General features: G+C 39.4%; 1 protein-coding gene across 3 annotated transcripts; it reads left to right on the top strand.

Annotated features, from left to right (window-relative positions):
* Positions 1–27,398: 27,398 nt before the first annotated feature.
* On the top strand, positions 27,399–106,749 carry LOC306855183 (uncharacterized protein). Of its 3 annotated transcripts, XM_079393667.1 has the most exons (10): positions 32,049–32,161; positions 56,216–56,343; positions 61,817–61,916; positions 66,322–66,490; positions 69,418–69,635; positions 83,068–83,139; positions 96,103–96,269; positions 96,376–96,627; positions 99,673–99,828; positions 106,574–106,749. In XM_079393667.1, exons 3-8 carry the CDS (start codon positions 61,898–61,900, stop codon positions 96,415–96,417), a joined length of 687 nt encoding a protein of 228 aa, XP_079249793.1. In that variant the 5' UTR covers positions 32,049–32,161; positions 56,216–56,343; positions 61,817–61,897; the 3' UTR covers positions 96,418–96,627; positions 99,673–99,828; positions 106,574–106,749. The 3 variants fall into 3 exon arrangements, 2 of the variants coding, with proteins under 2 accessions (XP_079249793.1, XP_079249794.1); XM_079393668.1 differs by lacking the exon at positions 106,574–106,749 and having other exon boundaries at positions 32,052–32,161; positions 99,673–100,959; XR_013782907.1 differs by lacking the exons at positions 32,049–32,161; positions 83,068–83,139; positions 96,103–96,269; ... (1 more) ...; positions 99,673–99,828; positions 106,574–106,749 and adding exons at positions 27,399–27,614; positions 65,972–66,230.
* Positions 106,750–144,179: the final 37,430 nt, after the last annotated feature.

Here is a 144,179-nt window from a genome sequence, read left to right as displayed (position 1 = left end):
ATGATTGCGCTCTTCTTAAGCAATTGGTGCGTCGCCAACCCACTGCAACCTTGTTTGACATTCGCAGTGAAGCTCTTCGTTGGGAAAGAGAAGGCATGCCGCTTATGGCATTCAATATGGGGTGCAGGGACATCAGCACAGTAATAGCAGTGGTTCAGCAATGTCAGAAATGAGTGAACTACGGGAAATGCTCAGAAAGCAGCAACAACAGTTGAATCAGTTAACCCAAGTTATGGCTCAGCTGCAAAATCCCCAGTCACGTTCGCGACCATTTAAGGCTAATTTGATTTGCAGAAGGTGTCAGCAACCTGGCCATTTTGCCAGGGATTGCGATGGGGAGCGGATATCCGTTCCACCATCAGCCCGTTCGAATTCTGCTTTAATGAGAGGTGGACAGCCATTGTCCGTGCAGCCGTCGGAAAACTAGTTCCCACCGAGTTGCAGGGCCACGACTTGGTTGGGAAAAGGATAGGCTCCAAAAATGCATCTGGTTCTGATTTTATGTCACGCTTTATGTCTTCTTGCCCACAGCTCGTTGTATTGATGGGTGGGGTTCAGGTACCTTGCCTGGTGGACACCGGTTCCATGGTGTCCACCATTACTGAAAGCTGGTTTGTGGCTAATTTTGGGTTGTGGGGTCAGGAACAGCTTAGAGCGTGTCATTGGTTACAGCTTCGAGCGGCCAACGGCCTTTCAATTCCGTATGTTGGTTATTTGGAATTAGATGTGGAGCTCTGTGGTCGAGTAGTTGTAGGTTGTGGTGTGCTGGTGGTCCGAGACCCCCCTGGTGGTGTGTGTGCAGATGTCCCTGGGGTGTTGGGCATGAACATCCTGGGCCGCTGCTACCAGGAGCTCTTTGGCCAGCATGGCACAGCTCTCTTCGACCTACCAGTGGTGTCACAGGCCCCTCATTCTGTTTTTCAGGCTTTACAACATTGCCATCAGGTTGATGGTCAGTCGGTTTCGGATTGTGGGGGGCGAGTCAAAGTGCGGGGACGTCGGGCGTGTCGCATCTCGGGTGGCACCATGAAATTTGTTGCTGCGACCTGTTTGGTGACGTATTCGAGTGTTACAGTACTGTTTGAACCACCAGTTTCTGGTCTTCCGGCAGGTTTGCTGGTATCTCCTTCTCTTTTAAGGGTGGACGGTGGTACAGTCTATGTGCCCGTAGTTAATGTTGGTACTGTAGATGTAGTGCTGTACGCTAGTACTGTCATTGGTACAGCGAATAAGGTTGATGTGATTAGTTTGCCCCCAGAGGTCACAGAAGTGAAGACTGTTGCAGCCAAGGTGAGTACACAGGCTGTGCAGGTTTCCCCCACTGTACAGGAACAGATAGCTATGTTCGATTTATCGGTGTTGTCAGCTGAAGAACAGGGTAAGGTCAGGGCATTACTGGAGAAGTATGTGCCGGTATTCTCTATGAACGATGGGGATTTGGGATGTACTAATTTGATATCCCATGAGATCCCCTTGTTGGATGACATCCCTGTTAGGCAGCGATTTCGGCGTATCCCTCCTTCCGAGTACGAGGTGGTAAAGGCACATATCAATCAATTGTTGGAAACTCAGGTAATTAGAGAGAGCTGTAGTCCTTATGCTTCGCCTATCGTCTTGGTCAAAAAGAAGGATGGTAGTCTGCGCATGTGTGTGGACTACCGTCGCTTAAATTCAAAGACTAGGAAGGATGCGTTCCCGCTACCACGTATTGAGGAGACTTTGGACTCGCTGGCCGGGGCTCGTTGGTTTTCTACCATGGACCTGGCCAGCGGGTACAATCAGGTACTTGTAGCTGAGGGGGACCAATTTAAAACTGCTTTTTGCACCCCGTTTGGCCTATTTGAGTGGAATAGGATGCCATTTGGGTTGTGCAATGCCCCGAGCACCTTCCAACGATTGATGGAGCGGTTGTTTGGTGATCAGCAGTGCCAGTCCCTTCTCTTAGATCTTGATGATATTGTCGTCTTTTCCTCCTCGGTGGATCAACATCTTGCTTGGATGGAGGTTGTCCTGAGCCGCTTGCAGACTGAAGGGTTAAAGGCCAAACTATCCAAGTGTGCCTTTTTCAAAAAGGAAGTACATTATTTGGGGCATGTCATCTCTTCAGAAGGAGTTTCTACTGATCCAGGGAAGGTAGAGGCAGTTGCACAATGGCCTTGTCCCACCAGTGTTGCAGAGTTGCGCTCATTTTTGGGATTCGCTAGCTATTATCGACGGTTTGTTGAGGGGTTTGCCAAGTTGGCTGCCCCTCTTCACAGGTTGGTGGCTCAGCTGGCAAACCCAAAGCGCCCGAAGCGGGATGGTCAGGAGTTTGCTGAAGCTTGGTCCTCAGAATGTCAGTGTGGCTTTGAGGGGTTGAAAAGTAAGTTAACCACAGCCCCAGTGCTCGCCTACGCTGACTTTTCTCTACCTTTTATTTTAGAGGTAGATGCCAGTCATGGAGGCTTAGGGGCAGTCCTTTCACAGGAGCAACAAGGCAAGGTGCGCCCTATAGCTTATGGCAGTCGCAGTCTTAGGCCCACTGAGCGCAATACATCTAACTACAGCTCAATGAAACAGGAGTTTTTGGCGCTCAAGTGGGCCATGACTGAAAATTTTAGAGAGTACTTGTTGGGCCAGAAATGCGTGGTGTTTACTGATAATATTGTATATTTTTGTTTACTCACTATAACATTATCTTATTCAAAATAATAGACATGTTTAAAATGTAATACATGTACTAGTCTTGTGCAAAGTGTGATATCCTACTATTATACTGGATGTCTGGATGCTGATTAATGGTCTTGGAGTGCCATCTACTGGTCATACTGAGTATAAAATGTTTTGAGGGATATGCGACGGTCAAGGGTGCAGGTGTTGCCTGTGAACTTAGAATAACCCGAGGAACTTTGGGTGACTTCCAGAATATGACAAATACGTGTAAACAACTGTGATGAATGTCTTCTGGGAGCACTGCCAACCAATGGGAGTAGAAGAAGAACTTTTACTTTTTAAAAAATGGCGAATATGAAAAATGACCAGGTGGACTAGTAATTAAAAGTGGTAAATCAAATAGACAAGGCCAAATAAGAAAAACAGGAACTACCAAATATGGGCAGTAAAAAGCATATATATACTGTACTGACACTCACAGAACTCAGACGCAGTTTGATGTGGCGGCTGTGTTCTCGGCTTTGTTATCTTGTCATAATAAAGTCTTTTCTTTCACATTTGAAACTCTGCTGTTTTTGAGCCTTTCTGATTGCACCAACTGAGATCCAGACAAGACAACCCCGGCGTGCCACGACAGAGCTTGGCGTCACGAACAGGATTGGATTGGGGCCCCGGCGTCCTGAAGGACCGTTGCAGGGGACCTGAGTTAACACGCAAACAATCCGAAAATTAACGAGGCCTCAGGTAAGCTAATTTTGCTTATATATATTGGTTATAAAATTGTTTGCGTGGTTGACTAGGGTGGCGCCTGTGATGGTGGTCTAGGATAGGGCCTCACCAATCAACGAATTTAAGAATATTAAAGTAAAAAGGTGCATATAAGATTGATGAGTTTCAAGTGTTAAAGAATACGCCCATTAGTTAAAAGAGCACAGATGGTGCCAATATAAAGTAGTAGTGAAAAGCCTAGTGAAGAAGGGCAAGTGTGAGCGTCTAGTTAAGAGGGGCGCTGGATGCCGGCAAACGCCTAGTTGAGAGGCGTTGAACCTGTGGTTACCGGCCCTGAGAGAGAGGGCGCTGCTCGGACAGGTTGTTTGCAAACGGGACCGTTGGTCTGTGTTCGTTATATGTTATATGTTATATGTGAGTGTTGGTACACTTGAGCAATATATGTTTGTCTGAAATTGCAATTGCACGGTTATTTGATAGAACTGCAGAGAAAAATCACTTTAACTATTGAAAGAGAGTATATTGAATGGAGTATGTTAATGGAATTATAATAGTTGAAAGAACAAAAAACACTCCAAGAAATTGGCTTTGTCGATTGTTTGGGCATTCTCCAAAGTGTCAGCGCTGTGATCCAAATTGTAAAACTCAATTGTTATTAAAAAAGAAGGAAGAATTGGTTGATTTTTGAGAAGAGACCGTTTGAGCGCATGACTTCTCACTGTTGAGAGGGAGAGAAGGAGAGCAGTAAAGGTGGGGGCCGGCTGTGTGTGTTTGAGCGCTTGACTTCTCACTGTTGAGTGGGAGAGAAGGAGAGCAGCAAAGGTGGGGGCCGGCTGTGTGTGTGTGTGTGTGTGTGAGTGTGTGTGTGTGAGAGTATATGAGCTCATTGTGTGTGTGAAAGGATACATAAACTGACTGTGTGTGTGCGTATGTGCCCGGGCAGAGTGCAAGTGTGTGTGAGAAGCAAGGAAGAGCTAAGGAGGAAGGAATAAAAGGGAGATTTGCCATTATTTTGTGCCCGTCTCATCCAAAATAGAATGAAACGAACAGAGAAAAAGAAACACATTGGAAAAATCAAATCACTGGGACAGTGAGAGAGAAAAACAATTACAGGAGGCTTTGATTAAAACAAAAGGGATCCACAACAATTTTTGGTTGGAATCAAGTTTTGTTGATTTGGATGGACAGGTACAAAAGCTGACAGAATACAAGAAAAATAATTTTCTTAGGAAATTGATTGAAATTACAAATTTGAGAGAAAAATCAATTGAATGGCCAGGAATACCCTGGGAAGATGTGGTGTACAATCATATAACAATTTGACAATTGGCAACTAATTTAGTTAGGCTCTGTGCTCCAGCATCTTCCCAATTGGAAAATAAATTAAATGTAAATGACATTAACGATTAATTAGATTAATTAATTTAGAAAAAGATAAAAAAGGGGGGTAAAATGACAGAGATAGAAGAAAAGAGGGAAAAAGAAGGGGAAAAAGGGGTAGAAAACTTCTAATAATGCAGGAAAAAAGGTTATTGATTGATTATATGGAACCCTTAAACCCAATGTGGTGTACAAGAGACGAATTGAACATTAGTATATTCAAGATAAAAGGGTTTTGCATAAAATTAATGCCATCTCTCACTTACATGAGAGGAGACTGTGGAGTTTTGAAGCTTTCAGCTTGGGGGAACACATCATTTGGACAAAAAATAATCTTCAGATAAAAGAACCAAAAGGCCTTGGGTTACCCTTTAAGTTATTAACCAGAAAACATATTGGGATTATTTTGAAATATTTGAGGTAAACCAATCAGATTCTATAAATAAGGTGATAAATCCTCAGCCCAGTAAAAGTCCAGGTGTAATCAGGGGTCGGATACTTTTAGTGGTCCTCGTCTGATGAGCTTGGTGAAGATTAGCTATTAAATTTAAATAACTGGGATTAGAGAGGTAAATCACCTAATAAAGAGAGAAATAATTAAATTAAAACAATTTACCAAGCAAATTGATAAATAAAGTTTCACAGTGTCTGCTCCAGTAGAGGTATTGGCCTCTGAGAATCCAGCATGTAAAGAAATAATAAGGGAGCTCTCAAAGACATGGGCAAAGAGAACAAAGAAATTGGCCACCAAGTGGCCGGTGGAGGGAACATTTAATGTGGCTATGTGTAAAGAAATGGAAGTGTTGATTAAAAATCACAAGACCAATGACAAATCTAGAAAACGAAATGACAAGAGGGAACAAGAATTAGAGGTGTTGAATTTATTCAAACAATATGGGATCAAATTACTAAAATTGGAAAGGGAAAATAAAAAGAATGAATTAAAAGAAGAAATACCACCTCTATATGTCCCTTGCTGTGACCAGGCCGTCAATCAGATGCCAATCATACAGGGAAAAATAGATATAAAAGGCCACATAGACTTTGAGGGGTATTTACATGAGACAAGCTCAGAAGAAGAAATAGAAGAGCAGAGCTGCCCAGAATCATTGTCATTAGAGAGTAGGGAGAAAGAATATGCTTGCAGGGTCATGAAGGAGGGGCTGGAGCCACAGAAGGAGGGGCTGGAGCCACAGGAGGAGGGGCAGTGGACATCTACACCAGCACCACAGCCAAGACAAGAGAGAAAGAGAGCAACCTACAAAGAAAAGTCAAGGATTGAAGGAAGGGGGGCCAGAGACTACAAGGAGAAAAAGAAATCAGGTGAGCCTCTCACACACCGTGAACTTACAGCAATGTTAAAAGAAATGGAGGAGCGTTGTAAGCACGAAACAGCAGCAGGTGGAGACAGCGAGAGAAGTGAGGAGAGTGAGTCTGAAAGATCATCTGAGGAAGGAGCGCCCTCTGCTGACTCCATACAGGAAGAACTGGCTGAGATGGAGGAAAGATGCAACAAGACAAGAGAGAAAATCAAGCAAGCTATCAGCATGACAAGAGAAGAATATGATCAAGTAGAGAGATCACTACAACAAGAAGCAGATGGAACCTCCTTTGACAAACATCGACGTGATATTTGGAGGGTACTGAGAGCTGAGTACCCAATGCAAACTGACCCAAGCTGCCTGAAGGGGGAGCCAATGGGAGAAACAAAGAATCCCACCACTTACATTCAGAAACAACTGAGACGATGGAAAGAAGAACTGGAAAGAGATCCTGAACAAGACAGAGTACTGACAGCACTCTTCAGGACTGCAATTGTGGAAGCCATGCCTGCATCAGTAAAGCTGAAGCTGGAAGATGTGGTAGGTCTGAATTCAAAGTCACACAAAGAATTCAGAGACCATGTGGTTCATGCTGTGGAACAATGCAGAAAGCAAGAACTGAAGATGAGAAACCAAGAAAAAGAACTACAAAGAAAGCTGACCCAAATGCAACTTGAAGAGCTCCTGAACAAAAAGAAAAGGATCCAAGCAGTACAAAAGGAAGACTCCTCAGCTGTTATGGCACCTGTCAACACTTCAGTGCCAGTCAATCCACCAGCACCAATGAATGTGACTGCACCTGCAAATCAGATTGTGACAGCACAGGCGCCACCTGCTGGACCAAGCAATGTACCACAAGGACAACCAGTGGTCATATATCTCAAGCCAGAGCAAGTAAACAATAGGAATTGGACAGTAGGATTCTCGGGAGTGACTCAGCTACTTCCTATGACGGCCCCTGTAAGCATAAGCTTAGAAGACACAGAAATAAGATTACCAATTTTAGTTTCAGAACATACACCTGTCAATTTGTTGGGTAGGGATGCTATATGTAAATTGAAAATGCAAATATGGTGTACTCCAGATGGAATTTATATAAACGATAGGGAAGTGAGACAGATGAATCTTACAGAGTTACGACAAACACAAGAGCCATGTGCTAACATATATTGGTTAGGTGAGTTGAATGAAGATGTAGAAAAACACTTAGAAAATGGGGAAGATACATAAGGGAACAACTTTGTGAACCAAGTCTACCAAAAACTGAATTTCATTGTACTATGAAGTATGATGAAAGCAAAGACCCAGATTTTGAAAAAAGATGGTTAAAAGACACAAAAGGACTGACAATCACTATGATGTCACAATATATAGTGATAGGACCAAAAGGCGCAGCTCTGCAGATAGATAGAGAAAAATTAATTGATGAATGGTTTGAGGTGTCCAATTCAGTTCCCCATGTTACTTTGTATGTAAATAAAAATTGTGTTTCTAAAAACTTAGGCCCCATGATGCATGAAGCAGAAAAAAGCGAATGGTAAGCTACAGAGAATCTTCTAATATTTCAATCAGCAGATAATATGATGTAGGGTTAGTAAAATCTGATCCAATTAGAATAACACTTAGACTTGGAGCTAAAATACCCAGAAAAATACAGTACCCTTTGAAACCAGAAGCTGTAGAAGGAATAAAAAAGACAATTGAGGGATTAATGGCAGCAAGAGTACTCATTGAAACTAATAGCCATAGTAACACTCCAATATTCCCAGTAGCTAAAGCAGATCAATTAAAATGGCGTCTGGTACATGATCTGAGAGCAGTGAATGAGATTGTGGAGGACTGGCCAGCTGAGATTCTAAATCCACATACGCTGTTAACTAGTGTTTCATGTGCTGCTAATATAATCCTGATCTCTGACGCGCATGGTTTTGACCAATGCGCGAGGGGGAAAGTGATTAGAAAGGTAAAGCGCTAAGGTTTTTGGTCTCCTTATTTGCAGGGAATACTGGTCAAGTATCTATCTGAACCCCCCGTAGCTTATGTAATTGATTGCACATTAGACTTTGAGTGCTTCAACAAGACAAAAGGGAAAAATGACTTGGAAAAAAAAAAAAAAAAAAAAAAAAGGGAAATTATGTAGTTATTTGGCATTTAAATAGAGAAATGTATCAAGACCCAGAAGTGTTTAAATCAGACTATAAAGACAAACATGACAATCATAACGGTTAAGGATAATTGCACAGAAGCTACCATATAGCTTTCCCCTAATTATCATTATGGACGAACAATCAGAAGCAGTGGCAGATGACTATTGGGTATGTGGAGGAAAAAGATTACTAATCACACTCCCAAAAGATTGGAAAGGTATCTGTACCAGAGTAAGATTGTTGCAAGGAATAACAATAATTGAAGGAGACATAGATAGTGTAAAGGATCCCAAACCACAAGGAAGCAGAGCAAAGAGAGCGTATGCTCCAGATCCAGATGTATACTTAGATGCAATTGGCCAACCTAGAGGAATACCAGAAAAATTTAAAGCGAGAAATGAGGTAAAGTCTGGTTTTGAGTCTATACTTATATGGATAGCCACCAACAAAAACACTGAATGGATTAATTACATTTACTATAATCAGCAGAGGTTCATTAATTACACCAATGATGCCTTAAGTGCTCTTGGAGAGCAACTAGATGCAACAAGCAGAATGACATGGCAAAATAGACAAGCATTAAATTGGCTATTGGCGGAGAAAGGGGGAGTTTGTGTGATGTTTGGTTCTGACTGTTGTACCTATATCCCAAATAATACAGCGCCAGATGGATCATTCACCCAAGCGATGGACAAACTGGAAAATCTGAGAGAAGAAGTAACCTTGAATGCTGGAGCAGATCTGCAGATTGGAGACTGGTTAAATTAAATTTTTGGGTCTTGGAAAGGGTGGTTGATTAAGGTGGGCATCGTAATAGCTATTGCTATTGTTGTGTTTTTTGTGCTGTTTTCTTGTGTTATACCTTTCATCAGATCCATGCTGGCCAGTGCTGCAGCCAAACAGATGCTAAGCATATCAGTAAAACCAACCGGAGTTGACATTGGATATGCTCACGGATACACTGTGGGCCCTGGACTGGACGAACTAGACGACTTTGACCTGGAAGAGACTATTCTGTGAAACCTTTCCTGAAAGAACAACGGAGTGGTAGGGAAGGGGTGCCTTTTAATTTTTATATACTTCTTTATTTTTCACTTTTGTAGATATATTAGAGGTGTTGGATAGTGTAGGGAGAGAGATAGGGGTACTATGTATTTTCCTTTGGCATATGCCCCTTCCTGAAGTCATTTACTCCTTATATCATTTATATTTAATTTATATTGAAATTTATTTACTAATCTTAAATGTATAATGTAATTACTGAAAGAAAAAGGGAACGATAAGGGTATGAAGCAGGTCATTGTCCATGTTATGAGGCATTGCAACCAGAAAAAGGGAATGACAAAGAAGGATTAATTGATATCTGAAAGGTGATTGAGGGTCTGACCCAAGTCAGGAGTGCAATAACAGTGTTTATTCATTTAGCCCAGCCTTCAGAGATCAATATGTATTTTTTCTATACTTATTTTTTATGCTATTACACTAACATTCCATTAGTTACTATGACAATGATTGCTGTATACACTGGGCCATGTCGTCAGAAAGAAAGAAGGAAGGATCGGCGAGCACCTCAGTGCTTAGCAACACGAGTAGATTCAACTGGGGTTTAAAAACCCACCATCTACTCCAACACCAGATAGGGCTAGAGAAAGCTCCTCTGGCAACGAAGGATAACATCACCAGATAGCACTCTAGGCTACCGGAAATGCCTAGAGTTCCTCTGGCTGCGTGGGACAAACCAGTGTTTTAAATCGATTTTCTAGATGTGTTGATTAATCACTCATATATTCTACATGACCATGACAACCATGGGCAAGGCTTGAACATTTTGTGCACATGCTTACACACATATTAATGATTGAATTGTTGATCCCCAAAAGCATGCTTAGATGGGAAGACAGATTCTTTTACTCTCCTCTAGTCAAGGGTGAGGAGAGATGTTTGGGTCTGGCTTCCTCTGGAGTGCGGTATCATGAAGAAACCATTTGATAAGAGGTTATGAGAGGCCACACACTGGCTGAAAGAGGGTATAAACTGAGGGGTGGACTCATGGAACTGCACTCTAGGTAATGGACGTGATGGTGAGACTTAGTAAGTCTCAAAGAGGGGAATATATTGTATATTTTTGTTTACTCACTATAACATTATCTTATTCAAAATAATAGACATGTTTTAAAATGTAATACATGTACTGCCAATGCAAGGTGTGATATCCTACTATTATACTGGATGTCTGGATGCTGATTAATGGTCTTGGAGTGCCATCTACTGGTCATACTGAGTATAAATGTTTTGAGGGACATACAACGGTCCAGGTGTTGCCTGTGAACTTAGAATAACCCGAGGAACTTTGGGTGACTTCCAGAATATGACAAATACGTGTAAACAACTGTGATGAATGTCTTCTGGGAGCACTGCCAACCAATGGGAGTAGAAGAAGAACTTTTACTTTTTAAAAAATGGCGAATATGAAAAATGACCAGGTGGACTAGTAATTAAAAGTGGACAAGGCCAAATAAGAAAAACAGGAACTACCAAATATGGGCAATAAAAAACATATATATGCTCTGTACTGACACTCACAGAACTCAGACGCAGTTTGATGTGGCGGCTGTGTTCTCGGCTTTATCTTGTCATAATAAAGTCTTTTCTTTCACATTTGAAACTCTGCTGTTTTTGAGCCTCTCTGATTGCACCTACTGAGATCCAGACAAGACCTACTCCGTCGTGCCACGACAACACTTGAGAGCCCTGCTATCACCTATGTGTAACTTTTTTTAATTGATACACAAGGGTTGAGTAAGTAAGTACTTCTGAGGGTGCGTAAATGTATGTGTGCAAATGGATTTGTTGTGTGTGTTTAGTATAGATAACAACACATACCTGATTCCTTCTGCAAGTCTCCTTTCTTTTGGCCTGGCTGATATAATGACCATGTCATTAACAGGACCAGGTTTAATACCCTGCATCAAAATAAAAACATGTTTGAGAAACACGCACGAGTTATAAATACATAAAATGAAAGAGTCATTAAAAGGCTTGCTACCATGGTCCTTGGTTTGTGCCACTTTTGTTCAGTTTCTGTGCAGCTGAACACTGGGGGAACTGATGTAAGCCTCAGCTGGGAGTAGTGCGCCGTCTGGTACAGTAGAGCTGCCACATGACTGCACAAGGCTGTACCTGCCACACAGGTACACTGGCATCTCAGTAACTCCACTGGCTTTGAATCCCTCAGCACAATCTGTTACAACAACAAATATTTGTTAGAAAAATGTACTAGCTACAACTGCAATTAAAGAGAGACAGCCTTTTACACACTAAATTTGTGAACTTCTGTTAGTGAACTTTAAAATGTGTAAAGTGATACAGGGATTGTTACAATTTATTTAGCTTACAGTTGACCATGTCAAATATAATAGATCATGATTAATCTCACTTGACTCATTTTAAAATAGCAGTGCAGAATAAGTAATGAAGAAATTATAAGAACTTTTAACAAAATATAGCTTCTGTGGGAATCATTAATTTTACATTCTTTCTTGCACACCACATATTTCACATGATATCTCAGGTACCATATGATTCAGTGCAATGGTGGTGTTTATCTGGATCTAATTCACAGCAATGATATGACTCACAGAAACTTCATTTTGACAAAAAAAGGAACCTGTTTCTTCTGAACCTGAACTGAACCTGCAGAATGACTTTCCCTTACACTCAGACAGTGAGGCTTCTGGCTTTTCCTCATAGATCTGAAGCACTCAGACCTAACTGTGACCTCTCCTGACTCCTTCTTTGAAACTGTGATTAATAGAGATTAGGGTATTGCATTTCAGAAACACAAAATATTCATGACGTTAAACTATCACTCTGCTAACATTATTAACGCTGCTTCCTCACTGTGATAACTTTGGCTAGTAAAGAGCCAAGGAGCTAGCATGTATACATTTTTTTGTAAACAAAACAGGCTTGTTAACTTACCTTCGTAGTTGTTTATATAGCTGGACACATACAATTTAAAACCTTTGTCCTTTTTTGATGTTGGTGTCTTCGATGTGGCCTGGCCGATGATCCGATGTACATCGTTTGCCGTCATACTCGGCAGGTCCTGAAGCGATCACGTAAAAAACGACATGGCTGCGGCAAACGTTAACGCGAACCGGAAGTACTAAAGCTGGCTCAAGAGTCCGGAAGCATCAGAACGGAAGTGCACGGCATTTAGCCTATTAGAGCTAAATTTTCAAAAGACCTGAAAAGAAAGTGCTTTTTGATTTCATGCAAAGATGGTTTATTTGTTGTTCCAATTGTGAACACAGCAGAATCTGACTAAGGAACTGAAAGGTCTAAAATAGATGCCTGTGTACCCAGGCATGGGGTGTATAATATATATTTTGTGTGTTTAATATTTGACCTTTTGCGTATAATAACTGACAGTAGTTAATGCATGCTAACTAGGCCTATATTTCAGGATGTCTTCAAAGAAATGTCAGTGTTAGCTTTACATTATAGCTATTGCTGTTACTGTTATATAGGCATTGAAAACATTTGACATGAATTACATAATGGCTCAGCATTTTTTTAACTGTATACTATAATAAATCTGAATTTAATATCACATTATTTCTGTCAAGGTCATTGTTTTTGAAATAACACACACACACACAAATGACCACAGACTGTGTTTTTACAGTAAATATTTGTCATATAGAAAGTGCTGTGCAATCCTGTCATAATTAACTCTGCTCCAATAAAAAAAACCTGCAAATAGCATCTAATGGTAAATTCCTGTGATAGTGTATCACAAAACCTGCTGTGGTAATCCATATCTTCTGCTTGTTTTTATTGTAAAATATTTTAACAGCTGATGACAGCTTGGCATTTTATCATACATTAATTCAGATCTTATAGTAGCTGTCATTAACTGTTAAAATATTTTTATTTTATTTTATAGATATAAAATAAAAATATTATTATAATATTATAATGTATTTTTTTATATTTGTATTATTTAAGGCTAGCCTTCAAAAGATCACATTGCTGCAATTGATACTATCCTACAGCATTATATTTCTGCCGAAACAGAAAATCCACATACGTCATCTAATAATTTAACCTAAAATAACCTTTCATTTCTATATCTGGTGCATTCTAACAGAACGTGCTCTACTGTCTCTGGTTTTTTACAGTTAAACATAAACCTGATTGTAAAAAAGATCGACTGAATTGAAACGTTTTCAAAATAACTAAATATAAAAATGTGCGGAGGGTTAAGCTGTGCTGTTGTTGGTTGCCACGGTAACGGTAATAAGCTAAGGTATAAGTACTTTTTTTTGCGCACCACAAACCTGTCATGTCTCGCGCTGTATGCATTGCTTGCAGCGCTAAATTGTGTGTTAAATAATGAATTAATAGGTTAAAATGTGTGCTCTTATCATTCTGTTGACAAAATCCCCTGAAAATAATTAGAAAGAATAGACAATGCTAGTGTTAAAGGCTCTTTTTTCTTTTTAAATAAAACAAGTTTGGTTAGAATTAGCATTAGAATAGAGAGTGCCAGAGTCAGAGGGTCAAATGAAGATGAAAGAGATGTGTTTTCAGCTGTTTCTTGAAAATGATTAAGGATTGAGTTGGGCAGGTCATTCCACCAGGAGGGAACATTAATGTAAAAGTCCGTGAACGTTTAACATTGGTAGAATGCAAAATGCTTCAATACAAGCATTTCAGTCAAATGTAATTCATGCATTATTTCAAACTTTAACCCACTTGGGAAAATCAACTCATGGAAACAGTTTAAAAGTAGCCCAATTCTGTGGAAAAAACACGGACTTGGCAACCATACATTCAACAAAAGCTGCAGGAGTCTGATTTGACTGATCACAGGCCGAGAATAAGGAGAGATGACTGACAAGACCAGTCGGTAGTAAATAGTAAAAATATTTCAAAATTGGTGAGTAGAAGAGACTTCTTTAAAAAACATTAGAAATCTCACTGTTCAAAAACGTTTGACTGGTAGTGTACATGCACACAATAGGCACCAATGCACAGAAAACATACCTATACAACATGATCTGTTCATTTTTAATTGCATTAATGAAATATTCATTCAACTTTCTATTTAATGAAGTGCATATGGTGCTGTTGCTATGGCACACTAAAGACCATAGTGTCAATTTACTGTTAAAAATAAAAGAATTTCAGCCGAAATGACCTGTGTTGTTCTCTTTTTATATTGGCCCATTTTACCTGAATGTTGTGCCGTGGTTCAAGAAGGTACCTGCTGATACTCTAACTCTCTTCATTTTAAAACAATTATACTTTTTAACATTTAAAAAATATATACATATTTAAGAGAACCATGCTAATTTATAAAATTATCATTAGTTCTCATGCATAGCTTATTTGATGGTATTATAAGTCATTTACCAAAACGTGGCCCATTTTAGCTGACTTCACCCTATTCCTTAAACAAAATCTCTTTTTTTTAACTGTGATAGAATGCAAATTGCAGATTGATATTATTATTATTTTTTACTATACACAGTAAAATCGGCAGTGTCAATTTAACACTTAAAAGTGTTATTTTTAACACTACTTCAGATCATATATGGTCCCAATCTGTACAGAGTTAAAGGTACACTGTTCACAGTGTTGAAATGGCACCTTATAGTGCTGAAAAATGACAATGTGTGTGCATATTTTTACACTTATTGTTAGCAAAGTTTTACACTGGGGTCATTTAACACCTTTGGTGTTGTTGTTATTCCTATGGATTACTCTATAAGTGTTATCAAGAATGTATTCTTTCAGTACAAAATGTATTTTTACATTGACACCACAATGTACATTATCAAATCTAAAATCAAGAGTCTTCAGACAGATATAATAATTCATAACAATTCATTTTTATTTAAAAACTGGGCAAAGTGGCTACTTTAAAACAACAGTCAACGGTTCATTAAAATTCACAAGGGGTTGCACAGAAATATAAAATGTATAAAACCAACGAATTAACTTCACAGAGACATGAAAAAGTGACAGCTAAATTTGAATAAGATTACAGTAGGGTACAATAAAACAAAAGAAATGATCAGACCCATAGGACATCTGCACATCAAAAGGTTTGTAATAATAAGCGAGTTCACTGACATTAAACACTTCCAGAGAAGTGCTGGGTCTGTGATCAATTCTGTAGGCATAAAGATGTTCATCAAAACAAATAGTTTTGAGCTGCGATGTAACCAGTAACACACATTCATTTCTGACAATAATGTCCTGGATTTTATAAAACACTGGCAAATCAAGGTCTACCTGACCACAAACAATTAAGGTAGAACGATATTCAGTCCCATTTCACTGAAAGAACATTTGTTTCTGGAGGAATGTTCAACTTGCATGCAATCTCAACACTTTCGTTCAAGTCACTGACACAGACAGTCTTTCCTGGTCCAAGTACAATTCTGTCACGTTTAAAGGCTTCCCAGTTATATGCCATGAAATTCTGATGTTTTTTGGCAAGCATCTGAGTTATGTTCTTGAAACATTTTGGTTGAGTCTTGAAGAAATTGTGCTTGGACTCATATCGCATTGACCACATGTGAACGATAGGCCCAATATTTCTTATACACAGAGGGTAGCGACACATTAGATGATGTTTAGGAAGCAGGTTCTTTCCTGGAAACAAGCACTTGAACAGCCTGTGATGCTCTGTAATTAAGTGCTTCAAATAAACAGTAAGTCCTTCAGTTAAAATGGAAGAAAATACAATGTTCACTATTTGTAGTAAAAGTAGAAGTAATTGCCAGTATTTATCTTCTTGGGGCACAATGTCACCAAATATTAGTGGCAAATTTCGGAGTAGACACCAACACTGGATTGCATTTATGCCCAAATCATTGCTCTCATCATCCAGTTTAACAGAAGGGGGCCGATTTCTCCTCTCCATGTACCCATAGTTAAATGAACTTAATCTGCCATCCAACTCTTTCGCTGTCAAAAAAATAGCTTGAACATACTTTAAAACAAGTTTTAATTCGAACTGAGCAACCCCTTCTAATACATCATGCATTGTCTACAGAATAGTTGTCTGATAAATTAAAGTACTGCAGAGTGTTTAACAAACGTACGTTTTACACCACAAACTTGATGTAGTGTTGGGTCTGATTGCAGAGCTTCACAGTGTCGCAAGTGTGTTTCTTTGGTGATTTGGCTCATCTTCACAGAACACAGTTTGATAATCCTCCCTTTCAGCAAGACAAAACCTACAGTTATACCGAGCTCTAAAAGATTCAACGAATCTGAAAAGGCTATGCAAACCAAGATTATCTCCTGTTACTTGGACAATGCTTCTACGCACAAACCGTCAGGTCCTAGTATTCCCTTGTTCTCAAGGACTTTTATGTCATTGACAATAGGTTCCAATATTGCGTCAAATCCGTATGTTTTTATGTCTTGGGCATGGAAAAGCGCACATAAATGTATGTTTGTTAGAGATTAATTAAATTGTGGTGGGAAATTTATGAAAGTAAAATATATACCACCTAATTTGTGAATTCCCTTTTTTCATACTTGGCGGTCTCGAAATCGTCACAAAACAATTGAATTTGAAGCGCATTTTTTTCTGTCGAAAACAGGGGATGACTTTTTATGTACAGTCCATCTTCGATATCAGAGTAAATACCGTTTTTATTAGGTAAACCTGACTTGAACCTGCATGTGGTGTTTGGGTGCTTTAAAATGTTCTGTAAGGTTTGGAGTATTGGAACATATGCAAACTTGTCAGTCACTGCAACTTGCTCATAAGTTCCAGTAGTCCTGTTTCTTCTGTTGTCAAATCTGACCCCAAGTACTTTCTCCACAGGCTGGACAATTTCCCATTCTTTGGTAAAATATGATTTTCGTTTAGATATGGAATTAAGCATGGTGAAAGGATTTTCAATTTCATGAAATGACTGCTCAATTGAACTTTTAATATCTGTGTTTTCTGAAAATAAGCAATTCATAGCCGTCTCTTTAACTTGATCCTGGATGTCTTGAACTACTTCCTCCATAGACATCACAAAAGTATCAATTGTAGTCTGACTAACACCTGCAGCTTGCAATTGTGCTATTGCTGATGCACACAAATCTGTAGTGTTTTTGCCGTGAACTGGCAAAGAACTATCCTTTGAACATGTAGCCAACTCAGAATTACTTGGTTGCCCAACTGCATCATGAAAAACAGCAGCATCTTCAACACATAAAACTTTACTTCCTTCATGAACTCTTTTTATGTGTTTTCGAAAACCTGAAAAAGTTGCAAATTCTAAACAGCAACCTGCTTCACCACATTTTAGTCTAAGTGATTTGCCAGGCAAGAGCCCATGAATTAACTTTAGATATCGAACAAGGACATTTGTGTTTTCCAGACAACAAAAACAAATAAAACAAATCATTGTTGCCAGCAATCAAATCTAACGCAGGAATCTAATTCTTCCCATTTACATATTAAACTGTTGGTAAACCGACAAGGTTATTTAGGAAAATTATTATTTTAGTTATTGCATTTGGTCCACTTTGTAATGTTCGCTGCCGGACGTTCGGAGGTTTGTTTTGTAATGTTCGCCATGTACACTCTTAAAAAAAAAGTGCCAGGAAGAACCAAAAAGGGGGTTTTGAGGCGATGCCATAGAAGAACCTTATTAAATGGTTCCTTTAAGAACCTTTTTTTCTTAGTGCCATAAAGAACCTTTTTTGGTACTGCAAAGAACTCTTTTCAAAGGTTCTTAAAAGAACCCCTTGCAGTTCTTCATGTCACTTTATTAGGTTCTTTGTGGAACCATTCATGAAAAGGTTCTTCATGGCCCCAATGTAGTTAACAAACATCCCAGCTGAAGATGAGGAAATTACATTGCTCCCTTTACCAAGTGCTTTCCAAACGACTGCATAATGATACACGTGTGCCCTGCTCACTCCAAACTCCCCACTACAAGGGGACAGGGATGATCACTTCCATTTGGAAAGTGCCTGTGAATCGTTCAACTGCGATTCGCGTACATTTACACCCATAAATGTGTTTGTGTGTCTGTGCAAGTGTGTTTGAGTTATCTGTACATACAGAGAAGTGTGTGTGTGCCTCTCGGTGTGAGAGACACTGGATTACAGGGAATCTACAGGGAATTATAAACCCTCTGTACACATACAGCGACAGGTATAGTCTTTTGGAAAACGAAAGCCTCCAAAAATGTCAAGGTCTGTCAAATATTTTGGATACGCAACATTGTATATATTGGTAGAGTGAGTACAGGAGGCTGAGAGCGAGGGAAATATCAGTGCCCCCATCATCTTTGACCATGTCCTCTCCATCCATCTGAATGGTAACTGAGCCACTTGTTAAAGGGTTCCCGTCTTCAGTTTTTTAGGACGATGGTTGGGTATAGAGGATCCTGTGACAAGGATGTGATTTTTCAGTTTATGACCCTTTTACTTTGTCCTAGTTCATAACCCCTTTAAAATATTAAGCACTGTTTTTATTATCTGGCCACTGTTGCCTTGTCTGTTATTACAGATTGCTTGATATGTACTGAGTATTTAAGCATTTTAACCTAAATCACAGCAGTGTCTATGAATGAAGGATGTAGGCTGCCAAACACACATCACAGACATTTCTTATTATAACAACAAGGAATGAGCGACAGGCCGATGCCTGCTCACCTCGTTTGGGCAGATAAGAACATTTAAAATTAGATTATTTTTCACCAATTAGAAAAACAACAATAAAAATTTAAAATTGGTTATTTAAAATGCTTATATTTATGCACTTGCCGTCGAATTCTGTCAGACTCTGAGGAAACGAAACCTGTCAGCGCTAGCATAGCCTGAAGTGAAGTGAGCAGGAAGAAACGGCGCGAAACTGCATTTGGCAAAAAAAAAAAAAAAAATCATAATAAAGTTTCTTTCTTGTAAAATTATGATGTGTCGTTCTTGATAAAGTATTTCACAGATGCTTCGGATATGTTTATCGACAGTCGGAGGTTTGGTGTGAGCGTGTGGAGGAATGAGCGACAGGCTGAGGCCTACTCACCTCGTTTGGGCAGATAAGAACATTTAAAATGACCATTTAACTAACAGACTAGTCTAACTTTAACTCACTGGATTAAGGTTGATTTTACCATTTAACCACTCATGACCACACAAACATCGAACGAATAAACTATGTTTTATTTCAGTATATGATATTTATAATGATTCCATGAATTCATTTACCGTTAGCCTTTTGGAGAGATTCAAAAATAACGGACAGTCTTCCCAATACATCGAACATCGGTGAATGGAGCGGAAAAACTGCTCTACACCTCATTTGGGCAGATAAAACCATTTAAAATTAGATTATTTTTCACCAGTTAGAAAAAACAACATTAAATAACCCTTGATATTTTGTTCTAGCTATTAAAATAGTTATATGTATGCACACTTACGTCGATTTCTGTCAGACTCTCAGAGAAAACGCATCCTGATCCCGCGTGGACGTAACTTCAAATGAAATGAGCAGAAGGAGAAGAAATGGCGCAAAACTGCATTTGCCAAATAACAAATAAAATAGGACAATTTATTCATAAAGTTTGGAAAAGTCATCCTGTTATGTTATGTTAATTCAAAATGTTTTATTTCAAACATACCATTTTACTTCTTGACTCTCCTCACCGCACAATAAAGACTGAAAGGAGGGAGAGGGGAAGAATAATTTCCCACAAATGATCACTTCGTCCATTTAATAGCGTCAGAAATTGAGAGTCCTCTCTAAACTTAGATTTAAGTCACTGCAAGCTAAGACCTGTCATGGCTGTGATTTTCCTCATTACCAAACTATAAGGTAATTTTCCTCATTACCAAACATATACCCCCCCCCCAAAAAGTTAAAAATAATAATAATTAATCATGTCTTTATCATGTGTTTAAACAGTAAGTAGGACTATGTGAACACAGGTTGGCATTTAAAACATAGCTTACATTAAATTTAGTGAATTCATAATGGCCATTTGCTTTGTTACAAATGCTTCTATTTCAGATGGTATATTATGTGTTTACATGAAGCAGACTAATATTTATTTTTAATATGAAATCACGAGGCATTTTGTAGTCTCTCTTATCTGATTCAGTTCATAATCACTCTCCTATTGAGCTAATGATTTGATTCAGGTGTTAAATAAAGGAGACATACGAAATGTGCAGAGCTGTGGGTCAAGCATTGAAAACCACTATAGGCTATGCAAATGACATTGTGCTATTTATTATAATCGGATGTCTTGTGTCATTATTTTTCTTAAGAATCAAAATCATTCTGGGATTTATTCCAACAATATGAGGTCACATGCAGAGGCGTCATGCCCATTCAAAGTGCATGTGCCCCCTCAGGTTTTTGAGTCAAGTGGATTTTGAAAGCAGCTTCCAAAAGACAAAAAAAAAAAAATAGCTGAATAATATTTTCTATTTTTGATAGTCACACCATCATGATTAAATCATTCAGTGCGTCATATCATCAGCAGCTAATTAATCTAATTTTGTAATTCATATAGATGCAAAATTTAGTGAGACAAAGTGGAACTTTTATATTTTAAGATTGTGTAGCCTATACCTCAGCCTTTTTATTTCATTTTAAAACATGATTGCAGACAAATTTAGCTTTTGTTAAATAACTACCCAGCTAACAAATGCCTAAAAGGCATCTGCGAGCGTCCCCTGGACGTCAGCGTGTAGGGTCCCCTTTTACGTCGGGACGTTCACGAAGACGTCCTCCGGACTTTCACAGGGACGTTCACAGGACATCAAGCAGACATTCGGGACGTTTAGGGGACTTTCGCTTTAAGTCCTCTGAATGTCATTTTATTTTACTTTTAGACTAACCAAAGAAAATAGACACGTGCAAAATAGTTGGAACAAATAGGCTACATTTTATTTAAACAATTAAAAAGTTTTTTGATAATTTTTTTCTCTTTTTTTATTAGACATAAAAGATATATACATAACATAACATCAGAATATATATAGTATATATCTAAAGAGAATAAATGAATTTACAAGAAACATAAGATTCATGTAGCTATAATTTATCAATAATAAAGAGAAGAATTACATTCAGAGATCACTGCTACAAAAACAACATATACAGGTTCAGTTTTCAATTACATTCAACTCTTTAGCAAATTAAGGTGCCTTTTCCATGCGTGGGAGGGTGGCTGAGTCAGGAAAAGCGCACTCAGCTGTGTGCGCTCTGGCAACTGTGTGGTTATTCCGATGGTAGTTCCTCCCGTTGGCTTCTAATCTAAAACAATGAAACGAACACATTCTTAAGTCATAAAACATGTCTAATGTTGTCTTGCACATCAAAATTCTGCGTTAATACTGAAGAGCATCCACTCAAGTCTTTGCTAACCTAATAATTTAATTTGTAAATGTCATCTTCAAGTAAGCCGTATGAAAATTAGCCTACCTCTTACTGTGACATCATGAGGTAAGATGTCTCATGACAAAAACTGATTGTTTTTTATGGTCTTTGATGTTATTATGCGTATTGTCTGCAGGGTAATGACACATTTTGTTAATTAAGCTTAACTTTTGGCACTCTATTACGCGTGTATTTGCCCTTTTCATATATTGGAACAATAATGGTGACATAACTGTTCCAAAGCAGTTCGATAAATTAGAGTCCTCAGATCTAGGCCCTAGCCCGGCCCTTGTCTGACAGTTTATCAGAATTATCATCCCTTGTCTGCCTGGAGCCCGTGTCTTTTCTCTCTCTCTTTCTCCATTACACGCTGCCGGTGCAGCCATTAAAGAGTTCAGTTTTGTTTTTAATGGCAAAACGGTTGTACTTCGTTTAGTTTCTTTATTAGGTTAATTTAGAAATATGTTTTTGTTTTGTTAAATTCGAGTTTGTTTTTTAAAGCAACGACCAAGCGGTCAGCAGTAGACAGCATCTTTCAGCTTGTCACACACCTCCTCTAATTCTTCTTCTGTCTTACATGGCTTCTCTAGCACCTCTGTGAGATCAGAGACAGGGGTGTCTGGCTGGCTCATTGTTTGCTGCATCGTTTCAACCGCTGATGGAATGTTGTTTTGGATTTGGTCCAGTTTCAACTTAATTCTTCTTTCTAAATTCTCAAATAACTTGTAGATATCTGTGCAGAATTTATTTTGAAACAAATGGCATTACAAACTACAGCAATAAAATAACTGTCATAAGACAACATAAGTGAATAATTATGATGAAATTAAATAGTTACCATCTCAAAGAGGTTGTGGATTAATCACACTTCCTAAAACAAGTCATGAAAATATTTTGTCAGATAAATATGTGACCCTGGAGCACAAAACCAGTCTTAAGTAGCACAGATAAATTTGTAGCAATAGCCAAAAATATATTGTATGGGTCAAAATGATCGATTTTTCTTTTATGCCAAAAATCAATAGGATATTAAGTAAAGATCATGTTCCATGAAGATATTTAGTAAATTTCCTACCGTAAATATCAAAACTTAATGTTTGATTAGTAATATGCATTGGTAAGAACCTCATTTGAACAACTTTTGATTTTTTTGCACCCTCAGATTCCAGATTTTCAAATAGATGTATTTCGGCCAAATTTTGTTCTGTCCTAACAAACCATACATCAATGGAAATCTTATTTATTCAGCTGTTTAAAATGTATAAATCTTTTTTTTTTTTTGACCCTTATGACTGTTTTTCAGGGTCACATATCTGTACCAATGTGTGTAAATATATATATAGTGTACAGTAAAACACATATACATGTACGTACATACATACGTGTGTGTGTGCGTGTGTGTCTGTGTGCGCATGTTTATGTGGTTTATGAGGACACAAATTTGTATAATGACATGGGTATGACAGAGATATTACAATATGAAGGTGGTTTATGAGGACACTGCCTATGGCTTAAAAAAATAAAAATAAAAAACATACTAAATGGTGTTTTTTTGAAAATCTAAAAATGCACAAAGTTTCCTGTGAGGGCTAAGTTTAGGTGTACGGTTGGTGTAGGGCAATAGCACACACAGTTTAATCAGTATAAAAACCATTACGCCTACGGAGAGTCCCCATAAACCAACATGTGTGTGTGTTTTAGTGTACCTTGATTCTGCTGGTTGGCAGAAACTGACTGATGTGGCTGCAGTTGTGGGGTTGAAAGAGATGGAACTGTGGTCACATTGCAAGGAAAAAACAAACATTAAATAAAAAAATCATGATGTATTGTTAGTCCAACAATCAAACTCTTCAGCTGTACAGTGTTAAGCTGTACAGCCATAAAAATATATTATTAGCGTGTTGTTTAATTATAAGCTTACCGCTGTGAATCGGGCTAAAGCAAGGCGATAGTTTTGAACACTGGCTGGTTAACTTGCTCAAATATTAATTTCGGATCATTTTTAACTAAAAAAAGTTACAGACTGCAGCTTAAAGTGTGTCACGGTGCACACAGCAGGGAGGAACAAGGAACACGCATACAAGGAGGTAAACTCAAATTACATACTTTACTGGACATCAGGACAAGAAAAGGCAGGGCAGACACTGACAGGAACACCGGGGAGTAACGAGTAGACCAGACGAAATAACATTGCACAGACAGGACTATAAATACACAGGTAAATTAACGAACACGGCTGGACAAGGATAAACTAAGTAAGTAAGTAAGTCGTGACGTATTGTCAAGTATGGTGACCCATACTCGAAATTGGTGCGCTGCGTTTAACCCATCCAAGTGCACACACACAGCAGTGAGTAGTGAACAAATGCACACACACACACACACACACCGTGAACACACACCCGGAGCAGTGGGCAGCCATTTATGCTGCGGCGCCCGGGGAGCAGTTGAGGGTTCGGTGCCTTGCTCAAGGGCACCTCAGTCGTGGTATTGAGGGTGGAGAGAGCGCTGGACATTCACTCCCCCCACCTACAATCCCTAAACTACTAATGACATGAAACGAGGACAGGAAACAAACCAAATATGGGCATGAAAACACAGGGAGCACGTGGAAACACAAGACACACACAACAGAGGACTGACAGTATGAAAATGGTTCCTGCTTTTTGCCACGCTATTGCAATAAATGTATGTGTTCTATACCCATTATCAAACGTATGATTGAACTTACCTTTTTGGAGGACATAACTGCCAGATGGTCTAAAAAACAAATAAACAAAAGTTAATGATACACATCTATAGTAGTGGCAAAATAAACTACTGCTGAATTAGTCAATTAGTATTTTAAATTAAATTAGTATTATTTAATTATTTATTAGTACAAAAGTACTACATTTGTTATGTACTTAAGTAAAAAAGTACTGATAGATAGATTTATTTGCAATTTTATATAGACTACTTGATTTAATTTTATATTAGCGCATATTTTTATAATCCTGTTGCTCAAAATACCTGGGATTTTCCCAAAATAACCACTATATGGAGTCAAGAGATATATTTTGTTGTTGATATGGACTATGTTGATGAGAGTGATGTAGTAATGTTCTCTGTGAAGCTTACATTGTGATGAACCTGAGAGAAAACTGATCTGACCATCTCATTTTCCCCAGTAAGAAAACAGTGTTATAAAGATTGTTGTTTTGCAGAATGTCACAGTTATATATGACATGAGAATAAGGCCTGAAGGAAGAACATTTGAAGGAAAATATAATTATATTTTCATAATGATTTTTTTTCTTCTCAAACCTTGTCTGTGGTGTAAAAACACCCCTGACCAAATGCCCCAGAGGGCATCACTTCCCACTTTGATAATTACTGTAGTTACCATATTCTGAACATCACATCCTTTCTTTTTCCCTCAGATGTAATCTATCTAGGTGGTTGGATAAAAATATTTGGACTTTATATCTAAAAATTTCCTCAACTTAGCACCAGCAAGCTTGCTAGCTAGACAGTTATTTTCAGTATGGTTATGAATAAACATTCATATCTGTCTGCTCGGCTAGATGATCTAAACAATATAAAAAACTATACTGTTGATAAACAATATAAAACATAGGGCTAGATGGGTAGCATTTTAATAAAAGTGCTAACGTTACAGCAGCGGGGAATATGAATGTGCAGGAGTTATTTTATTTAATCTGTGTTATTTTAATGTTTCGTTTTTTGACCTAAAACATAGAGACACTGTCATCGATCTGTTTGCATTCAAGCATTTCAGTGGGCTTAAAAAGATCACCCTTTATAGCAGATTTGACGTAAATATGATTTTCAGTTACAATAATTAATCCTAAAATTCGACATTAGTAACTTACTTTTCACAGCATCAGTTGCACTCACAAGATCTCCCGGTTCTTACTTGTGAGTTCAGTTCACTGGAGACTCGCTCTAAACGGATCGTTTGAATCAGTGAGTTCAGTTCACTGGAGACTCGCTCTAAACGGATCATTTGAATCAGTGAGTTCAGTTCACTGGAGACTCGCTCTAAACGGATCATTTGAATCAGTGAGTTCAGTTCACTGGAGACTCGCTCTAAACGGATCGTTTGAATCAGTGAGTTCAGTTCACTGGAGACTCGCTCTAAACGGATCATTTGAATCAGTGAGTTCAGTTCACTGGAGACTCGCTCTAAACGGATCATTTGAATCAGTGAGTTCAGTTCACTGGAGACTCGCTCTAAACGGATCGTTTGAATCAGTGAGTTCAGTTCACTGGAGACTCGCTCTAAACGGATCGTTTGAATCAGTGAGTTCAGTTCACTGGAGACCCGCTCTAAACGGATCGTTTGAATCAGTGAGTTCAGTTCACTGGAGACTCGCTCTAAACGGATCATTTGAATCAGTGAGTTCAGTTCACTGGAGACTCGCTCTAAACGGATCATTTGAATCAGTGAGTTCAGTTCACTGGAGACTCGCTCTAAACGGATCATTTGAATCAGTGAGTTCAGTTCACTGGAGACTCGCTCTAAACGGATCGTTTGAATCAGTGAGTTCAGTTCACTGGAGACTCGCTCTAAACGGATCATTTGAATCAGTGAGTTCAGTTCACTGGAGACTGAAAAAGGTTTTAGGAAAAAAAAATGTTTTTTTTCATGTTTTTAAATTGTTTAGAGCAGAGGTCCCCAACCGCCTGGTCGCGACCCACTACCGGGCATCGACTGCAGCTTATATGCCCTCTGCTTTGCACGCGAGTGAGAATTTAAATCTCGGTCCAAATACATTTTCAGTAACACTTTATTTTAGGGTCTCTTAACTAGTTGCTTATTAGCATGGGTATTACTACAATATTAGCCAATTATTAGTAGTAATTAAGCACATTTTAATGCCTTATTCTACATCCTTTTAACTTAACTACTACCTTACTAAATATTAATAAGCTGCAAATTAGGAGTTAATTGAGGGGAAAAGTCGTAGTTAATAGTGAATAAGTGTTCCCTATTCTAAAGTGTTACCACATTTTCTTGATTTTTTTAATTGATTTATGTATACTTAATCATGCCTTGCATTACAGTACCCTGTCATCAAATGACAAATATAAAATAAAATAAAATTGAGGTGGCGCCCATTAGACAAAAGGCTCCCATTATTGATACCAATACTTCGTTTGCATAATATCGAAGTTAAAACTTCAACACAATCACTTAAGTAAGGTTTGCACCATATTCTGTTTATTTTTTTAAATTAAGTATACAGTGCAATTAAATTGAAAAACATAATATATTAACAATACAGTTTTTTATTAATTAAAAAAATCTGAAAGCTTCAAACTGCTTGAGGAGATCTGATCATTTACTGTTTTGCTTTGACTCATTGAAACAGTCTTCAAACTGTCTAAATAGGCTATGGTGGACTGGATCGTTTTGCAAATAAATAAATAAAAATAATAATAATAGTAATAATCTTTGTAATGTTTTTAGTAAAGTTTGTAAAATATTCTATTTAATTTTAATAATTTAGTTTTATTCAATAAATATGTGCCATTAAAATACAGAATAATATTAATAAAAAACAATTTATTAATAAAAAAAAAACTTTCTGAAAGCTGCTTGAATGAGATATTGTTTTTCCAAAATGCTCTGAAATAGCGAAGACTCGGGAGATGAACTAATTCCAGTACAGGACCCATAGAATGTTGTGCAATGCGCATGCGCGACTGAACGAATCACTCCCGAGACGACTCGTTCTTCCTGAGTCACATTAAAGATTCGAATCGTTCAAGAATGACGCATCACTAGAAGACATGTGCTGCCATGTTCCGAATGGGTTAACGAGTGTGGCTTTCATCGTGTTTCTGCAAACTGGTATCTGAGGAAAAGTGTGGGAATCGACTCAATGAGGTATGTTTTGCTGGCATGCATTTTTTTCCAGGGGTTTCAGAACAGCGTAATCGAAACTGCGTCATCAGGCAGAGAAAATGAGCCGAAAAAAGAGATTTAACTCAGACTAAAAGTCAAAAACTATTAAATGCCCATGAAAAGGATGCAATGCTAATGCAATAATATAATTAACAAACCTAGGGCATGGCCATTGGGCAGTGAAATGGGTCAGCAGAGTCAGAAAAAAACAGGTGGAGAAGAAAAGACACGTTAACTGCAAAAGAATTAAGAATTAGGTGAGAAACTATCAGAAACCATTTAGTCTCCAGTGCCACCATTTTCCAGAACTGCAACCTTCCTGGAGTCTCCACAAGTGCAGTGTGTCAGGTTCTCAGGGACTTTGCTTGGGTAAAAAGTCCTAAAAAATGACCCTCACTTAATAAGAAGAACATGCTGAAGTATTGTGAAATACATTATGACTGATTTTTCATAGACTGTACATTTCCTGAAGAAAATGTGAGTGGTGCTTGCCATGGCAAAACCCAGACACTGTAGACATGTGTCTTCATTGATAAATGGTTGCCATGACTTATTCATGTTTTTGTAAAATTGCTAGGGCATTGCAAATGGTTGCTAGGGTGTGCCTATACAGTTAATGGGGTCGTATTTAAATACTGTTGCTGGTCTGAATCAAGAGTCCAACTTTAAACTAAATGCTTATATTTGAACGTCACACATTTGTCAGTTTGTTAATAATATATGAATAGTTTTTCTTTGAATATTCCAGAGAAAGTAGTATTGATTGTCGGCCACAGCTTTGTGAAGTGGGCTGAGAGGAGAGCTGAGGCGGCCTGGGAGCAGTGGCTTGGGAAAGGAGGGATGAGATGGAGCCAGCTTCTGCCTGCCGTCCTCTCATCAGGACTCAGACCTGACGTCCTGCTGATTCATGCTGGGGGAAGCGACCTAGGCCTACTGAGGAGCTCCATGAAGGAGGATGTTTCTGCACTGCACGGTGATTTTCTCTGGCATCACTGAGAGGTGTGTGTGGCGGTGGGGAGAAGGCCCAAAGATGAACAAAGCCAGGAAGTTTATCAACAGCGCCATGGCACAGTACATGGCTGACACTGGCGGAGTGTTTATAGACAATAAAGAAATAATACAGAAGAGAGCTGAACTGTTCAGGTGGGATGGGGTTCATTTGTCTGACAAGGGAAATTATATTTTTTAGAAAAACCTTGCAAGTGCTTTTAGTAAATAAATAAATATATATCTACAAAACGTGTTTGTCATTCTTTCTCAGTGAAGTGCATATATGGTTGAGTAAATGTGCATTAACTTAAATAAATACATTAAACAAACAACGAAAACATACAGACGCTGCAAAATGAAATTCTTTCAAGCGCTATTTTTTATTTTCAGAAATATCACTTTTGTATTATTATCTCTTAAATTCTAATAAATAAAATAATAAAGTACAGCACAAGCAAAGCATGCACTGACTGGCAACTTTAACATTTAAGAGGATAGCAGGTATCGCTTTCCATATTCAAACTGGTTTTATTTTATGAATACATGATTGACCTGAAGAATAAAAACTATACCATACACTTGGACAATTATGAGCTACGTTTATTATTTTATGAGTATGTATTATAACAAATACCTGCAGAGAGAGCCAACGGTGATGTTTCATTTTACAGCGCGATTCAATGACGTTTAAATCTATTCAATTTTTAATATTTAGACCTAAGTAAACTCAGAGCGACATCAAGATATGTTGATGTATTCTCCTGTGATGGCATAGATGATTTTCATTACAAATCTAGTGAGATAGTACACACACACACTTTTTAAAAATAAATAGGTTCAACACAAAATATTTTAGAGAAAGTAGTATTGATTGCCGGCCACAGCTTTGTGAAGTGGACTGAGAGCCAAACCTGCAGTGGATCTTCTGAGCTCCCTGAAGGAGGACCTTTCTGCACTCCAGAAACTTACAAAGTGCTATTAGTAATATTCTCTGTTCGGTGCATATATGGTTAGATAAATGTGCATTAACTGTTGATTTTGCACTCTTAACATATATGAAGAAATTACGGTCACTGCAACCAAGGTTTATCAATAACAGAAGTCAAACATTGAGGCCGGCATTTTACGTCTTTCTAATGATACTCATCCAGATCAATTAAGAGTGTGATCTTAGCAGGTTTAGAAGTTAAACAAAGTTTGCTAACTGGATTTGCAGACGCACTGTGCTCTTGAGTTAGATGAATAGTAAATACACATATCTGATTTGCCCAATTATGATAAAAACAACAAATAAATATTTGCACACAATGTGGTCTTCATTTACATAAGTATACACACCTTATTTAAAAGTAAGTTTTACCATCTTATTGTACCATCTGTGAATCTACCATTAAATAAAGACAAACATGCTGAATTTGCCAATTCACCTAAAATGGTTATTAACAAGATTAAGAAAAGCACCTGTTGTGCCAAATCTCGCCCCACCAATCCAGATGCCAGCCATGCAGCTAGATCCTATAGCTTTTAATTGGCTACCAGTAAATATTATGTTTTGTAATGTCATACTTACTGCCAAAATTTAGATGCACAAAAAAACCCCACTTATGTCGGTTTGCCACCAATGCATTGCAATAAATGTACCGAATGCAAGCAGCAATGAGAAATTCATAATTTTATAATTGGCAACACACACAGTACATGTAATGAATTGTGATTCATTTTTGAAGTTCCTTCATATCCGTCATTAAAAACGTTATAACGCTATTAAATTTATAAAAATGAAGACAGAAACATTGCTTTTGCAATAAGACAACTGTTCTGTAAAATAAAATATGATCTTTTTTATTTTCACAATACTAATAATATTTGTTATAAATTCTTATATTATATCTCATAGTTTGACACTGAAAACACCAGATAAGATGGACAAACTTCACCCTGAAAAACTCAATACATCAGAATATAAAAAGATACATAAATAAATATATATTTACTATAATATACATTATACAGTTTTAGATACGCATATATACGTTTTTGATTGTCACTAAGCCATAACATGATTTAATTTAGTTTTTGAATTAATTGTGCAGCCCTGTTTATTTAATTTAATTTTTATTTTATTAAAAATGTCTTGTTTTGAAGACCCTGGTTGGTTAGGACCCTAGAGAGGGAGACGGGTCTTGGCACAATACCCCCAGCGAGCAAGCCAATGGCAACGGTGGCAAGGAAAAAACTCCTAAAGGTTTGAGGTAAAAAAACCTTGAGAGGAACGAGACTCGGGGGGACCCATCCTCTTCGAGCACGGTGCACACATTAAAATAACATATTTATTTTACTTAATATATGAGACATTAATATAAACATATTAAGATTAATTGGTCATCCAATTATTAGATAAAGGAAGTTGACTATTGAAGCATCTCCTGCCATCTAGCCACTGGATCTCACTCGTCATACAGGCTGGATATCCTGTGGTAGAGGAGGTAAAACACATACTGTTAGTGAATTTATTTCCATTTTTTTGACTCCGTCTTTCAAGAGATTGCTTTTTGACTCACACTTCTGAGAACCATCTTACACTCTACAATTGAAGCTTTCACATCTAAACACAGTGTATAATAAAATGGACTGAAACACTAGATCTTACTAGTAGTATTTATAAACTTTACCTTAGTGCTTCAGCATTGTCCTTGCTTTTGTCTTCAGCGCCATACACATTTGGTCCCATCCTGTAAACAATAAATGAATAATGGGATCATTGCATAGAGAAATACTAATAAATAAAAGCAAATTCCCAACTAAACTTTACTGAAAGATGTTACTTTAAATTTATTTGGTCATAAAACAATTCTCTCTCATACTTCAAAAACCAATTCTAATCTCATGCTTACCCCAGATGCTGGTAATCAGATTGTCATCAGTGTTGTAGCACACTTGATCTTCTCAGGCATTCTGTCTTCATCTGCACAATTGCTGAAAAACATCAAAACCTAAATTAGATTAGGATTAACATGTTCTTAAAAATGTGGTTATAATGTGCAGTACAGTGACTGAAGCAAAATGTTTAAACACTTGGCTTTGGACAATATATTGCAGATATACAGGACAGGACAGGTCTGCTATTGTGTTCAAACTCTTCCTGCAACATTACAGAAGGGCACATATTATGACAGAATAATAGTGAACAGCATATTACACATTTAGTACAGATTGTCAAACAAATTCAAGTTAAAACTTCTATTATAACAGTTTCTTACTACCTCTCCTTTTACCCAGGCCCGTTGCGACAAGGCAGGCAAACCAAGCAATTGCTTGGGGCCCCGAGCTGGCCTGGGGCCCCAAGACAACGACTGGTTAAGAATAAAATGCAGCGACAAACTGTGTGAGCGCCCCATTGATAGTGAATGCAGTAAAGTGCAATGACACTGTTATCGGGATCCCCCTCAAGGGGGCCCCCTCGCTGACAGCAGCCAGCCAACCACGCGATCTCTGCTGCCAGCAAAATACAAAACTTCCTCGGCAGTCATGAAGCGGAATTATGCTTCAGGAAGCCAAAAAAGAAAGAAGAGAAAGGAAGAGGAGGATAAGAAAAAACAAGACAGTGGTAAGTGATAAATTACACACATAAAATAGCTCTACTTGTCTTGTACAAATGGTGCAATTTTGCAGCAGGTAGGCTAGCAGAAATATGTTTATGTATGTTAGCTAAGCTACCTGCCTGACAGCAAATGCTGCTTGTAACGAACAGTTAGAGCAACTTTTTTTTTGAACGGACGGAATATGTTTACATACTGTAATATGTTTTTTAACGGGATAAGGAAGATGCAGATCTGTTCCAGAATCGCTGTTTATCATATTTAATGACATGACATTGCTATAGCTTTGTAATAGGTTTTGATGAAAGTGGCATAGCATGCTATACTAACTATTCCACTGTGATAATCTATTTAGGAAAACCACACAATAAATTCTGTGCATCAAACATTAGCTTGGGATGTTTTTAAGCATTGGTAGTCGACTCACAGCACTACTAATAATTAGTAAACATTTAATTATAATTTCATTGTTTGTTAACAGTAAAAAGTTTATTTATATAGCACATTTCATACACAATGGCAATTCAAAGTGCTTTACATAGAAGAAATTTAAATAATAAAAAGAAATAAGAATAATTAAAACAGTTTAGAAAAATAAAATAAAATACAGTACAGTCGGACGAACAGCTGCACAGTGCTCATTCAGTAAATGCATAGCTAAAGACTAAAGATTAATTAACTGTCAATTTACCTTCTATTAATGATTGTTATTATTATAAAGTGTTACCATCTTTTCTTTCAGTATGTTGGATTTAGTTATTGTGCACTTTTTTTATGTATATTTGATTTTATGGTACAGTGGTGTTTTTTGCAAATGTTCAATTGTTGAAAATGTTCAAATTTTATGCACTTTATATGCAACAGCAGTATTTGCACTGTAAACCTTTTTTATTTATATAAAGTGTGAGTGAATTTAAACTGTATGGCTATGCTGTGGTTCCTTTGCGTGCGGGGGGCCTCCATGTCCATTTTGCTTGGGGCCCCCAAATTCCTTCAAACGGCCCTGCTTTTACCTTACGTTAGTGCTGTTACTCACTGCCTCCCTGGAGCTGCCGCACTAATCCTCACTGTATCCTGTCTGTCGCTGGTGCTGCTACCTCTACAGTCCAGTGTCCTCCCTGAAGCTGCCAGTCTACTCCTATCTTCATTCTTCGTGCTGCTGTGGCTGCTGCTCTACTTTCCTGCCAGCATTAAACCTCAACACGACCGTACAAGCCAACCCCGTGACTAAGGCTGTTCTAGCTCCTCTGGCACCGTTAATGCGTACTCAGAGCCCCCGGTTCCGTATGGCACAACACCGCAATACAGAATAACAACAACAAAAATCATCTACATGAAACGCAAGACACAGTACACAGGATTGTGATAACTGTGGTAGCTCTGTAACACACCCGATTGAAGGCAGAGGTCCGGATTTGAAATATAGATGTGATCAAGTAGTGTGTGCTTTTCCGTCGTCGCTGTTGTAATCAGTTGCGTGTATCCTCGAGCTTGAAGCAACTCCAGAATAGGTTTTTTTCCAGTGTGTAGGAGGTCCTCATTGAAGTCTCCACAGATGATGACGAGATCGTTGTGTGCAAGGTCCAGATAATCCAGCATACTCTTCAGGTTGGTCAAGAAATCTCCAATATTGTATTGTGGTGGCCTATACACAGCTACGATTGCTGCTTTTATTGGGGAATCTATTTTGATTACAACAAACTCCAGATCAGTCACATTTTGTATATATTGCCTGGGCTGAGTTGGAATGTGCTCATTGCAATATATTGCGACTCCACTTCCATTTTTCTTTCCAATTTCCCGATGTGTTGAGTAGGAGACATGCCTGTTGCGTCTAAACAAGTTGTATCCTTCCAATTGGAGATCTGATGAAGTACACGATCCAGTCAGGTGCGTTTCCGTAAGACAAAGCACATCCGCGAGTTGCAGCACATGATGGCATCTGATATCCTCCATGTGAGATGCCAATCCTTCTGTGTTGTGATGAACAATGGTAAGTGTATGTTCCTGCCTATTTTCCTTTACGTGCTACAGAAGTGGCATGATTTCTTTAACTTGCTCTTTTCATGCTTTCAAAAGAGGCTGTGATTTCAGGATCATCATATATCTTCTTGTCGTTGAAGTCAGTAATGTGTAATCCATGTAGAGAAGTCGTTCTGCTGAGGGCAACGTAGGCCATTCCCGGCTCAAAAATCTTCTTCAATGACACTACTGCAGACTGCATCGTCATGCCTTGAACTTTGTGGGCTGTGCAGGCGTAAGCTAGCTTGATGGCAAACTGTCGACGAACCGCTCCTTTCCTCAGATTCTCTTCAGATCTCTCAATGTAAACCAAGATGTCTTCTTCACCTCGTACCTTTTTGCGATGTTTCTGATCAGTGTTCGGATTGTCGAGTTGAAGTCCTAGCATTTGTACTGTGGTGATTCCATCTTTTGTTTTGGTGACTATGTTTGCAATCGTGCCAAAACATCCATTGACAATTCCATCTTCTACATCCAGATTCCTGGTTACCATTACATGAACTCCCACTGCAACTTGTATTGTGTCAAGCAAGTCGTCCTTTTTTCCAGTGAGAGGTTTGTTTAGTCTCTTCATCCTTCCTGTTTTTGGGTCTTTCCTGTAGTCTTCGGCATCAATTGTTATGATGTCAGTGAAAAGGGCCTGTACAGTCTCTGTATTGTACTTGTGGACTTCTTTGTTGGTGGCAAAATATGTGGAGAGCATCACGCGGGCAGTCTTCAGGCTTCTTCACAGTCTGGAATAACAAAGCTCTATCATCTTCCCTGAGAGCTTCAGCCTTCTGCTTCACTCGTAGTCGGTTCAACAGTTCAGCGAAAGCAAGGTCTTCTTTCTGGTGCATGATCTCTGTGAGGGTGATGATTTGAAAATTGTCTTTCCAGAAGTTCAGCACATCCTCTTCATACACGCAGAGTGGTTTGGCTTTACCTAGCGGCGGCAGTTGATAATAATCCCCTACGACGAGGCAAGAGACTCCTCCAAAAGGTTCCTTGCTTCCTTTGATCTGCTGAAATCTCCAGTTTACATAAGTAAACAGGTCCTTTGAAATCATTGATACTTCATCGATGATAAGAACCTCCATGTCATGTAATCTTGCTCTCATTTCATCTAGAGCGTTCCCAAGTCCTTGATAAGGTGGCTTCAGACTCCTTGGCAGTTTCAAAAGGGAATGCAGCGTTTTACCAGAGATGTTGAATGCTGCCGTTCCAGTAAACGCAGACAAGAGCACCGTGGGCACGGATAGATCCCCTTCTTCACGTAGTCGAGGGAGTTGTCGCAGACTCTTGGTTGCTTCCGAGTGTATGCACTTGATGACGTGTGATTTCCCACAACCAGCACCGCCTGACAAAAAGTAAAAACAACTGCTCCAGATTATGACCCCACACACGCTTCTGACACCATTGGCGGACAGTGTGAAAAATGGCTGCCTGTGTCTCATTTAGACTCCTAAACATCTTCCTCACAAATTCAATAGTCATCTGTGGTGCCTCTATCTGTGGTACGACTCAGTCTCCATCTTCATGAAGAATCTGGTATTCCGGAACATCATCTTGTTCAGGCTCTTCTTCTGGATCGATGTCTTGTTCTGCAATATACTCCAAGCGATCAACGTCAATTTCTGTGAAGTTGAACTTCGGTGACAATTTTATGAAGCTCGGGATCGGTGGTAGAGTTCGGCAACTGGCAGGTTATGTAACTGTCAATAAAGTCACACACTAATTGATCAGATTGATTTTTTAATTCGGGGGCCCCTTTTACCCAGGCCAGCAGATGAATGTGTGGGCTTCCTCTGGTTTGAAACTCGACTCGATAAAAGTAATCCTTGACTTCCCCGATGGGTTGAACAGGTGACAAAAGCAGCTAATTCATTAGCGCATCCACTCATTTCTCAAACATCCGCATGATGGTGACGGGTTTACTTCGAAGGATTTCACATTTTGTCGTCCAGTCAAGCTATGAAAAGTCAACCTGTTCACCATCGCATTTCGGCTGCACTGAATGTGCAAAAAAAAGTAGAAGTCCCTAACTGCCTGATCATGGCCTGTAAATCTCTCAACATTTTCTCCCAATGAGATGGAGTGCCTCTCAAGGGTTGCATAAATCTTATGGCGTCACGACTGTGGACCAGTCTTTGGACCTCAAGATCATCCTGAAGAAGCTTGTTGGAGATTCTACGTCCATCTTTTGTAACAGGTTTGCCGTTTCGCAACTGGATAGACATGCTGTTTCTAGCCATGTTCAGTGACAAACTGTTCAAAGAAGAGATAACTCTGGTCTTTGGCAAAACGAGTATCCATGCAGAACAGTCTAGCATTGAAGTACATGCTTGGTGATAATGCAACTTCTCGTGCCTCATCAATTGTGTTCTGTCCAGTGGGAAACTCTACAGGGAAAGCCATGGCTTCCAATTTTGGAACTTTGAAAATTCTGACTGGCTTTTTTCATTGAGCAGGTGCAATGCTGAAGATTCCATCACCGTACGATAACAAGTCCTGTCCAATGTCAAGTGGCTGCATGCATATGTCCAGAGTGAGGCCCGGCCTGAGTTCATCCTTTTCTCTCTTCTAGTCATCCTGTTCAGAGACACCAACTTCCAGTTTCTCCTCTGTGTCATCCAGCTCATCATCAGGGAGAAATTCAAATGTGGTAGCGTCACTTATTAAGATGTCCTTGTATTCTGAATGATTCGCTTTCAATTTAGCTGATGCTGCTAGCACATTGTGCATATTCACTGTATGGAAATGTTGGTTTCCTCTGAACTTGATGTGTCTTTTCAGCTTCACCTGTAGAAGCTGAGATTCACTGTTAGGCCTTGGCAGACAGTTGACTGTTTTTTCCACCTCAGAGGGCACATACACAACACTACCACGCACTGATCTTTGTTCCATTTGCAAAAATAGTTGCATTGCCCAAAGAAAAGCAACCTGTCGTTCAAGAACATTCAATTCCAGCAGTTCTGCAAGGATGGGAGGCAATTCAAGTTTGTCTGCCACTGCAATAGAAGGCATGGATCCTCTCTTCAGATGACTGTCGCAAGTGTGGCAGATCCATTCCTGTCTTCTCTCTTCTGGAACTGCACAAGAAACTGAGCAGGCACTGTCACAAGCATTGACGTATTTCCCGGTTAAGCAAGAGGCTGTAATATGAACATTTTTGACATATCGTGTTCTATTACACATCTTGACTTGATTTGGAAACAGAGTCCTGTGACAGACTATGCAGATGTAAGTTGGACCATGCAGGATTTGACACTGAAATGCAGATATGGCCTTTTGCGTCAAGCTGTTGGACACAGGCTGGTTTGTCGCATCAGAATTTAATGTATCCTGACTGGAACGAATGTATGGCTTGTATTTTCTTTTGATCCTTAATGCACATCTTAACTTATGAAGAATGTGGAATCCAGCATCGGCGAGACACTTCTGTTTCTTCTGGAGAGTACAAATTAGAATGTGATGTGACCTAAACTCTGAATCACTTGTATATCTTCTGGCCATGTAGTCCTTAATTTCCTTCTGGAAAAGAGAATCAGTGTGGTACCTCCTCACCATGTAGTCCTTCATTTTCTTCTGGAAAAGATAATCAGTGTGGTACCTCCTCATCATGTAGTCCTTAATTTTCTTCTGGAAAAGATAATCAGTGTGGTACCTCCTAATTAAGTACTCTTTCTTTTTTTCTGGAAGAGAACATCAGTTTTGCACCTCTTGGCCATATAGCCCATCTTTTTGAATCTGGCAAAAAGATCTTGATCATACTTCTTTTGGTTACCCTCCATTTTCTTCTTTCGAAACTGCAAATTGGTGGCATATTTATCTCTCTCATATTCTCTTCTTTTTTGTTCCCGGACTTCAAAATGTAGAACGGTTTTCCCAAGTCTTGCTTCTTGATTTTTATTCGCAATTTTACGTACTTCTTTTCTTCTTCGCCACTTGTTTGTTTTTAAAACTTTTATGACACTTTGGTTTTTGTCATCTGTAAGAACAAGATTTTCAGGGAATCTGACGTCAGCATTTGTTTGTGTTTTTGGCACAGATGAAGTTACTTTTAATGGTGACACACATGCTGATGATGAGCATGGTTTCTCAGACTGTTGCTCCATTTCAAATGAAACAGGCATGAATTCGTAGCAAGACTGAGCACCACGATTCTGAAAAAGCTGAAGTAATCTGCAGATCATGTTAGTCAGGTCAGTGAAAGTTAACATAACTGCAGTTCCATCATCAGTTGGATGTGGGAAACCTTCAGCAGTTCTGGAATGTGAATCAAAAAATCCATATCTTCCAGATCCATCTCTGAACACAGCAAAGCACTCTGGAGAAACAATAAGCAGTGCATGCCTGACATCTGATGAGAGACACCGAAGTCTTTCATTAAGAGGAATCCACCATCTTTCCATTTCTGGAGTTCCTCTGGCTCTCAGATATCCCATCAACACGTCTGACTTTTGGACGCTGTAGGTGTGGTTAGAAGTTGTGATGCTTACAGGTACTTCAGCCATGCTTAGATGAGTCCGTCGGAATCTTCCTTCAGCAATAAGCTGCATTTTAATGCCGACATACAAAGCATCACCCTCCTCTAGCACTCTGTCAAGATCAGGCTGTGTGAACAAAGTTCCCTCACTGTGGTATGCAAGGAATATCAGAGCTACTCATGTGCACTGATGATTTCGTGAGAAAATATCATAACTTGCATCGCTCTGACAAAGAGACGCATGCACGGATAGAATTCTAGATGTGTTGTCGCCATCTTCATACTGCTGTCTATTGGAAAACTGAGCAACACCTTTACTGATAAAGTTTATTGTACTGATTTCAAAGTTAAGGATTCATCAGTTTTAATATGCATTGAACCAAACACTATCATAACATCTTAGTTGATAATTGATAACAGATGATAACATCTGAGTCTGTGTTTGAGTGTGAATGAATGAATAAATTTTATTATTGTGTCATGTCCAAATAGGACCCATCCCTTTCGGGATTATAAGACACCACAAACCACTTCAAATTATAACATTCACTTCCTGTAGATGGTAACATACTTCACAGTAGGTTAACACATGCATAAATAAATAAAGGAGTGTGTGTGAGTGCGTGTCTGTGTTTGAATCTCTGTGTGAGTGAGTCTTTTTGAATGTGTGTGTGTGTAAGCCTGTGTTTGAGTGTGTCAGTAAGTTTGAGTGCGTGTTCACCTCCAGGTCCAGGTTGGTGTGTGTCCACTTCCATCTCCAGGTCCAGGTTGGTGTGTGTGTCTGAGTTTGAGTGTGTGTGAGTGTGTGTCTGTGTTTGAATCTGTGTGTGTGAGTCTTTTTGATTTGCTTTTGTTGTACTCCAATTGCTCTGATGCAAGCATAACTTTTACTTTAGCATGCAATAATACAGTTATTAGTTGAAAATACCTTTTATTGCTGGGATTATGGAATGTGTGGATTGATCACCATCTGCTTGAGCCTGGAAGAGGACAGTTAAAAAAATACTATAATTTAACACAACCAAAGCTCACAAACAAGTACATGTGAAAACTGTAACATAGGCCTATAACCCACAACGACAGTTCCCAGTATTAAAATGTACATATTATGTACAAGATGACCTTAAAGAATAATGTAAGCCACTGAGTATGCCAGCAAATACGTTCCCTATCATAACAGACTATGATAAACTGAGTGTAAAGATCTTTTCAGACAGGTAAACAGTAAACACTCTTGTCTGTACCAAGTCTGATCTGGGTACTACACGTGGTAACCATGGAAACAGCACAGCTACGAATATCGACTAGCTGCTAGTGTTAAGTGCGAAGTGTTAAATAAAAAAAACATTAAGTGACTGTGGTGATATCCCCAATCATATGTCGACACACAGTGGTAATCCTGTTTTTGATAAACACAGACTGTTATTGTTGGTAGCTAAAGTTATCTAAATTAGTATAGTCCTAACTTTACAGACTATTTTAAAATAAAATTATACATCCAGACTTGTTCTGATGTTCTGCCTGAGCTTATAAACAACAGTTATAAAGCTCAGGAAACTCACAAACCGCCGGGATCAGTCTGTCATCATGCTAGTCAGTAGCAGCTAACTTACTCGACCACAAAAGTTACTGGCATGGCGGGTGGGCGCGTGACGAGCACGCCCGCGACCGTTACACTAAAGTTTTTCCTCAATTTTAACGTGACAAAAGTCTTGAAAGTTACCTATTTTCAACACCGAGGAAGTTATGGATTGAAAAAATAATAAAGTAATGACCAAGTTTCATCAAAATATAGCCACTATATGTCCATAATATAGTTAGCTAGCGTTAGCCGACATTACTACACACATCATTACTAGCAAGCACAAAACACTGGCGCTGACTTACAGAAACAAAACGGTCTGCACAATGGTAAAATATTTACACACCAAATGAGTGTGCCAAGAATCGTTGTTATGCTGAGGACAATCACAAGTGCCGTTGCGATGTTTAGGTCCAGCTCAATGAGATCCAGCTTCATCTGGTCGGTCAGTTGGGGCATGATGTGACATGTACATTTGCAAAATTACGAATCCCGCCACGCCAAGACCCGCCTTACGAAGCAGCTTGATTGGTCTGGGATTATTGATTGATCTGCGCATGCCCACAGGTCATAAACTTACTTTTTCTAAATGAATCCAACTCAAGTAGACTGAGCTGGTAAGGTTTTTCAACCTCAAAGTACAAGTAACTTACTAAAAGCGAGTGTTAATAGCAGGTTGATAAAAACTGATTGAGGTCAATTTACTATTTTTAATTAAATACCATGTTTGCATTTACAGTGTAGTTCTTCTCTGCTGCTTTTAAAGCAAATGCCCACAGTATTAACCTGCCCTCTATCATCAACAACAATTGGCAATTCAGTGTCACTCTACAACACGTACACATAGCCTATTTACAATCTGCTTATAAAATGTAGGCTATTCTATATTCAACTTATTGTTAAAGAAAGTTGAACAAATTATTCAGTGATGTGGACATAAATACTTCACTTGTTTCATTCCTGAATGAATCAACCTTTTTTTTCTTTTGAAGAATTTTTTTTTTTTAAGTCACTTGTCTCCACCTGCAGACGATGTAATTGATACAATCTTTATTTGAAGCCTGAAGTCACTTTCAAAAAGTTTTTCTCTATTTTGATCGCTACTGTTGACAACAGTGTTTATGTCCATATTATAAACTTTTATCCCAGTACTTCTATGATTATTTTAATGTTTGTAACACAGAAATAACGATACAGAATACTTTTAAATATGTTTCATATTAACTCTCTGGGTCAGTGGCAGCGCGAACGCAGATTTAAAATTCGTGACGTCTCCAAATTGGTCTATAAAGGCCAATAGGAAAAACATTAGGGAGGAGCAAAGGGTTGGGGTTTTGACGTCATCCTATCACCTGGAGCTCATTAACAAAATGAAGGCAGTAAAAGAGCGTCGTGGTCGTAAGGTTAGTGATTTGAAACGGCCAAAAGTTTAAATTACTATAATAATAAGAGTTATTAGTATTATAGTTATGATATTGTCATGTTATAAATGCTTATTTTCGTAATGTTACTTAGCAGAAACAGCTAACTTAGTTTAGCACATCGATAGCTATGTGCAACGTTATAGAAAACTATTGAGCACGTTTAAAATGATAAAAGGTATGGTGAGAGAAAATCTAGTATGTAGAAAATCTAGTAAATCTAGAAAAATAAAGTCTTTATTTTTCAACTTGTATACCAAATTAATGGGGTTAATGTGACATCACTGGTCTACCGCGCCCAACATTATGAAGCTGCAGGCCCGGAGGCCCAACTGCACGCTGCACTCCCAGACCTATCGTTTTTTCAGACAGTGTCACCTGCTGTTTGGAGGATTATCTAACCTGATTAGATAAGATTACCTAACCTGAATTCAATTGCTGATAGATTGCAATTTACACTATTTTTCTACTACAAAATATTATGCTATGACTAAATGCATTATTATATAAAATATTACACATACTAGGTTGTGATTTAATGTATTAAGTCTGGTTTATTTTTATTAATTGTATTTGTAAATAGAAATTGTTCTGTTACTTAAACATTTTCATAGTCATTTATTATTTTCCTAATTATTAAGGATTTATCACATTCTTTAGTATTGAGGTATAGGATGAACATTAATTCTATATTTACATACAATAAATTATAGTGTTCGGAGTAATTTTCTCACACCAAACTTTATTTTCGTATTCTTTTTCATGAGGTCCTACAAGTCATCGACCTGTAAACAATGCAGAGAAAAATGGTGAAATAATATGGTGAAAAATTAATTATGCATATATTACACATTAACATCAGAATGAGAATGAGCTTTATTGGCCAAGTATGTTTACACATACAGGGAATTTGTTGTAGTGACAGAAGCTCCACAGTGCAACAGAAAGACAGCAACAGGACAGAACACAGATAATAAAAGAATAATATACAAATATCCAAATAGGCAATATACAAAGCAGCAAAAACACAATATAATATAGTCAATTATGTGTGTACAGGTCTGATATGTGCAAATTTAAAATGAAAAAATTAGATAAATAAAAAAGTAAGCAAGTGTGGTGAATAAATAATAGTTGTGTGTTCTGCGTTTTATCGTCAAGTGTTCATGAGATGGATTGCCTGAGGGAAGAAACTGTTCCTGTGTCTGGTCGTTCTGGTGCTCAGAGCTCTGTAGCTTCGACCAGACGGTAACAGTTCAAAGAGGGAGTGATAAAAATAAAAATAAACAACATCAAATACTCGTTGGGGAGATTTTTCATTTGTCGAGCAATTCTTCTGTCAAATTCCTCAACTTCACTAAAAGAAAAAATGATGTCCTGTACACATAAACCATCTGGGAAAAAATACACAAGTCACACGCAAATTATTTAGACAACCCAACAGAGCTCATATTGTCAATTCTATGCAGATTACTTGATATTTTGATGAAAATAAACTCAAGGCCGCATTTTATTCCAAAGATCTTATTTGTAATTATTACAGAACTTATTTCTAATTGTTACACTGTTATTGTGTTACTGTTATTGTCTGTGGTAGCACTTGAGATTTGTAAAGTACAATAAAAAGAATGTGCAATATTATTTTTCTTACACATGCTACTACTACTAATAGTATATGTAGTAGTAATATTAGTATGAAATAATAGTTAATACAGTAATATGTACAGTAGACCTACATAGTACTAAAATATGTTACAAATAATAATTTTATTATACATTTTATTTTAAAAAAAATTATTTTGTTAGAAAACATTAAGTATCCCAGAATGGTACAATAACACAGAAAATAAGAGCAAGCTGTAAATATTATAAAATAATGCTATCTTTCGACAATAATTTTGATCAAATCAAATACCGACTAAGCTAGCAATAATAGGTTACACACCATGTGTTTGAAAATAACTGGGGAGAACAAAATTCACAGCTTATTTTGTAGAACTATCTAAACTATCATTAAATACTAAAATAGGCTATTCGTGTGTTGGTGTAATAAGATGTCACATTGATTTATGCTATAAAACCTGGTCATTTTCAGGAATCGCTTTAATAAAATTAATAACCTTACTCACGTGTCCGATGTTGCTACTTGCTAGCAGTTTTATAATGTTGGAAATTATTGCTGTACACACCGCTACAAAACAAATGTTCATCCAAACAGCAGGAGGCACTGTCTGACAAAAACGATAGGTCTGGGAGTGCAGGTCTGAGCGTGCAGTTGGGCCTCCGGGCCTGCAGCTTCACCCTACTCACCGCGCCGCCATATTTGTAACCATAGATATACTAGATGCCTGATTAGCGACTGTTCATATGGGCTGCTATACTTTTACTTTTACTTTTTTACTTTTAGTCATTTAGCAGACGCTTTTATCCAAAGTGACTTACAAATAAGAAAAAGTAACCGAAACTAAAAGTTAACACTCTGTAAATACTCTATACACACCCATTTAAGAAAATACAGAAATTAAATAAAATTGACAAATGCATACAACAACATTTCAATAGTAAACATAAAAAAGGAAAAAATAAATAAAATAAAAATTAAAAGCTATACTTATTAGGGGTCGACCGATATGTAGGGCTGGGCGATATGACGATATAATCGTATATCGACGATGTCTCGTAAGTATCGCGATGTCGATGTCAACAGTCAGGTAACAAATGATAAACGTAGTAGGTTGCAAAAAATATTTTACACAGCCCCATAGTCACCATACAGGTCTTTTTGCATGCAAGAATGAAATAATTTAATAGGAGGGTTGGGAATCGAAAAGCTATTCCAATTTTGGAGATAAGATCAGATGCATAAGATCAGGAATCGAATTACTTGTTATAAAATTAAATTTCGATTCTGCTTCTCGATTCCTGTATAAGCATTTTTTGTGATTTCAAAAGATTCAACTGCAAGAAGACGAAATATAACTCACTTCTGCACTCGCGCGCTGTTTTCTGTGCAGAGCACGCGCACACACACACACACACACACACACACAGCTCGCACATCTTATATACGCGAACACTGGACTGAGCTCTCTTTCTCGCATTCTTACACATTCGAATGGACAAATACACACAAAATTATATCCAAATATCCCATAAATATAATCGGTTATGTCTTAAGTGAACGTAAAGAGGGTGTATTGGATCCGTGCATTGACAGCAGTCGCTGCCGCCAGTCATTAATGTTAATCAAAGAACAAAAGAAAAGAAAATCCCTCACTGATCTTGACTGAATCACTTTTGTAACCTCAGTTTATATTTTATTTTCCTGTTGTTCGGCGCTGACTACTGTAAAGACAATGAGCATCTGTGTATGCGATTATTTTGGAGATGTGTTCCAGTATAATTGATCCTTATTTAGGGTAAGGCCATTCTATTTTGATCTCCAGTTTAATCAAAGTTAAACAGAAAACAGTGGCACTGCATGTGTTTCTGAATATTTATTTTAACGGACTGTATAATGATGAAAAACCACACACATGACAGTTATAATTAAAATACGCAAATTCCTTCACAGCCTATTCATACAGCACACACAGTGCCCTATTTTTTTAAACAGTGTTTACAGTATAATTATGTTTAATTAAGTGGAGATATAGCACTATAAATTCTTAATTCAAACGGATGAAGACATTATAGGCTCAACATGCACGCGTTCGGAGATTCGGCAGCCCAACACTGAATATTATATTTTGGGCGTTGTATTTTGATTAATACAATAAAAATGATAAAAACTACAATTTTAAATTACCCCTTGTTCTAAATAAATCAGTTATTTTTATTTTGTTAAAAACAGGCCAAAAGAGACCTCCGAACAAGGCTACCAAAAAAAATAAAAAACCTTAATGTTTTTGCTCAGAATTCTTTTTAATCTCTGCATGACTTTAGTCATACATGATAAATATCAAATAACTCATAGCTACAAGTTTAAAAACAGCGCTACAATTATTCTAATAAAGGAAATTAAACTTACCATCATGAAATTTGTCTAATGCCAAAAAGAAAGAGTACCATCGGAAAACAGGCATATTTATTCAAGACATTACTATATGACACCAACATGCATTTATCATTCTTACAATCACCGCCAGAATGTACAACTTCACCATGATGAACTTAAAATTGGGTTCTATCATTTTTCCTCAACAGTTCTTCTCACAAAACCAAATTAATTTCAAACACAAATTTGATAAGAACAGAGTGGAAATTATTAGCAACACCAACATAACAGTAAAGCTAATGTTTTCTGTAAGTTTAAGCACAAACTAAGAAAAGTAATAACAAACTTTGACGTGGCAATAATTAAGACCAAACTGAATATGGTGCATGTCGGCAATGTTTTCAGAGCAGGGGCGGGGCCTGGTGGAGGTGGGGCTTAGGTAGACGATATTATCGGATATCGCAATATTTTTAAAGGCGATTATCGATAAGATATTTTTGACATATCGCCCAGCCCTACCGATATGTGTTTTTCAGGGCCGATGCCGATACCGATTATTACAGACCAAGTAGACCGATAACCAATATATTGAACCGATATATATGTCTGGTGTAAAAATTTAAATGAATGTCATAATTAAGAATAACAAGGGCTCTGACAAAAATGGCCTTCCCTAGTGTTGGTTGCACTTCTTACTCTTCTTGTCTTCCCCCATGCATCCATCTACAATAAGGGTAATATATAAAGAGAGAGTTAAAAGTGGGGCCAATGTATGCTTCATGATTAAGCCTATGAATACTAAATACTAAAGCTAAACAGCTTGAGGAAATGTAAGTATTTGGCTTCAATAATTTACATGTTAGAAATGTATGTATAATAGGATAACCTCTCATAATTCTTCATTAATTATTTTCGGTTGACTAAATCATAACCTACAAGAGGGGACTATTCAATTCATCATCTAATGCACATCAATTGATTAATTTAAAAAGCGCAATTGATATAAGTGTAAATAATTTAATTGTCTTCATAGCTCCATTGTAGAAATTGCGAAGAAGACCGCAACTATTTTAATGAAACTATAACACTAATAGCCTAGGCTCACTTGGTTCAATAGCCTATTGAAATGTCCCAATTTCCGTCATCCTAATCTTGGCCTATGTGACAGTATCTTAGTCTTGGCCTATGTGACAGTAATTTCCATTAGTTTTCATTTACAGTGCAGTGCAAATGAAGGCATAAAACATTAATTTAATTTATCTTTTAATCAAATGAGAGTTAAACTCAAATTTGGCAAACAAATGGGTTTACTATTCAAATTAAAACATGGAAGAAATAGTGTATTGTGTGATTGTTCTTTTAAACAAAGGTTGTAATAATTGTAGTAGTATTAGTAAATAAACCGAACTTTTATTTTGACGGGATGTCATGAGGACCTCTTAAGTTTCTGTAGCCTATTTATGATATGACGATCGTTTTACTCAAACAAAACAGTCAAATGCTCATGTACTCTCAGAGCAGTTCTGGAGATGATGTTCATATATTTATGTCCTCATTTAGTGACATGGCAGATGCGGAAAACACCGCGAGCGTCGCGCACTTCAGTGTGTGTGTGTGTGTGTGTGTGTGTGTGTCTCAACCGCGCGTCTGTGCCATTCACATATACAGAGACACGCCGAACATGCAGAATTCATATTTAAATAGTCTTTTTGCAGCTTAATGTTTACAGATAGTCCATATTGTGAGTCGATTTAAGTGTACTGACCTACTTTTGATTAATTCATCCAAACTTTGACTAATTCCGTGACTCCGCGTTATACAGTAAATGCTATATATATGACTGGATTCCGCGATTCCCCCTGCGTTTCCCCCATCTCAGAAACCATAAATAGATAATATTGAGGTTTTTACAACTTCAGTGTAGTGGATTGTAATTTATTGCAACTTGAGCAACGTCTGCTGCTGCCTTTGAGAGATAACTGATGCGTGATGAAGCAGCACCAGTTAGCAAGCGCTTTCGGTGTGAGAGCGCCTTTAGTCTTCCACGTTGATTGGTCGGACTCCTGACTCTCAACAAATCAGATGCGCGGTGGGCGGAGACTGCTCTAGGCCACAGAGTGGTAAGTTCCGACAGGCTGCATCAGAGCCAAATAGCGCGTTTCAAAATTAAATAATTTTATCGGCACATCAGTTTTGAAAATGACCGATACCGATTATCATAAAAATGCTTAATATCGGTGCCAATAATCGGCCAGGCCGATAATTGGTCGACCCCTAATACTTATATCCTTTGCTGGTGTCCTAGCCCGGTGGAGTTGATGGTCTTTACACTCTTCGGTCTTCACACTAAGAGGGCTTCACACGAGGGCTGCCGCGGTATAATAACCTTTTTTATACCAATCCAACAAATCACTGCTAGAATTCAGCTGAACCCACTTTCCTATTAATCACTAAAAATGGCCAAGCAAGTGAACACACTGACAAGATGTGAGTCGTTCGTTCATCACGTGACAGCCCCATACGCTTAACCAATGCAGCCTGAGCTGGAAAGAGAATTGATTAGTTCACCTCCCGAGTCTTTGGGTTCGAGTCTTTCGTTCATCACGTGACAGCCCCATACGCTAAAGAGAATTGATTAGTTCACCTCCCGAGTCTTTGGGTTTGAGTCTTTCGTTCATCACGTGACAGCCCCATACGCTAAAGAGAATTGATTAGTTCACCTCCCGAGTCTTTGGGTTTGAGTCTTTCGTTCATCACGTGACAGCCCCATACGCTTAACCAATACAGCCTGAGCCGGAAAGAGAATTGATTAGTTCACCTCCCGAGTCTTTGGGTTTGAGTCTTTCGTTCATCACGTGACAGCCCCATACGCTTAACCAATGCAGCCTGAGCTGGAAAGAGAATTGATTAGATCTTCTATATCGAGTCTCGGGTTTGAGTCGTTCGTTCATCACGTGACAGCCCCATACGCTTAACCAATGCAGCCTGAGCTGGAAAAAGAGTTGATTAGTTCGTCTATCGAATCTCGGGTTTGAGTCGTTCGTTCATCACGTGACAGCCCCATACGCTTAACCAATGCAGCCTGAGCTGGAAAGAGAGTTGATTAGTTCGTCTATCGAATCTCGGGTTTGAGTCGTTCGTTCATCACGTGACAGCCCCATACGCAGACTATAGTGTTACTTACTATACTTTTGTAACATATGACACTTTAGACATTAACTCTCTGTACACACTCCTGAATTGTTTTTTTATTGTTTATTTTTGTGCCAGGAAAAAGCTATAGCAAAGACGATAACTACTCCAAAATGAATTTAAACTATTTAAATAAAAAATACAAGAAAATTAAAATATACTAAAGCCACAGAGCCTTAAGAAACTAAAACAAAATACTCCACAACAAGCTAGGCTTTTTTTTATAATAAATAAGCTTTAAAATAACACTTTTGTGCCAAAAAAAGCTTTCTAGCTAAGAGAATAACTAATCCAGAATGAATTTAAATGTAAATAATAATAAAATAAATAAATATATATATATATATATATATATATATATATATATATATATATATATGCTGCTGGTGTACTAGATGTGGTCAGCGTGCCAGCCAAAGCCGTCGAAGGTCTAGCTGAAGAAGTGATGGTGGTAGAAACAGGGTTATCATCTTCAGTCTCTGTTCTAAATTGTGCTAACAGCACAGTAGGATGTGAGGATTTAAGGTGCCTCCTCAAATTAGAAGTGCTTCCTCCTTTAGTTGAAAAACTTTTTTTGCATATATTGCATTTTGCTTCAGTGGCTGAAGTTGCCACAAAATGAGTCCAAACATCACTCCTATTTCTATTGCTCATTCTCCTGAGATGTTAACATCTGTCTGAGGCTCTTCCCTGCCCCTCACCTAGTGCAAAACAAAGGGGGATTGGTGTGGAATGGTCACTGTTCCCTTGGTGACAGTCTTGAGTGACAGCAGTCCTTCAGCTGAACTTTGTGTGACCCAAGCAGACTATATTTCTAAGTAAATCACTTTAACTCTCCAGTTTTATGTCAGTTTGGGTTACAACCATTGAAGCTGACATTATCATAACCTCATAAAATTTTATTTGCTTTCACTTTGTCATTGTGTCCTTTTTGACCAATCTTCTTATACAAATATTAGTTTAGTATTATTAATATAAGTTTCCCTAGGAAAAATAATTATACCAGCTAAAGTCAAAATTGGAGCAAAAATGAAAAAACTATAAGTGCTTTGTAATTTTAGGCTTGGATATTTTTTTATTATATAGCCTAATCCTAGTGTTTGACAGTGAAAGGACAAGTCAATCTATATTTTATTTATAACAGGCTTTTATTTATTTATAAAATAACACAGATCCTCAAGAAACAGTAACAAAAACATAGTGACATAGTAACCTAGAGATGAAGTTAGAGACATCTACCCAAAATAATCTTGAGTATATACATTGAAAGAAAAGATGAGTTACAGATTTTTTTCCGTGGACCATGCCCCTTTTCTTCTGTCATATATAACAGCATGTGTTTATAGGCAGCTGTCCCTTTAAGACCGAATGCACGGATCCAATATAATGCTGTTTCTTTCTAACTTGTTTTCGTTCACTGAAGATAAGTGACTGCGTTATCGAGAATGATTGTTGAGACGTCCATTTTCACATAATTCTGTATGTATGCGTCTGTTCAAACACAAGGAAATGCGAATGAAGAATGAACTCGGTGTTCGCGCTCGCTTAAAAATCTGTGCGCGGGCGCCGTGTCCGGCAGCTGTGGCCACAGAAATCAGCGCACGGACAGTGAAATAAGTTCTATTCACCTCGTCTTGCGCTGGAATGGCTTAAAATCACTCGAATGTGTAAACTGGCAAGATAAAACACATACAAATGATAAACGTTCACTCTATGATGGTTCATTTTTGCAATTAGTCTGTTAATCACATGCGAACCGAACCTTGAGGTCTGGTCCGTACGGACCACGGATCAACTGCGATCGGTTTCACAACTACTGTGTAATGTTGGAGCTTGAATCGAATCGTTACACATAACGTACACCACTACTATGATTACACTTAAGTTTGCGCTATATTATACTCACCTTTTAATAATTAGTGTGTGACTAACGTCTCCTCCACTATAAATTACCAGACTAAATGAATCGAGTGACGTCACTGAAAAGCTGCAGCCGTGGCGGGGATGATTTTTGGTGTGGCGGGCCGCCATGGCAGAATTAATTTAGCGGAAACACTGTCACATGTCCAGTTTGTATCTTTGAACAAATCCATTACAGCAGTGGACAAATGCCCATCCCTGTTTAAAAACGTCCACACACTGGGAAAAGCCCTTTTTCGACTAAACTGGCATTTAGACCTGCCTTGATTCCAGTGTGCAGCGCCTTTTTTCAACAATCCAGTCTAAATACTGTAAAATATATAACCGAGCGATTTACATTTAGATTTCTGGTCTCATACATTGTCAATTGCTGTGTTTTTTTTTTTTATATAAAATGACACCTGTTACTGATGACAAAATAGAAGATCACTCTGACTGAAACTTTTATTCAGGATTACTGCCAGTGGCTTAAAATCAATTAAATTCCTGTAAATCCCTCGTATTAACCCCATAAATGCCAAAGCAAAGGAATGCTGACACTATTATTGTCACTGTCTATAAGGAGTCAATGTGTGAGAATCCAAGATAAGTCGTTTTGGTGGCTTGATTTCAATAAAAAGCTGTTTTTTGGACACACAAGGAAGTTTTGAGTTCTGAAACTCACAGGATATTTTTATAGTATGGTGACGTCTTATATGCATACATAGTCGCTTTTCGTCAAAATTCACTGAAATTCTTGCAATTTCTGGTAAACATTAAGGCGATATAGTTGGGCAAAAAAGTATTTAGTCAGCCACCAATTGTGCAAGTTCTCCCACTTAAAAAGATGAGAGAGGCCTGTAATTTTCATCATAGGTACACTTCAACTATGAGAGACAGAATGGGGGGAAAGAATCCAGGAGATCACATTGGAGGATTTTTAAAGAATTTATTTGCAAATTATGGTGGAAAATAAGTATTTGGTCAATAACAAAAGTTGATCTCAATGATTGATCCCTTTGTTGGCAATGACAGAGGTCAAACATTTTCTGTAAGTCTTCACAAGGTTTTCACACACTGTTGCTGGTATTTTGGCCCATTCCTCCATGCAGATCTCTTCTAGAGCAGTGATGTTTTGGGGCTGTCGCTGGGCAACACTGACTTTCAACTCCCTCCAAAGATTTTCTATGGGGTTGAGATCTGGAGACTGGCTAGGCCACTCCAGGACCTTGAAATGCTTCTTACGAAGCCACTCCTTCGTTGCCCGGGCGATGTGTTTGGGATCATTGTCATGCTGAAAGACCCAGCCACGTTTCATCTTCAATGCCCTTGCTGATGGAAGGAGGTTTTCACTCAAAATCTCACGATAAATGGCCCCATTCATTCTTTTCTTTACAGGGATCAGTCGTCCTGGTCCCTTTGCAGACAACCAGCCCCAAAGCATGATGTTTAATGTTGGCTTAAGCAGGGGGACACGTGTGGCACTGCAGGATTTGAGTCCCTGGCGGCGTAGTGTGTTACTGATGGTAGCCTTTGTTACTTTGGTCCCAGCTCTCTGCAGGTCATTCACTAGGTCCCCCCGTGTGGTTCTGGTATTTTTGCTCACCGTTCTTGTGATCATTTTGACCCCACGAGGTGAGATCTTGCGTGGAGCCCCAGATCGAGGGAGATTATCAGTGGTCTTGCATGTCTTCCATTTTCTAATAACTGCTCCCACAGTTGATTTCTTCACACCAAGCTGCTTGCCTATTGCAGATTCAGTCTTCCCAGCCTGGTGCAGGTCTACAATTTTTATTTCTTGTGTCCTTCGACAGCTCTTTGGTCTTTGCCATAGTGGAGTTTGGAGTGTGACTGTTTGAGGTTGTGGACAGGTGTCTTTTATACTGATAACGAGTTCAAACAGGTGCCATTAATACAGTATGCGCCGGCCAGATGGCAAAAGTTAAAAAAGGGGATGACTTGGACGTGAGGGATCCAGAGTGATTTTCTGAGCCCTTTTTCTCATTCTGGATGTATGCAGTTCTTGAAGGGCGGCCAGATAAGCACAAATAATCCTCTCGGCAGTCCGAACCATTCGCAGTAATCTTCTGGTGTCTGATTTTGTAGCTGAGCCAAACCAGACAGTTATTGGTGTACATAGAACAGACTCGATGGCTGAATAGAACTGTTTCAGCAGCTCCTGTGGCAGCTGGCAAAGGAAGTACAACCTTTTGTTGGGCCTTTTTTTTTTACAATGGAATCAATGTGAGTGTCCCACTTCAGGTGCTGGAAGATGATGGACCCCAGGAACTTGAATGTCTCCACTGCGTTGTCCGTGATGGTGAGTGGGGGGAGAGCAGGGGGGTTCCTCCTGAAGTCAACGATCATCTCCACAGTTTTGAGTGAGTTGAACTCCAGGTTGTTAAGACCGCATCAGACAGCCAGCTCTTTATCCTCCTGTCTGTAGGCTAAATGTGGTGTCATCTGCAAACTTAGTCTGACATGAATATCCCCATTCTCACTAGCTGTTGCCTATCTGTCAGAAAGCTGGTGATCCGTTGGCAGATAGTGATGGGAACAAAGAGCTGGGTTAGTTTGGCCTGGAGGAGAGCTGAGATGATTGTATTGAAAGCTGAACTGAAGTCCACAAACAGGATTCTCACATAAGTAGGGTGGTCCAGTAAGGGTCCTGCAATGTCATTCAGATAAGCCAACAGCAGTCTTTCAAATGACTTCATGACCACAGATGTTAGAGCAACAGGTCTGTACTCATTACGTCCTGTGATTTTGGGTTTCTTTGGGATGGGGATGATGATGGAGCATTTGAAGCAGACAGGAACTTCACACAGTTCCAGTGATTTGTTAAAAATCTGTAAAAAATCTGGAGTCCAGCTGGTCAGCACAGGTTTTCAGACAGGCTGGTGAAACACCATCGTGCAGGAGAGGGGAGAGGGGGGTTGGTGGAGGTGATGATGGTTGTGTAGAGAGATGGTCAGAATGGGTATGGGGCGTGAGACCGAGAGTTTCAAATCTGCAGTAAAATTTATTCAGGCCATCAGCCAGTTGTTGATTCCCTGCAGAGCTGGGGCATGGTGTCTTGTAGTTTGTAACGTCTTTCAGGCCTTTCCACACAGCTTTTCAAGAGTAGCTTCTCTAAGCCATTCTGATCTCCTTTGTCAGTGTGTTCCTGGCCTGATTGTACAAGACTCTGTGTCCCTACTCCTGTAGCCATCCTCTTTGGCCTGACGAAGCTTTCTGAGTTTTTCTGTGAACCATGGTTTGTCGTTGTTATATGTTCTGGAAGGAATAAGTGAAACATACCTGGCATTTCCAAAGTGTTCTTAGGCTTTTTGCTATACACTGAATAAAAGAAAGGTAAAACAAGCTCACTGGTACTCATGACTGGGATGTCCCAGTCATGAGTACCAGTGAGTTTGTTTTACCATATGTATCACAGTCCAGTGTTGTTGAACATGCTGATGTTGGAGCAGCACTCTCAGAGAAAAATAGTTCGAAGAGATTCATGTGAATGTTTGTGTCAGCAGGACTCATCTGTGGTACAGGCATCTGGTCACTGGAAAAAAAATTAAGTAAAACAAACCAACTGTCAGCATGCTGATATCAGGAGAAATCACATATAATATCACCAATATTACTGTCTCGTAACAAAGCATGTTTTTTTTTTATAGACACATGCTTTATGTGTTGTCATTCCATTGGCAGATAGAGCTGGGTTAGTTTGGTCTGGAGGAGAGCTGGGATGATTGTATTAAAAGCCGAACTGAATTCCACAACCAGGATCCTCACATAAGTGCCTGGATTGTCTAGATTTTGCAGGATATAATACAATACAGTCCTATATTGACTGCATCATCCACAGACCTGTTTGCTCGATAAGCAAACTGCAGGGGGTTTAGTAATGTCCTTCAGATAAGCCAACACCAGTCTTTCAAATGACCACAGATGCACCAATATTACTGACTCATAAAAAAAACTAGATTTTTTTATAGACACATGCTTTATGTATTGTCATGCATGTATGTCATATGCATTATTATCGTTGTTGCAAACAGTTGTGCTGCTGTCCAGTACACCAGTACTGACCAATACTGTATTTCATATTTCAACATGTCTCACTGGATTTCAGACATTTCAGTCTGACAATATAGTCTGGGAAAAGCTCAACTAGTAACCTAACTTCTGAGGGAAATTCAAGGCTTATTCCATGTGTCTGTCTTCTAAAAATTAGAAGAAGCTGATGAAATTGCTTTGTTTGCACTGAAAATAGGGCATTTACGTGGTTGATTGAATAGTGGTGGGAGTGGCTACATTGAAGATAATTAATTCAGACAGGAAAGAATGTGAGACTCATACTAGTTTCATACGGATTACGTAAAGAAAGAATATTTGTTTTTGAGGTCATTTAAAAGTAGACATGTTAAGCTTTCTATAGACACGTTTCTCATGTATATGTGACAAATATTTGCTGAGTTTCGGATAGTTTTTAAAATGTATTTCAGAAATAAATCCACAGAGATTTAGACATCAGACAGAGCACCTTGTATATGTTCTTTATTTTACAAAAGTGCAGCATTTAGCTATTATCATGAGTGTACACAAAGTAAAGTACAGGGCTTCAATTTTGATGTGGCATTGCGGTTATTGCACATAATTCTACTCGTTCCCGCAGGTTCTGAACTTATAACAAGTGTTTTTAAGTCTTGTCAATTTAAACATTCAAGCGACTTACCTAAAAAACTTAAAGCACTATTAATTTATTTTGTACCTTGCTGTTTTATTTATTTGTGCTATTGGTTGTCATTTTATTTTTCTTACTTTATTACTGACTGTTTACTTGCCTTTTTTTTTTAGTTAAAAATAAATTAAATTCAGAGTTTGAGATTAAAGTTCCTTGCACTGTGTAAGCTATTGCACAACAAATTTAGCACATAGCACCATCTAGAGTTATGCACTTGTTTGTATCATCCTAACAATATAAATATGAATCAACACACAATTCTACATTGTAAAACACAATTGCACTGAGTGACAAAACATTTAGGTAAGATGATGTAATTTAAAAATATGCTTAACCCCTCCCCCTCAAATTACCCCCCCCCCCCCCCCCCCCATACGAGTCACCTAAGGGGGGAATCCCCCCTCCCCCCATTCTCCAAAATGAAATTCAGGTCCTGAAAGTAGACATTCAAAAGTTTCAAATGATGCATGATGTTTATCTGTATTTTGTCATAGAGATGTCACAGCATTTTAAGTTAATTTTGGTCTAAACAGGAAAAAGGAAAGTGGTATCAACGACATGACCACAGACTCCTGGGGGTTAATGCACCTCTGACCCATCTCCCTCTGCCTTTCTTAATGTATCTTTCTATGTTTCGGTCTATCCATTTTCAAGTTTTAATAAACTATAGGTGAATTGGATTTGGATTCCTTGTATTCTTTGGATTTCTTATGTGCATTGATACTATTTTCTTCTTTTAACAGAGATCCAGCTGTAGAAAATGTCCAATATGCCATATTGGAATTGCTGATGTTAGACAGCATATAAAAAAACCCCACAAAATCACAGACAAATCTGAAATTCGTCTGCTGGTTTCATTAGCCACAGGAAGGTAAGTTCTATTTTTCTGATATGTTGGTGTTTTAAAATGTTTTTTAAATTTTAGCATAATAACAGTGGGTACAGAAAAGAATTACCCCGTTTGAAATGATCACATTTTGTTCCTTTGCAGCCTGAAATGAAGACAGATTTTTGTTTTATCCTGCTGTATTTAAAACAGCCAAGTGAAAGATGTACACTAACACGTTCTCAGTGGCACACAAAGCCATTTGACTTTCATCTGTCATCAGCTGTGGTCATTTTAAAAAGAGCTTTCCTGGTGCATTTCAGTCCTTGGTAGTGCAACTGAAGCAAACAGTCAGCTATGGGCAGTGTTGTGCAAGTTACTTCCAAACTGTAATACATTATAGATTACTTATTACTGTTATTTAAAAGTAATGCCTTACCTTACAATATTACTGTATCAGAACTGTAATGCGTTACATCCTGTATTACTTTTGAGTTACTTTCACCAAAATAACTACAGAAGTAGAACTTAACATTCTAAAATGACAAAATGTACTAGAGCCCTGCACGGGCCTCAAATTTAGGCCCTAGCCCGGCCCTGGCCCGAGACGCTCAGGCCCTAGGCCTGGCCCGTGTCCGACAGCTTATCAGAATTTCTGACCCGAGCCCATCCTTTTTCCCCCTTCTCCCAAAACATATAATACTGTTTCTATATATATATATATATATATATATATTTTTTTTTTTTATATGTGTATATATATATATATATATATATATTTTTTATTAAGTTAATTTAGAAAAACGTTTGGAGCATTTTTGTTCGTTAAATAGCCTATAAGTTTTTGTTTTTTTAAAGCAACGACCAAGCGGCCAGCGGCATGAGCTGATCTTAGCCTATGTTTGATCAATTTATTCTTCTCATATCACGACTTGCCTAAAATAAAATCTGTAGATATACTAAATATAACAATCTAAATATAAGCATATAACAATGTTTAAACATTAAACCTAGATAAATGTGCGCTGAATCCAGTAGTTTGTGCGGAGAGTGGAAGTGGAAAAATCAATTGCATTTTTTTCAATGGAAACAACTTACGGTGTAATTTTTGCTCATAAAGGTAAGAGTAATACATAATTCTGAACTGTAAAGGTTCTACTTTTATTTGTGTGCACTCACAATATCAACAAAACGTCGTGCTTTTATCCTGAACAGGAGCGCTTCACAAAAACGAACCGAAAGGCAGTGAATACCACACAGACAAGATAAATATATATATATATATATATATATATATATAGAAAGCTTTAAATTACTACTTAACGAAATAAATAAAAACAAAAACTCTTTAATATAATCGTTATCCATGAAGATGCACTTCTCTCTAAAGGCGCGTCTAATGAGGAGATGGCGAATTCCTTACTATTTCCCCCCGGACACATTCATGGTAATTAATTTTGCTGGGGCTTTTGCTTTATTGTGTGTATTTGAACGCAGAACTCTTCTGCTGTGCTGACGGCTCGCTGTTGCTGGATTCATGTTGTTTACACCAGCACGCCAATTTTTTCATCAATAATTGATGGATGTCTAAAATATAAAGATAAGGAGAAGCCTAAAACAGGCCAGAGGCCCAGCCCGCGTCTAAACTATGACGTGAATATTGTCCCGAAGCCCGGCCCTAGGGATGTAAAAAATTAAAATAAAATAAAAAATACAAATTTTGGGCTAAAAGTGTGTTGTAACGCAAGCGTTACTGAACATGTACAGAGTAAAATATAACTGAAAATTAAATAGTAATGCCTTACACTACTGCGTTACATCAACAAGTAATACGTTACTGTAATACATTACTTTTGTAACGCGTTACTCCCAACACTGTCTATGGGTGGCAAGGCACTATCAAAAGTTCTCCGGGATAGTTGTGGACAGGCACAAGTCAGGAGAAGGATACAAAAAAATTAAAAGGCTTTGTATCAGTGCCTAGAAGCACAGTGATATCTGTTATTAAGAAGTGGAAGGTATTAGGTACTACACAGACCCTCCCTGGATCAGAACATCACTCCAAACTGGATAAAAAAATCCAGGAGGAAACTGGTCAGAGAGGCTACCAAGAGGCCCTTAACAACTCTGAAGCATTTAACATGACAAAGAATGGTCATTGTGTATACACTGTGACAACAATATTACAAATTCTCGAAAAAGGTGAATGTCCTTGCATGGCATCAAAATGAACTGAACTTGAGCAGTTCTGCAAAGAGTGGGCAAATATTGCATAGTCTAGATGTGCAGAGTTAGTAGAGACATATCCCAACAGACAAAGCAAAAGGAGGTTCAAAAAATACTGACACAAGGGGGTGATCCTTTTTCCAACTCAGTGATTCTATTTTTTATTTATTTAATTTTTCTCTGACATGATGGTGTTATATCTTTCACTGAGATGTTTTAAGTTGCACTGAGTAAATACAGATGGATATAACAAAAACAGTGTACGTCTTCATTTCAGGCTTCAAAGCATCAAAAGGTGATTATTTTAAAGGGGGGTGATTCTTTTCTATACCCACTGTATATATTTAAATGCATATTTGTGAACTATCAATAATACTGATAAGATAATACTTAATACTACTATTAATAATTACAAGTGCCTAAGGGTCTGATGAGCTGCTGGGTTAATGGATGTTAATCATGTTGTCCACATTCAGACTGATTTGCTGAAATCAAAACTGGGACATTTCTTCGAATGTGTGAGAGAAACTGAGCACTCTCAGGGTGGGACTTTCAATCTAGAGTTTACTGTGTGTCAAATACGCTGTGCATCCATTGATATGATTTGGAATAATGTGCTATAAAGTAGGGCTGTAGTACTCGAGTCCGAACTCGAGACATTTTTCTATCGTCTCGGACTTGTCTCGGACTCGTTGGTGTTTGCACTCGGACTTGTCTCGGACTTGGTTATTGGACTCGCCAAATGTTCTCATTGGTCTCGACCGAGTCCAGCATTGTTTTTTTTTACCTCCTTCAAAACAAAACCACATTCGCATGTTGTGCCTTAAACGCGTGGAAAAAGCTAGGTGCGCGGCTTTCTCCTTCTTTCCAAAGCACTTTGTAGCTGCGCTCTATGCTCGGGCTCCTGTGGCATCTGCCGTTGCTAAGCAACCATGGCCTGTGCTCTCCATGAAGACTCGGCGGTTTCAGCAAAGGATATTTAATTTTCTGTCTGTTAGATTGTTTTATTAACGTCTACACCAACCCAGCCCTAAACTTACTCTTTACAATAATGAAATAATAATTGTTGTAGAACAGTGTGACAAAAATTAACGTATCCCTTATAGCCTTGACTCACCTGAACGCCTTTGATTGGCCATTGCATTAATAAACTCCGCTGTTAAAAAAAAGAAAAGTTTTTTGTTGGCCCTAATATGCACAGTTACTTATTTATTTATTTATCACTTTATCCGGCAAGGGATAGAAGTATCGCTTTTTATTTGATTTTTTTTTTATTTATATGTTATTATTGAAATGTTGTTATAAGCATTTGTCAATTTGATTTAATTTCTTTATTTTCTTAAATATTGTCACGTCCTGCTGGTGTGCCCTTATTGGCCACCAGATGTCACTGTGTGTTTGTTTGAGCACATGGCTTGTTGTTTGTGGTTTGTGCCATGTGCTCTCCTGTCTATTGTCTGACCCCGCCCTCCTTGTTATCTCATTATTGTTTCAGTGACTTCACCTGTGTCCTCCTCGTTTGTCTCCCTATTTATTCTCCTGATGTCTGCAGTCCCGTGCCGTTTCGTTATTTCCTGTTTCATGTTTAGAGTGTGTGTGTGGGTATGTTTGCAGGTACTGCAGTTCTCTGTCTGTCTGCCTGTTTTTCCCCTTCGGGGTGGTTTTTGTTAATTTTTTGTTCTCTTTTATTAAAAGACCCACTTTTCGCCAGCATTTGAGTCTTCGTCTCTCTCCACCCGTGACAAATATGTGGGTATATAGTATTTATAGAGTTGCTAACTTCTAGTTTTAGTTACTTTTTCTTATTTGTAAGTCGCTTTGGACAAAAGTGTCTGCTAAATGACAAAAGTAAGTAGCCTAATCATCATTGCAAAAAAAATAAAAAACTCCACTGTTATCACACATCGCAGAATTTCCTCATTTCGTGCAGGACTATTATTACAAAGGCAAAATTCTGTTATAATTTTGTTATAACAGCAAAGCAAAATCTAACTTTAAAAATATAAGGGTCAAGAGCCCAACTAAAGTAAACGCTGACCACTATAATGGTGACACAGAAATTGTGATTTTTGGTCTGTGGTGATTATGCTCGTTAACATCAGGTGTCTTAAATAATGGTCAATCACCACTCAATGAATCTCTTAATTACCTCATTAACTTTAACTCTGCTTCAGTGTTAATTTAACACTCTTATTTTAACACTTTCACACTCTTGAGTGTGGTCTCACATGTACTCCCAGGAGAGTTAATTTCACCCTGGATTTTTTGCTGTGTACCTAAAGTAAATAAAATGTAAATAAAGTAAATAAAAAAATAATTTGATCCTACAGCTCCAAACTTGGTCCTAGAGGGCCGGTGTCCTGCAGAGTTTAGCTTCAACCCTAATTAAACACACTTAAACCAGCTAATCAAGCTCTTACTAGACACACTAGAAACTTCCAGATAGGCATGTTAAGACAGTTGGAGCTAAAGTCTGCAGGGCATTGGCCCTCCAGGATCTAGTTTGAAGACCCCTGTTCTACAGAGTTGTTACTTTGCACACTGCTTTTTGATCATTGCAAATAATAATGCAAAATTATTTTCTTAGAATAGAAGATATGCTGTCTCTCGCATCACATACATTATCAATAATTGAGTATGTGGTCTTGAAGAGGATCCTTTTTTTTTCTCTCATTTGGACTCGGTCTTGACTAGTCCTGGTCTTGGACTCGACAAAGCTGGACTTGACTCCAGCTCTACTATAAAGACACTTGAGAAGCTCACTCTCTGTGCACATGACAAGTAAAAATATATCTGTGCTGAACATATTCTTAGTGTACAAATTTATTAAATTTATTAAATCTAACAATTTATTAGCCAATGGCTAATGATAACAGTATTTAATCGCATATGCAATTGATTTTCTCGCATATGCAATTGATTGTACAAGGATGAATGTTAATGTGACGCATTGTGCCTCATTCATGTTATATAATCCAAACAGTTTTGCATCAATTTGTTTTCTCATTTAATCTCTTTTTTGTAGTCATGTGGAAATCCGTACTTTAAGTAAGGTATCATTTGTAATTTGTGGCCATGGGTTATAATTGTTAATGAACATGCAAACCCCTCAATTATGAATGATTGGAATTTATTAATGTACACATTTAGCTAACAGATGTTGGGAATTTCCATTTTATATGTGAATTAATTCTTGACTCATATTTACGAAGTTGGATAACTGAAACCTGTAAATAAAGTATCAGGTTAAAGCTGTTATTATAATAAATGTTGTTTTTGATAATATTTCTAGATTTACTGCAAAGCTGCAGTGTCCCCTGAAGTGCCAGGCTGTACCCACTGGATTTGTCCGTCTGGATAAGCACTTTGTTGCATGCCACCCCAATTTAACGGTTTGTATATTTCCAGATCCAAGTTTTCAGTATTAAGTCTTAAAATTTTAGTATGTATGTGAGCCATTATTAGGGGTTCTAGTGCAAAGAGTTGAAACCCTATTGGATTTGTCCTGATTATTATTATTATTATTCTGCCATATAACAGATTGTGCAGACCATGATGAGGGTGTTTTGATTATTATATGCATTGTTTTGTTGTTTTTAGTAGATACTTATTTTAAGCAAAATATAAAAATGGTCCAGACTTCAGGAGGAAAACACTGAGCTCCATAGAAACAATGTTTTTTATTTTTATTTCACGTGGCCTTTTGCATTACATATCGAAATGTAAATATCATAACAGCTTGATGATCTTACTTTTCAATATTCATATATAATTGGGAGAAAAATTCTCAGGAAAAAAAAAGTGTGTATATATATATATATATATATTAAAAAAGTGAGGTCAATAAGTATTTGATCACCCTGTGATTTTGCAAGTTCTCTTACTTAGAAATCATGGAGGGGTCTACAATTTTCAGCATAGGTGCATTTCCACTGTGAGAGACAGAATCTAAAAATAAAAATCCGGAAATCACATTGTATGATTTTTTAGCAATTTATTTGTGAATTACTGTGTCAAATAAGTATTTGATCACTTGCTTATCCGCCAGATTTCTGACCCTCAAAGACCTGTTATTTTGCTTTTAAATAGTCCAGCTACACTCTGCTCATGATTCTAAATTAGTAGCACCTGTTTGAGGTCGTTAGCTGTCATAAAGACACCTGTGCACCCCACAATCAGCCAAAGTCTAAGTAGCAACATGGGCAAAACCGAAGAGCTGTCAAAAGACACAAGAGACAAAATTGTAGACCTTCACAAAGCTGGAAAGGGCTACGGGGCAATTGCCAAGCAGCTTGGTGAAAAAAGAACAACTGTTGGAGCAATTGTCAGAAAATGGAAGAGGCTAATGATGACTGTCAATGTCCCCCGGACTGGGGCCCCACGGAAGATCTCTCCTCGTGGGGTATCAATGATGCTAAGAATGGTGAAGAATCAGCCCAGAACTACACGGGAGGAGCTGCTCAATGCCGTGAAGAGAGCTGGGACCATCGTTTCCAAGGCTACTATCAGTAATACACTAAGACGTCATGGTTTAAAATCTTGCATCGCACGGAAGGTTCCCCTACTTAAGTCAGCCCATGTGCAGGCCCGTCTGAAGTTTGCCAGGGACCATCTGGATGATCCAGAGGAGTCATGGGAGAAAGTCCTGTGGTCAGATGAGACCAAAGTAGAACTTTTTGGTAGGGTTGGGTGATATGGCCTAAGAAAAATCCCTGATTTTTTTTTTACAAAAAAATCCGATTTACGATTTAAATAGATTTTTTTCCCCCCTACTTAAAATCAATCTGCCGAAGACAAAGAAATTGTTCAAAAATATTGTTCATTTTGTTTTGAGTTTCCCTTCTGGGATTTAATCTGGATTTCCCCCTTGGGGTGCAATCAGAAACAACAAGCCAAAAAGACAAGATGGCAGGCCCTGCCATAGTAAAAAGTGCGCTTACTTTTCTTTTTAGGAGCTAATAAATAATAAAAAAAAAATTCTGATCAAAAATTAACCTTCCCATTACGAGGTGATATTTGACTCCTTAAAGTGATTTACAGGAAATTAATTTTTTACCTTTGTAATGGTATTTTTCTAACTTTATTAAAAGTGTTATCTTTTGTCAAATTCAAAAAATATATATTAATAAGCTTTTTATCATTTCTAATTAAAACAACAGAATAAAAACAAGTAGAATAAGATACCAATCAAATGAAATCAGTATTTAAGGAATAAATGTGTACTACAGAGGTGGCACAGAAGAACACAAGTGGCTTGTAGGTGTATTTTCAGATGTTTAATGAGGCTCAGAGGTTGCATAAGTGCAATTAAATTCATAAATTCATGTTGAGGTTAATGTTTTAAATATACAATTTTGAATGTAGAAATATTAAGGCCTGGTTTCACAGACAGGGTTTAGGCTAAACCAGGATTAGGCCATAGTTCAATTAGGACATTTAAGTACTTTTTATTAACATGTCTTAGAAAAAAAACATTACTGGTGTGCATCTTGAGACAAAAAGGCACTGATGTTTTAAGATCAATCAGTGCAAGTTTATTTCTGTTGAAACAACTCAGAATTACATTTTAGTCTGGGACTAATCTTAAACCTTGTCTGTGAAACCGGGGGTAAATGATTTAAATAACAGAAAAGATACTTAAAAATTAAATAAAACCCACCAGTAGGTGGCGGTACGTCACTGATTTGATCACTGAATCATTCATTTAATTGACTCGTTCGAACGCTGATTCATTCAGGAATGAAGTAGACTGTCTTTAATGAACTGTTGTATTAAATCAATATCACATTTGCAAACTCCCTTAATAATCATTAAAAGCTGTCATCGCGATCTCACAAAACTGCATTATAATCACCGAAGCTGCGTACACTGTGTAAATAAAAGATGCATGCACTGTCTACACTTCTTTGGTTATGTGATACATTACTCAACCTGCAAAAACACATAAGTAGGTTAGATACAGTTAAAGCTCCTTCAGCACAAACACAAATATGCTGATCGGGTCGTACTGGTGCTCCTAAATATTTGTTCATAGTCGCACGCAGTAGTTTTCAGTCTGAAATGGGATCAGGAGTGCAGAGACGCACTATTTAACAGTAATCAGTTTTTCCACATGTTCATGGCCGTTGTTTCAGATGAAAAGAGACGGACATCAGAATAGCTGAGATTGCAACAACAGACGCTCACATTGACAAGCGCTTGTGTGCGAGAGGGTATGAGAAACAGCTCAGCTTTGGTTTAAAAGAGTTAAAAAAATATTTGTTATCGGTCATGACTTAACGGGGAAAAATAGAGCAGACACTGAACATGGTTGAAGCTTTCTAGAGCGCGTGCGCCGGCCGCCTGTGTTCGCGTACAACTTCAAATGGAGTAAACTTTCAAAGTAAAGTTAAGCCTATCATGATGTCTATCAGCCATCGGCCAAACACTATGATGGCAAACGCGCGGGGGGAGGGCTGAGCTCAATCGGAACTACGGAAGCTCAGAGGGGAGCGTCGGCGGATGTTAAAAAGAAAACCGATTTTCATTCAAACAAATCGATGTAAACTACACATTCGAGTTAATCGATAAAATCGATTTATCGCCCAGCCCTACTTTTTGGTCTTAATTCCATTTGCCATGTTTGGAGAAAGAAGAATGATGAGTATCATACCAATAATACCATACCTACAGTGAAGCATGGGGCTGGAAGCATCATGCTCTGGGGGTGTTTTTCTGCACAGGGGACAGGACGACTGCACTGTATTAAGGAGAGGATGAACGGGGCCATGTATTGTGACATATTGGGCAAAAACCTCCTTCGCTCAGTCAGAGCATTAAAGATGGGTCATGGCTGGGTCTTCCAACATGACAATGACTTAAAGCACACAGCCAGGAAAACCAAGGAGTGGCTCCATAAGAAGCATATCAAGGTTCTGGAGTGGCCTAGCCAGTCTCCAGACCTAAATCCAATAGAAAATCTTTGGAGGGAGCTGAAACTCCGTGTTGCTCAGCAACAGCCCCGAAACCTGACAGATCTAGAGAAGATCTGTATGGAGGAGTGGGCCAAAATCCCTCCTGCAGTGTGTGCAAACCTGGTCAAGAACTACAGGAACCGTTTGACCTCTGTAATTGTTAACAAAGGCTTCTGTACCAAATATTAAAAATGTTTGACTCAAGTGATCAAATACTTATTTGACACAGTAATTCACAAATAAATTGTTAAAAAATCATACAATGTGATTTCCGGATTTTTATTTTTAGATTCTGTCTCTCACACCGGAAATGCCCTGCTGAGAAAATTAAAATAACTGATGCAAATATTGTTTCCACTCTGCCTAGGATGTTTCCAAACATTTGGAGAGCAATAAATATATATTTTTTATATAATACAGATGAATAGTGACTACCACAACTGCACATTTAACAATAATGGCATTTTCTTCTTTCTTTCTTTTTTTTATTTTAGAAAAAGAGACGGACTGCGCTATTACAAAAAGCAAAAAAAAAAGAGGTTGTAAAAGAACTAAAAAAGAGGCAGCTTAGCCAACCCAGCATTCGCCATCGCTATCTAGATAGCGATGAAGATAGTGGAGAGAGTGAGGGTTGGTAAGGCTGTCCAGGCCGCAAAGAACTTAAAAAAAAAAAATAATAATAATTAAAGAGCCAATTAAAGCAGCAGCACACCACCCGGAGAAATGTACAGACTGAAAGTACATCCGTGTGCAGTATGTGTAAATCATTATGCATTACCTTATCTTGCTTTACATTCTTTACCTCACCTTAACTTACCTTGCTGTTCTCATACTGTTTTTACAGAAAAAGTTCTTGAGGTGTGGTTTCAGTATATGGCGTCTGACAAAAAGAAACAGAGGGAAAATAGCAGGCAAAAGATCTCTCATGTTCGCAGTTGTCTCAAATTTATTTCAGCACCAAACACACCAACGATGGACTTAAAATGTCTCTGGAACCACCAAAGAATAAAAGAGTATGTATACCTTTAATTTAAAACATTTGACACACTTAGAGTTTACTACTACTATTAATGTAAATGAAGTTGCTCCTGTTGTAACAGCTGTGGTCTATATGTTAATTAAGTTCTGACACCCCTTTGTCTGAGATGGTTCATCTATCTGTCTGTCTGTCCGTCTGTCTGTCTGTCTATCTATCTGTCTGTCTATCTGTTAAACCATCTATTGTAAGAAAAAGTGATGAGGATGTCTAAGATCTCGATGAAGATGTTTAAAGCAGCATAGCAGTGACAAAGTACATGTAGTACCTTGGGTTCAACGGAGTTGGAAATGAACCCCTGAACATCCTAAGCTCAAACAAGTTGTTCCTGTTGTTACAGCTGTGGTCTATATGTTAATTAAGTTCTGACACCCCTTTTTCTGAGATGGTTCATCTATCTGTCTGTCTGTCCATCCATCAATATGTCTGTCTGTCCGTCCATATAGACAATTACCCATCTGTCGAGCATGTCACGGAAGATTTCATTTATGGAAGACTGATGGACTGTTGGCAAGGCCGAAGGGCATAACCCGGTATTCATAGTGCCCACTAGTGGTGGAGAATGCAGTCTTCCATTCGTCACCCTCTCGGATGCGAATCAGGTTGTAGGCTTTATGTAGATCGAGCTTGGTGTAATACTTGGCCTGAAGGAGCTGTTCTAATGCGGCTGGGACTAGTGGTAATGGGTAGCGAAATTTGACAGTGATTTCATTGAGGCCTCGGTAATCGATGCATGGTCGAAGTCCTCTGTCCTTCACAAAGAAGAAACCCGCTGAGGCTGGAGAAGTTGATGGTCTGATGAAGCCCTTAGCTAACTCCTCCTTGATATAATATTTCATGGCTTCAGACTCAGGTTGAGATAATGGAAAGATATTGGTGTCATTGGTGTTCTGAGTGGTTGGAGAAGATGTGTTAACGTTGGCTTTAGAAATCTTTGACAGGCAGTGTTCTTGGCACGTAGCGCCCCATTGAAGGACCTGTTCCTCTCTCCAGGAGATCTGTGGGTTGTGTGTACGCAGCCATGGCAATCCGAGAATGATGGCGTGATTGGATGACGTAGAATTGGATGAATTCAGAGTGCAGGGTACTGATCTGTAACTTGACTTCCTCCGTGATGCGCACCACTCTCCCCTCTCCAAGAGGACGGCTCCACTGCCATGGGAGAGTTACAGGGAGTTCATTTCATCTTATGTTGCCGTGCAAAGTCATGTAACACAAAATTACCAACTGCTCCAGAATCTATCAGGGCCGTAGTGGTGATTTATTTTACCTTGAACTATTAACGTGGCTGGAAGCTTAATGCTTGATGTGGGGGTAGTGACATGAGCACTCACCGATCGAGAATTGGGTGCTGGGTAAACCGAGCAGGAAGGCTTCATGTGTCCAGCTTGGCCGCAATATAGGCACAATTGATTCTGCATGCGACGTTCTCGTTCTTCGGGTAAGATGTGAGTGAATCCCAGCTGCATGGGTTCGGTTGTGGTAGCGGTTTCAGGTAGGTAGCGAGGACAATGCGTATTCAGCAGCGGGTCTTTTCCCTTGAGAACGAGTTAGGAGTTGGTCACCTGCACTCCTTCCCTCGGCTGAGTGTTCAAACACCTCACGTAACTGCCACAGAAACATATCGAACATGGGAAAAGATGAGCCATCCATCCTCCAGACCGCGGTGACCCACTCTAATGCTTTCCCTGTGAGAAGTGAGCAAACAAAGGCAATGCGGCTTGAGTCCGTGGGATATAGAAAGGGTTGTTGATCCACGAAGAGTGAGCATTGGAATAGGAAGCCTTTGCACTTGGCAGGTTCTCCAGCAAATTTCTCAAGGAAGGCGAGACGTGGGCTCATTGAGGGCACCTGAGTGGGTGGAGCGCTGCTGCGGGTCGGCGGTGGAGGAGATGCGGCCGCTGGTGGTGATACATTCAGCCCTTGTAATGCTTTGACCAGCTCCTCGGTCAAAGCGGTAAGCCGGTCTAGCTGGTGGTAATGCAAGGCGATTTATGAAGCTTGTGCGGAGAGCTCAGTGGATAGTTTCATGAGCGCTGCTGGATTGCTGTTTGGCAAAGTCTTCTTTTGTGAAACGACAGAGAGTTTGGGATCCATTTGCATCGTTTATTAGGAGTAGTCAGACAGTACAGGGTCAAACACCAGCAGATCGAACAGTAGAGGCAAAACAGAGACAGAGTCGAATAACAGGGCAGGCGGCAAACAATCACAGTCCAGTGTAAACAATCCGGGTCGGGGCAGGCAGCAAACAATCAGAATAATGGCAGAACAGTCCCAAGATCAAAACCAAGAAAACAAACACGGGTAGAACGCTCAGAAATGATGGCCGGGGCAAATCAAGAGCTCGCAAAGAGTCTGAGTGATCATGTGGCGTATATGTGTGTGTTAATGAGGTGCAGGTGTTTGGCATGATCAGTCCCAGGTATGAGGGATGATGGGAAATGGAGTTCGAATAGCAACTGACTAATACTCAGGTGAAGGCTCCCTCTGGTGGGCCGGAGGAGGTGGTACGGGAGCCTCCTCTGTAACACTATCATTTTATACACTGGTGTCAACAGATGTAAAATAACAGAATAGTTGCCATTACACAGAGCCACCACCAGTCACGCACATAGGATAAGAAGGAACATAAGAGTCCACCCAAAAAAAACTGTTATAAGGATGTGTACGGTGAGAGAAACTGTGGTTCTGGTGTTTCCAGAGGCTGAAATATGCTTTCCTGGCTTCCCTGGCTTTTCTTCCAGAAGGTTGATCTTGGGTGCCAACTATTGAAGCGAGATCAGAAACAATTGATTTTTTGATTACATGCACAATTTTTTTGATAGCCCCGGTTTATGGTTATTGTTCAGTTACCACTTACACTGTTATAATCCTTTTGCAAATTACTCTCTTTTCTTTTCACAGGTGGGTGGAGAGTCTATCAGATTTAGCAGTCACCACCCAGTTTATCTGTGTGTCAAGTATTATCAATTTTTTTAAATTCTTGAAAAAGGCAAATCTGAAAGAGGTGACGGCGTCACAAAAAGTTCTAAACAGTGGAATATTCCGTTTTGAGGAGCTAAATAAAAAGATCTCAAAAAAGTTGACGTCCCACAGGATGAGGATCAGAGCCTCAAAATCTGGTATGTTACACTTACTTTATATTATACATATTTATTTAGTATTTTCTGCTGCATTCATTTCTTAATATGAGCTTATCAAATTAGCTCAGGTTTGTGGTTGACAATAGCTATTAGGGCTGCACGTTTAATCGCATGTGATTGTGTGTCTTGTAAATTAGTAGTAAATGTCCATCACCTGCTTTCAAATGGAGCAGCATTTACTACACAGAGCCATAGGCCGTTTCTCAATATGCGTACTTGTCTGTACTTGTGTTCTTGTGGACTTGTGAAACGTCATCAGTCGCTGCCAAGTACTGTTCCAATTCAAAGTTCACATCTAGCCAAGTCCAGTTCAAATTCCCGGATGTGTTCTTGATCCGCCCCTTTTACCGAGGATGCATCGAGAGGTGACTTGTGCGGACTTGATACGGGCCATAACCCAGAATTCAGTTCGTCCTCCCGTCCTCGAGAGTTCGTTCTTCTGAGTCGAACTTGGCAAGTCCAAACTCGAAAGGACGGAAGTCCAAACTCTGCGAACTTGGTATTGAGAAACGACCATAGTTCACTGACAAGTTATGCTCCATTTGAAAGCAGGTGATGGACATTTACTACTAATCACAGAACCGGCTTTACTGATGAGATATGCATGACAATCACATGCGATTAATTGTGCGGCCTTAATAGACATACAGTTTTTTTAAAGCAATAGGGCACAGTTTGGAGAAATAATATTCACTGATACCGATATTGACATTGGGTAATGCACCTAGTATTACACATGTGGTACTCGTACTGGTTCTCTTTAAAATGCTCTGATACCAAAAACTTGATTCTGAATAGCCAGTCACACCGTTCTGAGGTGTGTTATTCCCTGATAGCAATCTTTGTTATTAACAACGGTTGAATTACATTCCCACTCATCCAGGTATTTTAGGTTGGCACTTCATTCATGTCTGTAGGAATTTAATCCTACAAAAATATATTTATTTTATTATTTAGCTTTTAGGGAATCACTCTTAAGAGTTGATCTTCATATGATTAATTGTTATTAATCAGAATGTACAACTTATGCCTTGTTAACGACTTGTCCAGCAAGCATTAATAACAGCAGTTATCTTTTAACACGTTGTTTATTTCATTCGTGGCCAACGATTAAAATAAATCAAATAGTTAAATTGAGTTAGCTAAGTTAGCCCATGAGCGTAGGTAAACGTGACCTTTTTGGCAAATAGTTACGACATGTTAAATCACATAACACAGACAAAAGAGTTCTTAATAAAGTCAAAGTTTTATTCACTATTCTAACACAACATTAATACACAACATAAACAGACATGAACACACACATACGTTGCAATGGGAGCGAGTTGTTTATATCTGAAGAGAGAGAGACTTAGGTTTTAATGCTAGCTTTTCAACCTGAGGGAATTCATACGCAAGAACTCTATCTTTACTTCTTAAAAGATAAATATCACCAGTTGCAGGCAGATTCAAGAGAATTGTCTTACTGTGCCTTTTGTTGTTTCCGATCTCAGTCTTTCCTTCGGTTCAAATTCAGGCTTTTCCTCAGGTGAATTCAGTTCTTTGCGGGCCGCGTTTGGATTGGCTGTTCGGTCGGTCGTGTGACCAAAATACTCTTCAGTGGTTGGTTGTCTTCGTTCTGACGTGAAGAAGTTTCAGGAAGCCTACTCAGATCTTAGAAGTTTAACTTTGATCGCTGTGCAATGCCTTCGCCGTGATGTTCGAGGCCTGAAGCGCTTGCAGCGTGAGCAGAACGAGAGAACTCGCCGGCGTGCGTGGCCTCCTGTTGTTTTCAACTCCAACTCAACTCTCATGGTTGAGTATCCGTTTTTAACGGGACGATTTGGGGTCCGCCTTTTTTTGGCGCGTGATCCAATCGCAAGCGTCTCTGTGAGCGGAGCCCCGCCCTGCGTAGCTGTGTGTTTTGCATACATTATCTGGTCAGTTATTCATCACATAAAACAAATTATTGCAAGCAAGTTTCTATCCGTTATTGTAACCACGGGTTGATAAAGCGGATCATTTTCATTCAACCATAATATTCTTCATAAGGTTAGCTTTCTAAAGAAACCAAACACTTATATTTTGATATGCACCAAAAATACACGTGACCACAGAGGATATTACTAGGTTAAATACATTGATAAACAGATCCTCAAATTTTAAACGACACAAATAGCAGGTGAGCTAAACATCTAGTAATCAGGTAATTTATACATTCTGGATTTACCATGGATTAAAAATAATGCAACAGCTTATAATTGTCACAAACAAAACATCCTTTAATATATATGTTTATAAAGGTATGGTATATATATTGTTTCTTTTCTCGAGTATATTTTGCTTCACATAGCAGAAACCAGTATAACTTTTGTTCCCCTTTTAAACATTCGTTTCTAGTTCAAAGGTGTGGCTCCCTTTGTCCATCTTAGAGAGCAACGGCGCGCGTTTTTAGGAATGTGCTGCTATGCAAGGTCGTAAAAGTCAGTTCTTGGGGAGCTCTGGAATTTGTCCGTTGTCAGAGTTACTCGTAAAAACATCGTCCTTTGCGATATCGTCCTTGGATTTACTGCGACTTAATGGACTTAGCAGTTAGGCAGGGTTTTCTGTGGAGTTTCTCCAAATGACAAGGGCTCTTAAAAATCCAAAATATATGTTTTCCTGGTCCCTGGAGATTTAAGCGAGTGCATCCCAGCAGACACCAAGCTGTCTGTGGTTACATGTGTGCGTAAGCCGAAGAGTTGTTCCTACACCACTCATCCAGGTATTTTAGGTTGGCACTTCATTCATGTCTCTCGTATTCTTTATTTTATATTCGGATCCCTATTAGCTTCTACTGAGTTGTTGCTACTCTTCTTGGGGTCTGCAAAGAAATATAAGACATACAATTTTTTTTTTTTTACAAATACATAAAATAAAAACAAATATACATTTATTCCAATCAAATCATATCATAGCAGTAGCAGCTCATCAAACATATGTTTGTAGGCTACATCTACGTGTTTGTAAGCATATCTTTACATCATCTTCTAAACACATGTACTTTTACTCTTTTGTATGTTTATGGAAACCAAATTCGATTTGCTGCATGAAGTGAAGTGACATTCAGCCAAGTATGGTGACCCATACTCGGAATTCGTGCTCTGCATTTAACCCATCCAACGTGCACACACACAGCAGTGAACACACACACACCGTGAACACACACCCGGAGCAGTGGGGAGCCATTTATGCTGCGGCGCCCGGGGAGCAGTTTGGGGTTTGGTGCCTTGCTCAAGGGCACCTCAGTCGTGGTATTGAGGGTGGAGAGAGCGCTTGACATTCACTCCCCCCACCTACAATCCCTGCCGGCCGGAGACTCGAACCCGCAACCTTCGGATTACAAGTCCGACTCTCTAACCATTAGGCCACGACTTCATGTACAGGTGCATCTCAATGAATTAGAATGCCGTGAAAAAGTTTTTTTCTTGTAAGTCATTTCAAAAAGTGAAACTTTCATATAGTTTAGATTCATTACATGTAAAGTAAAACAGTTCAAAAGTTTTTTGGAAGTCACAGTGGGTCATTACTGAAAGGTGTGGCTGTTTACAGAGTGCTGTATCAAAGCATATTAAATGCAAAGTTGACTGGAAGGAAGAATTTGGGTAGGAAAAGGTGCACAAGCAATAGGGATGACTGCAAGCTTGAGAATACTGTCAAGCAAAGCTGATTCAAACACTTGGGAGAGCTTCACAAGGAGTGGACTGAAGCTGGAGTCAGTGCATCAAGAGTCACCACGCTCAGACGTCTTCAGGAAAAGGGCTACCAAGCCACTTCTGAACCAGAGACAACGTCAGAAGCATCTTACCTGGGCTGTGGAGAAAAAGAACTGGACTGTTGCTCAGTGGTCTAAAGTCCTATTTTCAGATGAAAGTAAATTTTCATTTCAAGATCCCAGAGTCTGGAGGAAGAGTGGAGAGGCACAGAATCCATGTTGCTTGAAGTCCAGTGTGAAGTTTCCACAGTCAGTGATGATTTGGGCTGCCATGTCATCTGCTGGTGTTGGTCCACTGTTTTCTGAAGTCCACAGTCAACGCAGCCATCTACCAGGAAATATTTGGAGCACTTCATGCTTCCTTCTGCTGACAAGCTTTATGGAGATGCTGATTTAATTTTCTAGCAGGGCTTGGCACCTGTCCACACTGCCAAAGGTACCAAAAGCTGGTTCAATGGCCATGGTGTTACTGTGCTTGATTGGCCAGCAAACTCGCCTGACCTGAACCCCATAGAGAATCCATGGGGTTTTGTCAAGAGGAACATGAGAAACACCAGACCCAACAATGCAGATGACCTGAAGGCCGCTATCAAAGCAACTTGGGCTTCCATACCACCTCAGCAGTGCCACAAACTGATCACCTCCATGCCACGCCGAATTGAGCGAGTAATTAAAGAAAAAGGAGCCCCTACCAAGTATTGAGTACATATACAGTAAATTAACATACTTTCCAGAGGGCCAACAATTCACTAAAAATGTTTTTTTTTTTTTTTTTAGATTAAAAAGAGACTAAAATGCAATTTTCATTGACTAAAACTAGACTAAATGTCATCAGTTTTCTTCGACTAAAACTAGACGAAAATAGTCTAAATATCTTTGGTTTCATAATCTTCTTATGAAGTATTCTAATTTGTCGAGATAGTGAATTGGTGTTTTTTTGTTAAACGTGAGCATAAATCATCACAATTAAAAGAACTAAAGACTTAAACTACTTCAGTCTGTTTGCATTGAATTTATTTAATACACGTGTTTCACAATTTGAGTTGAATTACTGAAATAAATGAACTTTTCCACAACATTCTAATTTATTGAGATGCACCTGTACAATATCCTGCTGTAACGGAGTGTAGGGCTGAAACGATTACTCGACATTATCGACAACAAAAAATTATCGACAAATATTTTTGTTGTCGAGTAGTCGTTTGATCTCATATGACCTAATTTAAGAGCTTGCAATACTGCGGTTTGACCAGTGTGGCGCTGTAGCGCAAAAATGTAATTCAGCCATCCTAGATGCAATTCAAGAGAAGACACACCCGAACCTGAGTGGCGTTTGGTTGAATATGTAAATATATATTGCACGCTTTCCTCTCAGTAACGAAATAAACACAACAAAAACTGACAGTGGGGTGAAAGCAGCAGTTAAAAATGCATCTGATTATAATGATGTGGATGTTTGCATGAGCTCTAAAGTTCAGTACTCCAGTAAAGTCCGGTCACATCATGTTTATTTATATAACGTTAGGGCTTTATGCAATGCAATAGCCATAATTCAAGCAGCTTTATGGTATTAAACATGAAAAACCCGAGTCAGTGTCCCTTTCAGTTAGAATTACAACTTGATTTTCAAAAATAACATGAATGAACGATACATTTATTAAATTGATGTATTAATCTTTGTTAATAAAAAATACACGCAGTGCACGGTTCACAGTGCATTTACCAATGTTAAAAACACAACTTGTGATTTTAAGAATGCATTAGTAAATGCTGAAATTAACATGAACTAAGATGAATTAATGCTGTAGAAGTGTTGTTCATTCTTAGTTAACTAATGAACCTTATTTTAAAGTGTTACCAATTATTTGGATAATAATTAACATAATATGCTTTTCTAAAGCTAAAGTTACCTTTATGTTAGAATATGTGTAACTTAATATTTTAACTAATTGCAAATGCTGAATAATCAAAGTCTACTGATTAATCAGTGAAATGATTAATCGATTATCAAAATAATCGTTTATTGCCCTAACGGAGTGACAAGCGTGAGGCGTACACAGATCCATCTGCAGAGCTTTATTAAAAGGCGTGGTCATGAAACAAGCATTGGTCGATACACAGCAAACAGACATAGGCAAGACAAAGAGTGTTCCTAGGACAAGCGTGGGTCTTCAATCGGCAAAAAGTATCCAACAGGACAAGGAGCACACTCTAAACCAAGATACACAGGCTAGAATGAAAACAGGCAAGACTATGAAAATGACTATGACTATGACTATGGGCCCCGTAAGGTAGCTATCGGCTAGGGTAGCAATATGTGCTTACAACACTCGGCAATCTGAATGAAGTAAGGCTTGTGATAGGAATCAGCTGTGTAATCAGTGCTTTCAGCTGTGTGTGTGTCATCAGTGCAATGGATGATGGGAACTGTAGTCTGGGGGGGAATTGCAACAGTAGTGTAGTGCAACAGTCCATGTGGTGAGCGGGTGACCTCTGGTGGTGAGTGAACGGAAGTTCATAAACCGGATTCGTGACACCTGCTTATTACAACAAGACGAGACAAACACTTCAACTCTGCTACTGTAGGCCTATTAAACGTATAGTTCACCCAAACATTTTAATTAGCCAAAGCTTTACTCACTCTCAGGGCATTCCAGGCATGTCTGACATTCCTCTTTCAGACAAACACTTTCGGAGTTATATTCCACATTGTCCTGTCTCTTCCAACCTGTATAATTGCAGTGAATGGTGACCCGGTTTCTGAATCCGAAAAAAAAGTATCCATCCATCATAAAACTACTCCACATGGCTCCGGTGTGTTAATAAAGGCCTTCTGAAGCGGAACGATGCACTAGTTTAAGAAAAATATAGATTCTTAAAACTTTTTAAACTAAAATGTCCAACTTTTGGTCTCTCAAGCAGGCATGTTCACGATAAGGCGGTCGAGCGTATTGCGTAGGTGTAACGAAAGGCACAATGTAAGATCCGGGAAGAGAGTGACGAACGGCACATAGGAGAAAGCAAAACAAAACACCTGTCATGAATAGGGTTGAGTTTCGAAAACCGGTTCAATTTCAGAACTGGTTCCAAATATCCAAGAACTGGGTATTCGATAAGATGCGTACGTTTCGAATCTCGTATTTCGAATTCGAGTCCTGTGTTTGCATTTTAATGTGATTTAAAATTATTTAATTGCAGGAACAGAAAGAATTTGCACCTTGTTTGCGTGCAGCACACAAGAAGCACAAGCGCGAGCACAGAGAACAGTGGTCACGGTGCAGGTTCCCAGTTTGTGTCCATTCTCGAACCGTTTCGTACGTTTCCACTGTAGAAAAAGTTGTGTCGGGCCAGAGCTGACATTTTTCATATTTATTGACCAGTATGCAGAAAACTACGTCAGTTTATCATCATAAACACAGCCGTTTTTGTCTTAATCTTTTGTTTTAATCTTAAGTGATTGTAAACAGATGTTGTGTACAATTTTTGGGAATTTTTGCATTTATTTACATGCGATTGGATTAGCTACTCATGTGCTGGATGATTTGGGCTAATGCAGGACACTGCTGAATGATGCGCATCAGAGAGGATTTAGAAGTGCCGACTGATAAAGAAGTGGGTATACACTGTATACTTGTGTATACCTTGCACTACACTACTGGTTAATTGCAACTACATTTCTTCGCTTTCTTATCAAACAGCCAGACTAACGAAAGCCTTGACAAGCCGTACTTTTCAAGAAGATATGAAAACCCAGGAAATAACTCTTTGAACAGTAATGCCAGAGATTAAGAATTTATTGCCATCTATCCTGTCAGAAATTAACTTTTCCATAAGGGGCAGTATTTGCCCCCTCAAGTTGATTTTCAATTTTTTTCCTCCTGATCTTAAGTATGCCATATTTCATTTAAAATTCTTAAATTTAGTTAAATTTAATTAGTTAATAATTTGACAGTTAAAGCAGTATCAACCAAAAGCCATCTTTGCACTGCAGAGGTGGCAAAGAAGCTGCAGCTGAAGCTGCTTTAGATGTATTTACACTATTTAAAGGGGTCATCCGATGCTACATGCACTTTTACAAATTGTTTGAGCTGACATGTGTGTTGGCAGTGTGTGTACATAAGCACCTATAATGATAAAAATGCACCCAGTTTTTTTTTTTTTTTATCTACTCAAATCGAGCCGATCTCAGATCTCAGAGCCACTCCCACTATTGTATGTTTGACAGTAGCGTTTCAGCGCAGACTGGACTGGTGTCTTACCTTAGATCTGCCCTGGGGTGAGCAGTAAACAGTCCGCCATTGTTTCATCACTGTAGCAGATGTAGACAAAAATGTCTCCCAAGCGATTGAGGTGTTTTGTTGTTGGATGTAATAATGAACATAGGAGTCGTCATTTACTCCTGACATCTGAGCTGCTGAAGACGCAGTGGATTATGTTTGTTATTGAAGGGAATGCGCCCCGATTTACTTAAATCATGAATGTTCACTTGAATCATTCATGATCCAGCTTCACCTACAGAAGAAGTGAGTATAAGGTTTTTTAATGAATCTTTGCAAATCCCCTTTCCTAATAATGTGCTAATTAGCAAGTTTCATGATGAATGTTGCTCAGGTAATTGGTCTCTCTGAGAGCAGCTCGGAAGAGAGGGGCGGGGTCAGCAGAGCTAATTTGCATTTAAAGGAAAATGCTACAAAAGGGCTTGCCCTGAAAAGAGCTGTTTTTGACAGGGTAAAATTGTGTTTTTTTTACACTACCATTGAGAAATTTTAACTAAACTATTTTACAGAATTTTCATTAAGACCCTGAAGAATCATATCAACTTGTGGAAAATGGGCATCGGATGATCCCCTTTGGTGCTGCTCAGAGGGCAATAAATGCATTTACACAACAATTACAATTGCATAATGTAAAGAGATTTTAAATAGATGTTATAATAACATTTAAATACAGAACAATAACCAAATGAAATGATAGTATGAAAATATTATCGACAGTAGGCAGCAGCAAGCCATTGTTTTAATGCAGCATTTCCCAATCCTAGTCCTTGCGTCTACACAGGTGTTTGTTATTCTGGTTGGTTGATGAGAAAGAGATGAAATGTAGTTGCAATAAATGTGTTAAGAACTTGTACATCTGTAACACTGAATGATTATTATTCTGATGTGTGGAACTGAGGAAGAACTGATAGCACGTTTGATGTTTGGTTGGCCAGTCAGGGGAAAGGGGGCATTTCATTCCCGCCCACATGCAGAGAACAAAGTGAACGAATTATCCATTTCGGCTTTGTTGCATTTAGTTTTGGTGCATTAGAAGAAAGTGTGGTGAAAACAAAAATTAAAATATGAAAAACAACATGAGATTAGTAAATGGGCAATTCCAGCATTACATTCGCAGGCAAAACCTGAAAAATAAATTTTCATAAATTGTATTCTTTACCAATACATTGAACCATCTCTTTATATATTTTTTAAACCCCTTAAAATAGAGTCCAGATATCAGAAAAGTTTCAGTCTATAAGCCTGTTTTATATTTTAAATGAGTGAAGAACACATGCATTATGGACGTGACAAAAAAAGACTCAAGTTTCTGGGAGACAACATATTTTGTAGACTTTCTGCGAATTACAATGCACAAACAAACAATATCTGCCGTATGTAGAAGGGTTGGCCATTTATAAAACCTAGAATATCAATTTTGTTTAAGTTTTCGTTTTTGTGTTTCAGAGGAAAAATCAATGTTACGAACGTGACATCTCTCTGTTATGGACGCGACCATTCTGAAAGCGGAATTTATCCAACTATGGACATTTTAATTATTAATAAACGAATGTTTTCTTGTCGGTTTCAAGATGAAATTCACAGTGCTAACTCTCGTCTGCACAGTACTGGACATTTCTTTAGAGACAAATGCAAACTTCATACAGATTACATAATCAGGGAGTATTCAATTTTGTTTTTAATTGGTTCGTTTAACAGTATACATTTCAAGACTTCTAAAGCTATTTCTCTTGTAGCCTATGTGAGACACACGCTCTGTTTTGGTTCTTTTTTGAGACTCGTTCTAGTTCAGAGACAGACGGCAAAAAGCGTATCCTGTTTTCATTATTTTAAAAATCACAATATTTTGTTGTTATTAAGAATTTACATTAAAATCAGTTTCGAACTGATTTTAAGTTGCTTCATTATCAGGAGAAAATGCAAGTGATCGCGCGGGCGCCTGCCTCCTTGTCATGCATGCGCGCGCAATTAATATTTACACTTGAATTATACACTTGAATATGGGCCAAAAATGTAGCACATTTATATAGGTTAACGCTAGAGTTTGGAATCCACATTAAAATTAATCTTCACAAATTTACATCCAAGACAGATGCACTTATAACCTATAAATTGAAGGCTATTTGATATTTTAAAATGGTCTAACAGACCAACGCCACTCCAATTTGTTGATCATTAGTTGTTGATCAAGATTGAATGGATGCCGCTGAATTTTTTTAATGACTTGCTTATGCATTAAATAACTAAGATACAATACAGGTCAAGTAAAAGTGCTGAATATATAATAGGCCCGCCTACTGTACAAATATTTGTAAAATAGAGTGTGAATAAGACTGCAGATTCACGTTTTGCACATGCATAACAAAGTGAATTATATTAATATTCAATGATACGAAATTGAACCAAACAAGAAGTGTAATAAAAAAAAAACATTTAGAGAAAAAATTAAATTAAAATAATAAATGATAGGCCTAACTCCACAGCATGCATGCCGAACACGCAAAGTCATGCACTATGCATGAATGGAGCGCAGATAGCGACAAGAGTTATTTGAAACACATGAAAGGTTTAAATAAGATGAACGTTGACTGAATGTTGACAATGAACATTAGGGCTATATGACATAAAAAAAAAAAATAGTTTTGGTGATCTGTCATAGGCTATAGTCCGCCTGTGCATACCCGTCAAATGCTTAGGCTATCTGTGCGAAGGTCTCGCAGAAAATGCGATTTCTAAAATTAAAATGAATATATTTCTAAAATGTTATACGGCAAGCCTGAAACTAGTCACAGCAGTAGATCTTTATCAGTCATCAGCAACGAGGTAAATATGCGCATGATTTAATATGAAGCGCCCGTAGACTACAATAGATTTATGATGCACAAACCAGAAATAACAATATCTGCCGAATGGAGAAGGGTTGGTCATTCACAAAGCATAAAATATTTTTTTTATTTTAACTTTCGTTTTTGTGTTCAAGCACATGCTTAAAATTTGCCCCAAAGCACAGACAACAGTAGCCTAATGATTATGAAAAAATTAGACATTTTAATTATGTATTAATAAACTAATGTTTTCTGAGTCCTTGTCGGCTGCAAAGATGAAATTCACAAAATCTCCACTGGTTTTGAATTGGTTCATTTAAAAGTAGACTTTCCTTGGCTATATTTCTCATATATGTGAGGCGTTTTATTATTTTAAGTTATTTCATTATCAGGAAAAAATGCAAGTGATCACTCGGGCACCTCCCTGTCATGCATGCACATTCTTTTCCACACAAACACTTGAATATGAATGATAGCCTACAGCAAATTTATATTAGGTTAACGCTAGAGTGTGGGATCCGCATAAAATATTAGGCCGATGCCGCTCCAATTTGTTGATAATTAGTTGCTGTTGATCAAGATTACATGGATGTCACAGTCATAAACACTAATCACTCTCATAAACTTGTTTTAACAAATCGCTTATGCATTAAATAAAGATACAAAACAGGTTGTTAACCTTTGTGCATTGTTCAAATTCACTACCCTTTCGTTATGTTCGGGATGAAAACATCCACTAAATGAAACTGCTGTAACCGCCCACCGTCCTTTTGCCAAACCCCCAGACAACATCGTATCCATGCCATTGCTGAGCAACAACAACATGGACACATGTCGAAAAGATTAACTTCAACAGGCAAAACTTGATCGGCCGACCTGTAATGTTACACTCTCACTCAAAGGATGGATGATCTGACAGGATTGCCACTATGAGGTGGATCATGTCTAACATGTATAGTAAAGACAAACTCACCGTGTCTATAGTCACGATGAAGATGTAAATACACTTCAATTTCAGCAGGCAACTATTTTTACAGCTACATTATTATTCCAGCCATAATTAATCACAACACTGTATATACAATTACAAATGATTATATATAAATCAGATTGTTGTTTTACACACATGCACACAGACATTATTTCATACACAACACAGTCGTGAGATGCAAGAAATCTTCAGACGCGCTCATAACATCAAAAGACAATACTTTATTGAACCTTTTCTGATAAGAAGTGTGCGCTGCAAACGCCAGCATTTTTGACAGTCGTTTCTGTCCAGTCCGCTCGTTTTATCGTGTATAACCACAGCTGCATTAGCTTTTTGTCTGGCTTTGGCAGCAATCAAATTTATGCGATCAAATTTCTTATTTGAGGCAACCAACATCACAACAAGATGATAATTTAAGCTCCTTTTGAAGCTGAATCTGCGCTGGTTTGTTTTGCTTTCAACTTAGCGTGGTGACGTAATTGTGATGTCAGCCCTACATGACACTAGTTACCTGTGGTTGGCCTAGCCGTGCGTCACTCAGAAAACAACAGGCCAATCAGAAGAGAGGCTCATGAATATTAATTTGACAGCCCAAATCGACCTGTTTTTACCAGAGCTCATGAGAGAAGAGCTGTAAAAATATATTGAGATGGTTTTTGGTACTTATACCGCAAATATATATTCTTAAGGACATCAAAACCTAAAATAAAACTCCAGAAAGGTGTACAATATGGGACAGACGTGGCACAGCGCTGACGCATCTTGACGTCATAAATCTAGCCCTTATAAATCCAAAAATCATCGCTGTTTAGACTGAGTGTATTTACTTTTCAAACAGGCCTCCATCTTTCTACAAAATACTTACTGTTAACATAAATTAAAAAATGTGCCGTCTTTGATCTCTCATTTGAAAACATGAAATACAGTCAAATGAAAATGTAATTTTACTATAGGTGCACCCCTCATGTGGTGGATAAACAGCGATTTCCTTCAAATTTCTATTTAAGCACGTTAATGCAGTAAAATACAGACCTAAATGCACAACTTAAACAGGGTTTTGATCTTTTGGTAAAAACTTTATTTTTTCATGGTAAGGTTGTCTTTTTCATGGAATTGCCCATTTCATGTTCAGAAATGAACTGCTAGATGGACCTTGACAACAAAAGTTTATTTAATTGGTATCTTTTTATTGTATTTGTCCTATTGAATGCGATTTGTTCTTATTTTTAATAACAATAAAAAAATATTTCTATTTTGTTATTATATTGTTTAAATAAAATCACTGATATTGTGAAATCGTTTGTAATCAAAATAGGCATTACACACCACACAACTGTCAAGTCATTGTATAGGCAATATTGAGTAGGAGATTTAAAAAATACCTTTGTGTTACAAATAAAAGTTTATTATATAAGTAGAACAGTTCAGGTGTGAGTAATTTACTACATTTTAATTTTTGGGTGAACTACAGTATTTGTTTAACTGTAGTATGCAAGTGTATTGTGTGTTGAATGTAGTATGGTAGGTAATAATTAAGAAGACATTAGCCATATCATACTTTTTATCATTTTGCTTTTCACAACAGACAGAATTGTTGCTGCTGACCACGTTTCTTTTTTTCTGGAAGAGGCCAAAACATCCCTGCCAGAAGACCTTGGTAAGTCAACTTAATGTGAAAGTAGGCGCATCCACTGTCCTCCGCGGTGGATGTGACAATATTCATGTTTCATGCAGATAAAATAATATTCTAATATTTGTTTTCCAATTGAATTGGTTAATTTAAAAGCAGACATTTAGCTTTCTACACACAGGCCCATATTTTTCATGTCTGTGAGGCAAGTATACACAGTTTCTGTTTAATTTTTGACACGCTCAAGTTTAATTTAAGTGCAAGTGATTGCACCAGTGTGTAGCGTCTGCTTATGATCCTTGATGGTCATTGTGGTTTTATGTCTTAGAGACCCCTTTTAACCTGTGACATTAGCTAAATAACTCACAGACCTGGCCCCAAATTCTACATTTATATGGTGCGTAATTGCCAGTGGTTGTTCCCCCCACTGTCAGATGCTAAGCAGAATTGACTATCTGTTCTCTCCATCGGACTTCAAACACATTCCAAGAGAACTAAATGACCCTCCGTACCAGGCCGGGCTGACCAGTGAAATACCTATGCAAATACAACACACACGCATAGAGACATTTCCTTTAATTAGACCATAATTAATCAGTTACAAAGGTATCTGGTATAAGCACATGTTGTTTGTATGTTTCCTTATTATATTAGCCTAGTGACCACTCGTTATTTGTATTAGTAAGCTCTAAATACTCATATTCAGGTGTATGAATGTATCTCTGGTTTAATATATGCTAGATGTTTCTTTCTTGATATCAAAATGATCTGCTCTTCATTTCTCAAACAATGATGTACACTGTGACCTCGTGAAATGCATCATAATATTCCTACAGTACTGTAGGAAGAATTACACTGATCCAGCACAAGTCATAAAACATGCAAATGAGGTGTAAGTGAGACAAAGGAACACTCTCCCGCCGAAACTATGTGCCTCGTTACTGGGCGAACTGACCAGAAATGGGCATTGCTGGATCCAAATTAAACTTCTTCCACACCAAAAGACACCTTCTTCTTTTACCTTCGGTACCCTAGAGACACGCACATCACCGTGGAAACTTAGCGACTCCCCTTCGGGGTAGTCCGAGCTCCTGGCAGCTTTGAGCTCAATAACTTTGGCGACTTAACTTCGGACCAATCAACCCGTGGCTGGAATGACAAAGCTTCCACTCCTAAAGGAATTCATCAAGAATTAAGAAACACATTGCAACAAACCAGTGCAAGTAACCGCTTGTTAACTGTAGGCTTCGACCACTTTTGATATTTCTTTGATGGTTCTAACAGGTTGTGCTAGCTGATGTGCAAATCCTGCCATTAGTCTCTTTCTCTCTTGCGCAAGCGCTCTCTCTCTCTCTCTCTCGCACACGAAAACGCTCTCTCTCTCCCTCTCTCTCTCACTCTCTCCATGCCTTCCTTGTGTTGGCATCTGTGTTTAACCTGTTAACCTTCAACCCCATTTAGGGCCTCGCAGGTGAAAATAACCTACCTGAATTAAAATGGTAACAGTTTGTGACAAAGTGTGCTTACACAAACAAATTAGGTATCTTTGGAAAGAAGAGACTCTGGGCTTTACTATCTATCATCAAGAGTTGATAATGCTCAAAAAGATAAAAAGTTATAGACACTGACGTGCCTTGAAAAATATTTTTCCACACTGAATGTTTTTTTATTTCATATACAAATACATGAAATAAGTCCTGGAGCAATCCAGAAAAGTAATGGATCGAAAGCCATGTGTCCCATCAGTTCATATTTCAAATTTGAAGAAGATACCATGAAAAATGAGATTCCTGCAATATTTTTTCTGAAACTATTTATAGTCCCCCCACCCCCCTGTTTGAGGAAAAATAACCACCAAATGGATTACAGAATTATACAAGCTATTTTAGTCATTATACATGTTCCTGCATAGTTTTTCAATTATAAAATAATAGACAGATTTATTTGAGCACTAAAAAATACAAAAATAATTATTTGAGTAATAAAAAAGGAAAAAAAATAGAAAAAAAATGCTTTGTATATAGTATGTATACTGAAGTATTCTTCGTTATTCGTTATTACAATGATAAATATCACTGCCAGACGTGAAGTGATATTGCCAGACATGGTCATAGAGTCAGTAAACACACGCTGATGTGCTTCCATTCAGATTATAATCAAACAGATGGGCCATATAATCAATAATAGCTGATCAATGAATCACAATGATAGCCGTCATAGAGTCGCTAATAAACACGCTGATGTGCGTCCATACAGATTATAATCATGCAGACACGGCCACATTCCCCACACAATACACACACACACATATAAAAAATGTAGAAGAAAAAAAAAAACAGTTTTTTATGGATAAAGCAGATCGCTAAGTTATGCCCCGCTCAGATGACAGAAGCGTCATAGCCCGCGTCAGAGCTCGCAGGAGGGAGCGCCAAATTCAAATAATCTATATTCCGCTTTTCTGAGACTTTTTTTTCCGTAGACGGTCTCATTATGTTTGTAAGACCGTATTCTACAACATCGTTTAGTTTTTTTACCACCAAGACGCTGTTTTTGAGCGTAATTTATTCCATAACGGACGCGAACAATAACTCTCTGAAGAAATGAAACGTAAACAAAGGAATATTCATCCTTATTACAACGTTATTGTTTCGCTGGACTAAAAGTGCTCGCTGGGATGTTTTTCTGTGGACCCTTACCTCTCTAACTAAACTGGGATTTCAGCAGTGGACGCGTTTGTGGCTCGTTATTACAATGATAAAGGTACGTACGGCTTTTTTACTCTGCGTGTTTGGATGTGTACTGCTTACACAAATGTAGCAAATTTGTGCCACTCATTCCTTATAAGCTTTCCATCGAAAAACAGCGATCTGTCGTCGATGCTTGAGGCTTAGACCCTCAGAATGATATAAAGTTTGTCAAGATTAACTTTGTCCCGTTTCATTTATTCTATTAGAAAACAATGACACATGCAAACAAAGATCGTTCAGTGCGAGGTCGCTCTGGTGCAGGCTAACAGGTTAATGTATGTATGTTTGTGTTTAGTTCTCACATTGAGCTAATTTGCTACAGTTGGTGGAGGATGCGGGCAACGTTTTAAACCTTGTTCTGTGAGCAGACTCAGTAACATTGTGTTTCTTATGTGTGTTTATTCAAACTATCCAACTGCGTCGTGAATGAATGTGTAGGTTACTTTCCGTGCCTTAACAGTCCTCGAGTTTCTCACTGAGAAACCAGCCACTGTTAATGACTTAAATTAACTGCTGTTTATAAATTAGACCCTATAAAACGACTAAACCTTTTATAGCGTGTCTTAATGCTATTTTATCCGCCCTAAAGTGAGCGAAGAAAACCTCTTTTAGCGCGAAGAAGATAGCGAGCGATGTTCCTCGCTTATCTTAGAATTAAGGCCTTATTATGTATAGGTAGAGTTATGCCATTGTTCCATATGCCATACAACTAGACTATTACTCCCGTGGGTGTAATCATTAGCGTAGCTAACTAATGCATGCCCCCTGGCCCGATCACGGAGCAAAATTAATCTTAGAATACTGCAGGTCAGTGTCGGATTAATTAAAACTCATCAAGTAATTGTTGCAACAACCGCATAAGCCCCGTATATCTGGCGAAGAAACCCCAGATCGGCAGCGTGTATAAATAGTGTTATATTAAGTTAACTGATCCTGGGCAAATAAATCCTCACTTTCAGTTCTGAACAGCATGCCCCGTATCTGACTACCTCTCAGATCGGCGGCGCAAAGTGTTTTAGATTAAATCTATTTAATATTGGGCAAAGGAAACCCCCACTTTCGGGCTTTTGTTTTAAACCGCGCAAGTCTCTCCTGAACAGATAAAATCTCTTCAGGATAGCAGCTTCAGTTTAGCTGTGTGTGAGAAAAAAAAAAGCTCACTACAGTTTTGGTACGTCATCTGTTTATTGTCGTATTGTCGCGTATCATTGCATTCATATTAATCCCTTGATGTGATGCAATTGATGGTCGATTTAATGGTGTAATGCTTTGTCATTGTCTGTGAAGTGAACGCGCTGTGTAAGTTATGAATGAAGCGTGAACGACAGCCTGAGCGCGAGATTCCCATACATGTTTACACCCAGCTCACGTGCTCCACGCACACCGGCTGTTAAGCGTGCATCGGTTTCTTAGCAATGTCTGACCCCGGAAGGCTATAGCGAGGCCTTTCCGGTTCAAACTCAAGACGGCGCACACGTCACAGACTAATGTAAACAGACCACTGCAGGTAGCCGAAGCTACCGCGCTAACGACCCTACATAGATAGAAGCTAAAGCCCTTACCTCAGCTGTTAGCTGTTAGCATCTGACTAACACTTAGAGAGACAGTGTGTGTAAGTGTAACAGTTCCCTTCCTTCCTCTACACTTTCTTTCTGTTCCATCTTCTGTTGGGCTGTCAATTACTTTGGTCTCCCCCACAAGCTTTTGTTTATTTGTGTAGTTTATTTTTACTGTGTTAATTGCAGTAATTATTTATTTATTTTGTTGGGCTTATTTTATTTAATCTACTCCAGTCTGTAGTTAAGTCTAGCTACACCTATTGAGAAAAATTGAATTTATAGATTTTTTAATCTATTTAAAACAACTTTCCATTTACTTTCCTAAGCAATTAGGACATTTTAACTGGGTTTCTAATTTTAAATTCTACTTAGTTACCCTTATCCTCTCCTTCCCCTATAGGCATAGGCATAAGCATAGGCAATTCTAGCCACCGCAGGTGCACAATGAGCCCTCAAATCTATTAGTGGCCCACCGCAAACCGGCATCAAGCTGTTTCATGTATCCAAGATGCTTAATCTTTTTGTTGTCCCCTCTCAATGTTCCCTGTCTGACTGACACATAAGGGCAATTTTGATTAATTACCCTGTGAAGTTACACAGTGGTCCACCCTCTTGAGAGGAGCGAACTCATCCATAGCTCGAGGCCCAAAAGAAGGGTCCGTGTAACTTGGGACCCACAGGCGAAACCCAATTTTGCCTGTGCCAGCTAGTTGTTGGCCCTCCCACACTTGAGTGATGCAACATTGTGCCAAGTGATTTGCTGTTTGAGTGTTTGCTACTAGGTGTCATGGGTGTGATCAGGAGCCCCTGCAGTTGCGTGCTCGGGAGCGGTTGCGTGACCTCAGCTCACTACCAAGCCTAACGACACCTAAGATATAGCCATTCACTCAATATGAAACTTGAAGAGGACTAGAGAGCCTCTCTGCTTTAGTGTGCTCGGTCTGTCCAGCTATCTATCTCATCACTGCCTCTAGAGGTGCTAGTAAGCCCTTGATTTCCAACTATCCCTTTCTAGGTTTGAACTTTGATTTATTTTATTAATTTCAGTTCTGTCTGTTTTAGTTGTTTTTGTGGGCCTGGAGACCTAACCTGTTTGAACCATCAGAAAATACTTTGTAATAACGTTGATAAACCGAATAGCCTAAGTCATTAAATGACCCCCTAGGTCACCCATCAACAGTGTTACTCATAGTTTTGGGTGCTCACTCACACCAATTATCCTCTCCTGCCTTATCAGCCACGATATTTAAGTGTTTAGTTTGCGTCACTAACTGATCACACCAGTTAACCACGCAACACATAGCCCCAAATATTTTAGCTCAATAAATCTGTATGGACTTGCATAGGTTTTTGTTGTGCTTTTCCCTCTCCACCTGTGTTCCACCTGTGTCCAGGTCATCCAGCCCTGCCACCCATCTGATCAGCCAAAGGATTGGCTGTGCACTGCAACGGATGTCCTCCGGTCTGGGACCACTCCTGATCTACAGCACCTGAGCGAAACAGCTGAATGACAACCTGAACTGGCAGACAGACCATGATTAAACCAAGGCTACAGCCACAGAGGGCCAGCCAGGATCACCGGTGCTCTTGCCTACATCCGCATCATCCATTTAACGCTGAGCGAAAGATGCTTCAACCACAAGGAGGCCCAGAGGACCGGAAGCGTGCGCAGAACTGCCAGACCAGCAAGTGACAGTGGATGAAGAGGTCGAGGAGCTACAAGAGGAAGTAGAAAGTTTCAGCATGCCTCTACAAAACCCACACAGACACTGAGCACAGAGAGCAGCTGGAATAAAAGCCAGAGAGGCTCCTGCAGGCTGAAGCTCTCTTAACTAGTGACCCAGGTGAACCAAAGCAACGCCTGTGAATACCACCTGCAAGCAGCCTGAGTTGAAATCCAAGTCTCTGCTCAGCAACGCTGCAACTGCAAACACTAACCAACCAAGTCAAGGTGAACTCAACGTCCCAAATGAACTAAAATAGGCTTGCAGACCACAAGGTGAACAGGAAGGGGAAACACAACACAGAATATCCCCTGACAAGCCAGCCCAGGCCCCCCAGCCAAGAGTCCAAACCTGCGAAGGGGGGGTGAGAGCCCACTGTCCACACGTCACCAGCCAGCAATTACAGGGGATCACGGCATACACACACACGTGTGGCCCCACAGACCCCAACAAGCTGCCTGCCTGCAAAACATGAACTGTTATGCTTGAACTCTGCCCAATGTGACCACATGAAACTATCCAATCAGGAACACCTCTAGCCTGCACGAGCAGTCTGAAATTGTCAACGCGGATAACAAAGACTACAAGAAGCCTGCTACAGCCAGCTTTGAGTCTACGCCAGACGACAGAACAGGCCACAAGGGAGGAAGGCTTCAACTCCAGAACTTTACCTGCTCCCGAAATCTGCATCACATTGTGGGTCACCACCCAAGTGCCATGGCCTTCCCCTGCACAGTGAAAGAAAAGAAACTGATCCTGAGAGTGGCTTCCCCAGCAGGGCAAACAGGATCTATCAGACTTTTAATTACGAGTGGCATGAGAAACCAACAACCCACCAGAAAGCCATCCTACTAGGAGAAATGCCCAGATCTTGGCAAACAGTCTCTCACCACAGAGACGTCCGTCCTGACGCCAGATGGTCATGTCACCCAAACAGCACATCAGCAGACAGCTGATCACCCATGACAGGCCAAAATACACACACGGCCAACTCCCCTGTGCCTGACCATCAGCTCCATGAGACTGTACACCCTGTGTACATAACCCAAATGGACAAAGGCTCTCTTGTCACCTACATGGAACTGCCACATGGTTTTGAGCCCAATGGACTTTAAGCATTCATAGAATTGGCCTCAAGTGCGGGAACGTTCACATTTCCAGCCAGCCAACTCATCTGAAGTCCAATGCCAGGTCACAAAGTTCGGGCCTGACATCTAAGCTGGTCGCGAGAATTCAGTCTCAAGGTCAGACCAGCCAACGGCCAAGACTCTGCCTGCTCTTACATCTTGTAAGGCACATCACTGTGATAGATGCTTCATCAGAAAGTCAACACAGTTCCTAACCAGCAGGAACAGCATATCCGTGATGGTGCCGGTCCCAAGCACCAGACAGAGCACTGAGCAACAAACCTAAAATCTCACCAGCAGAAACCATCTTGACACGTCCCAGCTCTTCTCAGAGCTGAACAGTGTGGCAACACCGGAGACAGTAGAGATCTTGAGTATTCTAAAGGAGCTCATTCAGAGGAGGCCCCGTAAAGGAGAAAAAAAATGGACAGTACAAACTCCTTATAAGTGTGAGAACTGAAATGAATGACCACACAAAGTGCCCTCCAGCTGAACACTCACCCAGATCTCAGATTACCAGCCACATCACCGAGTAATGGCATCACCACGCCACTTCAGCTGATGGCTGCACATCCAGGATGATCCAACACCTGTCAGCATACCAGTCACCACACAAACTCGGTACGAGGACTCCTGAGGAACCCAATTGAAAAGGAGGGAAACCAGGAAACAGCATGTTGGAAAACACGGCGAGACTTAGAGATCTGTTGACACTGGACTAAATCTAACTTTTATGTCACTTTCAACTTGTGGCAGACCCCAAGCTGATGCTCAGAAACAGAACTGAACTATTAAGGCCGAAAGGTGTGCACTGAACATGCAGCAACACATGCATACCACCTTCTAAGTGATAAAGAGCCGCTGGGTCACATTGACCCTTTGCTGACACTGAGACAGCTGAAACCCCAGGCTGAAGTGCGAGAACCTCTGCCACTCCAGCCAGACAAGTTACCCAGACAGACTGTCAGGTCACCGAGGTCACAGGAAAATCTCACAGCCAGCCACGAGGACACGACCTGAAGCCTCACACGCTTCAAGGCACTCATTAAGCACACACCAGACCGGTCTTCACAAGCAAGTGCACACGTTTCCTATGAGACCTTGCAACCCCCTGAGGAAGCCCTGTAAAGTGCAAGAACTTCCAGCCAGAGCAGACCAGATGTTTACTCTGGTAAAAAAACGAGACTGCAATACCAGCATACTCGAAAAGGGAATGGACAGCGACAGTGTGACACACGGACAGCGTGGCCAAACCCTCAACCACACACCTTCAAAGGAAGGGAGGGAACCTGGCCCCACTCTGAGCCACACCCCCTTTTCTGAGAGACATCCTGCATCTGCCGACAACTGCTAGTGCCTAAGCTACTCATCACAAGAGGCAATGATGCAGAGCTAATGTCAACCATGTGGACTCACTCAAGACCACATTACATCATTAAACTCAAATGGCATCTGCACTCTACACCATGCCTGATTTACTCTAATCCCAAGGAGTTTCATCTAACAGCTGGATTCACCAACTACTGCCTTAGTCCTGGTCTACACCAACAAATGGCCAGAACTAAAGGGGGGTTGCCCATTTCAACAGAACACTGCTCCCAAAAGAGCACTAACTACTCAGATGACAAAAGAGCCCTGCTCTGCAATTCATGAACCACCCAGCGATTCTCCAGTTCAACAGAACATGGAAAGTGATCACAAAGACGTGCCGCCAACCTGTAACGGCCCTCAACAGCAAGAGCAGCGGTGCAGAGGACCAATGCACCGAAAGCCACATGGTCACTGGCCTTTTAAGGATGCAATGTGGAGGCATGGTTTGTCCAGAGCAAGTGTTTTTGGGTTAACAGGAAACCTCTCCCACATCACAGTACAAGTGACAGCCATCCTGATCACCCTTTAAATCGCATCGACTCACAAGAACTGCATCAGAGAACTCCTCATTTACACAGACTCAAATGATGCCAAGCTCAGCCTCACACGCCACCTCCTCGGCTAGGACAAGCCAGTCAAGCACCAACACCCATCTCAGATATGCAACAACATCACAAGTGCATTGCGTGGAGAGCTATGGTCTCAACTAAGACCCACCCACCCATGACATGGCAGCCGTAACCAACAGGAGACCAACTTTTACTCCCAGGGTATCCACCTCGCAGCCCTGGTGCTAAACTTATGACTATCCATGGATGGCATTGCCTAAAAAAACTTCTGACTGATCAATGACACTTATTCTTGGCCACCTCTCTGACCCCTCCAACCACCCTATCACACCGGGTCAACTGGCTGCTGCTCCAGTCCTCAATCTGCTGCATGACATCAAACACATGCTGCGTGTGCTGAGCAACATACTATAATATGTCCCTGATGACCACAGTGCGCCAAAGCTTGTGGTACCACAGTGACAACAGGGGGGTCAGGTTAATGTATGCCCACAACACATCATGTGCTGGACACCACAGTACCAGAGACACTCAAGAGACACTAAAACAAGTGGCATACGGGGCTGGCATACAGCAAGATATAATATGTCAGTGCATGTCAGGTTGCTGTCAATTCTGAACAGCAAATTGGAACCATAAGGCCCACTACAACACACTCACTTTGGGTTCGCAATCACTGAAATGACACTTGTCAAGCTGTTTCACCACATATGGGCCTATAACACCATACAGATCTGTGTCAGCCCTCACTTTCCAGTCTGCCAGCATGTCACAGACGGCAAACCCCATTGCCCAAGGAGGAGACGTGAACACTTGGCTAAGAGGCATTACACATAGTCTTACTCACAAGACCATTGAACTTTTAATATTCTGAGTAATAGCCACGATTCGGAAGAAACTCCTGACACACGATTCAACCCAGAATCACCACCACAGGAAGTTAAACAAGGCCATCAGTTCCCTAAGCTACGCTTTCACAGCCCGGCTAACCCTAAGCGACGAGCAAAGCACCCATCGTCAGAAGGAGCTGACACATGTCCAAAGCCACATAGACAAGGTGACAGTGAAAGTCCAAGATGATTTCAGACATCAGAACACTGAGTTCCTGAGAGAGCTATTGCACATATCACGCTGCACAGACAAGCTCAAAGTGAAAACCCAGGATAAACACAAGGAACTAGACAGAGCGAAGCAGGAAACAAAGGAAAAATTTGAACAACTCCAAGAAGCTCTTGCAGTTGCTGAACATGACCAACGAGAACTAAAAGCTTCACAGAAAGACATGAGAAGACATCTACAGTCTGCAGAACAGCGACTAGACAAAGCCAAAACTGACCTTAAACAAAGACTCTAAAACAAAGGCTCTGAAAGACCACCTGAAAAGGAATTAGAGCCAAGAAAAGCGGAGCCCTCATCAGGATCACCACTGCTGAGCAGAACGGGGTCCCCCATCCAAGAATTGCTACGTAACGGAAGAAGTGAATGGCCACAAACAAAGCATCGCCAGTCCTCATCACAGAACTCTTCCCCTCTAGCAAAAGAAGAAAGCCCCTCCATGCAGACCCTGAAACTGCTCATGAGACGACTCTTAAAGACCTTGACAAACTGGCTAAAATGTCACCCAGTTTGACCGAACGCTACAGAAGGCCAAGATATCCAGAAGTGGAAGCTCACGTGACTGACAGAGACAGGTAACACCACCTCAGACCCACATCCAGTCCTGAGAGACAAAGGTCTATGAACAGGTGCACGCCTGCACTTCCTCAGACCTCCGAACGGAACCACCGGAGAAGAGCGGCCCAGGCGGAGACAATGCTGAATGTGACTAAGGTTAAAACTCAAGCTGAGGATCCAAAGGCTGGAATATCTTTATAATCATGATCCAAACAAAGATGCTGCATACATGCAACATGAGCAGTTTATAATCTAAATTAGGTTGTATAATTTCAAAATTTGAAGCATAAACAGGATGGTCTAACTTCAGTTTTGTGAAACTAATGTATACATAAAAATATCTGCATGAAATGAAACCGAAGACGAGTTGAATGAGATGCAGATTCACTCTCTGCCAGCAGGTGGTGCTTTAAGCGTTTCCTTGGTTTCCGCTGTAAACTAAGCATCACTGCACTTATGAACTTTAATATGCATGATACAGAGGCAAGATGAAAAGAAAAGAAAATTTGTTATTGTCTCAGCGAGGAGGCATGTGCATTCAGTGCCCGTGGGTACTGAACACGCTCATTGTGATGAGTTTGATCCTATTCCCAAGGGATGCAGAACAATGGCACGGTTTAACTCAGCTTGTGGTGATCGCTTTGATCTGTGGGATCCGTATACCCTCTCTAAACGGGTTACCTGATTCCGTGGATAATTTTTGTGTTATGATGATGAAAATGTGAGCACTGAGTCGTTTTATCCCCAATCTTTTGAGATTGTGGGCGGAGCTATATTCAACTCTACTATGTCTCTCTAACATGCATATTATTTTGTGTTGAGAGTCTCAATGGGTGTTGATATATTAAGATGGAGAGATGCTTGCAAGCTTTCTCTCCCAAGGTGTTTTAGTGACCTAGATTGGTTTAGGCGTGTCCCCTGAGACAGCTGTTGTGCTGTGCCTCACTCAGATTTCTGTTGCCAATGCATGGGAGTGTTGATGGCCATGATGGTTGTAATGTCACATCTGTAGTTAGTTTCGCCTTCCAGGCTCCTTTGACATATTCATTGAGGCGGTGGTCTGTGAGATCAGGGAAGCGTGAGCAAATTCCCTCCACTGGCCTCTGACCATCATGGCCTCCTAATAATCCCCATCCACTTGATTGGCTCTATGACTCTCTCTCCTCTCCACCTGTAGCTGGTGTGTGGTGAGCGCACTGGCGCCGTTGTCCTGTGGCTGCCGTCGCATCATCCAAGTGGATGCTTCACACTGGTGGTGGTTGAGGAGAGACCCCCACATGATTATAAAGCGCTTTGGGTGTACAGCATTACACATAAAGTGCTATATAAATGCCTCCTTCCTTCCTTGTCGTGGTTTTAATAAGCGATCTTTTTGAGCGCTCTTTGCCTAGATTGTGTTATCTCCCCTATTAGGGTTTTAAGTAGATAGCCCAATTTCTTTGGTCTGGGCAATCTTCAGCCTTGCCTGAGGAAACTACTATTTGAGGATAGCTGCCTTCCAGCTTGGGGACTATTCCCCTTATTAGGGTATTTAAGTAGTGGTCTCCTTGAGCCACTTTCCTAGACTGGGTATGCAGTGTCTCGTTCCCTCTCTGGGAACCATGGTTACATGCATAACCAGAGTCATTCCATTAGCACCCTGTACTTTAAGAGAGTGAACGTGTATTTCCATTTACTGTGTCTCCTTCCGCTGTGTTTCTCATGCGCATTGCTTGTTTACATCAGAGCACATGCCTCTTTGATGCAACATACAGTGCTGTTGTGCATTTTAACCGCTTGATGGGTAAAATATTCTTAAAATGCATTCTATGCAAATGCTTCATGCTATGTTGAAGTGTCCAAGATAACAGTATCGTGCATATTCATTATGGTGATGTACTGCATTACCGTATATCGGCACATGTCTGCATTACAGCGGGCGGCCATGTAAAGATGCTACTACTTTCATGTTTCTAACGATAAGCCGTATTTGCAGTTGTTGATTGACAGGTGAGCGTTTGGATGTCCTGCCCAATGTACTTTAATTAACACATAGACTAGCCGTTAATGATCTGTCCATCACAGACTGTGTGACTTCGACACTTCCTGTGTATAGTCGACTATTAGGGTGCAGCCCTAATTATTACACACACACACACACACACACACACACACACACATAATGCACTATATACAGTACAATAAAAGACATCTCATTACCAATTACTTTTGTTTTGCAGAAAATCTGAAGGCTACTCTTAGCCATGAATCCCTCCAAAAGGTTTATGGTCTTCTGGTGGGATTTATTGTTTGCAATACGGGTCATCGTAAAGGGGTTGCAGAAAATCTCACTGCAGCTGCAGTAAAGAATCCCCTGAAGAATAACGAGGGCCTTTGCTTGTTGACCGTAAGTCAGCTAACTAAAAAAAAAAAAAAAAACTTTTTTCTTTTTGTTCTCTACAAGTGTTTTTACAAGTTTACCTGTGTCTTTGGTCTTTTCCCTATCTGCATAGGTTGATGAACATAAAACATCGTCCACCTTTGGCCAGGCCTAAATCGTGCTGCTGCCAGAGGAGTATGCCTTATTTGAGCAGTTCTTAAAAATAAGGCCAGTACTCCCTGGTGGCAGCTCGAAGTACTTTTTTTTAAACAAAGCAGCTGGGCCTTACACCAAGCTGCTAGAGTGCTTCCAGGAGTGCTGGACAGGTTTCGGCCTTCCTGGGACACCAACATTCTGCATGATCAGGACTAGCCTGAGCACATATGTAAGTATTGTTGTTTTCATTTGTATATCAGGGTTTTTCGTGCATAGGCTTCGCCTGGATAGTACTAGAATTTCATCCTTAGGGGGGGTTGTAACTTTTTCTCCACCTGTTTGCTCTCTTGTAAAAGCTCATAAATGGGTGTGGAGGAGGCACTCTATAGCACCACCTTTTGTCAAAAGTGGGGGGGGGGGGGTTAGTTTTAGCTACAGACACCGAACTTGGTACATATATTGTTCTCATCAAGCCGGACAACTTTCTAATTTACAGTCATTAGCTATGACCAATAGGAAGTCGGCTATTTTTATTTTAATGGAAATTTTTGGGGAATTCAGGCTGTAAATAAATTCATACTCCTCCAAGTAGAAACAAGTAGTTCACACCAAACATTGTCAACATGATGCCAAGATACTGAAGATGCTAAATTGCGAATGGATTTGGGATATTTTGAACAGTTTTGTAATGGCGATTTATTGCAGTTACAGTAAAAAAAGATGAGAAAATTACTGCTATATCTTTAAAGTTTAGCTTCCAAACACTTCAAAAAGTTTTACATACATTGAAAAAGTCTTTCTGAGGAAATATGGTTGGTTTCATGACTTTACAAAACTCCATGGATAAGAGAGAATTAAAAAACTATCAGACATCTGATGGGGGGGGGGGGGGGGGGGGGGGGGGGGGGTTGGAGAGAGAGAGAGAGAGAGACAGGGTAACACTTCATAATAACTGCACGCTATGAATCATTAGGTACACATTAGTAAATAGTTAGTTCATCCTTTATAAAGCATTGTCCCAACATTAATAGTCATTAGTAAGCAGTTTATAAATATAGCTATAAATGTATTGTTCTTTATTTATAAGGCATATCTATTACAAAGAATATTTAAAGGCTCATTTATCTTCCTAACAGAAAAAATAAAGAAACACAACACAGAGGGATACAAAACAAAAATATTTTTTTCAAGATGCAAAAAATGAAACTGTGCACTTGAATTGTTTAACTTTTCTGTTTGTGAGATAAATGAGCCTTTAAATCTCCTTTGTAAATGCTTTATAAGGTATAAACAGTCCTCACTTTAGATTAGCTCACACAAATAGATGGCTGGCAACTGCTTATAGTTTTGCCTGCATTTCAGTTTAGTCTTCATCTGTTGGCTGAACTGTTTTACTGTTACATCCATGAGATTATGTAAATTCAGATGTCATTTCACAGGATGTCATAGGTCAGTATGAAATGAGTTTCAAATTATTATATGCAGCACAAAAATGTATAAGTCCATGTGTATGTATCTTTTGATATTTTTATGTTGTAATTAATATAATTATTAACCTAATTATATAAAATTATGTTGTCAGTGCCCTACAAATGGGCTGGTTCCAGCATTGTTTTGTCCCTAAAACGGAGAGAATAGGATAAGGCCTAAGAGACTTCTTAAGGTGAAATGCAATAAATAAATTAAATAATAAATACAATTTTTTTTCTAGTGATTAAAGAGATGTTTAAAAGTCTCTCTCTCCCTCACCCACCCCCACACTCAACACACACACACACACCCATCCACCCCCCACACATAGTGCACACACATCAGATGTCTGATAGTTTTTTAATATTCTGTTATTCATAGACCTTTTGTAAAGTCATGAAATTAACCATAATTCTTCAGAATGACTTGTTCTATGTATGTAAAAAAATTTGAAGTGTTTGGAAGCTGCACTTTAAAGATATAAGAAAAATACTGCTATCTTTTTTTACTCTCACTTTAATAAATCGTCATTGCAACACCATTCAAAATATCCAAAAGCCGTTCGCAATTTAAGTTTCTCAATGTTTTGGCATCATGTAGACAAAGTTTGGTGTGTATAGTATAATTCTGCTCTGAGCAGTATGCATTAATTCACAGCCATATTTCTCCAAATATCCACATTAAAATCAAAATAGCTGACTTGCTGTTGGTCGTAGCTAATGACTGTAAATTAGAAAGATGTCTGTATTGATGAGAACAATATATGTACCAAATTTGGTTACTGTAGCTAAAACTAACACCACAAGTTTTGCCAAAAGGTGGCGCTATACAATGCCTCTTCCACGCCCTTTTATGAGCTTTTGCCAGTGTCTATCTATCATTAATACTGATGTGTGTTGAGTTTCTCAAAATTCTAAGCCTGTTATCTACCTCAAAATCAAAAGAATTTTGAAGTTTGACACGTTGCCATGGCAACAGCATTTATGATATCAATATTCCCTTAACAGTTTTACATCGGCCGTGTTTTGACATTATTTTGATGAAGTTAGAAGCAAATCGAGTAACAATAAGATGCTAGATTCTAAGCATTTTGAAAATGACACATTTCCTTCTGCCAGTTGGTGGCGCTATAACTTTCAGTCATAATAGTCACATCTATATGATCGGCATCATACAATGAACAAACCACTGAAGTTTGATCAAAATCAGACAATGTATGTGGATGTTATTAGGCATTTCCTGTTTCTAATTTCTCACCATAACTTCATCACCTCGCCACGGGCAAACCGTTTGAGATATCAAAAATCCCTTCGCAATTTAGCATCCCCAATGTCTTGATCATGTTCACTGAGTTTGGTGGCAGTCATTTGGAAATCCTCAGAGGAGTGTATCAAATTCCAGAGCATGCGCTTTTTACACAGCCCTGAATAGCTCACTTCCTGTTGGGGCGGAGCCTATGACATGCTGTATAGCCCCTGTGCCATGCCTGGGTCCCTGCCTCTGCAGCGTCCTAATGACTGCAGATTCCAACGTGTGTGCCAGTTTTCAAGAGTTAGAAAAACAAGAGGGCCCTGTGCCTTAGTGGCTTGGGCCCTAATAATCCTTAGAAAAACAAGAGGGCCCTGTGCCTTAGTGGCTTGGGCCCTAATAATCCTTAGAAAAACAAGAGGGCCCTGTGCCTTAGTGGCCTCGGCCCTAATAATAATAATCCTTAGAAAAACTAACCTCTTGTATGTAAATATCAAGAACATTTTGATTGTCCATTTTATGACCATTTTAATGTCATTATTGTTATTTTTCCTAGGTCGGCAGACAGTTAACCGAAAAAGAAATGTTAACTGTGCGCCGACATATGTGCCACAGTCAGTCAACTGCCCAAGCTTTCTACGAAGCACAACATACTCTGGACCGGGCTTTTCAGGCCCGCAAATTGACGGAAAAAGCCATACAAAATGAACAGGTAAGAATCCAAAGTGCACAATATAAGGCTATAAAAAGGTCCTACTGTATATCTGACTGAAGATCTTAAATTCTTAAAGTCATGGCATTAAAAATTGCATGCATAGTGAAAAATGATCTCAGTATTTAGGGCCCAAGGGCCTCACACCATCGGTGCACAGACCCTCTTGGAATTGCTCTGTTTATTAGGGCCCGAGCACCGATGGTGTGAGGACTCTATTGGAATTGCTCTGTTTATTAGGGACCGAGCACTCTTATCGAATATGTGAAGTTTGGGGCAGATTGCACATTTTATGGCTGAGTTACAACAACTTCTATTCCCATGGCGAGACATCGAACTTTGTCAGGCCGCCATGGACACGCCCTTTAAGGAAAACTCAAGAACTTCGCAATTTAACATTGCAAAGACTTTTAGATTAGACTGACCAAATATTATGTTAATGTAATTAAATATCTAGGAGAAGTTTTTAACAAAGTAAAACATGTCACTTCCTGTTGCCAGCTATAACTGAATATGGGCATGTTGGTCTCTTCAGGACAGGAGTCTTATCAAACATATGACGTTTGGGGCAGATCTTTAGATTACACTGACCAAATTTGGTGTTCGTCTGAATAAATCTCTAGGAGGAGTTAAAGTATGACACTTATTACAAATAACTGACTTCCTGTTGTGTTTTGGATTTTGTTACATGTGTGTACCGATTTTCATACATGTACGTGAAATGTAGCGGTCGAGGCACTTCTTTATATATATATATACAGGTGCTGGTCATAAAATTAGAATATCATGAAAAAGTTGATTTATTTCAGTAATACCATTCAAAAAGTGAAACTTGTATATTAGATTCATTCATTACACACAGACTGATATATTTCAAATGTTTATTTCCTTTAATTTTGATGATTATAACTGACAACTAATGAAAGTCCCAAATTCAGTATCTCAGAAAATTAGAATATTGTGAAAATGTTCAATATTGAAGACACCTGGTGCCACGCTAAAATAAACTAAAATAAATACAGTAAAAAATATGTTGTTCATACTTAGTTTGTAAGTTTTGAATTAACTCATGTTAAAATCTATATTCCTGAACTATACTAGTTAACATGAACAATGATTAATAAAAGGTTTAAAAAAAAAAAAAAACATTAAAATAAATATAGCCGACTTCCTGTTGGTCGTAGCTAATGACTGTAAATTAGAAAGTTGTCCGGATTAATAAGAACAATTTATGTACCGAGTTTGGTGTCTGTAGCTAAAACTAACCCCCCCATTTTTGACAAAAGGTGGCGCTATAGAGTGCCTCTTCCACGCCCGTTTATGAGCTTTTTCCAGTGTCTAACTATCATTAATACTGATATGTGTGTTGAGTTTCATGACATTCTAAACATGTTATCTGCTTCAAAATCACCAGAAAAGAATTTTCAACTTTGACACGTTGCCATGGCAACATAATTTTAGATATCAATATTCCCTTCACAGTTTTACATCGGCCGTGTTTTGACATTATTCTGATGAAGTTTGAAGCGAATCGAGTAAAAATAAGATGCTGAATTCAAGGCATTGGTGGCGCTATAACTTTGACTCCTAATAGTCACATCTATGCGATCGGCATCATACAACGAACGAACCAGTGAAGTTTGATCAGCAACATACAATTTATGTGGACGTTATTAGGCATTTCCTGTTTCTCATTTTTGGCCATAACTTCATCGCCTCGCCACGGGCAAACCGTTCGAGATATCAAAAACATCTTCGCAATTTAGCATCCCCAATGTACTGGCTTGGGCCCTAATAATAATCCTTAGGGGAACAATAGGGCCCTGCGCCTTACTGGCTTGGGCCCTAATAATAATCCTTAGGGGAACAATAGGGCCTTGCGCCTTACTGGCTTGGGCCCTAATAATAATCCTTAGGGGAACAATAGGGCCTTGCGCCTTACTGGCTTGGGCCCTAATAATAATCCTTAGGGGAACAATAGGGCCCTGCGCCTTACTGGCTTGGGCTCTAATAATAATCCTTAGGGGAACAATAGGGTCCTGCGCCTTACTGGCTTGGGCTCTAATAATAATCCTTAGGGGAACAATAGGGCCCTGCGCCTTACTGGCTTGGGCCCTAATAATAATCCTTAGGGGAACAATAGGGCCCTGCGCCTTACTGGCTTGGCTCTAATAACTAGAAAATTGCAAACCTTCAGCCATCTTCCTCATGTGACAACTTGCCCCGGTGGTCATACCTATATTTTACAGAGGGAAATTACGTTGCTGCCTCGCTTTTCGATGCAACAGTGACACCTAGTGGTTGAATGAGGAACAGGAACAGCATGAGATTTTAAATTAAATTTTAAAATGTACCACTTAACTGAGATGGATGTACAGATAGATAGATAGATAGATAGATAGATAGATAGATAGATAGATAGATAGATAGATAGATTTTAGAAATGATAGGCCATTCTGTTGTTGAAATAATAATAAAAAAACACTAAAACAACTATTTTTGTTTTTAGGAGAAACACGCCCCCTTGCTTTTCTCCTCAGACATGCGCTTTTTCACAAAAATTATATGCATCTTTTTCCTCAAAGCTTCAGTTGTACTGTGTTGCCATGTCCACTAAATATAAGTTATTATAGGTCTCTGTTATTCGCTTACAAGTTAACGACTAGTTTATTTCTAGTTGTAATGTGAACTATAATTCTGTAATTATATTTTTGTAAATGGGAATGGTTTACAAAAAAACAACAACCTTATTTTGCTGTTTACTCATCCGGAAAGAAAAACAGAATGACTTGCTAAAATTAGTTTTTAATTAAATTACTTGTTTTTCTTGCGCAACCTGGCAACACCCTTGTCATGTGATATGAACACATTTCCCGTACACTAGCGCTGTCAGAGTAAAATAGGCTCTTCCGTTCTGATGCTTCCGGACTCTTGAGCCAGCTTTAGTACTTCCGGTTCGCGTTAACGTTTGCCGCAGCCATGTCGTTTTTTACGCGATCGCTTCAGGACCTGCCGAGTATGACGGCAAACGATGTACATTGGATCATCCAGGCCACATCGAAGACACCAACATCAAAAAAGGACAAAGGTTTTAAATTGTATGTGTCCAGCTATATAAACAACTACGAAGGTAAGTTAACAAGCCTGTTTTGTTTACAAAAAAATGTATACATGCTAGCTCCTTGGCTCTTTACTAGCCAAAGTTATCACAGTGAGGAAGCAACGTTAATAATGTTAGCAGAGTGATAGTTTAACGTCATGAATATTTTGTGTTTCTGAAATGCAATACCCTAATCTCTATTAATCACAGTTTCAAAGAAGGAGTCAGGAGAGGTCACAGTTAGGTCTGAGTGCTTCAGACCTATGAGGAAAAGCCAGAAGCCTCACTGTCTGAGTTTAAGGGAAAGTCATTCTGCAGGTTCAGTTCAGGTTCAGAAGAAACAGGTTCCTTTTTTTGTCAAAATGAAGTTTCTGTGAGTCATATCATTGCTGTGAATTAGATCCAGATAAACACCACCATTGCACTGAATCATATGGTACCTGAGATATCATGTGAAATATGAATACAGGGTGTGCAAGAAAGAATGTAAAATTAATGATTCCCACAGAAGCTATATTTTGTTAAAAGTTCTTATAATTTCTTCATTACTTATTCTGCACTGCTATTTTAAAATGAGTAAAGGGATAGTAGTAGCTTTTTATTAATTTTTTAATCCCACACATTAATCGGAGCATCCTGCCCCGGCGCGAGAAACCACCAACGCACCGGCGGCATCCTCCACCGGCAGGGCATGGTGGTGGGGTGGGGGTCGACTGAGATGATGAGTGAGGTGGAGTCTAAGGCCCGACCTGACACATAGACGTAGACGAACAAGCACACATATACACAAGCATACGTTCCCACCCTCATGCACGCAACGAATATTCTCACCCTTGCCCCACATGTAGACACACAAAAATGGACATGGTACCCACACTCACACTCCCTATATGCACTCTATACTCCTAGATCCAGGCACCACCACCCCCAGAGGGGTAATCAGCGCCCGATCCCGGAGCTGAACCCCCTTCGCTCTGGCGTGGGGACAGGAAGACCACCCCGGTCCCCGCAGCAGCAGAGAAGACCACCAGCCCAGACCCCGACCGGGCGGCCAGCTCATCCTCACAGCCCCCGGCCCCGGACAGAGAACAGAGAACAGGGGTGTGAGATAAAAGAAAAAAAAAAAAAAGACCCCATGCTTCACCTCACCCGCTCAAATGTAGTGTTGGTGTGTGTTGTTCTAAGGTGCTTTAAAACAGGGTTGCTTTAAAACAGGGGAGGGGCACCCTCCACAAGCTTGTGTCAGCTCGTCCCCTCCCTAGAGCCCTCAATGTCTATGTGCAACTTAAAATTGAGAAGTGGGCACTGGCACCAGAGGGAAGGCTGAATGAACAGACCGCCCTCCGGATGCCATTCAGTGTGCCCACCCCCAAGGCCCTATATGTATGTGTCATGTGACAGTAAGTAATGAGAATTAAAAAAAAAAGTTTTGTATTGTTTACAGAAAGGTGCGTTCTCATCTTTTTTTCCTGTTAATTATCATGTTGCGTGTCTGTTTTTCTTCAAAGCACCAACTTGCCTAATGTTGGTTTGATTGCTTGTGTTACATGAGAAAATAAATAAGTTTTCCTTCCTGATGTTGTAGATTAATGCGGGTCCGGTTCGGGTCGCGACTCTCGGCCTTTATGTCAAACGGTTCTGGTCTGGTAGGCTACAGAAATAAATATATAGTGCTGCTGTGGGATAACGGGTCAGGTGTTGTGTTAAGTACTGCTGGTGCACGTTTACCAAACAGGACCCGTGCAGGACTCTGCTTTAAACCGCTTTGCGTCTCTCCGTCAGAGATGCGCCATTTACAGGTATTTCCCTAAACCGCCACACAGCTCATATATTTTTCAGCCAAGGGGTGAGAATGTAATGATTACGAAAACGATTATTTATTTTTGTTAATTATTATTTTATTTCAGTTAGTTTTTCAATAACTGTTGTTAGTTTCGTTTCGTTTTAGTTTTTCAAATATTTTGACATTTTTATTTTATTTCAGTTTACGAAATTGTTTTTTCATCAATCGTTTTCGTCTTAGTTTTAGTTTTCGTTTACAAAAATAACCTTTATCCGCACCCGGGGTTCCCACAACCAGGAAAGGAACAAAACAACTCAGGGCAAGTAATCAAATAATTCTCCATAATTCTGCTGGAAACTGGTTGTATTCATCTTTAAGAGTAAAGATAGTAAAGTTCCTTGCTTGTGACTCCCTCAGGTTGAAGTTAGAGCATTCTTCAAAACGAGCATTAGAACCTTAAACTCTCTTCAAATCAAAACAATTAATTGCCTGCAATGTGTGTGTTTGTGTGTGTACGTTTTCTGTTTTGTGTTATTTAGCTTAATATTATTGTAGAGTAGCAAATAAACTTTGATTTATAAATAAATCTTTTGTCTGGTGCTGTGATTTTCAAGTCTGAAACTATTTGCCAAAGATCGCGTTACCTATGCTCAGAATTACCTAATCAATTCTGTATTACTGTGGCCACAGGAATAAACTGAATTGTTAAGAGATACTGGTTTTAATGCTTGCTGGACAAGGCGTTAATGAGGTATTGTTAATAAGGTATAAGTTGGACGTTTTGATTAATATCAATTAATCATATAAATATCGAATCAATACGACTCGATTTCCAAAAGCTAAAATTAAAATAATAGTTCTAAAATTATTACAAACAGGACTAAGGACAGGTTATGAAGGAATAACAGCTTTCTAGAGAATCTATCTATCTAATAGATAGTACTTCGGAAGAAGGGCATAGACACTATTTCAGTTAAATTAAAAGCAAGAAAAAAAAACTTGCTAATTTTGTCTACGTTTTTTTCTTGCTTTTAATTGGCCAGGAAATCAAAAACACTGCTGAACAATAATTTGTAATGTTTTTTTTTCTTCTATATTTTCCTTATTAAAAATAATATTTCCTTGGTTTATCCAAACGTGTCATCATGGATTTTATACAATGTAAAAATCCCTCAATGCAGATGTATGTTTTATATTTTCTATAATATAATAAAAGCTATGTCAAATAGCTTTGCACTTTTTATTATGAAAATACTCCAAGAAGGCCTGAAAATCAAAAGTGTAATCATTCATCTTTGAGAAGCTATATGGTGAGTTTGAAGCTCATTATACACATATTTTTATACTTGTATTATAAAAAAACTTTGGACAGAAGTAGTGCAGGTAGAATATTTTAAGACATAAAATGTAATAAAGATACGAACCATTTGTATTCATACATTATATGTCTTAGAATACTGAGAATTACAGCTTTAAAGTAATAATATTTTGGAGAAGGCAAAAATTCTAGTACTAATTCTAATTTGTTTGTAGCAATTTTTTTCTTGTGCAGCTGGGTTTAAATGTTTTGAATGAAAAGATGTGATAAAGTATATAAAAGAAGAATTGAAAATCACTCATGAACCATCTATCATGTCTTTATCCTTTCTGCTTTTTGTTCAGCTACAGTGATATCTGGATTTCTTTGTCTATATAAGGGATTTCCTGCAATGCCTTTACCTTCTCTCTGAGAGAACGTGCCATCCGGCTTCAAATGTGAATGAAACCGAGTGTTTAGGGCTCTGTAATGTTCACTTTGCTTCATTTTGGATACGAATAAAATATCAAGTCACGCATAAACTATTATTTTCTCTTAAACCTAGATTTATTCACATGGCCCATGGAATCCTCTATGTCATCGCATTTGCCTGAAAAGTGTGAGGGACGAGTTTTGGCTTTATTAAAAGCATACGCATCCCCATCGTCCTGCAGACTCATCACTGCTGTCCTGAATAACGAACTGGCACATGAATGATGAATAAATACCCTGCACCACCCTAAATGTGTCTTTTCTTCTCTTGCACCTGTCTGCTTTCACCTTAAAACTGAAATTTTATTCTTTGCCAAGTAAGGCCTTATTTCAAGTCAATCTGAGGCTGATATAAATAATAGTAATTAATCAATTAATTGTAACTGTCTATGTACATTTCCCTTTTGAGCTAATTTGCTACATTATCCCTAGAGCCTAACTAAAACCTTTTACTAAAAACCAGTTCAGGGCCATTACATGCCATAACCATGACAATTCACAGATCTGTCAAAGGCCTTTTCTGTGGAACTTGATTGCAACATCCTCAACGGTCGCACTGACTGTATTTGCATTTTTGAAAACATGTAATGACACGTTGTACAGAAACTTTATTCTGTAGTTCATGGGAAAAACATTGAGTTCTCAAGGAAAAACGAGAACAACGGCTGCTTCAGTTTCACTCGTTATTCCTGAGGGGCAGCAGTCTCTCAGCTGAGGTTGTCGATACCATTCTTGATACTAGGGCTCCATCCACTACAATACTATATGCTCCCAATGGCATTTTTTTCATCATGGTGTAAAACAGCACCATCTTAACCCAGCCAACTGCTCAGTTGGTCCAGTCCTGGGGCCTCATTTATAAAATGTTGCGCAGTAACCATCCTAAATTTGATCTTACGATCATATCTCGAATAGGCGTACGTTTGATTCATAGAATGAACGTACGAACAGTAAACGCATGTACGTGTCTCTTTCAGATGTGAAATCTATGAATCGCAAATGATCTTGAACTTGCAAGCAATTGAATAGTTTCAGCCCTCTGCTTGTAAACGACTTCTAATTAATTTCATTAACATATAAAACATCACCAATCATCATAATTAAGAACAGCTTACATTTGAAAAAACCTGCAATACTCCGACAATAAAAAGTGCGTACGTCTGCTCAGATACTGACGTGACGCTAAGCACTTTTCCACGTCAAAGACCGTCTTTTATAAATATGAGCGCTGGCGTGGATTTAAGCGTCATAATCAATACAGTCTAAATTCAATAATGTTGATCCAGGACCATCATAATCAATACAGTCTAAATTCAATAATGTTGATCCAGGACCGTCATAATCAATACAGTCTAAATAATGTTGATCCAGGACCGTCATAATCAATACAGTCTAAATAATGTTGATCCAGGACCGTCATAATCAATACAGTCTAAATAATGTTGATCTGGACCATCATAATCAATACAGTCTAAATAATGTTGATCCAGGACCGTCATAATCAATACAGTCTAAATAATGTTGATCTGGACCATCATAATCAATACAGTCTAAATAATGTTGATCCAGGACCGTCATAATCAATACAGTCTAAATAATGTTGATCCAGGACCGTCATAATCAATACAGTCTAAATAATGTTGATCCAGGACCGTCATAATCAATACAGTCTAAATAATGTTGATCCAGGACCATCATAATCAATACAGTCTAAATAATGTTGATCCAGGACCATCATAATCAATACAGTCTAAATAATGTTGATCCAGGACCGTCATAATCAATACAGTCTAAATAATGTTGATCCAGGACCGTCATAATCAATACAGTCTAAATAATGTTGATCCAGGACCATCATAATCAATACAGTCTAAATAATGTTGATCTGGACCGTCACAATACTCCGACAATAAAAAGTGCGTACGTCTGCTCAGATACTGACGTGACGCTAAGCACTTTTCCACGTCAAAGACCGTCTTTTATAAATATGAGCGCTGGCGTGGATTTAAGCGTCTGCACACTCTAAGATCAAATCTGAGCGTACGCACACTTTATAAATGAGGCCCCTGGAGTTTCTACAAGAGTGTCTTTCAGCAGGATTAAGCCTCTGGGATCTGAGGTGTTTTGGAGATGTTTTGACATGACCTGACATTTGTGCTCATTTCATTTACTTAAAATATTTTCATGGCTGTATATATGACTACACTATGTCCATCCCAACTCTGCTACATTTTTTAAAAGTAATTTTTATGGGCATTTATGCCTTAATTGGAATAGAACAAAAGTAGAGGGCTGACAGGAAAGCATTGGGTGGAGAGAGGGGAACAGGATCAGCAAAGGACCTCGAGACAGGAATCGAACTTGGGTCGCAGTGAGCACAATTGTGCTAAATGTCGGCACACTGACCACTAGGCTATCACACCAATAAACTCTACTAAATTAGTATGTCAGTGTATGTTTGTGTTTTGGGAAAATTATTTTTATGCATGGTTTGCGTAAAATACTATAGTTTTAGTTGCTGTAATAAGGCCATTAAACAAATACTGTACCTATTTTCACAAGACTTTTGAGAACTGGCTCTTGTAGCCTAGAATTGTTACTACAAACTGATGTGTAAATCATCTTGAGCACTCATTCGCATAAAACATCTCTGATTATGCATGTAACTATGGTTCCCCTAGAGGGCACTATGGGGAATGCATCCAGCATGACCAGTGTCTGAAGCACAAGTATAAATGTGACACTGAATAAGATACTGCCCAGCAACCACCCTTGATGTCACTACTGGTGTGACTGCAGGAAAAAAGGGGCACCTGGAAAACATGTCATCCACTTTCTTGTCTAAAGGAGACGTGCACAGGAATACCTGAAGCATGGCATAGAGACGCAGTGTCTCTTTCCCCTTCTCTGGGAACCATGGTTCCTCCATGCAGTGGAGGAAGACAATCATAAAGACCAAATAAATGAATAAAGACTAAATTCGGTATAGTTTGTTAATAAAATATAAAATTAGATGGACAATTTAACTCTCAATTTATGCAAACAGATCACATTAAACTCAGGAATTTCCCTTTTGAACACGGCCTCCTCCTCATATTTCACCTGCCCTAATAGCACACATACGTCGGGCCGATGTCGACCCGATGTACAAAATTCCGTCGGCACGATGTCGCTCAGGGAGCGTTTGCTAATCGGGAATACATCGCCGCGACATCGGCCCCTGATCGGAAATGCCTTACGGCCGATGTTGGGACCATGCAGCTGCAAATACCGGCCGCTCTGCGTGGACGCGGTTCACACGCGTTTTGCTGCCGCTGCTTTATAATAAAACAATACACACCACTCTCAAGAACAGTTGCAACTTTATTCATATTTTCATTTAACACATTACATATACAAATACATTTACATTTATCAGATGCTTTGATCAAAAGCGGATAATTCACGATTATTTGTAGTCTTTTGAAACTGAACCATTATTTTACCACAGCATTTGCAGTAAAACCATAGTTACAACATTTACCATGATTTCAAAAACTATGGTTACTATAGTCATAGTTACCACAGTTTTACTGAAGCATTACTACAACATTACTATAGTAGAATATGGCATCAAAACCATGGTTTAAAAAAAACAAAACACACATGGTTACTATAATCATGCTTGCTACAGTTTTACTATAGTAAAACCATGGTTAAATATTGTATTAGTACAGCACTTTTCACAATACTTCAAAGTAGGTTTACAGAATATGCATATTTCAAGGTTACAATTTAAAAACATCCTTTAATCAGCCAGAGGTGACTGAGACTCACTGGGAAGACCATCTTCTGGCAACAAAATAATGTCCATATGACAGTAGTTCATAAAACAAGTCATGTGTTCAGTGCTGTCAGCATCGAAGGCTATCTTCACGAGTTATAATAATACAACAGTTACATAAACACACAATAAAAACCAGGCAAACAATAATTAAGCAGTTCAAATGTTTTAAATTGCATGATAAAAATTCTAAAATATTTTCTGATAAAATCTTCCTAAAGTCTCTATTTTTGTGTTCAGTTAAACACTATTCTTCAACATTATTAAAGGGTAAGTTCAACAATTTTCAGTCCATTTTGTTACAATGTTGGTAATATATGTAAAAGAACAATGTTCATTCTTTCTCTGAGATACCCAGTGTATTTGCCAGCAAAAATGATGCAAAATAGCATTTTTTCATTTAGATGCTGCAAAAAGAGTTTGTCATTTTGTCAAAACTCGTCATTTCATTTTGCGTCATCCTGCGGAATGCTGCTTGCAAATAAAAGAGGACATGGTGAGCGTGATTTTGCCAAGTAGGATGTGATCCAGGACCATCATAATCAATACAGTCTAAATAATGTTGATCTGGACCGTCATAATCAATACAGTCTAAATTCAATAATGTTGATCCAGGACCGTCATAATCAATACAGTCTAAATAATGTTGATCCAGGACCGTCATAATCAATACAGTCTAAATTCAATAATGTTGATCCAGGACCGTCATAATCAATACAGTCTAAATAATGTTGATCCAGGACCGTCATAATCAATGCAGTCTAAATAATGTTGATCTGGACCATCATAATCAATACAGTCTAAATAATGTTGATCTGGACCGTCATAATCAATACAGTCGAAATAATGTTGATCCAGGACCATCATAATCAATACACTCTAAATAATGTTGATCCAGGACCGTCATAATCAATACAGTCTAAATAATGTTGATCCAGGACCGTCATAATCAATACAGTCTAAATTCAATAATGTTGATCCAGGACCATCATAATCAATACAGTCTAAATAATGTTGATCTGGACCATCATAATCAATACAGTCTAAATAATGTTGATCTGGACCGTCATAATCAATACAGTCGAAATAATGTTGATCCAGGACCATCATAATCAATACACTCTAAATAATGTTGATCCAGGACCGTCATAATCAATACAGTCTAAATAATGTTGATCCAGGACCATCATAATCAATACAGTCTAAATAATGTTGATCTGGACCGTCATAATCAATACAGTCTAAATAATGTTGATCCAGGACCGTCATAATCAATACAGTCTAAATTCAATAATGTTGATCCAGGACCGTCATAATCAATACAGTCTAAATAATGTTGATCCAGGACCATCATAATCAATACAGTCTAAATAATGTTGATCTGGACCGTCATAATCAATACAGTCTAAACTAAATTGATCAACATTATTTAGACTGTATTGATTATGATGGTCCAGATCAACATTATTGAATTTAGACTGTATTGATTATGATGGTCCAGATCAACATTATTGAATTTAGACTGTATTGATTATGACGGTCCTGGATCAACATTATTTAGACTGTATTGATTATGATGGTCCTGGATCAACATTATTTAGACTGTATTGATTATGACGGTCCAGATCAACATTATTTAGACTGTATTGATTATGACGGTCCTGGATCAACATTATTGAATTTAGACTGTATTGATTATGACGGTCCAGATCAACATTATTTAGATGTTATTTAGATGGGGGAAGTCGTGGCCTAATGGTTAGAGAGTCGGACTCGTAACCGAAAGGTTGCGAGTTCGAGCCCCCGGCCGGCAGGAATTGTAGGTGGGGGGAGGGAATGTCCAGCGCTCTCTCCACCCTCAATACCACGACTGAGCCCCCAATTGCTCCCCGGGCGCCGCAGCATGGCTGCCCACTGCTCCGGGTGCGTGTTCACGGTGTGTGTGTGTGTGTGTGTGTGTGGATTTGTTCACTACTCACTGCTGTGTGTGTGCACTTGGATGGGTTAAAGGCAGAGCACCAATTTCGAGTATGGGTCACCATACTTGACAATACGTCACGACTTTACTTTTACTTTACTTTACTTTACTTACTATGAAACAGGGCTCATATTTAATTAAATCACAGCCTTTTGAAAGGTATTAATCACAAGCCATATCGTGGTTACCCCTTCCCCACCCTGAAGCTTTTTATGACCGTAAAAAAAAATAATAAAAAAAATAAATAAATAAAATTTACTTTTTATTCGCGCATGCACTCCTACGTTCATTTTACTGCGCAAAAACAGCTACTTTTGGTCACAAAGGCGAGGGAAATACTTGCACATTAGCTAAACTGCACACATCTATTGAATGCAGTTGTTCAGTGTAGCATTACACTCGTATTCAATTTCTTGTATTTTTTTAAATGTAATACGCGTATAATATTACATTTTGAGTAGGAAGAAAGCTGAAAAAAGAAGATATACAGAATAACTTCCCTCTTTGTGGTCTGTCTGCATGAAAAAAGGAGGGAAAGATTCAAAAATGGATTGGTGATAGGGTGGTCGGCACACACTGATGACATCAGAGGGTTGTGATTGGTTGATTGAAATGTTGATCCAGGACCAACAAAGGGTGTTAATCCAGGATCACATCCTACTTGGCAAAATCACGCTCACCGGACTTCACACCGTCCACAATGCTTTAAAGGCAGGCTTTACTATGTGGCAGTTGGAAAAACTTCTGCGAGCCATGCACTTCCTCTTTCATAATGTTCCTGCCAGGAGAGAAGATTTCACTAGCCTGACAGGGTCCTCCTGCTTTCCCTTACCATTTTGTGGCCATAGATGGGTGGAAAACGTTCCTGTGCCGGAAAGGGCAGTTTAAGTTTGGCCAGTGCTGAAGACGTATGTGGATGCTGCAGAGAAAAAGAAGGTTCCAGTCCCCTGCACAGCTTCATATCACACCATAGTAGCTGCACAAAAGGATCCTTTCATTATTGCAAAACTCCAGTTTTTTCTGGCAATTGCAAGAACTTTCAACCCCTTCTTGACAAAGTTCCAAACTGATGAGCCAGTGTTGCCCTTCTTGGCAAAAGATTTGACTGAGCTGCTGATGGTAATGATCATTAAATATTTTATAAAATTTATTGCATTTGGTGAATCTGTGTAAATTGTTGGATTACTAACTGCTTGTTTTGTAATTTTAAGAGTTTACTGAGGCGGTTCGTTCAACGAGAGCTCACCCAGGACCTCACACCCCTGCAGCTGATCAAAATAGATGTAACAGATGAAAATAACTTGGTCTCCCCAAAGAGTGTAGACATAAGCCTGGGAGCAGAATCTGCTATCAAGGTAATTTTCTTAATTTTTTCCCCCCTAGAGATGCACATGTGTTTTGGGTTGCCTGCACAAAGAACCAGGATGTATGTTGTAAAATTAACTTCTGTCATTTAGTAGTACTACTACTGCTACTACTGTTTAGGCTGCTACTACAACTACTACTACTCAAATTAATAGTAATAAGAAGATGAAAAAGAAATAGGGATAAATAAGTAAAACAAATTATTTTCCAAAGCATTTGCAGTGAACATTCACTAATGTTCCTCATTTGTTAGGAACTTCAGAGCAAACCAGGATTCAAGGTTGGTGAGCTTTCTGTGCTCACCTTCAGGCGAGAATGTTTACAGGGCCTGGTTAAGGTTGTTGTGAAGCTACAGGAGAAAAGCCCACTGAAATTCAAAGTGGTCAGACAGATTGCATGCTTGGACCCTTCAAGAATGCACAGAGATCCCGATTGGTGCATCAGACAGATGAAGGGAATAGTGCAAACATTCCTCCAGGGCAAACATTTGGCAGGTGGCATCCCAGCTGGTAAGAAGATATTGTATAGGGACAGTCAAAGTGCATAGGTTATTCAGATTGATTAAAGCCTTGTGTGCGAAGTGTGTGTTAGCAAGATGGTTTTCTGCATTCTCCTCTCAACAGTCAGGAAGTGTCAATGCTTTATCAAATTAATAAGTTCAGAAGAAGCCTTACACATTCCTAGCTCTACTTAGATGTTATAACAAGCAGGGCTCTCAAGTTTTGAAGACAGGCAAGAGTGACATCCCCCCCCCCCCCCCCCCCCCCCCCCCCGGGTGTGGAATGGGGGTGTTCCATTAATAATATTATTATTAGTGTTTTTGTTGTTAATATTAATAATTGCTCAGACTTGCAGAAGAAAATATTTGACACATGACACTGACAATTTAACCAAATACAAAGTGTTTATTTAATTTTTGTGTGTGTGTGTATGAGTGCAAGAGTGTGTGTGTGTGAGAGAGAGAGAGAGAGAGAGAGAGAGATTATGACTGGTGTTGTTTGTTGTAAGTGTTTGTTGCCTTTTTGGACTCCTTTATCATTTGTGGTGTTGGCTCCCATTTGAAACAGTTCGGCTCAAGCCCAGCCATTTTCAGGGTCATGATTGAGGAAAATGTCCCGTCCAGAGACAAGCTGTTTCGTGTTGAGGTTTTGTTCAAACCAACCATCGAAAATACCCTCTCAGCATCAGCATTAGAATGTGGAAGCACTAAAACCAAGGCTGCGATCTTTGATAGCCTCCCAAATTGGTTCAAGCCAGTCACCTTTGAAAAAAGGAACCAGGGGCCTCTATTTCTCAAATATTTTCCCTTCATCGTAATTACTAATGAGCAAGTCATGTTGTGTGCAAAATATTTCTTACCTTGTTCTTTATTGTGGACATTCTTCCCCAAAACTCCTCAACATCAAAGACTGTTGGGTCCTGGGGCAAGGCAATGTCCCATGAGTTGGTACTCCATAAACTCCTCACTTACTTGGTCTTGTTCCTTTGGGTCTTGAAAAGGAAGGAGTTCCTGAAATCTTAAAAAGAGCACATGTGTACAAGACTGATTAGAATACAGTGAGAGACAGATTTATTTTGTGATCATGACCATTAAACTTAAAATATATAATCAGTATGTGAAAACCCTTGCCTGTCTACAAAGTATAGGGCATCTTCAACCCCACACTCAGCTCTTAGCTGCACATCAATAAATCTTGCATGCTTCAGGAGAGCATCTCTCAACGGGAGTTTATCCATGGTATACTCCACAGCTCCGACCAAAAAGGCCAGTGCTGCCTGCTGGAATTGTTGAGCCTTCTGTGATGTGACCTCTCCAGCCTCAAGGAGCCTGTTTAGCGTAGCTCTGGTGGTGAAACCCACATTGAGTTTTTCTCCTATCAGTGAGACAGAAGACATAGAGAAAGCTAGTCAAATACAGGCATCTTCAAGATTCAAGAGTTTTATTTGTCACATACACAATTATACAGAGTATAACCAGCAGTGAAATGTAGGTCAGGTCCGCTCCAAGGACAGTGCAATTATAAAGAATACAAATATTAAGAAGAAGTACAAACATAAAATAAAATAAAAGATAAGATAAGATAAAAAATATAAATATAAATGTGCAGGTCGGTATGTTGTTGATAAATAGTAATGGGAGGAATGTGCAAAAAATAATGTGCAAAAAGTTGTACGGGGTATTTGAATAGCAGCAATATGAGGTAGAGAAAAATTATGAATAGCTTATTGATATATGATATTTACATGGAGAAAAATTATGAATAACTTATTGATATGGTGATATTACATGGAGTCAAGTGATATTATGAAACAGAGTTAGAGTTTAGGAGCCTGATGGCCTGGGGGAAGAAGCTCCTCCTAAGTCTCTCAGTTTTTGCCATCAGGCTACGGAAGCGCTTACCAGATGGAAGCAAAGTGAATAGTCGGTTAGCAGGGTGATTAGAGTCCTTGAAGATTTTAACAGCTCTATTTTTGCAGTGTTTGAGGTAGATGTCCTGCAGAGAGGGGAGAGCAGACCCTGAGATGCGCTCAGCTAAGCGCACAACACTCTGTAGTGCTTTGCAGTCCTGATTGGAGCTGTTTCCATACCACACTGAGATGCACTGAGTCAATACACTTTCTATGGTCCCTGAATAGAAAGTTTTCAGGATTGCTGGTGAGACCCTGAATTTCCTCAGCTGACGCAGATGGTACAGTCTTTGCCTGGCTTTCTTAACCTGTGTTTGGATGTGTGTAGTCCAAGTCAGGTTCTCGGAGATGTTTACACCGAGGTACTTGAAGCTACTCACCCTCTCCACAGGGGTCCCACTGATCGTGAGAGGAGAGTAGGGCTGCTGCTGTCTCTTCCTAAAGTCCATGATCAGCTCTTTAGTTTTCCCCACATTCAGAGAGAGACAGTTGTCCTGGCACCATGATGTGAGTCTCTCTACCTTGTCCAAGTATGCGGTCTCATCGTTGTTGGAGATGAGGCCCAGAACCACAGTATCATCAGCGAATTTGATAATAGATGTGGAGCTGTGAGAGGACACGCAGTCATGCGTGTAGAGAGAGTAGAGCAGGGGACTCAGGACACAGCCCTGTGGGGCTCCTACGTTCAGAGTGATGGGGTTTGAGGTGAACTGGCCAACTTTCACCACTTGAGGTCTGCCGGTGAGGAAGTCTTGAATCCAGTCACAGAGTGAGGAGTTTAGGCCGAGGTCTGTGAGTTTAGATGCCAGCTTGATGGGGACTATAGTGTTGAAAGCTGAGCTATAGTCAATGAATAGCAGCCTTGCATAATTCCCATTGTTGCTGTCCAAGTGTGTGAGGGAAGAGTGGAGAACGTGAGAAATGGCATCGTCTGTGGATCTGTTTGGGCGATAGGCAAACTGAAGAGGGTCCAGAGTATCAGGTATGGAGGAGCAAATGTGGCTCTTTACAAGTCTCTCAAAAACCTTCATGACTATAGATGTGAGGGCAACTGGGCGATAGTCATTCAGGCAAGAGGGTTTATTGTTCTTTGGCACAGGGATAATAATGGATTTTTTGAACGAAGTGGGAACCACGGAGGTAGCAAGGGACTCATTAAAAATGGAAGTGAACAAACCAGCGAGCTGATCGGCGCAGGACCTCAGAACACGGCCGGTTATCCCATCAGGACCGGCTGCTTTCCTGACGTTCACTCTCTTTAACGCCCTCCGAACCTCATCCTCCGACACGGTGATTACAGGATCATCGCTGCTCTGCCTGCTGCTTCCTGACGCGCCGCCGCCGTTGCCATCGAAGCGGCTGTAGAAGATGTTTAACTCGTCGGCCAGCAACGGATCTGCTCTCACCTCCGCGGAGGATTTGTTTCCGAAGTCACAGATGGTCCTCAGTCCCTGCCACATCCGTCGAGAGTCGTTGAGCTGGAAATGAGACTCAATTCTCTCTCTGTATCTGTGTTTGGCGGCTCTTACAGCACGACGGAGAGCATAGCACGATGCTTTGTACTCGCTCGTATTCCCAGACAGAAGAGCCTCATTGTAAGCGGCAGTGCGTGTGTTAACCGCGGCACGGATTGTTCTGTCCACCCACGGTTTCTGATTGGAGAATGTCCTTATCGTTATTGTTTCTGTAGCTTGCTCGGTTAGCGTGTTTACAAAACTTAATGCTACATCCGTGAACTCGCTGACGTCAGAAGAACTCGCCCGGAACATGTCCCAGTCGACGTCATCAAGCGCCGCCTGCAGCATAGTCTCTGAGTGGGAGGACCAGCGCGCCACTACTCTCTGCACCGGAGGTTCCTGAACGAGCCTTTGTTTGTACCCCGGTGTTAGAAAAATGGTGGCATGGTCCGATTTGCCAAAAGCCGGTATTGAGCGGGCTTTGTAGGCATCCTTGAACTGAGTGTAGCAATGATCCAGTGTGTTTGGTCCTCTAGTTGGACAGGATACGTGTTGGTGGAAGTTCGGCATGACCTGTCTGAGGTTGGCTTTGTTAAAGTCCCCCGCGATGATGAAGGCAGCGTCAGGATGTTTGTTAATGTAGCCGCTGAGCACATCGTGAAGCTTAGACAAAGCCAAGCCGGTGTCCGCCTGTGGTGGAATGTACACAGCAGTAACAATGATCGATGAGAACTCCCGGGGCAGATAAAATGGGCGGCAAATAATGGAAAGATGTTCCAGATGAGGCGAGCAGGAACGCGACAGAATGGAGATATTCCTGGGATCACACCATTTCTTGTTAATCATGAAACATACTCCTCCACCCCTGGATTTACCGGCCTCTGCTGTTCTGTCCGTCCGAAAGACAGAGAAGTTATCACTTGGCATTACAGCAGTGTCCGGGACCGAGGACGAAAGCCACGTTTCTGACAAACAAAGGATGTTGCAGTCCCTTATGTCCCGTTGGAAACTAATCCTGGCTCTAAGATCGTCCATCTTATTCTCCAAGGATTGGACATTAGCGAGGAGAATGCTTGGAAGAGGAGGACTGTGAGCCCTTTTCCTGAGTCTGACTCGAATTCCAGCGTGCTTCCCGCAGTGTTTCTTGATCCGTCGCCTCGGGGGGTTATTGTTCGTCTCCGCGTTCCGAAGAATCTCCAGAGGCCACGCAGGATTCGTGGATAAAGTGTCCTGAAGCAGGTTGGTGTAGCGGTTTCCAATGTCCAAAAGTGTTTCTATGTTGTAGGTGATCAGTGCCGACGTGAAATGTGTAAAAAGAGAAAGTAAAAGTAGGTAAAAAAGTAAGTTTAAGCAAATTCTCAGCGGAGCGACCCGAACGGCGTCCGAACACAGCGGCGCCATCTTGGATTTAGGATCTTATAGGATATCTCTGGGTTATACAAGTTTCAAGTTTATTGTCATATACACATAAATAACATTTATCAGTCATGAAATTTGTTGTGCTCAAAGTAATCTCAACTTTACAGATTTTTAAAAAAATAGAAAGTAGATAAATAGAAGAGGTAAAATAAAAAAGGATTAATTTAAGTTGAAGGATTAATTCTAAAAAGTGACAAGTGTGCCATTTAGGAGAGTGAAGATGGTTGAGTAAAGTTCAGCATTCTGATGGCTTGAGGATAGAAGCTGTCTCTGAATCTACTAGTGCTGTTTCTGATGCTCTTATATCTTCTACCAAATGGCAGAGGGGTGAATATATTGTTATTGGGATACCATACTTTTTCAAATTTTGTATCCATATTCCATCATCAGAAAGACCACTCAATCCATAGAAAAGGTGTATTTGTTGTGAATAAGCATACAGGTTTATCTCCCTATGTGACTTCAAAGCATTACCTGGCAGTCGGTGCAGTGGGTGCTTGTAGGGGATGTCATGGACTTCTCCTCCTCGTAGTGCTGCTGGTGTCATGAACCTCAAACAGAGTTTCTTGATGAATTTCGTCATCTGCAAAATGTAATGTCAAGAAAGATTAAAATGCATTATTAATGCAATTGCTACTCAGTTCAATGACTATGAGTAGATTTAAGTTTAGATAATTAAGTTATTTTTTCACTCTGTACAAGTAATTTATCAAGGGACACATGTAGTGCACAGAATCAAAAAATGTCAGCTTAAGAAAGGAGACATCAATATAGCCAAAAATAGCCCAACCCTCCCATTTACCTCTTCATACAGCTGGAATATGGATGCCTTTTCTCTCTGGAGAAGGAGGTTCAGTGTAGAGAACACTGGGAATGTGGCCTGAAGGAACAGGAGGTAGACTTCCGTCAGGGGATTGGAAAACGCCTCCACCAGCCTCCTGAACCTTGGTTGTTTCTCATCTGCAAATAGACAGGTTGTTAATATTGGGTGTCTCACATAACCATCTTGAACTAGTGCCAAAATATAATGTTGCCTTTGGCTTGCTCATTTGGGGATATTTAATTTTATTTTATCAATCAATAAATTCCACTAGAAACAAACCTTGTTGTATTATTAATGTAATACTGTGAAGCTGCTTTGATACAATCTGTATTGTGAAAAGCGCTATACAAATAGACTTGACTTGACTTACTTAAAGATTTGAAGTAGCTGGTGAGTGGGCCATACCGCTGCAGAATGCGGGTGATGCACATCTCCAAACTCAGCCACCTCACAGAAATGTACAGCAGCATTTCCATATAATCACTGCCATGGAGTTCACAAAATTCTGGTAAAATATGTAAGAAAAACAAACTAAATTAACCCAATTTTTCCTCAGTTTGGGTGTATAACACTGGAGCTAATTGAATTACAAACCTTTCAAGTAACCTTTACGGTTTGTGCTGCCCTTAAACCAGTATCCAACGTCAACCACAAGGTCCTCAGTGTCAAATCCAGATATCTGCAGAACATGATATGAGCGCAAACATATATTATGTCATTATACAGCAAATTATTTACTTCACCTTAGCTTAACAGATATTTAATGGAAAGCAAACATGTTGAAACTTACTTACAAAAACCTTTTCCCAGCGTGTTTAGCAGTGTTATGGATTATATGGCAGGGGCATCCATGAATGTAAATGCTGGGATTTTCCTTAAGCATTTTTGCCGCAATTGAATTTTTGGTTCCAGTGTTAACTGGGGCATTGTCAACTGACAGGCCGACACAATTTTTCCATGGTATGTTATGCTCTATCAGGACATCGTTGATTTTTTTATATATGACATCAGCTGTGCCACAGTTTCTTCCACTTGTGGTGCACATGTCGAGGAATCTGTGCACAACTTTGGTGGTATCAAATACCCTTACAGTTAGGGGGTTCATCTTCTCTAGTCCTGTAACAATATGGTACATAACTAACTCTGCATGCATGTATTATTTCAGTGTGTGTGACATGAACATGAGGAAATGCAAACAGGCAATTTAGCTGTCAAAGGTATACCTGTGTCATTTGAGCCATCCGTGACCAGTGTAAAGGGATTTTCCCTCATCTTCAACACCAGCTCGTTTCTATAATGTGGTGCAACTGCTTGATTAATGATGCACATAGTTTTTGTGCTGGCACTCTTGAAATTTTGAGCTGTGGGAGAGTCTTTGAAGCATTCCCTGTACAAGGGGCTGAAATGGTCTGCCACAGCAAAGTTTGCGATTCGACTCTTCACATCCACCAGACCTTGACCTCCTTCATGTACTGGTAAATGGAGTACTGCAGCTCGAGTCCAATGTTCACCACTCCAGAAAAAGTCTACAATTGTCCTCTGTATATTGCAAACCAGTTCGTTTGGTGGTTCCAAAACAACAACTTTATGCCACAATGTAGAAGCTGCTAGATTATTTGCCACTAAAACTCTCCCTCTATAGGATAATTGTGGCAATAGCCATTTCCATTTAGACAATTTAGCTGCCACCTTCTCCAGCACTCCCTCCCAATTCTTCTTTTTAAAACTGTCTTTTCCTAAAAAAACACCTAATACTTTTATACCCTCCCTCCCCCATATCAAACCTCCTGGAAGTATTGGAGGTCCAGTGTCTCTCCACTGGCCAATAATAAATCCCTCGCTTTTATCCCAATTAACTTTAGCTGAGGAAGCCATCTCATATTGCCCAATGCTTGCCTTCAAAGCCATCACATCATTTTGTCCAGAAATACAAAGAGTTATATCATCGGCATATGCAGACATATACACTTTAAAAGTTTCCTTTACACTTGCAACTAAAAAACCCCCAAGATTCCTCCTTAACTTACATAACAAGGGTTCAATTGCAAGACTATATAATTGACCAGAAAGAGGACAACCCTGTCTAATACCTCTTGTAACTTTTACTGGAGCGCTTATTCCACCACCAACCTTAATCAATGCTGATACATCAAAGTATAACAACTTGACATATGCAATAAATTGATCACCGAATCCATAACTCTTTAACACCTTAAAAAGATAGTCATGATCAACCCTATCAAATGCTTTTTCCTGGTCTATTGACAGGATACCCAAATCAGAATCGTTTATACAACCATAATCAATCACGTCCCTTAAAAAACACAAATTATCTATTATTGAACGCTTTGGTATACAATATGTTTGATCTTTATAAATCAGCATATTCAAGCAAGTTTTGAGCCTATTTGCAATAGATTTTGATAATATTTTATAATCTAAACATAATAAAGACACGGGCCTCCAATTTTTTAAAAATCCTAAATCCCCCTTTTTTGGTAACAACGAAAGTACAGCCCTCCTACAACTAATAGGAAGTACTTCGTTTTTAATACTTTCTAATACCACTTCATAAAAATCTTCCCCTAATATTCCCCAAAAATGTTTATAAAATCCAGCTGTTAAGCCATCTATTCCTGGTGAACGACCCATAGACAGTTGTTGCACTGCTTCTGTTAATTCTCCATAAGTGATTATATCATCCAAAGCATTCCTTTTTCCTTGCTCCAACTGTGGTAAATCCTTGAATAAGTCCTTCGCACTATCAAGGTCACATTTCTCAGCACTGTACAACACCGAAAAAAAATCAACTGCCAACTTTCTCATCTCAGATGGATTTGTTGTCAAATTTCCATTTGGACAACGAAGATGATGCATCTGTTTATATTGCACAGTCTTTTTTTCCAAGTTAAAGAAATATGCAGTTGGGGCATCCATGTCCTTCACGGAACAAAATCTTGACCTTACAAGCGCCCCTTTCACTCGTTCTTGCAGCAAAGTTCCAAGTTCTTGCCTCTTCTCATTTAAAATTGTCCCATTGTTCTGTACTCCATTTTTATTAATCAAATCCTCCTCCAAAATCGCTATTTCTTTTTGCAACGTTTGTATGGTTCTTTTCACATTCATAAAGTTATAAGCAGAAACATTTTGACAAAACTCTTTAATTTGTACCTTACCCACATCCCACCATTGACTAAGATTTTCAAAATCACTTTTTCTTTCCTTCCATTTTTCCCAAAACAACTTAAAACTATCACAAAAACAATTATCTTTTAACAATTTTTCATTAAAATGCCAATAATACTTAGGTCTTGAAGTTTGCTTTATATTAAAATCAAACATGATCAAATGATGATCAGAAAAACCATTTGGCAATATCGATGCACTGATTACCCTATTTTCCACCATTTTACTTAAATAAAATCTATCTAGTCTGGCGCCACTGACCATATTTCCCGCTACTTTAATCCATGTATATTGCCTTACTCCTATATTCCTCCTCCTCCACACATCTATTAAATCATATTTCCCCATTATACTGGACAGGGATTCACTAGAGTGACTATGTGGTTCTTCACCATTCCTATCAATTAAAAAATTAATAGTGCAATTCCAGTCCCCTCCTAGCACAAACCAAATATTATCATCAAATTTTTGAAGTGCTTTATGTAGTTGTTCAAAGACTCGTATTCTTTCTAACCCATTATTTGGAGCATATACATTCACCAACACAAAGGCATGTCCTCCATACTCTATTTTTAATAATAATACCCTCCCTTTTTCAACCTCCTCAGTATATAAAATATTAACATTCAAGCCTTTTTTAAATAATATGGCTACTCCAGCACTATTATTTTTCCCATGGCTTAATACCAGATTTCCTTCCCACCATCTGTTCCACTCAATTTCATTTTCATCATTACTATGAGTTTCCTGTAAAAACACAACATTAACCCGATTTATATGTAAAAACTCTGAGACTACTGCTAATTTACCCCTATCTCTTCCTCCATTTATATTTAAGGAACCCACTTTTAAATTCTCCATAAAGAGGTTAAAATACAAAAGGGACAGAGACAGAAGGAAGAAAGAAAACCACATCATGAGAATCACCCAGTGCTTTTTAATCATTACTTTTTAAAGTGCAACGATCCTTTACTTTTCCTCAGCTTCGTAACAAATTTCTTCAATCTAAACCTCTTCTGCTTACTCAATGCATCATAACTCACTGTGCGCTGCAGTACTTTCACTGATACAATAAACTTTTCCACATCTGGGAAGAAATCTTTCACCTCTACCGCTTTACCAAAACTTGTATCCAAAAAATCATTAATCTCATCCAAAGGATACATCTCCTCCATATTTTGAGACCCGATCTCAGAAATATCAGAAAGCATGTCATCATCCCTTGTTTCTTCCTCTCTCACCTCCTCAATACAAGTCAACACCTTGTTTATATTAACTACTTCATTCATCTGAACAACCTCACTGTCCTTGCATGTTTCCAATCCAAGGCTTTCCCCTGTTTCTGCAGTCTCATCAGGAACAATTTTTCTTTGTCCTACACTACTACACGATGCAACATCATTCCCATCCCTTTCTTTTATGTCCTTATGAATCATTTGTTCTTCATTAGATCCACTTCTGATCTCTGAATCAACAAGCGTACTTACATCAGGAGTCGCTTGCTCTCCATTAGATTCATTAGCTACCACGTCAACAACTGAACTCGGTGTAACACTAGCACCGCTACTACCAGCCTTATGTGGACATGTAGACCTCTTATGCCCCACATCCCCACATTCATAGCACTTTAAACTTCCTGTACTTGCATAAACCATATACGTCTTCCCTTCATACGAAACTCTGAAAGACACATCCAAATCAGATTGTTTCAGAAACATTGCCACCTGTCTCCTAAATGACATTACATGTTTTAAAGCGGTATTTTTACATCCCAATGGAATCGTTCTTAACGAACTAGCAAACTTTCCAAAACATGAAAGTGCACGTTCGATTTCATCATCGGGGATGAATGGCGGTACGTTTGAAATGATCACCTTTCTTGTCGGATTCGCTAGCGGTGAAACAGCAACAAAAAGTCCACTTACCGAAACTCCACTGCTTACTAGACGGTTAACCAGATTCTCCTCCTTTAAGAAAACCACCACAGCTTTATTCATTCTTGAGGCCGAAGAGATGTTGTCATATCCAATTTGTTCTCCAATCGATAATAAAACTTCCTCCACCGCTACACTTGCTTCAACCTCACACCTGACGCCATGACGGAGTGACAATGGCTCTTCCCCGCCCTCCGGCCGAGACGCCATCTCAACCCCGTCAACAATCCTCCCTACGGCCCTCCAAACACACTTTACTTTCTAAAATCTGACCTTTATATTTTTCCGAAAGTTAGAAAGAAAGAAAAGAATAACAGATAAATAAAGTCACGTTCAATCGTCCTCTCCACGTGAACTCTCACACGCACCCCAACACTCCCAGCATGCACTCCGAAGAGAGAGAGAGAGAGAGACGCGGCCGCGCGCGCACTCTCACCGTTTTCAAACAACACGAGCGCTGTCTTGCTCTCTCTCCCTCACGCATAATAATCGAAATCAATTGACACACGATAGTAAAAGGTTAGGCCTTAACAGAGAATATTGATTTTTGTTTTTATAAAATAGCCATACCACTGTGCAATAACTCATAATGCATGTCTTTATGTACATGACATTTAGTCAGTTAAAACACTGTTTCAAGTCTCACGAGCCTTAACACATACCACAGTAACAGCTTGGTTCATTTCGAGTCGAACATGACGAAAGTAATAATTGCGGTTCAATCAAGCGTCATGATAATTTCAGTAACAGAAAAAAGTTCAGTAACAGCTCGTACTGATTCAAAAGTGTGTTAGAATCTCTAAAAGAACCGGCTCATAAGAGTCATTTAGGACTCGGACTACACTGGTTGAGAATAATAAACTGTATTTTATTAAATATGTTAATTTATCATCAATCCGAAATGTGTGCCATTAAGGGCAGCAACAACACACCCCATATTTGCATTTGCATTTACAATTAATTTTCAAAGAAAATTGTAATACAAAAAAAAATACTTTTCATGGGTACTTTCATTGTGTAAAGTTTCATTTTGATAGGAGTAAAGGAAAAAAAAATAGCCCCATTGGGGTGTATTGTTGCCTGGCCTTATTGGCACATATTTCGGATTGATGATAAATGAACATATTTCCTCAGCTAGGATTTCTTAGGACTTTTAGTATGTTGTTCTGGGCACCTCATATAAATGATCTATGCAGAAAAAAAATTATTTTACAATTAGTCTGTCGTAAAATGCTATTAATATTGCTTCAGAATAAATTGTTTACTTTTATGGGGATATTTTGTGTGGAATAGTATCTGCTGATATGAAAAGTTCACTGTATATCGTAGTAATAAATATAATTTATGACAGCCATGAAATATTGTTAACTTTTTACATTAAACAAATTAAATATTACAGATATGCATGTTATATAACGTATATTTCCATTACAGGTTTAGGTCTTACATTTCAGAAAAGGTGGTATTAAAAAGGTCTTAAAAAGTCTTAAGTTTCACTTGTTCATATCTGCAGATACCCTGGTTTTAGAAGTAGGCCGAATTAGAAGGATGGGCCTATCTTAATTTTGAGCAAATGCAATATACGTCTGCCTGTTTTGTCATCATGTAGGCCTAGCACTGATCCAAATTTCTCATTCAACCTAATCAGTAATGCTGTTTTCCAGGTGCAGTGCGCAAATGTGCACTGACAGCAACTGCAACAGAAGCTGAAATATGGAGGCATGCTATAAGGTGGTTTGCCCTTTCGGCAGACAGGAGAGGAGGGCGCCAGGAGAGACTGGCACGTCAGCAGCAGGAACAGCAACAGCTGCCACAGCACCCACCTAGTGATTTTGTTTAAGTGCATGTTTTTTTAGTTTTTTTGACGTTGTGTTAATAGCCTGTGTTTTTTTTTATCCATTAATTCTTTGTTTGTTGTTGACTGTGTTCTGTGTTAATTGTTGACTTTGTTCATGATTGTTTTGTTTGTTTTTTATAATTAAATCTATGAATTTGTGGTCATTAATTCTGTGTTTGTTAACTTTGTTCACGTTGTTTTAGTATGCGTTTTAATCATTAAAACTATTTATTTCAGCTATAGCCTATAGGCTTACGCATTGCTCCAACTGAAACTAGCCTTCATCAAGTCAAGTCAAGCTTTTTATTATAGCCAAGGCCTTGTAGTGAAAATGTTTTTCTGCACTGCAAAAAATGCTTTTCTTACTTAAGCCGGGCTCACACTGTGCGATTTTTAATAATCTTTTGCGATTGTTGCTTGTCACACTGTACGAACATGATCCCCATGTCAGACTGTAGGATCTCAGTTGTCTTAATGTCAGACTGTACGACAGTCAAGACGCGACAAAAACGGACGTACTTCTTTTTTTTTTCAAAAACGGACGTACTCAAGAAGACTTCTCCGGAGTTTTGCGTCATCAATACGTGACCCGCGTTCTCTCGCTATAATGGCAGCTAGCAAACAACAGCAACGTGTAGCGTTAGTTTTTTTACATGCCTTGATGTTAAAAAAAACCCCTGAAAAAGACGACGTGTGTGGAGCAAGTCATGGCTGGGCAAAAGAGGACTTTATGGACTTCCAGTTCTACAGAGCGAACTTGAGGTAATTTTGTTATTCGAGTTTAAACATCCTGCCCCTTAATAAATAAACTTTAAGTAAACTTTACTTTGTACATATATTGTTTTAACAAATAATGAATGGTTTGAAGTTGTCGCGCTAATTGCGTCATCAAGTTCAGTGCTCCTATTGGTTCTTGGTTTGACGGTCGTCGTAGGAGATGTCACACTGCAGGAAAGTGACTGAAATCTTCTGACACTGCCAGAATTTAATCGGAGGAAAAAATTGATCGCAACGGCCATTAATCGGCTGTCGGTGAACATGTCAAACCAGCGATCTAGACAACCGATTTTAGCCTAGGATTATAGGAATCTTTTAGGATTTTCAAAATTTGTCTCAGACGACCAAATCGTGGCCAAAATCGCACAGTGTGAGCCGGGCTTTAGTATTTTTGTCTTGTTTCCAGTCCAAATATCTAAAAATTCTTAAATCAAGAAGCATTTACTAGAGAAGTAAAATGACATAAGAAATTCTGTTTTGTTTTAAGATAAAAAGAAAGTAACTTTTGCTTAAAAACAAGCAAAATTATCTGCGAGTGGGGTAAGCAAAATAATCTCGTTTTCCATTTGAAATAAGATTTTTTTTGTTTTCCATTCTTATTCAGATTTTTTTGCTTACCCCACTGGCAGATAATTGTGCTTGTTTTAAGCAAAAATTACTTAAATTACTTTCTTTTTATCTTTAAAAAAAAAGAATTTCTTATGTTATTTTACTTCTCTAGTAAAGGCTTCTTGGTTTAAGAATTTTTAGATATTTGGACTGGAAACAAAAATACTAAGTAAGAAAAGCATTTTTTGAAGTGTGGACATTCCACAGACTGAAAAATGTAGGCCTATGCCTAGGTAGCATAGGTTACTATGATACCCTAACTGACAAAAATGCCGAAAATAAGGCAAAAGGACGATCCAGTGGTGATTTAAGCGGAATCGTAACACATCCGGCACAGCTCCGGTAGGCGGAATCGGTTTCACGCACCCGTTACGCATCTGTAACGGGATGATCAGGCGGTGCTGGATCGGCGCTGGCACATATCCGCAACAACCCCTAAAAACAGACCAGAAACGGCTTCGGCCCGATGTGCGTTTGGACTCAGGAACGAGTCCGTGAGGCGGATGCGGGCCAGACCCGGCTCTGTTCCGTTACAGCGTCCAGTGGCTATCTGGGGTGTGAACTCTGGAGAGAACAGCGCAGTTGTGTCTTATTATAGGGCCTTTCACACCGCAGGAACCTTTTCGTAGTACCCAAACTAATTGTGGAACTACCCACTTTTTGTCGTGTTCACCCTGCAGGAAGTAGGAACGGTTTTAGTTCCAGGAACTTAATTTGAATTAGTTCCTACTTCAGAGTAGGGTCTAAAACAGTTCTAGGAACTATCCGTGACGTAAGTGTACGCTGATTGGCTGAACGTGTACGAAACCACCCTCACCCACCATGATTTAAAACACTGTGTAAACATCCTATCACACTGAGAGCATTTATAAACTGCATTTACCTGAAGACTTTGTCTACGGCGTTTTGTGCTTCTATCAGCCTCAATGAAATGTAGGACTGCAAGTTGTCGTTGGAGATTCTTAGTCCTCCTTTCCGTTCTTTCAGTCGCTTGACATATACGTATAATTCCATGTCCATTATTGGGAAACCCGCGAGACCCAACAAAAACACAGCTCCGATCACAGCATCCTCCATCCTCCTGTTGTTAACGTTCTTCTTCTTTTTTTACGTTGTTGAACACTCACGTGCAAATGACTTCGCTGTCGACCGGCTTACGTCACTTCTTAGTACCCACTGTTGGTACAGCAGGGAGGTATGAGGAACACGCAGACAAGGATGTAAACTCAAATAACAGTCTTTAATGACTCCAAACAAGGCAGGGCAAGACAAGGCAAGGTAGACACAGACAGGAACACAGGTGAGTAACGAGTAAACCAGACGAAAACTAACTGAACAGACAGGACTTACATTGACCAAAATTATAAACGCAACACTTTTGCTTTTGCCCCCATTTTTCATGAGCTGAACTCAAAGATCTAAGACTTTTTCTATATACACAAAAGGCCCATTTCTCTCAAATATTGTTCACAAATTTGCCTAAATCTGTGTTAGTGAGCACTTCTCCTTTGCCGAGATAATCCATCCACCTCACAGATGTGGCATATCAAGATGCTGATTAGACAGCATGATTATTGCACAAGTGTGGTTTAGGCTGGCCACAATAAAAATTCAGATCAGGTTTGATTTTCTGCATTTTCACATCCGTAGAATGCATTTAGACAGGAAAGGATGGGGAATACAAAAAAACGCATGGGAAGATTTCGGACTCGGTGTGCAGATGCCTTAATTCTGCAAATAACAAGAGAATTAGAGCACTCACATGTTAATAAAAATACTGCTCAACAAACTACAATATACAAACATTACCAAATCCACCTAAAATTTGGCTACTGGATAAAAGCAGGGTGATTTCATGAGTTAACTCACTTCACTTAAGAAGAAAGGCTTTTGGAGAGAGGAGATACCTGCCTCTCACCATGTATGCAGAAAGGGGAGAATAATGATTTAGATCCTCTGGCTGGACAGCACAATGTCTTTTTAGGTGGCTCTTGCAGAGTTCATAAACATCTGAGATGTTCTATGTACCAGGCTGTGAAAGGCTCAATAATGAAATATGGCTTGTTCTCAACAATCAATACATTGATTACTTTACTGAAGTCAGGAAGTCCACTTGTGCTCCCAGCTGATAGAAACATCCCTCGGGTGTACTTTGTTCCATGAACTGTAGCATTTTTAGCAAGAGAGTCCATGTAATAAGCCAAACTAAGCTGATGCCTGCAGGCTAAAGTGTGTAGAATGTTTTTGAAGTTATTTACATACCGTACAACTTTCTTGAAAAAACGATGCTTGGCTTCAAACCTTATGGTCCAGAAGTCAAGCAGAGGTCCGAAACAGCGAATGAGATACGAGTAATGTTCTATAAAAGGTTCTATAAATGGTGCTTAGGTCTCAGTTTAAACTCTGGGAAAACCTCCTGCAGAAGTTGTCTGTGCTCATGAATTTTGGCCTCAAGGTAGCAAAATTTTCCTCAGTAAATACAGATGATGCAAGAACTTTAACAACTTTAACTAAAATAACACCCCATACACAGTCATTGTCAGGGATTTTATCTCCAATTAGTAAAGGCAACAGTCTCAAGAGAGTCCAATTCTGAATGTCCATTCCGTCCAATTGTACCATTAACATCTTTGGCATTTTCTGTGGCCTGTTTGTACTGTCTGTAGGGAAAACGATCACCAGGCTCTCAGTGCTCATGTATCATAGATGCTTCTCATGTAGAGAGGAGCATAACCTCGGCTAGTCCTTCTGACATTAAGTGTAAACCATCACAAACAGATTGATACACACTATACTAAGATGGTGAGTTTACTTGTTCAAGAATTTTATCTATAACATCACCTCTGTTTAACAAGGCAATCTGTAGGGAAAATTCTGGATGGCAGTATTCAGTTCCTCAAATGTAAAGAATTTCCTGCCAATCGGCGTCTTTAAACATAAACCATGTAGGGAGTGAAATTATTTCCTTTATGAAATTAACTCCTCATGAAGCCAAAACTCAGGAACTCACAGATGGCATGCAATAAAACATAAAACTTATCTGGAGAAGAGCTCCCCAAAGAGAATAAACAACACCACCCTTCCTTCCCCTTCTCTGCCTCTCCTCCCTCACTTTCCTTCCCCAAAAAGCAAGAATATCCATATGCCAAAAGTGTTATATTTTGTCAATGTTGTTTTTTCCTTTTCATGTTTGGTGTCATTTTAAAGGTCTCTACTGTGAAATTGAGACCAATTTACCAATCACACAGTCACATATATTATGAGAAACATTGAAAACTTGAGTGAATTCTGTACTTCTGTTGTGGGCGGTCTCCTTTCAAAATCTGACAAACATTGCTCTACACTCGGTGTGACCATTTGGGGCACGAGAGCAGCTCCTACAGAGGCTTCTCATTCTCCATACACAGATGTAATCTGTGGGGGGCTGAGAATAAATGTTTATGGCCCTTTTGTTCTGGTAGTATTTAAGGGAAAGTTGCAAATCAGTCATTGCGATTCTGTAGCTAGATCAGCCCGTAGTGTGGAGTGTATTTTATCTGTTCCATACTATGTATCTTCCTGAAGTCAGGTAGACATTTTACTCTTAGATTCATCTTTGAATAACTGATGTTACTGTATGTATTTTCTTATTTTTGAATTGGCTTCTTATTATTTCCTTATATAATTAGCATGACAAGTTTTTACCTGACTAATAATAAATTGTTATATTCGATTTATTCTGATCTCTTCTGAAATCATTTTCCATAGTTTTTTTTTGTTGTTGTTGTCCTACTATGAAAATCAATGGTGCCCCAAAACAGCCTGGTTACAAAGTTTCTTCAAAATATCTTCCTTTGTGTTTAACAGAACACAAGAAGAAATTCATACAGGTTATATACTTGATGGTGAGTAAATGATGACAGAATTTTCATTTTTGGGTGAACTATCCCTTTAAGGCACACTAAGTCCGAAATCATCGACCCAAAACTTTGCACGTTAAAAAATAAATACGACCTCATGTTGTGTCAATCACGTTTGCACACTTCCTCTGAAACTTTCATCCGTAATAAAAAAAATTTGGACCAGGTTGGATTTTCAGTATTTTTGCTTCCGTAGCAAGCATTATGAAAGGAAAGGATGATGGATAAGAAAAATATGAAAACATTTCAGACTCCGTGTGCAAGAACCTTTAAAGTTAATGAGATAATTAAGTGATTAAGAGATAAACGAGCATTAGTGATGAACAACTGCTGTTAATAATGAAATTATTTGATTATTTTACATTATTCTTAGTGTACAAAACCCTATATTATTTGTTTCTTTAAATATAGTAAATAATACATCCACAGAGAGACATCTAATAACTCATATTTTATAAATGCTGCTATATTTTGTTTACTTGTTTCAAATAGTTCCTTTTTGGAAAGTGTCTAATGACAGAGGAGCTTTAAAAAACCTTTTTCTTCCAGTCCAAGAGCAGTGAGTCGGTGAAGGACGATGACATCTGTTGAGCAGCATTACGACACACTTGATGAGCCAAGAGAAAAAAAACTGAAACACAAGCAAGGTAATGAAGAACAGAATACCAGCAATGTTAAAGTTCCCAGTAAAATACACTTTATTTAAGAGCACTTAGTACACTTCCATAATGTACTTAACATGCTCTATTTCTACTTACTATTTTATTAAAATTATTCTTTAGTACTTCTTAAGATAATCTTAAGAACATCTAAGTGTAAACTAAACTAAAATGTGCTTTTAACATACTTTCTCTGTAAAAAAAACCATTTAGTTACCACTCGAGTACATTTGGCTTTCTGCAGACCAGTCAAATTCATCCACACTGACTCAATCAATAATGTCTTTTTGAACCGTGCCTTATATACAGAGACACTGTCATGTTAGAATAGAAAAGGGTTCTTTATGGACTTTATTTAACTTATAAAAAATATTCTATTTAGCACCAAAAAGGATTCTGCTATTGTTTCAAGCCAAAGAACCCCAATTTGGTATCGTTTAGAACCATTTTTCTTAAGAGGGTACCTGTTAGACAGGTAGGATGGCCACATAAATATGACATTGTTATACTGGGTTTATGTGAAGATTGTTTTAAGTTAATTTAAATTAAAAGTTATTTTTAAAGCCTGTTAAATGTTGAATTTGATTGTAGTTATACCCACATAGCTATTTTTTTGTATTGTTTTGAATCAATATTATGCAGGTGCAGGTCCACACGTTACAGATGGCAAACTATGCAGGACAATTACGGGAAGCTCATTTGCTGTTAGAAGCTGTTAACACTGGTGTTCCACCCTGCTAGACAAGTCATTTTAAATAACAATTTGAAAGCAACATTAACTGTTTGGCATACCTTTGTCTTATTTTGTGAGGTACTGTTGGCAAAAATGGGCGCAAAAAGTACCTGTTCTGAATAATCAAGATATATTCTATTCATTAATAATTGTTTTTGTTTTTTATTAATACCATTATGTCCCTTATGCCATAATGGTATTAATAAAAAAATACCATTATGGCATAAGGGACATATACTATCTTATTATTGCAGAAAAGTTAGACTTTGTTCATCACTCTCTTCCTGCATTCAGAGGGTGGGGACCCACATTTAAACGGCTACATAACGGCTGATCGTCACGTGATTTATGTAGACATCTTCCTCACATATGTACTTATATGTTTTAGAAAATAATAACATAATAAGCAATAACACTTAAAATGACTTTATATTGTAATCAGCTTGGTTTCATTGATGATATTAATTTGTCTTGTAATTCTTATGTTTATAATCATTAAGCACTGTTAAAATACTGTCAACAAAAATAAACTCACATTAAAACGTTCATAATTTTATGTATTTATTGTTTGTAGTATCTAGAAACTCTCCCGAGCAGCGTTTTTGTTCACAGATTAGATGACAATAGCAGTAGAGCGCCCTCGGGCGACCGCTTATTTGACATCAGAATCAATAAGCTACCAACGAACATTTTTAAACATACACCAAATTAGCATAATTTTTTGTAAATTAAATGGAATCTCTCATTCAAACTCGCTCACTCCTGCTCTCTCTTCCCAACCCGGTCTCATCCCAAGTCGTCACATATTGACGCATTGGTTTTGGCGTCGCTTTTTGACGCTCAAAGTACCCCTTTAGCGTCACTTTTCGCCGTGAAGGGAAGCGCAATTTTTCAGCGTCGATATGCTAAAGCACTATTGGGAATTTTATCGTCATAATAAGGTTGCCATTATTGCATATATGTAGAGGTGTGATTTTTGAATGTAAACAGTCAAAATAGTGACTTACCCAACCCCTGCCCCTAAACCTACCATCTGTGAAGAAAACGCAAGATATAGGAGGCAGATGCAAGTACTGGCATAATTTATTTAAAAATGATTAATATACGCTAAGTGTTTTTACTTTTTGATTTATACCAAACAAGGCCGTAATCATGTCTAGAACATTGGGGGGACCAGTCGTTTTGAGGAAAATAAAGACCAGACCACTATGGTAAGAAACTAAATAAAGGGTTTAAATGGATTTTAGGGGAATACATTTTAAAGAAGAAAATAACAAATCAAATTCAAATTTTATTTGTCACATACATATACATACGTAGTACGACATGTAGTGAAATGTATTGTACGACTGTCCAACAAATTGTCCAACAAAATTAAGAAAAACCTCAAGTTTACAAAAATACAAATAGAAAAAGTACAATAAACATATATACAGAAATAAACTAGCAATAAAATAAAATAACAAATAGATATGAGAATAAAAATAGATATGAAGAATAAAAATAGAATATGATTCTATATAGATTCTATAAAAAGTAAAGTGTATGTCAGTGATAAAGTGTCCGTGTGCTGTGCAGTGCAGTAAAGTGTATAAGTGAGTAAAAGGAATACTAAAGACAAAGACAAATGGTATGTAAGTCCCACTCATTTATCCTTACGTAACCTTCTACAAATTAGTGCAGATTGTAATGAAAAATGTGCAAAGTGGAAGTGTGGGGTGATGTGATTAGAGTGGAGAGAGGTTAAGACTCCGAATGGCCTGCGGGAAGAAGCTCCTCCTCATTCTCTCTGTGTTCGCCTTCATGCAGCGGAAGCGCCTCCCTGAACGCAGCAGAGAAAAGAGTCCATTGTTGGGATGGCTGAGGTCCTTCACTATCTTCCTGGCCCTGGTCAGGCACCGCTTGCTGTAGATCTCCTGCAGGTCAGGGAGCTCGGTGTGGATGGTACGTTCCGCTGAACGCACCACCCTCTGGAGGGCTCGTCTGTCCTGCATAGTGCAGTTCCCGAACCAGGAAGTGATGCTGCCCGTCAGGACGCTCTCGATGGTGCAGGTGTAAAAAGTCTTAAGCACCCGAGAGGGAAGTCTAAAGTCCCTTAAGCGTCTCAGATGGTACAGACGCTGCCTGGCCTTCTTCACCAGGGTGCTGGTATGACAGGACCAAGTCAAGTCCTGCGTGATGTGAACACCCAGGTATCTGAAGCTGTCCACTCTCTCCACTGGAGTCCCGCTGATCGTGATCGGCTGGTATGACCGCTCCTGCTTCGTACTGAAGTCCACTATCAGCTCCTTAGTTTTGCTGATGTTCAGGTGTAGACTATTCACCTGGCACCAACTCTCCAGGTTCTTAATCTCCTGTATGTAGGCCGTCTCGTCGTTGTCTGAGATCAGGCCCAACACAACAGTGTCATCAGCAAACTTGATGATGGTGGTGGAGTTGGAAGTGGCCACGCAGTCATAAGTGTACAGTGAGTACAGCAGGGGGCTCAGAACACAACCTTGAGGGGCTCCAGTGCTTAGGGTGATGGAGGATGAGGTGTGTTTACCCATCCGTACGGCTTGCTGTCTGTCCTTCAGGAAGCTGGAGATCCATTGGCACAAGTATGTGCTGAGACCAAGGACCTCCAACTTGGAGGTGAGTGTGGAGGGAATTATGGTGTTAAACGCTGAACTGTAGTCCACAAACAGCATTTTTACATAATTCCCTTTTCTGCAGTCCAGGTGACTTGTTGTGGTGTGGAGGAGGTGTGAGATGGCATCCTCCGTGGAGCGGTTATGTCTGTATGCAAACTGTAGTGGATCCAGTGTGTCTGGTAGTGATGCAATGATGAAGTCTCTGACCAGTCTCTCAAAGCACTTCATCACCACTGATGTGAGGGCTACAGGGCGATAGTCGTTTAGGCAGGTGGGCTGCGGTTTCTTGGGGACAGGAACAATGGTGGACTGCTTAAAGCATGAGGGGACTATGGACTGTTCCAGGGAGAGGTTGAAGATCTCAGTGAACACCGGTGCTAGCTGGTCAGCGCAGGCCTTCAGAACCCGACCTGTGATGCCATCTGGTCCTGCTGCCTTCCTGATGTTCACTCTCTTGAATGCCCTCCTCACGTCATGCTCCGTGATGGTGAATACGTTGTCCTCACCGGCTTCCTCAGCGTGCATGCAGTTAGCACTGCTAGCGCCGTTAGCGTGATTAGCTGCAGCCTCGAAGCGAGCATAAAAAGTGTTCAGCTCGTCAGCCAGAGAAGCGTCCGCATTCCCCGATCTGGAGGGTGGTGTTTTATAGTCCGTGATGGTTCTAAGTCCCTGCCACAGACTCCTAGAGCCGCCATGTTGGAATTGCGACTCTAGTTTCCTCCCGTAGCGCTGCTTCGCCTCCTTCACCGATCTGCGCACGCTGTAAGATGCAGCCTTGTAGTCATCCATGTTCCCGGTGATGAGCCCTGTGTTGTAGGCAGCGGAGCGGGATCTCAGGGCGTCGCGGATGGTTTTATCCACCCACGGCTTCTGGTTGGGAAACGTCCTGATGATGGTTTTCTGCACCGTATCATCCATTAGTTTCTCTATAAATCAGTAACAGTAAAAGAATAAGAATTTTTGTATATTGCAAACAATATTTTTTATTTTAAAATATGCATCCATTCAATTTCAGAAAACGCAAAACAGAAAAATGCTATTGTCATCATAATCAATTATGAATCAGTGTAATAAAAAATAAAAAAAAAGATTGTTTTTAATCACTGCATAAAAAAATAACGCAATCTTTATCTAATTCTGATTGGGTGGGCAAGGCAGTCATTTGGCTCCCCTGCCTGGAGCCGGCCCTGTTCCAGCTTGTCAGATCTCCCCATTGGATTGTGGGAAATAGTGCTTCAGGAGTGTACATCCCCAGGTAGCCTAATTTAGCATAAAGACCAGGTAGGAATGCACACATGCTGCGAGAGAGTGCGCATTCAGTGTCTCACGCTCTCACTCAGACAAATCTGTGAGACAACACTGCTAAAATGTGAAAATATGATTAATGATAATAGGCTAAACTAACGTTACCTTAACCGACATGAATGTGAAAGGAAAAGAGGTTTTCTCAATTCTAACAGATCTGCGCAAATTATGTCATACAGATGTAACGGCATTAACAGTAATTAACGGTGCTGAAGAAAACAAAGACAGAAAGACTCGTTTATGTGAGCAGTAGGCTTATGGTACATTTAAATGACAGTCCGTCGATTTTATACTTATGTACACAAAAAATACTTTACCTTAGCGAAACTAGATAGCAAAATTTGTCTGGCCCACCTCTGGGCCACAACCTTGCTTCACTTCTGGCCCAGTTCTAGCTGTGTCCCCGGCCCAAAACTGGCCCACACACTGAAAACTGGCTCAAACTATTTCCTCTGGCCCAGATGCGGCCCACACCCTGTAAAATGACTCTTATTTACTGACATGGCCCAGATCTGGCCCAGACACTTTAAGCCAGATCCGGCTGAGACTCGGCTTGGTCCCCGGGCCAAATGTGGCCCAGAAACAGCTAAATGTAATTCAGCAGTGAAACACAAATACAACCATTTAAAGACATTAAGAAGGCTTTAATTATAAAGTCACCAAATACTTTAATACAAATATATTAACAATTAACAAATGCACTACAGTATAAACATTAACACACATTTTAAACCACAAACTAACAAGTAAATTATATTTACTGTATATTATGAAGACTTCATTTGCAAAAACATAACTCCGTTTTTAACCATTTTTATAAATCATGTTTTTTCATGGTGCATTCCAATTAATCAAACTGCAGTCGGGTTATTTTGATTAGGTAAAAAATAACTAATAAATACTAGCTAACTAACAATAAAAACGTAACAAAAAAAACATGATTTTTTTAAAATTTAAAAAAATTGAGTTATCTGTTTTTGCAAACATTATGATATGTTCCGCTGATATTCAGGGATGTGTTGTGGTCATTCCTGGGTGCAGGTCCACCATCTGCAGTGTTGGGAAAGTTCATTTTCTACATGAACTAGTTCAAAGTTCAGTTCACACATTTTAAAATGAACTAGTTCAGTTCATAGTTCATAATTCAAATTTTTGGAACTAAGTTCGCAGGTTCCAAAATGAACTAGTTCATAGTTCTTTTATTACTTTCCTCAAAGGCTGCAGGTTTCCAACAATATACTGCAAAACCAGGTTGTCCAGCTGCGGCTGGGAGATAACGGAGCTGCCGTTACTGTACGCCGTTATTTGGTTTTGGGTGGTAGAACAGGATCTGTTTTGGCACGCCGTTGCCGTGTCTTTTGATTTTTTAGTGACCTGCACATACCTTAAAAGGTTAGACGGGTGCTTTATTTCAATATGCCGTTTCAAGTTTGCTGTTGACGTTGTTGATGTGCGGAGTAGCTTCTTGAGACCCGGCGGGCACAGTTTACACAAAAAGGTAAGATTTTTCCCACCTGGATCATCACTGACCTTTTCAAAAAATTATTTTAGGTGGACATATGAAGTTTCATTCATCATTGAGACAGCAGTAGTGCCGCTGCCTTCATCGGATTTTGCCTCCATTCATTCTTCGCAATTTGATGACGCATGCGCGGTGCGACTCTGTGGTGGCTGGTGTTGCCAGATCTGGTCTTTCCCCTATATAATAAGGCTCGTTTTAGATTGTGTTGTAGCGGTTGTAGCCTAGATGTTGTAGAGTCAGTGGTTGTAGCCGGGATTTTGCCTGGCTCCATGGAAATCTGGCACTCTCTAGAACAAAATTGAACTACGAGAGAACGACGTTAATAAACGCCAGAATGAGCGCGTTCACGTGCACGTTCATCAGGCAGATTTACAGCACGTTCAGTTCACGTTCACCCAGAATATGAACGAGTTCATGATCGATCGTTCAATGAACTCGTTCAGGCACAACACTGACCGTCTGTTCTGGATACTGGCTGGATCAGCGGATTACTGTAACCTAGGGATAAGGGTGAGACCGTATATAAGCGACTAATATAAGCATTGATGTCATTCTTCTTACAAATTAATAAGTGTGTAGAAAATGAATCCTACATATATTTATTATTATTATTTAGCTTTTAGGGAATCACTCTTAAGAGTTGATCTTCATATGATTAATTGTTATTAATCAGAATGTACAACTTATGCCTTGTTAACGACTTGTCCAGCAAGCATTAATAACAGCAGTTATCTTTAACACGTTGTTTATTTCATTCGTGGCCAACGATTAAAATAAGTCAAATAGTTAAATTGAGTTAGCTAAGTTAGCCCATGAGCGTAGGTAACGCAATCTTTTGGCAAATAGTTACGACATGTTAAATCACATAACACAGACAAAAGATTTCTTAATAAGGTCAAAGTTTTATTCACTATTCTAACACAACATTAACTGACTAGACAACACAAACAGACATAAACACACATACGTTGCAATGAATTGTTCGGATCTTAAGAGAGTCTTAGGTTCTAACTTAATGCTCGTTTTTCAACCTGAGGGAACTTATGGACAGAACCATGCTATATTTAAACAGCAACAGAGAGGAATCCCGGTTTCAGTCAGTAAAGAGATTTTGCCTTACTTTTGTCTTTGGCGTTCGGGAAGAGTTCAGGCTTTCTCCAAAGGTGAAGTCCGTCCCTTTTGTTCAGCTTGAGACGGATCGCGTGCGGACTGGCTGCTTGGGAGGTCGTGTGACTAGCGCACTCTTCAGTGGTTGGTTGTCTCTTTCTGACGTGGTGAACCTTTTTTTTAGAAGTTTACTGTTAAAGTTCTTCGGTCGTTTGCAGTACTCAGCCGTGATGTTAAGAGGCGAGAAGCGCTTTGCAGCGTGAGCAGAACGAGAGACTCGCTGGCGTGCGTGTCCTCCTGTTGTTTTCAAAACTCCAACACGCGCGAACTTCATGGGCGTGCATCCGTTTTAAGCGAGCTGATTTAGGTCCGCCCCTTTTGGGCGCGTAGTCCAATCGAAAGAGTCTTTGTGGGCAGAGCCCCGCCCTGCGTAGCTGCGTGTTTTGCATACATTATCTGGTCAGTTATTCATCACATAAAACAAATTATTGCAAGCAAATTTCTATCCGTTATTGTAGCCACGGGTTGATAAAGCGGATCATTTTCATTCAACCATAATATTCTTCATAAGGTTAGCTTTCTAAAGAAACCAAACACTTATATTTTGATATGCACGTGACCACAGAGGATATTACTGGGTTAAAATACATTGATTAAACCATCTTAAATTCTAAATACACATATTAATCATGTGGAAATGAACAACTAGTGATCAGGTATATAAAAACGATTACATGAAAAAGATTACATAAGTTCACACAACCAGCTTATAAATGTCAAAAACCAAAAACATCCTTTAATATATATATATATATATATATAGGTTGTTAATATGGTATATAGTGTTTTTGTTTGAGTATAATTTGTTTCCGTAGCAGAAACGAATATAACTTTTGTTCCCCTTTTTAAGACTCATTTCTAATTCAAAGGTGTGGTTCCCTTTGTTAGACAGCACCACAGAAACGGCGCGTTTTCCTGGAATGTGCTGATATGCAGGGTCGTAAATGTCTTTGGTTTGGAAAGTCTGGAAATTGTCTTTATTTTCGAGTCGCTCGTAAACACGTCATCCTCGATATCGTCCTTTGGATTTATTGCATGAAGTCAAGGGAGTATGGCGCCAGTGAAGTTTAGGCTCCAGGAAGGGGAGTTCTGTTTTCTTTCGAAATGACAAAACGTGAATTTCCTGAGCTGGAATGCGAGCTTTGATCCATCCTTGCATCAGGAATGTGTTGAACCTAGATGTGTGTGTATCCTGATCAGGCATTACAGTGCTTTAGATATTATGGGAAATGTTGCCGTTTACCATAATTGGTGCAGCATAAAAATCCTTTAAGCATACCTGCAAGCTTGTCGCTTTTCGGCGACAATCGCCGCTTTTATTGTCAATTGGGTCATTCACGTGAATCGTGTAGAACCGGAGAGTTTTTTTTAGAGGGGGGGGGGGGGGGGGGGGGGTCTTGCGTTAATTGACATCTGGGCCGATCGGAATCTCTACTGAGATTTCTCAGGCGGAGGAGATCCTTCATTCTAGCAGCGGCCCGTCGGAGTCTAAACCAACCCGGGCCAGAGATAGACGCTCTCGGTTACTCACGTAACCTCGGTTCCCCGAAATGAGGGAACTAGACATTGCTTAGGGAAATACCTTTTTCTCGAATACTACTGAAGCCTTATTGAATCATGCCAGTGAAACTGGCCAATGGCGTTCAAGCGCGCAAAATATGAGCGGGAATCCCACTCTATATAAGGCAGTGCTTGTACGTCATCCATTCAGAATCTTTGACTGAAGCAACTTACATTCTAAGATCCAGAGCTCGGTGACACGGCAATAAGAGCAATGTCTCGTTCCCTCATTTCGGGGAACCGAGGTTACGTGAGTAACCGAGAGCGTTCCCCTTCAATTCGGTCACTCTACATTGCTTTGGGAAGGTATAAAATCCCACCGTGTCACAGCGATGGAGCCTGGCTCAACTAAGTACGTCAAGTTTCCCATTCGGAGCCGTAATGAGAGCGGCAATGATATTGGCGCTCTTAGTAAACACAGCTCAGGTCTACAGGACCTAGTCGAAACCATGTAAAAGTCACGGAGGAGCGCGGCAACTAGATGATGCCGCGTCACACCAGGGGTGGAGTTAACTCCGGTGAAACAGAGAATGTGAAATGGCAGCGGCTTCGGTGCTTTCATATATACAGTGGTGTGAAAAAGTCTTGGCCCCCTTCCTGATTTTTTATTTTTTTGCATGTTTGTCACACTTTAATGTTTCAGATCATCATACAAATTGAAATATTAATCAAAGATAACACAAGTAATCACAACATGCAGTTTTTAAATTAAGTTTTTTATTATGAAGGGAAAACAAAATCCAAACCCACACGGCCCTGTGTGAAAAAGTGCTCGTCCCCTAAACCTATTTCACACAGGGCCATGTGGGTTCAGATTTTGTTTTCTCTTCATAAAAAAATCCTTAATTTAAAAACTGCATGTTGTGATTACTTGTGTTATCTTTGATTAATATTTCAATTTCTTTAACCATGGTTTTACTATAGTAAAACTGTAGCAAGCATGATTATAGTAACCATGTGTTCCCTTTCAAGGGAACTCGAACTGCGTCCTCTAGAGGTCGCTATGGGGAACTCCATCTACGTGACCCATGTCTGAAGCATATATACAAAAACACCAAATTTTGGCCGGCGACAGCCTATGACGTCACTCCCGGTGCGACCATAGTATAAGAGGGCGCCGGGAGAAAGCATCATCCTCTTCTTCGTCTTCAATGACTGTTTGTTTGAAGCGTGCACCTTACAAGATAAGTATGGTTTACTTTTGTAATGCGAGCACTAGCAAGGCGTTAAGAGATGTGTGCATCCGTATCCACGTTATCTGATGCTTGATGACTCACATGATCTTTGCGTCTTTTTGTTTGCGCTGCGCGTACTGCGAGCGTTTTTCTAAAAGCTCTGCTCTCGTCTGTCTCTCTTTTTGAGGAAAGAGGGGCAGCCGTCTGCTTCCCGCGGTTCAGGACCCTCCGCTGCTGAAGCACGGAGGAAAATGAGCTCATGGGGTTTGCAGGTGGTTCTCGCCAATGCGTTATAGAAGGGGTTTTCCTTCTCGCGCTGGTCAGTCGCGAGCGAGGGCGAGCTGTTGGATGACAATGACGCGATTTCGCTGACGTCATCTGAAAAAAAAAAAAAAAAAAACGCTGGGATGGACAATGCATATGCAGCAGCAGGTCAGGCTGCCGCCTCATTACACACTATGGCAGTGTTTCAGGCATACCAGGCTGATCTGTTGAAAGACCTGGATAAAAGGTTTGTAAATATATATAATATTTATTTAATATATATATACCTGATGAGGTTGCTGAGCTGTGCCGCACCGCCGATTTGGCTCTTTGAGCCACTAAGCAGGCCGTCCTCTGCTATGGGCAGTTCTATGGCGGCCAGGGTGGTAATGGAGAGACATCTGTGGGTAAACCTGGCAGATATTGGGAAGAGAGAGAAGGGCTTTCTTCCCAATGCTCCGGTTTCGCCTTCTGTAATTTTTAGTACCTCCGTCGAGTAAAAAACGGTGGTTTAAAAGTTTAGGGAGGCAAAGGCGTGTTCAGTGGCTTTTAAAAACCTTCATTTTAAATGAGAAGGTCCAGGTTTGAGCCCAAACAGCGCAGGGGTCCTGGCCCATCCCGATCTGAGGATCAGAGATGGGCACAGAAGGCTAGTGTCGCAACTCGCGCCCTTCCCCGCCTGCGGGTAGGGTTTCAAGGGTGGCGCGGGTCAAAGAGAGGTAGCAAGACCTGAGGGAGGTGGTCCGGATGGGGCGTTGCAACGCTCTCGGCCAGGGTAAGAGTTGAACATCTCTCCTTCCCTCAGGGGGGCTGTACATCTAAAGCCCTCATCTTCCCCTCTCTAATTCCCCTTCAACCTCAGTTTTCTACCACCTGACTGAGGTTAGGTGAGCACCTCCTGCGCCCTTATTTCAGCCCCTACACTGGACTGTTCTTCTGCGCGGGATCCATGGATGGGTGAGTACAATGCTTTGGCTCTGAGGAGCAGCATTTTCTAAGTCTGGCCCTTTTGTTCTTCAAACGAGGCCATAATAGGCGCATGAGGTTTAGCTTAGAACTGCCCACCCTTATTAGGGTTTTAAGTAGCAGTTTCCCTGAGCCCTTGTTGCCTTCTGTTCAGCTACCTATTACCCTGATACTTTTTC

This window comes from Barbus barbus (assembly GCF_936440315.1).
Source record: "Barbus barbus genome assembly, chromosome: 3".
Taxonomy (NCBI): Eukaryota; Metazoa; Chordata; class Actinopteri; order Cypriniformes; family Cyprinidae; genus Barbus; species Barbus barbus.
Note: the sequence above shows the minus strand (reverse complement) of the source record. Positions and strands in the feature narration are given on the sequence as shown.

Excerpts from the sequence above, each read along its gene's own strand:
- LOC306855183 (XM_079393667.1), top strand. Across the intron at positions 83,140-96,102 it reads ATCCCTGCCAGAAGACCTTG|AAAATCTGAAGGCTACTCTT; the intron begins GTAAGTCAACTT and ends TTTGTTTTGCAG. Across the intron at positions 96,270-96,375 it reads AGGGCCTTTGCTTGTTGACC|GTTGATGAACATAAAACATC; the intron begins GTAAGTCAGCTA and ends CTATCTGCATAG.